The 144,179-nt window shown below is 42.4% G+C and overlaps 2 protein-coding genes and 1 pseudogene across 4 annotated transcripts; all 3 read right to left on the bottom strand.

Annotated features, from left to right (window-relative positions):
• Window positions 1-3,967: 3,967 nt before the first annotated feature.
• Window positions 3,968-39,525, bottom strand: chaf1b (chromatin assembly factor 1, subunit B). Its single transcript, XM_080203247.1, has 14 exons — window positions 39,456-39,525; window positions 36,363-36,503; window positions 34,266-34,398; window positions 33,488-33,608; window positions 31,826-31,929; window positions 29,968-30,064; window positions 25,653-25,731; window positions 22,117-22,210; window positions 15,185-15,254; window positions 15,007-15,098; window positions 12,823-12,979; window positions 10,206-10,634; window positions 7,089-7,174; window positions 3,968-4,374 (listed from the first exon to the last, which is right to left on the bottom strand). Exons 2-14 carry the CDS (start codon window positions 36,486-36,488, stop codon window positions 4,277-4,279), a joined length of 1,686 nt encoding a protein of 561 aa, XP_080059373.1. The 5' UTR covers window positions 36,489-36,503; window positions 39,456-39,525; the 3' UTR covers window positions 3,968-4,276.
• Window positions 39,526-67,432: 27,907 nt separating this feature from the next.
• On the bottom strand, window positions 67,433-141,108 carry LOC145353192 (MORC family CW-type zinc finger protein 3-like). Of its 3 annotated transcripts, XM_080203683.1 has the most exons (19): window positions 140,900-141,108; window positions 140,457-140,529; window positions 124,501-124,633; window positions 122,135-122,349; window positions 121,086-121,230; window positions 119,864-120,017; window positions 118,565-118,693; window positions 116,913-117,032; window positions 116,711-116,808; window positions 115,072-115,179; window positions 111,833-111,961; window positions 109,237-109,311; window positions 106,111-106,165; window positions 105,627-105,692; window positions 104,507-104,605; window positions 100,948-101,165; window positions 92,656-93,547; window positions 88,969-89,093; window positions 82,159-84,732 (listed from the first exon to the last, which is right to left on the bottom strand). In XM_080203683.1, the coding sequence occupies exons 1-19, from the start codon at window positions 140,999-141,001 to the stop codon at window positions 84,591-84,593; spliced, it is 3,078 nt and encodes a 1,025-aa protein (XP_080059809.1). In that variant the 5' UTR covers window positions 141,002-141,108; the 3' UTR covers window positions 82,159-84,590. The 3 variants fall into 3 exon arrangements, 1 of the variants encoding a protein (XP_080059809.1); XR_013888666.1 differs by lacking the exons at window positions 122,135-122,349; window positions 124,501-124,633; window positions 140,457-140,529; window positions 140,900-141,108 and adding exons at window positions 67,433-67,906; window positions 79,453-79,572 and having other exon boundaries at window positions 84,494-84,732; window positions 121,086-121,224; XR_013888667.1 differs by lacking the exons at window positions 122,135-122,349; window positions 124,501-124,633; window positions 140,457-140,529; window positions 140,900-141,108 and adding an exon at window positions 79,580-81,850 and having other exon boundaries at window positions 84,494-84,732; window positions 121,086-121,224.
• A 2,112-nt stretch (window positions 141,109-143,220) lies between these two features.
• On the bottom strand, window positions 143,221-143,401 carry LOC145353560 (U2 spliceosomal RNA; annotated as a pseudogene).
• Between the last annotated feature and the right edge of the window lie 778 nt (window positions 143,402-144,179).

Raw genomic sequence — 144,179 nt, 5'->3', positions numbered from 1 at the left:
AGATAAAAGTTCTTTTCAGCCATCGCACAGAAACCTAGATATTGGCTGATATGGATAGAACTCAAGATTATAGGGCAACTCAAAACGGGTGAGAAATGACAGAAACATATCTGATTCAGAACCAGAGTTGTTCAATTTAGAGCAGGAAGGCCTATACCAACTTGCATCTAATTCGCAGGGCAAAGGAACAGGATCTGCCTAGCAGCCTCGGATCCAATTCCCACAGCTATTCATAGGACCAGGAAAGCTGGAGACAGCGTATCACATAACACTACATCCAAAAACAAAGCCAGAAAAGCACCTAATCTACTCTTGGCGTAAATTAAAAAAGGAAATTGACTTTGTTGAAGCCAAGGGATTATTTTACCTGTGACAAAACCAATATGCTGCTCAGGGAAGGTCCCAATGCCAAACCCCAATGGATCTATCAGAAGTTATCTTGACACAGGATGATCTAAGTGGTGAAGAGTTCAATCTTCAGAAGGCTAGATGTAAACAGTGATTTTTGGCAATTACCCCTCAAAGCGTCTAAGTTGCTCACAACGTTCATTACACCATTTGGGTGGTTTTGCTGCAACACCTTTGGTATCACATCATAGCATCCTATAGTGCAGAAGGAGGCTATTCGGTCCATCAAGTCTGCACCAGCCCTCAGCCAGAGCATCTTAGCAGGCCCACCCTGAGGACTGAGGGGAAAACCGGAGAACCCAGAGGAAACCCACACAGTCACGAGGAGAACGTGTAAACTCCACACTGTCAGCCAAGGCCAGAATTGAACCCGGGTCCCTGGCACTGAGGCAGCAGTAGCAACCACTGTGCCACCCCACGCCATCACAGCCAGAAATCCTCCAGAGGACAGATTCAAGCATCCAGAAATGGAATTGTAAGGCATAAAGATGTCCTGATCCATGGATCTGCTCAGATACAACATGATACTAGACTTTGAAGTGTGCTATGATGCCACAGGAAACAGGATTTACACATAACAGTCGTATATTCTTGCAACTGTCAAGTTCCAAGAGTTGATCCACAGAAAACAAGAGCAAGCAGGGAGTTTGCAGCTTCTGGAAAGTGACTGAGCTCCAGAGATCCATGGGAAACCAAGTCAGAAAGTTTCTGTCCAACCAAGTGGTCTTCGAACAACACAGAAGCAGCAGAGATCCTTTCAGGAAATTAGAGTCAACAGGAGGAGGATGGTTAGCTCTTCGTGGCTGTGCTGGCCATCCAGCGCTTTTCTATTCTAATCTCATTTTCCTGCATTTGGTCCGTACCTCCTGATATTTTAGATCACTGTGACCCAGAGCTACCCATTGTTCTACAGCACTGGGATCTATACTATTTCAGGATGCAAAGTGCAGACAGTTCATTATGTAGATCATTCACTGAGATGCTTAAACAGAGACAAATGCTAAATTTTACCTTCAGAGTGTGCCTAAAGTTGGAAGCTTGATTCCTGTTCTTGTAGCCAAAATAATTTTATGGATGCTTCTGTTAAGATTTTGGCCAATGGGTAAGCGCCAGAATATCAATGGTAGTGTGTTCAACAATGATCGAATCATTGAACATCAAAGAGAGATGCTGAATTCTCTCTCTTGTCGGAGATGACTGAATCTTGTGTGGCACAAATATTACTTGCCACATATTAGCCAAAGTCTGAATGGCCTTCAAGGACAGACTGATTCAGTATCCAAGGAGTTGTGTTGCAAAGTTTGTATAATTGCCTGTTAAAAATGTTTTTTTTTGCGTGCTTAAGAGTTAAGGGATACAGGTACATACAGTACACAGACTGAAACATTGCAGTAGCGTTGCTAACAGGCTGTTTTTGAATTTTAACCAATTTAAAATAGGCATTTGAATAACAGCAGCCTATCAGATTTGAATTTGATGTTTTGGTAACCTGAAAACCAATGCTATTGTGGGGATGTTTGTATGTCATCATGGGTATAAGAGCCAGACTCCAACTCCAGAGAGAGAGCCAGCAACCGCTCTCTGCCACAATTCACAGCATTAGAACACAGCAACTGTCTCTGCCACAGCTAACTGCTTTCAGCTCAAAGCCTCATCGAAAAAGGTACCAAAAGAAAGCCTCAGCTTGATAGTGAAGACACAAGAAAAAGATTCCAGAAGATACAACCAGATTTTATGTTGAGTAACTTAAAAATTTTTTTTTGTTAATAAGTGGGAATTGTATTTATCTAAACAGCATTCCATTTGAACAGTGTTTTATTCAGTTAGTTAATAGTTTAGTTAACCTGGTCACTGTTAATAAATAAAGTGTTGTTGATTTTAGAGTCTCAGGTAGTTATTTTAACCACTAAAAGTTGAAGAGGAGATCATACTACTTCTCACTCACTTTTAACAAATTAAAAAGTGAGGCACTCCTCTGTGAGTGGTTAGGTGTAAGCTCTCAGGGAGGGGATCAACCTCCCTTTCACAACAGCTGCAAATGGCACTGAACACTGCAATCAGCAGCAAAGATCCCCACTTCTGACCTTCTTATGGAGGAAAGGGCAAGGAAAGAGGACCAGCAGATGGTTGGGTTGAGAACACAACCATGAGGAACTCCTACAGTGATGTCGTGGGCTGAGGTGATTTACCTCAAAAAAAACTCCACATTTCTTTTGCAAGGTGTGACTCCAACATTGGAGTTTCATTTCCTCAATTTCCTCTGACTCCAGTTTTGCCATGACTCCTCGATGCCATAATCAGTCAAATGCTGCCTCGATGTCAAGGACAATCATATTCAACTCACTTCTAGAATTATCCATGTTTGGACTAAGGCCAACATCCCTGGAGGAACCAAAATTAAGCATCAGTGAGGTTAGAGCTGAGTGTCATTAGACAGCAATATCACTGACATCTTCTGGTATTTTGTTGATGATTGAGACTAGGGTGGTAATGGTTTGGGTTGGATTTGTCCGGGTTCTTGTGGGTAGGATACACCTGGGCAATTTTCCACCACTGTTGTAGCTGTACATGTTCTGGAACACAGTTCTGTAGCACTACAGTCATGTTGTCAGACTCATTACTTTTGCTGCATACATGACTCAGCCACTTCTTACTATCACATGGGGCGAACTCAATCGGCAGAGGACCTCAGGAAGGGGCCGCGAGATGTATTATCTTGCTCTGCCATTCTGGCCAAATAGGGTTATTGACAGTGTGCAGAAGTGGCATGCCATACTTATAAACTGCTGTGCTTACTGATCTCTTTTGTGCAATGTTACTACGGCATGCCTCAAAATGCTCAGCATTACTGTAGTTCACAACTTTAACATGATTTTTTTTGTTCTCTTGTCCTAACCCACACCACCAAATAAAGAGTCAAGTAATGCAAATCTGCTCCTCCACCCACGTAGCAGCTGGCCGAGAACAATTTGCTGGTGAGACTGGGGAAGGGAAAAGGGACAAAGTCACTGCCCTCCACCTGTGGGCAGCATGGTGGAACATGGTTAGCACTGCTGCCTCACAACACCATGTGTTATATTTGTGCGGAGTTTGCACGTTCTCCGTGCCTGCGTGGGTTTCCTCCGGGCTGTCCGGTTTCCTCCCACAGTCCAAAAATGTGCTGGTTAGGGTGCACTGGCCATGTTAAATTCTCCCTCAGTGTACTCGAACGGGCGCCGGAGTGTGGCGACTAGGGGATTTCCACAGTAACTTCATGTAAGGCTACTTATGACACTAATAAATAAACTTACACAACTCTCAGCATTGCAGGTATTAATCAGTGGAAACATGGCTCATCTTCCAGTTCACCCATTAATTGACACTGCCAAGCAAGCTAACTGGCCCTTCACTTTACTGCTTTTTGTATGATCTTACTGCGCACTTTGTGAAGTAACCACACTTCAAAGTGTAGGTACAACAGGAAAGATATCTCGGAGATGCAATTAAGGCAGAAAACACAAGTTAGATCTTGTATGGAACTGGATCAAAACGTACATTTCTATCAACATAAACAGAAAAATCTTTTAATTTCAAGACATAATTGACACTTTGTACAGTGATTAACTAAAATAGGACTATTCACATTTAGAAAGAGCCTAACATCAAGGGGATGGTATGACATATTTAAAACCGATAACAAAAAGAAACAAAATTAGAGGTCCCTCACATGCCTTGCAACACAATCTCCAGCTCGCATATATATCCAAGCATTGCAGCAAATCCAACCACATTGCAGAATTTTATAAAAGTACAGGTGTTAAAAAAGTTACGAGCCATGTTCATTTGTTGCCAGTTTCCACACTTGTCGTCCCACAGTCATCATCTGTCTTCACGTTATCTGTGGGTCTGAGCTCTGGTTATCGTCCATTCTGGAGCGTTTAGCAGCGGGTGACTTGCATGAAGTATCACTGGACGGAGAGGGTCTCCCTAAAACATTGAAAGCATTCCGTTTAATTTATAAAGCATAGCTCTGACCAACAAAACACGTGCACGTGAACATCAAAGATAGGGAGACTGAACTGCATGGTTGCAGCGCCTCACCATGTTGAATAGCTTGACAACCCTCATTCAAGGTCAACATTTGAATAACAGCCATTTCAGCAAACAACTGGAGAACACCTCGCATCAATGGAACCTTTTCCCAGCAAAGCAACAGAGTGGAGGCCTCAATGATAACCTTGCCGAAGAATAATATTTATTTATGCGGGAATTCTTGTTTTATTTGGAGAGACATCCAGTTCTTTCCAGCGACGCTCAAAAAATCTTTTAGCAATGAGTTATATATTTACATAGCAACTTTAAACTTGTGAAAAGGCCCAAGGATCTCACCAAAGAAGGTGTGCGATTAAAGGATGCCTGGGTGGGTTCAGGTCATGCAAGGCATCCACATCTAATTATTCAATTAACTTTCACCAATTCTCCCCCCAGTACCACAGCTTTTCCTCATCAACTCTTTCTCAGTAGCAGACATCAGCCTGAAGGGCCTGTTTCCATCAACAGTGATGGAGTGGAAATGGTCGAGAGCTTCACGTTTTTAGATATTCAGCTCATTTACAACCTGTCCTGACCCTTCAACCTCGACGCTATAGTTAAGAAAGCTCATCAATATCTCTACTTTCTCAGAAGACTAACAAAATTGTGTATTTCAGCTACGACTCTTGCTAATTTTTAAGATGCACCATAGAAAGCATTCTTTCTGGTTGTACCACAGCTTGGTATGGCTCCTGCTCCGACCAGAACGCAGAAAACTACAAAGGGTTGTGAATGTAGCCCAGTCTATCACACAAAGCAGCCTCCCATCCACTGACTGCTGCCTTGGAAAAGCAGCCGGCATAATCAAGGACCCCACACACCCCAGACATTCTCTCTTCCACCTCCTTCCGTTGGGAAAATGATACAAAAAACTGAAAACATGTACCAACCAACTCAAGAACAGCTTCTTCTCTGCTGCCATCAGACTTTCGAATGGATCTACCATATATGAAGCTGATCTTTCTCCTCACCTTCAAAATGTACCTGTAACTCTACATTCTGCACCCTATCCTTTCCCTCTTTCCTATGTCCTCTATAAACAGTATATTTTGCCTGTATAGTGCACAAGAAACAATACCTTTCACAATATCCCAATACATGTGACAATAATAAAGCAAATCATGCTGCACGCTAGTATCTCCTCGGTGCCAGCAGCTATTTCAACTCGAGGCCCATCCTATCCTCATCTGAACCACGTAAGGGTCTGCTGCAGCAATCCTGGTTCATTCATTTTCCCTTTCATGGCTACTGTCCCACCACCGGCTTGGCTAAGAGCAGTTCAGCACCACCAACCTGGGACTGAAAATAACTGATGTGTTTTATTTAAAAGTGCAATTTTAACACTGAAAAAAATTCTACCGTTTCTACACTTGGACATCACCCTTATTGTCGTGAACTATCTCTTTTTAATCAGTCTCTCAGGATCGAGGATTATTAACTTCTACTCCGGTATGATGGCTGATAAGTCGAATATGTGATCTGAAGACTCGGGCTCACACAGAGCAGACAGATGTGGGCAGCATGGTGGCACAGTGGTTAGCACTGCTGCCTCACAGCGCCAGGGACCCCGGTTCAATTCCCAGCTTGGGACAATGTCTGTATGGAGCTTGCACGTTTTCCCTATGTCTGTGTGGTTTCCGCGGGGTGCTGCAGTTTCCTCCCACATTCTGAAAGACGTGCAGGTTAGGAGCATTGACCCGAACAGGTACCAGACTGTGGCGACTAGAGGAATTTCACGGAAACATCATTGCAGTGTTACTGTAAGCCTTACTTGTGACTAATAAATAAACTTTTCCTTACAGATGAGGTACTTAGAGATTTTACCCTCTTTTTCCCAGCAGTTTGTACCCCCAACCAAGTCTCTCAAGTGTTTGACATCTTCCCAAAAGTACCTTCTCCATTTTGCTTGGTTACAAGGCAGGGTCAGAGAGGAGGTTTCAGCATTTCAGGGATACTTTGAGAATATCACTGAAACATTTCTGTTGTCCTGTCCTTCTGCATTAACTATCTACCCTAAAGGTCATACACCAAAAACCAACCATCATGTCATGAATAACACCAATCTTTCTGACTCTCAAAGTTAGCAACTGGTGAAACTGGCTATTTTTCAACTGTAAAAATCACAAGTGAATAAAGAAGTTACATAACTTGGGATTTGAAAGATATCAGAAACTGAACACAATCCACCACCTGCCCTCAGACAGCAAGACTAATGAAGTGTCAACTCCATGCTCAGTGGCTCTCTGCCTAACAGAAACTTGTGTCTGTTGGGGGCATGGCCCTTTAAAAGAACAGACCTTGTGACCTGGGACACAAGCTCTGCCAAGGGACTTGTGCTAACAGTGCTAGAGATACAATGTGTTAATAAACAGTTCCAGTTAGTTTATTCCCATTTACCTCATGGTCTCTTTTTAATCTATAAGTAGACCTCATACATAAAACTTACCCCATTGCTATTTACAAACACAGCTTTACCTACTGGCCTCTTATCACCACCTCTGCCTTTCTTCATCCGTGCTTCTACTTTTAAAATTGAAATTTAAAGTTTAACCAATAAAGGCCATGCTTCAAGTTCAGTTAGTTGATGGTTAGCTGGAATGACTACGTACCGTGCGTTGTTTTTTCTGCTTGGGTTACAGGTGATGTAGATGCCACTTGAGAGGAACTTGGGTTCACAGGAGTCAGTGAGATTCGCCTAGAAGAGGAGCAGGTAGCTCATTACTGAAAGTAACCGGGAATACAAAAGCCCAAGATATCCATCACAAAATACACACAATAGCTACAGCACCAAAACCACCCCTCTTTGCAGCTTCCATGCAAGGATCAGTAGATACAAGCCCAGGAAACATTACTGCTCACAGGCAGCAATTGCTGCTTATAAGCAAATGAGAGGAAATTGATCCCAAGAAAGTCACACAAAACAGACAAACACGTATTGAATCTGTTTCACAATCTGCCCGATTTTCCTTTCTCACCAATTTCAAGTGAAATGACAGAGTGCAACCTGTCCTGCTACTCCCCATGCCAACACTATGGTTAAGAAAGCCCACCAACACCTCTACTTTCTCAGAAGACTAAGGAAATTTGGCATGTCCACCATGGCTCTCATCAACTTTTACAAATGTACCATAGAAAACATTCTTTCTGGTTGTATCACAGCTTGGTACAGCTCCTGCTCTGCCCAAGACTGCAAAGAATGACAAAAGGTCGTGAATGTAGCCCAATCCATCATGCAAACCATCCTCCCATCCACTGACTCTGTCTACACCTCCCACTCTTGGAAAAGTAGCCAGCATAATTAAGGACCCTACGCACCTCAAACAGACTCTCTTCCACCTTCTTCCGTCAGGAAAAAGATACACAAGTCTAAGGTCACGTACCAACCGACTTGAGCAGTTTCTTCCCTGCTGCTGTCAGGCTTACCTTGCGCTAAGTTGATCTTTCTCTATACCCTAGCTATGACTGTAATACTACATTCTGCAGTCTCTCCTTTTCTTCTCTATGAACAATATACTCTGTCTGTATAAAGTACAAAAAACAACCTTTTACACTGTATACTAATACATTTAAAAATAATAAATCAAATCAAAAATCAAAAAACAGGCTGCCTGTCTGGTGCTATTGCCTGTACTGAATTCTATTCTCTGACTTTAACCTAGTCAGTAGGCTGGCCACTAAATTTTGTCACTTTATCAGCAATGTGAAGCTAATCCAGAATTAATCCCAGAAATTGATGCTGACTCTTCTAACTAACCCACATTTTTCCATGTGACTACTAAATCTATCCAAATCAGTGTAAATGTTAATATAATCCACTAAAATAAATGCAAAATACTGCAGCTGGTGGAAATCAGAAACAAAAACAAAATGCTGGAAAGATGCAGCAGGTCTGGCAGCATCTGTGGAGAGGGAAGCAGAGTTAAAGTTCCAAGTCTGAATGACTTATTGGAACAATGTGGTTTGAACTGTGACACAGTGACCCCTGGGCACAGAAAGGGCAGAAATGGAGTAACAGGAAGCAATTCACAGCACCACTATGCCATTCATACTATATTCAGCTGACCATGGTCCGTTAGCTCACATCCCAGCATCATGTCCTAATCGCAAAGTGCCCTGTATACCCTTTCCATTCCACATTGGTTAGCACAGCTGTCTCACAGCGCTATAGAGACGCAGGTTAAATTCCACCCTCATGTGACTGTCTGGAGTCTGTACTTTCTCGGTGTGTGTGGGGGTTTCCTCCTACACTTCAGTGTGCAGGTTAGGTTGATTGGCCATAGTAAATTGCCCCATAGGATTAAAGGGACTAGCAGGGTAAATATGTGGCGTTACAGGGATAGGGCCTAGGTGGGATTGTTGTTGGTGCAGGTTCGACAGGTCAAATGGCCGTCTTCTGCACTATAGAGATTCCATGATTCTATGTCCTGGGATTGAGATGAGTGACCTCAAATAACTGCAACTGTCTCACTTATGCTAGATATGACTCTTAACCAGTGAAGAGTTTCCCCCTGATTTACACTAACTTGAATTTTGCCAGGACTCTGATGCCACACTCAGTCTGTCATGAGCAGATACTCTCACCTCTCCACATTGCCAGTTAGATGCCAGTGTCATTGCTGTGCTGGAACAGTTTAGTTTGGGGCACAGCTAGTCCTGGAGCACAAGTCTTCAGTACTATAGCCAGAACATTATTAGAACCCATAGCCTTTGCAGCATCCAGAGCCTTCAGCCGTTTTTTTTTAATATCAAATGAAATGAATCAAACTGTTTAAAGGCTGGTTTGTGATGCTGGGGACCTCAGCAGGATGCCGAGATGGATCACCCATTCGGCACTTCTGGTTTCAACCTTATTGTTTGCACTAATGTGCTGGGATGCCCCAGCATCAAGGGAACCTCCTCCTCCATTAAACAGAAGTTCTTTAAATTATGTATCACAACAGAATGTGGCAGGACTGCAGAGCTTAGATCTGACCCATAGGATATTGGGTTGCTTAGCTATGTCTGTAGCATGCTACTTACATTGGACTCCCTATCTTCTGAGCCTCCTCTGATTCCAAGCTTGTGATGCTCCCCCCACCCCCTCTGTGCCCAGCCTGTCCTCCTCCTTCCTCCAGACCCTGTGACCTTCTTTGCTGCACTTGCTCCTCTTGCCCAATCCTCCTCCTCTTATCCTCATTGCTTCTCATTGTAAGAGAGTATATATTTTTGTATTTTTTTTTAAGTAGACTTGTGACTCTGCTTCACTAGATCGACATCTCATTGTTAGGCATGCCAGGTGCTGGCTCCTGCATTCTTCACTGAAGCAGGGTGGATATCTTGGCTTCATGATAATGGTAGAGTGGGAGATATGCCAGGCCATGAGGTTACAGGTTGTGGCTGTATACGATTCTGCTGCTGCTGATGGCCCTTGACACAAAATGGTGGAACTAAATTTAAATAGATCTGATCGTATATTTATTTATTCCTGTACGTTTTCAGTAAGTTCACCCTCTTGGACTATAGGAAGGAGGATTGAAATCTAAGTTCTTCAAATATCATTCTAACAGCACCTCTCATGAAGCATATATAAATGAGCCACACAGTGGACTCACATTGAAGTGCCTGGCTTTGCTGCAACACCGCCCCTTCGAGCAGTTAACACCAACAGGGGAGTTAAAAATAAAGCCAAGAGAAGTAACCGCAAGGAGAATGCCGCGATCGATGGCTTGTCGATTGATCTACGTTACCTGGGCACCGGGGTGTTGCTGGGTTTGCTCCATGCCTCCAAGGTACTCAGTGTGATCCTCCGGGGTTGAGAGGTTTTGCGAGCAGCAGTGTGGTGAGACGCCGCGTCCAACAAGGTTGGTGAGGCTTTGGTCGTAAGGGGTGTACTGGGGCTCTCGGTAGCAGGGACTGCTGCTGCGCTGGTCATTTTCAGCTGGGTAGGGATGACAGAGTCCTGTTGGTCCACGTTCCTGACGTGAGTGCTGCACTCTGTCTGCTTTGGGGTCCGGTTTGCTTGACCCTTCTTCAGTCTTTTCTCCGAGACGCCGGGGACCTGCATGGGGAGCACCGGCTTCTCTTTCAAAGGGATACCCAACTCATCTTTCTCAAACGTGACAAAGGAACAGTACCCATCGGTGGACGAGATAGTGAGGAAAGTGCCATCTCTTGACCTATTTAAAAGGATTTGAATGACACACATCAGCAAATGATTTTCAACAACCATCCTCCAAAACAGTCCAGTTAAGATGTGTACAATTCACCTAAGGGGAGAAAAACAGCAAGCGTCTGAGTTGAAAGACACCAGAACTGCAGAGGTTCAAACAAAAAATTTCCCATGAACTCTATTCTCCCCTTCCCCACCCTGCCCCCAAAAGATATTCAACTTTCAGCTAAATAAAAAAACGTTTGTACGAACATCCCTGGACAAATGAACTATTTAAGAGTTAATTTTAAGATCAATTGATCTAAAAGATTAATCTTTAAGCTTCCCAGTAAACTCACAGGACGCAGGATCCCACAGGTGGCCCGGGCTGCGGGTGGGTTAAGTTGGTGTGCTAACCGGGTAGTAACTAGGGCTTGCACTCACCACAGTACAATGTGGCTCCTTTCTAAACCTGGCTGCACCTTCACAGGCTGATATCCCTTATGGATGGAAGCTAGGTAACTAAAAATCTAAGGATAAGTCATCCAGGATCAATAAATTGGACATTCAGTGACAGAAGCCCGGAAATGGGCCAAAGGACCTTTTCTGCATTTTACGTCTCCACGGTGGGGATTTTACCGCCAGGGCGGGCGCAACACGCAGAATGGGATTCTCTGTTGGCCTCGAGCAGGATTTTACAAGCCTCACCTGAGCAAGATGGTAAAATAGCAGCCCATGACTCTATAGCATCTATAGAATGAAGGATGAGCACCCTGCCTGAAGTGGGTTGGAAGATGAAATGCTAGTAAATCAAGGGGTGGGTGGGGAAAATATTCAAACTTGGATTGCTTCCAAGCCAAATATAATTTTAAGCAATGACTCTGAAAAAGATCTTATAAACATTTCTGACAGGTATACACTATATTCCAAAATCATAGCATCCCTACAGTGCAGGAGGCCATTCAGCCCATCAAGTCTGCACCAACAATCCCACCTAGATCCTATCCCCAATAATCCCATGCATTTATCCTTCTAATCTCCAATACTAAGGGGCAATTAAGCATGGCCAATCAAACTAACCTACATTTCTTTGGACTGTGGGATGAAACCAGAGCACCCGGAGGTAACCCACACAGACATGGGGAGAATGTGCAAATTCCATACAATCACCTGAGGCCAGAATTGAACCCGGGTTCCCAGCGCTGTGAGGCAGCAATGCTACCGTGGTTTTGATTGTGCTAACAACTAATTTTTTAAACAAAAGTTTCCTTTATTGTTTCATGATGTTAAATATCTCTGGGTGGTAAAATAATCAGCAAAGGAGTAAAAGAAATAGCAAAAACAATTCACCTCGATTTCAGGAAATACACAATCAACTCATTGTTTAACCAGTTAACATCATCAGACTACGTCCTCTCGTCTCTTCTCACAACACCAAGTAATATTTAAGAGGAGATCTTGGAGAGAGATGACCAAAGCAACATTTTCAGAAACGCCATGACAGCAGGGCACTGGGCACAGGTTCAAGCTTGCGAAAACCATCAATACATATTATACCACTAAGCTACAAAGAGGCAGAGACAGGTTTACACCTGGGTGGCATAGTGGCACAGTGGTTAGCACTGTTGCCTCACAGCATCAGGGACCCAGGTTCAATTCCTGGCTTGGGTCACAGTTTGTGCAGAACCTACCCGTTCTCCCCAAATCTGCGTGAAGTTCCTCCGGGTGCTCCAGTTTCCTCCCAAAATCTGAAAGACGTGGTTAGGTGTATTGGCCATGCTAAATTCTCGCTCAGTGTACCCGAACAAGTGTTGGAGTGTGGCAACTAGGGGATTTTCACAGCAACTTCACTGCAGTGTTAATATAAGCCTAATTGTGACACTAATAAAATAAACTAACTTTAAGAACGAGGGTCAGGTATTTAAAATAGATATTATGTACAGGTCTTACAGAGGTATATGATGCTGCAGTTAAATATAGATAAGGAGAATGATGGACAGCTGGTCAAGAAGCCTGATGACGCCAGAAACCTATCCAAATTCTAAAATGCGCTAATGGTGAGGTGGAAAGGTTTGGAATTAGGAACAGAAAAGATTAAATGATTTTAAACTCCCGACTAATGCAAATCACATCATGTCATCTCCTGAAGCTTGGATTCAGAAAAAATACAAAAAAATGAATAATTCTGTGCAATTCCATTGTAAACCTTTCCATACCATGTTATATCACTCAGGGTGTGATAATGGATGTTTGAGATATAACCAAACGGGATTGTTTGTTGTGTATCGTACAAGAGTATGGAATCTTCTGAAGCTACTGCAAACACCAGTCGATATGGCAACTTGAACACGTTTGTTTTCTTAGGTGACTCATCTAAACATCAAAAAAAACTTGCGTTATAATTCTGTGGCAACTGAGATGGAGGGAAGGCAAACAATTACTCCAACAGGCAAAGACTGGGTTCAAAAACTACTTTGCATAAATAAAACAAGTACTCACCTCCTCACATAAAAAGCAGAAAATACTGAAAACACACACCTAAAGTTTAGCATCAATTTTGATGAAGGGATGAACCAAAAATATTTTAAAAATCTCCTTCTAATCTATCATGAAATCTCCAGAAACTATTTTACTTTGCGTGGCAGTGTTTAGTACTACTGTCTCACAGCGCTAGTGCGACTCGGGTTCAAATCCCAGCTTGGGTCAGTGTCTGTGTGGAATCTGCACATTCTCCCCGTGTCTTTGTGGGTTTCCTCCAGGTGCTCCAGTTTCCTCCCATAGTCAGAAAGACATGCTGGTAAGGCCCAATGGCCCTGCTAAATTCTCCTACAATGTACTTGAATAGGCACCAGAATGTGACAACAAGGGGATTTTCAGCGTAACTTCATTGCAGGGTTAAAGCAAGCCTACTTGTGACACTAATAAATAAAAAAACTTCATTCTGTCCAAAACACATTGCTGGCTAATTAGTACTTATCTTCCTGTATATATTATTGTGACAACAATAATTACATGCAATGGGTTCATTGATGTTAAATGAATAATTATATAATGATGTCCTCTTTGCCTCCGGTTTTCTCCCACTCTTAAGGTGTTGGCAACTTGCTGGGTTGGACAGGCTCAAGGCATTCTCCGGCACATAGGCCAAATGATCGTTGCTCACGTGAGAGCTTTGGCAGCATCAACAAACTACTTAACCACAGAGAACACTGATTCAATTGTGTCCTTTCCCAAGAGGCAGACATTAAACAGCCATGGAAACTGTTTTATTCCGCGGTGGCAATTTTTATTAATCTCAGACAATCTCCATCTACACTTTCTGCTGCCTCAGAAAAGCAGGCAGCATAATCAAGGACCCCACGCACCTCGGACATTCTCTCTTCCGCCTCCTTCCCTTGGGAAAAGATACAAACATCTGAGATCACGTACCAACCAACTCAAGAACAGCTTCTTCCCTGCTGCTATCAGGCCTTTGAATGGACCTACCTCATATTAAGCTGAAACAAAAACAAAAAAAACATATCAAGTTGATCTTTCTCTGCACCCTAGCTATGACTGTAACACCACAGTCTACACCATCTCCTTTCCTTCTCCCCTATGTACTCTATTTTGTTTGTATAGAGCGCAAGAAAATAATACTTTTCACTGCATCCCAACACGTGACAATAATAAATCGAATCAACGATCTCAGCTAGATTTCTGATTAACAATAAACTGGAGTGGTATGGGGGTTGTGGATGTAAAAGGCATGGAAGTGCCCAATCAGCAATGACCACAATGAATGATACCATTGGTACAATTAGCTCCTGGGCAAGGACCAGGCAGAAGACCCCATGTGCTTCTTGATGAGGAATTAATGTAATGGGCTTAACAACTTCCTTAGGGCCTTTGATGATTATGCCAATTCCAAAGTTTTGATTTATTGTTACATGTATTAGTAAACAGTGAAAAGGACTGTCTCTCGCATGCTATACAGACACTGCATACAGTTCACTAAATACTTAAGGGAGAAGGAGAGGAGCGGGTGCAGAATATAGTGTTACAGACATAGCTAGGGTGTAGAAAAAGATCAACTTAATATAAAGTAGGTCAATTCAAAGGCTGCAGGGAAGAAGCTGTTCTTAAGTCAGCTGGTACATGATCGCAGTTCTTATCAACTGAATAGTCTGGCAATGCCCTGTGTCTAGACTTACAGATGAAATGATGAGACAACCAATGTGTTAGAGGGTTCGCGGCACAGATCAGATCATCCGATGGCACAAATTACAGACCTCACAACAGGACAGAGAATTGTTGAGGCAGGGGTAATAGAGAAAAAAAATAGACTCAATTATCCCCAACAATTGTTACACAGGCTCAGATACTGTCAACTGCTGCTTACATTGCGTTATCCAACTCACCTTCTACTTTCTGTTGCCTTAGCTCAAAAAATAGCGGGCAGCAGCGAACAGCCAGGGTTGCTTTAGCAGGACAAGGCAGATGAGCTATCGGCCTTTGAATAAAAGAGACACATCGGTGAAGTTACCTCACAATTCTCAAGGAAGTGAGCAACACTGCAATAATAAAAAGAGTTCCTACCTTTTCAGGTTTTTTCTGGAGAATACGAACGTCGTGTTGGTAACATTCTCTCCAGCTTCAACGCAACCAGCTGAAAGAAGCAGCAGAACATTAATTAACCACAGGATAAAACCAAACACAAAAAGTGAACAGAGAATATTGGAAAGACGCGCAGCTCTCCAGTGTCCGGAAGCCAGCGGAGCAAACTTTTCAGATAGGTCAATTCGTCAGAACTAGGTTTCTCCAGAAGACCTAAACCAATTTTTACATACAGAAAATAGGAGCAGGAGGCCGTTCAGCCCTTTGAGCCTGCTCCCGCCATTCATTGTGATCATAGCTGATCATTCAACTGAATATCCTGATCCTGACTCCCCACCCAAATCTTTTAGGCCCCTTCGCCTCAACTGCTATATCTAACTATTTCATAGAAACATAGAAGAACTACAGCACAAACAGGCCATTGGCCCACAAGTTGCGCCGAACATGTCCCTACCTACTAGGCATACCTATAACCCTCTCTCTTACTAAGTTCCACGTACTTATCCAAAAGTCTCTTAAAAGGCCCTATTGAATCTGCCTCCATCACCGCTGCCGGCAGCCGATTCCATGCACCCACCACCCTCTGGGTGAAAAAGTTACTCCGACATCTCCTTTGTGCCTACTCCCCAGCACCCTAAACTCTTGTGGCAACCATTTCAGCCCTGGAAAAAAGCCTCTGAAAACCCACTCGATCTATACCTCTATCAGGACACCCCTCATCCTGCATCTCTCCAAGGAAAAAGGACTGAGCTCCCTCATCCTATCCTTATAAGGCATGCCACCCAATCCAAGCAACATCCTTGTAAATCTCCTCTGCACCCTTTCAATAGCTTCCACATCCTTTCTGTAATGAGGCAACCAGAACTGAGCACAGTACTCCAAGTGGGGTCTGACTAGGGTCTTATACAGCTGCAGCACCATCTCCCGACTCCTAAACTCAATTCCTCGATTGATTAATGCCAGTACACCATACGCCTTCTTACCACAGCCTCTACCCTGAGAAGCTGCTTTGAGCATCCTATGAACCTGGACCCCAAGATCCTTCTGAGCTTCCACACCGTCAAGAGTCTTACCCTTAATATTATAGACCTGCCCTATTTGACCTGCCCAAATGAATCATCACACACTTCTCTGGGTTGAAGTCCATCTGCCATTTCTCTGCCCAGTCTTGCATCCTATCAATGTCTCACTGTAACTTCTGACATCCCTCCACACTATCCACAACACCTCCAATCTTTGTGTCATCAGCAAACTTACCAACCCATCCCTCCACTTCCTCATCCAGGTCATTTATAAAAATCACAAAGAGAAAAATATTCAATGTTTTGGACTCAACTACCTTCTGTGGTAGCGAATTCCACAGGCTGACCATTCTCTGGGTGAAGAAATTTGTCCTCATCTCAATCCTAAACAGTCTGTGTATTTCCAGCATTTTCAGTTTCTACTTCAACAGTCAACTCAAACAATAATCACAAGTGCCTCCTGAACAGATTTGTTCCCAAATCATTCTTGTGAACTGAAAAACATGCACAAACTTCCCATTGTGCTTTAAAATCCTGAAGTACAGGAGGAAGAAAATTCATAGACACAACTACAGAAAATAAATTCAACAAAACCGATTTCTTGATAAGTAAACTCACCACAAAAAGGATCAAGCTGCAGCACTTTTCATCCTCCTCTCACCTAAATATTTAATAAATAATCCTCTCACTTCTAAGTAAAAGGTTTAGGCTTACAGTAACAAGGCAACGAAGTTACTGTGAAATTCTCCCAGTCACCACACTGGCGCCTGTTCGGGTCAATGCACCTAACCAGCATGTCTTTCGGACTGTGGGAGGAAACCAGAGCACCCAGGAGGAAACCTACGCAGACAGGGGGAGAACGTGCAAACTCCACATAGACACTGACCCAAGTCAGGAATCGAACCCTAGTCCCTGGCGCTCTGAGGCAACAGTGCTAACCACTGTGCCACCATGCCATCATTGTTATCCTTCCAAAGAGGCGTCAAATTCTTTGTAATTTTAAATACAGTGGCATTACTTAATAAAACAGCTGATTAGATCGCTGTTGTTTAAATATTTATTCCATTGCAGACATTTCACCCTTGGGACAGTTGTATCCATACATAAATAATATTATATCCATACATAAATACATACAAAGCACATCATGGAGACATGCTGAGGGAGTTACAGTCCCACATGAACAGAATATTTTTATGGTCCAAAGTTAAAGCTCCAGAGGCACTAGACTTTTGGGACAACAGCAGATACGAACACAGCTACATCCTGCCAAACTGAAACAGACCAAACTTGCGGATTGAAAAACATACAGGTCTCAGGCTCTGGATAGAACAGAAAGTTGGGGCAGAAGGTGGTTCTTTCAGCTCAAATCGCTTTCCAGACATACAGGAAAAATTCAACACTCCAACTCGGGAAATCAGAGTTAAATGGCCCCCTTCTGAACTCCAGGCTGAGAGTTATGGCGTAACGTACGGACAGAGTAGAAGCAGTTTTAGACTCTGCAGCTAATCCGCACTTTACCTGACATTGCTAGAATTTTAGGGTATATGAAACACATTTCTGATGTGCATCCCTGGTTATTCTAAATATATTTGTGTGTGAGGAAGTGTAAAAGCAATTATTCTTAGATTTAAAAAATCATTTCACTATTATCACAATCAAGCATTAACCATCACTATAATCAAATAGTTATTTGTAAATTGCATTTACCTCTATTTAAACACTCAGCCACTTAATTTTCAGCTGTTTTTTGTGCTCAGACCAAATGCACGTTCTATTCCCACAAAAGGCCAGATATTGGCACTGAAACAAAGGAACACTGACATTCCAGCACCGTCCTTGGAGAGGGTCCTTCTCCTGGATGGTGTGTCTTCTTTATACTCTGGAGCCAAGCTCTGCATCAGCAGAATTCAAATACTTGGCAGTGCAAACATTTTTAGATAACCTGGCTGACTTCTCAAGAGCAGCGACAAGGTCTGTGATATGCGCAAGACTTTGGATTTTGATAGTTGGGTTGCGGTCCGTACAGAGCATTGGAATTTGTTTTCCCTCCTTAATACAAAACATTGTCACCTACACAATAAACCATTCCCACCTTCATGTGAAAAGGTAATACTTCATTAAAACATGAATAACCAGTTTAAGTGCTGCAAGTAACAATCAATAAAAACTCCTTTCTTTGATCAATCTATCCACCCGATGCTGTCGATTTCCGCACAGATAGCTGCCTCATCAGGCATATTTCACCATGCATTTCTGAAGGCAGGCCTCCATCAAACCTCCTCTTTCCTCTGTCAGTTTATCGACAGCTATGTCGGAGGGACAGCACACACCGTTTTTGACATAAGTTTGTAGGAACCTGCCCACCACACACACACACACACAGGCTCAACTTTGCTCATGGAAGAGTTGCCTTCAGCAGTGTTTTCACACAATTCCGCAGAATGTTTATCCTCGTCATGTGAGGTGAGACAACTGACTGAAGGGGCACAACTCTCGCATGTTTCTCCTGCAGAGCACCAGACTGTGCTTCCCCTGGTGTGTTCGAGCAGGAATAGTCCATGGACGTAGTCAAGATGAATGATGTGCCGCTGAGTTTTGGTCTGTGTTGCTTTGGTTTGATGGACGGTCTCATGCAGCCATGTACAGTGAAGTCTTGGAACTTGATGTGGAGTTGCCTGTGTTGGACTAGGGTAGGCGCAGGAAGTAGTCTCACAACACCAAGTTAAAGTCCAACGTAGCATGCGCTTTTGGAGTGCCACTCCATCAGGTGAGTGCAGGATTTGTTTCACAAACAGGGCATATATAGACACAAGATAATGGTTGGAATGAGAATCTTAACAGGTAATTAAGTCTTTACAGGTGCAGACAATGCGAGTGGAGAGAGGGTTAAGCACAGGTTAAAAACATGAGAATGGTCTCCAACCAGGACAGTTAGTGAGATGTTGCAAGCCCAGGTAAGTTGTGGGGGTTACAGATAGTGAGACATGAACCCAAGATCCCGGTTGAGGCAGTCCTCGTGCGTGCGGAACTTGGCTGAATCGCTGAGCGGAAACGGATAGCGACATTCCTTGACTCCATCCTGGCCCTTTAACCTTTTTAGCTAAAAAATTGGGTTTTCTGTTCCACCGTCACCAAACTTATTATGATTTGGGCAGCATATTACTAGGGTCCATGGACTTGATAACAAGTCTAATTGACCAGTAACTGATCATTTATATGTGTTGGATGGATGGACTGCTGATTGTGATGCCTGCACACACACCACCCCCCCCCCCCCAGTATTATAGGGATGAACTCCGAGCGGAAAGGTGGTGAGCGCTCATCCCAGTTTACACCCTGCCCCCACCAGAAACCTGCCCTTCAAGGGGCATCTAAAATTCAATCCAACAGTTCTAACTTTGATCCATCACTGTGCTAGATTTCTTTCTAGGTTTGCTGGCTGCTTCATCCTCTTAATGCCACTCTCATCACGTGAACTTGACTGGTTTACACTGGGCTCCAAAATCTAATTCAGTGTTACTCATAAGGAACAGTTGGCGGGAGTGAGAGAAAACTCAGCACTAAGTCTTGAACACTGCACTCGGTATCTCCCCCTTCTGATACCAGCCCCTTTGCAAATCAGCCAATTCCCCACACACACTAAAACAGAAAACGCTGGAAAAACTCAGAAGGTCTGACAGCATCTGTGGAGAGAGAATGCAGCCAACGTTTCAAGTCTGGATGACCCTTCGTCAGAGCTAATTCCACATCCATGCAGGTATTCCCTTGAATTCTCACCCCCTTAACTTACAGTAATAATATTTATCAGCAATCAATTTTTAAAATCTGAGTATCCCCTGTTCAAATAAACTGTGGTCACTTACGAAATAGAATAGAATCATAGAATAGAATCCCTACAGTGCAGGAGGCCATTTGGCCCATGAAGTCTGCAATGAATCTCTGACAGAGGATCCTAACCCAGGCAAGTTTCCGTAACCCACATTTTTACCATGCTAATCCTTACTAACAAATCTTGGGGCACTATGGGGCAATTTAGTTATGGCCAATCCACCTAACGTGCACTTCTTTGGTCTGTGTGGGAGGAAACCAGAGAACCTGGAGGAAACCCACATAGACACTGGGAGGATGTGCAACTCCACACAGTCAGTCGCCCAGGTCCCTGGTGCTATGAGGCAGCAGTGCTAACCACTCTGCCGCCCGTAAAGCAGGTTGGCTTGTGTTTGTCAGATTGTCCCCCGCTCTACTCCTGGTCTTCGTTCCGCTGACAATCGCTTCTGTCCTTTGACCAGACGCTGATTCAAAGCTGTCTATCGAGCTGTCTCATTTTCATACTCTCCAGGTGGTTTCTAAACTGCTAGTGTCTTCACCCACAGTCACCGCCTTTCTCAAAGACTTCACCCCGATCCCCCAAGAGGAAATATAGCCTCATTCACTGAACCATTGTGATTCCACTCCTTGACGGTGCTTGGGCTGTACCTGTTACCGTAGAACCATCAATCACAAATCTTGTTTCGTGGCACTCAGCGTTAACATTGGCCTTGACAAAGTTAAGGGAAGAGTGCTACCACCTGCTGGTGAGTGTAAGTTTTGCAGCATCAGCTGCCGACCTTCCATGTGGGAAAAGTGCGTCATGGCTGTCATGTGACTGAGACACCAGGCTGTGGGGAATTCTGGGTGTGTACGTCAGTACTGGGTGAGACTACAGTTTTACAGGAGATCATGTCATGGCAGCTGACCTCCCGAAAGTTCAATAAGTTGCTGAATGTTGCTTGCTGAAAATTGTGTGTGTGACATTTTAAATAAAACAGTGTTATGATTTAAAGTTGTTTTTCTTTAATGTTCCGTTCTGCCAATGGAAGCTATTGGTGACTCAGCACTCTGCACTATTCAGTTATTATTTAAAAATAACTCTGTCCTATCCTGACATCCACAATGAATGACTGCAGGATGACGTACCAGCAACTTGTAGTTCCTATTCTGCACAGTTGGAAAATCAGTCAAAGGCTGAACAGAGCATAAGTCCAACAAGCAGAATCAGTGTGACACTCACTACAGATTCCCTTCAGCCTAAACTCATTTTTCCTTTCTCCTGTTGTACCCAAGTTTCTTTCCTTCTCTCCCAAAGGAGATAAAATCCACAAAACAGCTCTTCCGTACCATGTCCAGATGAGGAACCTTCATAACTAAGTGGTGAAAATGATGTGGAGTTGGACTGGGTAGGCACAGTAGGAAGTCACACAACACCAGGTTAAAGTCCAACAGGTTCATTTGGAATCACAAGCTCCTTCATCAGGCAAGGTATTTAAGCGGTGAGAGTCTCTGGGCTAGTTTTAACTGTCATCATCTAAAATTCACAAACGTACAGTCTACAACACGAATCATTAGATAACTGTCCTGTCTTACTTTTCTCTTTCTCCCTAAATGTAACCGTACAGCCATTATAGCCTAAACTTAAAGTTTATTAATTTGCATCACAAGTAAGGCTTACATTAACACTGCAATGAAGTTACTGTGAAAATCCTCTAGTCGCTACATCCCAGTGCCTGTTTGAGTACACTGTGGGAGCCAATGCACCTAACCAGCATGTCTTTGGAACTGTGGGAGGAAAACAGAGGAAGCTAGAAATAACTGTTCCTCCATGTGGGTGAAAACAGGAGCTGTGTTACCACAGATTTTCATGACACACACTTCAGGACAAATGCAAGAATGCCAAATTTCAAACAATCACAACCATTTATAATGCAATTTTTATTGGTTGGCAAGTCTATTCTGTTTGGTCCAAGCGTTGAGGTTGGAAAAACAAGGGACAGCTACTGGCCTCCTGACAATTCAAAAAAAAACTCTTCCATCACTCTACAAAGCATGAACAAGCGTTGGAGAACAGCTTACCTGGAGTAAGAAGCAAAGAACCATCTGGTGTGAAGGTGAGTCGGCGGAAGAAGGATTTCATGCCATCGTCATGAAACATTCGATAGGACTTGGTCTGCCATTGGTCCAAGAAATAAATAACACGAGTGAATAAACTCAACGCCAGGAACTGAATAACCCCGAGATGAACTTCTATCCACATCTTATACTTGCATCGGACTACCCACTCACATAAAGAACAGCAGGTAACAAGTGAACAGAAAGCAAGACAGAGAATGGGTTAGGGAGGGGATAAGAGCATGGTCCAAAAGATTTCTTGGGGTTTTTTCAAAGGCATGTTGAAGGTGTCACCATTATGAACATGTACAAAGCCCATAGTGTATGGTGAGGAAGATGAGCAACAAGTTGTGAATTGTCACACACACATTACTGGACAAGCCGAGACTCTCCCTGCCTTTAGTCGCACAAACTATAGCTCACAGCCAACCTCCAAGTGACCGTCACAAAACTCCTGCATTTGAGCTGTAACTGTGTATGAATCTTGTTGGAGATTTTAGCCCTGTTAATGCACAAGTTACACTCCTAGGTTTGCAGTCCCAGAAAGCGAACAATTGAAATTGTGGAGTCTTTCCTTGCATTTCCATTCTGTCTCCATTTCCCTCTCCCGCAATTCAATCCTTCTCTTCTCCATCATACCCATTTCTATTCCAATCATTAAATTGTGTTTGTTAATGAGATGGACTCTTTTACCCAACGTTCAGGGGTGCCCAATGCATTTCCCGCAATATCTGAGCCACAAATGTAATATGATGAGGAAGGTGAGATGAAAAGAATTCCAATTTGCACCGCATGTCACGAACTGATACGCCACCAGTTATTCCTGGAACATCGAGGGAACATCTTCCAGTGGGTGAGGACAGACAACTGAAGAAGTAGCAATTGATGCTGGAGTGAAAGCAATAACCAGTACAGGAGGAGAGTACAATGATCAGGACGGACAAGGTGACAGTCTCAACTTAAAAATGAGAACATGAATCTTGAAGACAATTCTTTGGGGTATAAGAAGCACACTTCACGCTGCAGCAGCAGGTGTTACGTACAGTGATTGCACAAAACCAAAATCTTCAATGCAACCTTTAATCAACCATCAATCCAACTATTACCACCTTGATTTCAGAAAATGGTAACATCATTGGGGCGGCACTGTAACACGGTGGTCAGTACTGCTGCCTCACAGCACCAGGGACCCAAGTTCCCGGCTTGGGTGACTGTGGATTTTGTACATTCTCCCGTGTCTGTGCGTTTCCTCGGGGTGCTCCGATTTCTTTCCACAGTCCAAAGATGTGCAGGTTAGGTTGATCGGCCATGCTACATTGCACCTTAGTGTCAGGGGGACTGGGGTAAATATATGGGGCCACAGGGATAAGGCCTGGGTGGGATTGTTGTCAATGCAGGATCAGTAAGCCAAATGGCTCTCCTCCACACTGTAAGGATTCTATGATTCTATAATCATCAAGGCCCCAATTTTCTAGCTGTGAAGCACTCATGCAACATGCATATGTTGCTAGTTCATTGGAGCTGGCCTTCCTGCAGCAGGCTAGGGAGACATCAGAGCCAGAGGCTCAACATCACAAAAATTTGACTTATTGTCACATGCATTGGGATTCAGTGAAAAGTGTTGTTTCTTGTGTTCTATACAGATGCAGCATACTGTACGTTGAGTACATAGGGGGAAGGAAAGGAGAGGGTGCAAAATATAGCAAAACAGTCAGATAGGGTGGGAGAAAGATCAGCTTAATAAAAGGCAGATCCATACAAGTCTGATGGCATCAGGGAAGAAGATGCTCTTGAGTCGGTTGGTATGTGTTTTCAAACTTTTGTATCTTTTCCCTGACAAAGAAGGTGTCAAAGAGTATGTCTGGCGTGCATGGAGCCCTTGATTATGCTGGCTGCTTTTCCAAAGCAGCAAGAAGTTTAGACATTGTCAATGGATGGGAGGCTGGTTTGCATGATGTACTGGGCTAAGTTCACAAACTTTTGTAGCTTCTTATGGTATTGGCTACAGCAGGAGCCATACCAAGCTGTGATAATCCAAAAAAGGATTATTTTTGCATCTGCAAAAAAATAGCTGAGTGCCATAATGGACATGCACAATTTTCATAGCCTTCTGAGAAAGTAGAGGCGTCAGTGGGATTTCATAACTATAGTGTTGACATGGAGGAACAGGTTGTTGGTGATCTGGACACCTAGAAATTTGAAGCTCTTTATCATTTTCATTTCATCATCATTGGCGTGGATAGGAGCATGTCCTCCACTACACTTCCTGAAGTCAGTGACTATCTCCTTCACTTTACTGACATTGAGGGAGAGATTATTGTAGAGAGGGAGCTGTGCTAAAGCATCCGGACAATTATCTAATGGCCTACATCGTGCGCCATCTCTGGGATAGCCACACAGCACACACATTAGAGGTTTACATTTATAAAGCACCTCAGCATGAAGTAAACCAGTTTCTGGGACTCTCTCCCTAACAGCAGTGTGGGTGCAGCTGCAGCAGTTCAACTCTATCTTCTCAAGGGCAATAAATGCTGGTCCAGCCAACTGTGCCCACCTCATGTGAATGAATTTAAAAATATACACAGCTGGTGATGGAGAAAATATGTCAGAAGCACAACTCGTGGACAAATAGGATGCCAAGAAAAAGTCTAAGCAGTGAAGTACTTTCTGATGGGTTGCCTCTGTTGTAACGTGGATATTCAATTTGTGCACAGCAAGCTCCCACAAACAGCAATGTGACAATAAGCAGATGATCTGTTTTGGTGATGTTGGCTACAAGATAAATATTGGCCAGGAAACAAAGGACAACGCCCATACTCTTCTCTGAAATAGCACCAGGTGATCTTTCTCATCCAGCCAAACAGGCAGATGGGGAATCAGTTTATTGAGTCACATGAAGACAGTTGAAAGTGCCACCTTTCAGGAAGACAGCACTTCAATACAGCGCAGGAGGGCGGGTTTCAATAGTTGTGAGACAATGCACAACCGTTTGATTCTGTGGTGAGTGCTACCAACAGAGCCACGCCTGTAAATGATACGACTGGTGTAACTGCAGAGTTGCAACTCCCAGATGCCACAGTATTGCAGAAAAACACCAAGGGGGTGGAATTTCCTTTGAGGTTCCCTGGTGCCCTGATAGAACTTCATCAGAAACCCCAGAGAAATGGCTGTTGGTGCCATACCTTCTGGGACATCTGCCGAAGTTAGAATGGGAGATTGGAAAAACATGCACGGGGATTCCAGGTGTTAATGCTTCCAGCATTAAAGACAAAGTTTCGTTTGAAATTCACATCTTGTTCAAATCCTTGCTGCCAGACTGAGAGGCAAGGAAATATCCGTTGTCCAGACACTGACTGCCATCAATCTCCGACTGAGCAAAATGTGGGAAAGGAAGAATACTGGCCCGCACACCACGCACATCGTTAAAGAATTAGCCCGCATTAGCAGCACGCTATGTGATGAAATTACAGAAGGATAAACTCTCTTACAGTATAACATACCTCCCCTTCACAACCAGACGACATCTTGCTGACATTAAAAGCTACCCGTCTGGTCTGTGTGCTGTACACTCGCATAACCCTGTTAAACAAAAGATACCACGTTAAACATCTTGCATTCATTCAGAAATCGATTCAAACTGTAATACATACAAAATCAGAATACAGCTGATGTTCAACCACATAGGATTTGATAGGATGTATGGCACAGAAACAGGCCATTCGGCCCTGCCAACCCATGTTGGTGTTTTGAATCACTCGCGCCCCCTCCAATCATTTCTTCTCTAAATCTAATATTGTCACCCTTCTCCCTCATTACGGCTATCTAATATCCCCTTAAATGCATCTGTACTATTCATATCAGCCACTCCTGCGAGTTCCACATATTCTGGGGAACTGGGTTCGAATACCGCCACAGCAGATGGTGGAATTTGAATTCAATAAAAAAGACCTGGAATTAAGAATCCACCGACGACTGTGAAACCCTTGTCAATAAAACTCATCTGGTTCATTAATGTCCTTTAGGAAAAGAAATCTGCCATCCTTACCTGGTCTGGCCTACATATGTGACTCCAGAGACACAGCAATGTGGTTGACTCTCAACTGCCCTCTGAACAAGGGCAACTAGGGACGGGCAATAAATGCTGGCCACCCAGCAACACTCACATCCCGCAAATGAATAAAGAAAAAACATTCTCACTTCTTTGGGTGAAAAGGTTTTTTATGAATTCATTATTGGTGGTGACACAGTGGTTAGCACTGCTGCCTCACAATGCCATAACCTGGGTTCGATTCCGGCTTCAGTCACTGCCTGTGGAGACTGTATCTTCTCTGCATCTGTAAGAGTTTCCTCTGGTTTCCGCCCACAGTCCGAAAGACATGCTCAGTAGGTGTATTATCCATGCTAAATTCTCCCTCAATGTACCCGAACAGGTGCCAGGATGTGGCAACTAGAGGATTTTCACAGTAACTTCATTGCAGTTTTAATGTAAACCTACTTGTGACTAATAAATAAAAATAAAAAATACTGGATTTCTTGTTAACTAGCTTGTACTGATGCCTTCTGGTTATACTCTTCCCCACAAGGGGAAATATTCTCTGTATCCACTCAATTAAAACCTCTATCAGGTCACCCCTCGGCCTTCTTTACTCAGGAGAGACCAATCGTTTCCTAATGTATATATTCTCACATTTCTGGATCAGGCCACAGGCAAACAACAAAACTAATATACTCAAACTGCTCTGAAAAAATACAGATATAAGAAAGGTACTCAACATAAACTAGTTTTAAAAAATTCCCCACATTATTCTGACATTAACTGATAATAAGGCGGCTATGGCAGATGAGGACCTGGAAACAATCATTATCACTAAAGAGGTAGTGTTTGGCAAGCTAATGGGGTTAAATCTTCCTGACCCTGATGGCATGAATCCCAGGGTACTAAAAGAGATGGTGGGGGAAATAGCAAATGCACTTGCTGTAATTTACCAAAATTCACTGAACTCTGGAGTGGTTCCCACAGATTGGAAAACAGCAAATGTGACGCTACTGTTTAAAAAAAGAGGCTAGACAAAAGGCGGGTAACTATAGATCTGTTAGCTTAACTTCCGTAGTAGGGAAAATGCTTGAATCTATCAAGAAGGAAATAGCGACACATCTGGACATAAATTGTCCCATTGGTAAGATGCAACATGGGTTCATGAAGGGCAGGTCACGTTTGACTAATTTGGTGGAATTCTTGAGATTATTACGTGGGCGATGCACAATGGGAACCCGTGGATGCGGTGTATCCGGATTCCCAGAAGGCACTTGACAAGGTGCCACACCAAAGGCTAATGCATAAGATAAAGGTACTTATGGGTAATGTATTAGCATGGATAGAGGATTGATTAACTAACAGAAAACAAAGAGTGGGGGGTAAATGGGTGTTTTTCTGGTTGGCGATCAATGACTACTGGTGTGCCTCAGGAATCAGTGTTGGGACCGCAATTGTCTACGATTTACATAGAAGATTTGGAGTTGGGGATCACGTGTAGTATGTCAAAATTCGCAAATGACACGAAGATGAGTGGCAGAGCAAAGTCTGCACAGGACGCTGAAAGTCTGCAAAGAGATATTGATAGTCTACGTAAGTGGGCAAGGGTCTGGCAAATGCAGCACAATGTTGGTAAATGTGAGGTCATCCATTTTGGTAGGAATAATGGCAAAATAGTCTATTATTTAAATGGTAAAAGATTGCAGCATGCTGCTGTGCAGAGGGACCTGGGTGTCCATGTGCAGGAATCTCAAGGAGTTGGTTTGCAAGTGCAGCAGGTAATTAAGAAGGCAAATGGAATTTTATCCTTCATTGCTAGAGGGCTGGAGTTTAAAAACAGCGAGATTATGTTGTAGCTGTATAAGGTGCTGGTGAGGCCACACCTGTAGTAGTGTGTACGGTACTGTGTACAGCTTTGGTCTCCTTACTTGACAAAGGATATACTGACACTGAAAGGGGTACAGAGGGGATTCACTAGGTTGATTCTGGAGTCGAGGGGGTTGGCTTATGAGGAAAGACTGAGTAGACGGAGCTATATTCATTGAAATTCAGAAGAACAAGGGGAGATCTTATGAAACATATAAGATTCTGAAGGGAATAAATAAGATAGAAGCAGGGAAGTTTCCACTGGCAGGTGAAACTAAAACTAGGGGTCATGGCCTCAAAATAAGGGGGAGCAGATTTAGGATTGAGTTGAGGAGGAACAACTTCACCCAAAGGGTTGTGAATCTGTGGAATTCCCTGCCCAGTGAAGAAGTTGAGGCTATCTCATTCAATGTCTTTAAGGCAAGGATAGATACATTTGTGAAAATAAAGAAATTAAGTGTTTTGGTAAACGGGTGGGTAAGTGGGGCTGAGTCCACGAAAAGATCAGCCATAATCTTATTGAATGGCGGAGTGGGGTCAAGGGCCAGATGACCTACTCCTGCTCCTAGTTCTTAAGTTCTTAACTTTGCTCTGAAGTTGATCCTGCATTATCAGGAAGTTAATTATGGAAATACTTGGAAACAAATGAAAAGAAAAATTAATTTTAAACATAGTAAACCAAAGCTGACCAATGGGAATTGAAGGAACCTGTCTCCTAAATCTTGTCATTAAGACGCCAGTTGAATATAACTATCACCGGATTAAAGTCCTGGAATACTCTTCCCAACATCGCTGCATCAGATGAACTGCAGCTGTTCAAGGTGGTGGTCTTGAGGTCAATTAATGATTTAGATGTGGGAACCAAACGTAACATCTCCACATTTCTGACATCACAAAGCTGGGTGGGAGGGTGAGCTGTGAAGTGGATGGAGAAATGCTCCAGTGTGAACAGTAGATTGGCCTTCATATTTGCTGGAGTACAGAAGAATGAGAGGAGGAATCTCATGGAAACCTATAAAATTTTAACAGGACTAGACAGGGTAGATGCAGGAAGAATGTTCTCAACGGTAGGGATGTCCAGAACCAGAGGTCACGTGAACCATTTAGAAGCGGATGGCATGGCAGCACAGTGGTTAGTACTGTTGCTTCACAACTCCAGGGACCTGGGTTTGATTCCTGGCTTGGGTCACTGTCTGTGTGGAGTTTGCACATTCTCTTTGTGTCTGTGTGGGTTTCCTCCAGTCGCTCCGGTTTCCTCCCAAAGATGTGTGGGTTAAGTTGATCGGCCATGCTTAAAAAAAATTGCCCTTAGTGTCCTGAGATGTGTAGGTGAGAGGGATTAGTGGATAAATATGTAGGGATATGGGGGTAGGACCTGGGTGGGATTATGGTCGGTGCAGACTCAATGGGCTGAAAGGCCTCTTTCTGTACTGTAGGGTTTCTATGATTCTATGAAGTGAGATGAGGAGAGACTTCTTCACCCAAAGAGTGAAGGCCTGTGCAATTTGCTACCTCAGAAAGTAGTCGAGGCCAAAAACATTGTATGTTCAAGGAATTGAATATAGCTCTAAGGGTGAAAGGGATCAAAGGATATGGCGGAGGGTGGGGTGTGTGTGTGTGGGAAGGGTTGGAGAGGGAGGGATCAGGCGATAGAACTGGATGATCGGCCAGAATCATACTGAATGTAGCAGACTTGAAGGGCCAAATGGTCTACTCCTGCACCTTACCAGCGACTTTCATATCCCATGAAAGAATGAAAAAAGCTCAGTTGGGCAACCAGCTCAAGGGAATTGAGGTGGGGGAAACAGTCTCTGAATTTCATCTTAAAAAAGTGGGGTAAACTCCAGAATTTACCACAAGACCAGTCAGGAATTTGTCTGGAACAGGAACAATCGGGAAAGTTTTAGCCACCTTACCGGTCACAACTAAGTGTAGCAATGTATTGCCCCAGAGGATCCCATGTGACACCTTGTACGTAGCTCTTGTGTTCATTGAAGATTGACAGCTTCGCCCCTGAAAAAAAATGAATACAAACAACTTGGAAAACAAAACAAAAATTAAATGCGTGTGTAAAATAATACAGTCCACTAATCTTTGTAACGTTGAGTATTTCAAATAGTTTTCAAATTAACACAGTGCGTGTGCAATGATTATCACACATTTTCAACTGAGAGATGTGGTTTTGCACACGCACGATAGGAAAGTGGGGGCAGAGTCCATCAAGTCTTCAACGCCCTACACCCCAGGTACTAAGTACAATTCTCCACAGCCAGCTCACAGTCATTGCCACTCTCTCAGAAAGCATGAGTGCAACAGAGAGGGGAAGGGTGGAGTGGAGAGTGACCAATGTCTGGAGGGAAGGAAAACAGAAATAAATTAATTGATGCATGCCTGGCAGAGCAAAACTGCACTGGTGCTTTGTCAGCCCTGGCTTTACATCTAGCAATGAAGTAACTGTGAAAAATCCCCTAGTCATCACACTCTGGCGCCTGTTTGAGTACACTGAGGGAGAATTTGGCATGGTCAGTGCACCTAACCAGCACGTTTTTTGGACCATGGGAGGAAGCTGGAGCAACGGGAGGAAACCCACGCGTGACATGGGGAGATTGCGCAAACTCCACACAGACAGTGGCCCAAGCTGGGAATCGAACCTGGATCCTTGGCACTGTGACGCAACGCTGCTAACCACTGTGCCACTATGCCGAGGTGGAACTTCTTGCTCTCAATTTAAAGAATCCTACAAGAAATAAGGTAATTGTCTTATTTTAGCCAATAATGTCTGCATTGGGAGAAATCATAACACAACCTGACCACAATTTGGCATTAAAATGGCAATTTCAATCAACCAGGTACTGAAATGTCACACCTGTGGAGCGAGGGGATGGGAATAGATAATACGTGTGCAGAGCTGCAGGTAGCCATTCCTGAAGGAAGACTTGGCTCCGTTCGTGCATCGCTCAGTAACTGAGCCAACAGCAGCCTCAACATGTCGTCAGCACCCAAACACTCAGTTAGTGCAAGATTGAGGAGTCACAGTGGCACAGTGATTAGCACTGTTGCCTTACAGCTCCAGGCACCTGGGTTCAATTCCCAGCTTGGATCAGTGTGTGTGTGGAGTTTGCATATTCTCCCCATGTCTGTGTGGGTTTCCTCTGGGTCCAAAGATGTGTGGGTTAGGTTGAGTGGCCATGCTAAATTGCCCCTTAGTGTCCCGGGATGTGTAGGTTAGAAGAATTAGCAGGGTAAAAAGCGTGGGGTTGTGGTTGGTGCAGACTTGATAGGCCGAATGGCCTCCTTCTGTACTACAGGATCTATGTGAGTCTATGATTAAGTGGGAAAGAAAAAGCTCAAATTGCAAAATAAATTGGAGATAGTGGTACAGTTGTGAAGTCACAGACTGGTAATCCAGAGGCCCAGACTAATGCTCTGTAGGCATGTGTTCAAATCCCATCATGGCAGCTGTTTAGATTCAATTAATAGCACTGGATTATAAAGCTAACCTCAGTAAGGGTGACCATGAAAACTTATAAATTGTTGTAAAAACCCACCTGGTTCACTAATGTCCTTTGAGGAAGGAAATCTGCCATCCTAACCTGATCTGGCCTACACTTGACTCCAGAGCCACAGCAATGTGGTTAATTCTCAACTGCCCTCAAATAGCCCAGCAAGGCATTCAGCTTAAGGGCAATATATAGGCAACAAATGCTGGCATTGCTAATCATGCCCACAACCCACAAAAAAATTTTAAAAAATGTAAATTTCATCAGTATTTACCTTTATTAACATCCCACATAATGGCAGTGTTATCAACTGACCCAGACACCATATGATTCCCATCAGTAGTCCAGCAGATATCATAAACGTCTTCTATGTGCCCTCTACAAAAAAAACCACATACAAAAGTTTAAGCTTATTTATTAAGTTTATTTTTTTGTGTCACAGGTAAGCTTAACATTGCAATGAAGCTACTGTGAAAATCCCCTGGTTACCCCACTCTGACGCCTGTTCGGGTACACCGAGGGAGAATTTAACATAACCAATGAGCATAAATAGCACATCTTTCAGACTGTGGAAGGAAACCCACACAAACACAGGGAGAATGTGCAGGCTCCATACAGACGGTGACCCAAGCCAATTAAACCCAGGTCTTTAGCACTGTGAGGCAGTGGTGCTAACCACTGTGCCACCGCGCCATCCCAAAACTAAGGATATTTAGGTAAGCAGCATAAACGAAAACAAAATCCAAACAATTTTCCTATAACCTTCTTCATCTTGAATGTCTGGTGTAAAAAACTCAATGCGCTTGTGAAGAAATCATGGTGCTGCAAGGAGCAACACAATGATGATGAAGTGATGTCAGTTAATTTGATTTATTGTCACACGTATTGGGATACAGTGAAAGGTTGCAAGCTATACAGACAAAGCATACCATTCAGATGTTACGTAGGGGAGAAGAAAAGGAGAAGGTGCAGAATATAGCATTGCAGTTACGGTAGAGTTTACAGAACGATCAAATTTTAATATACGAAGACTCCCTTGCTCTTCCACTTGAGCAGTCAGAACCTGGGATGCTGTCGGCACCTGCAGAACCACAACCCAGAGTGGCGGTGGCGGGGGCGGGGGTGAAAGTGAAGTTGAGAAATAAGTAAGAAGACGGAGGAGATTTGGTACTAAATGTTCTGGATTAAATGGTAGAGAAGTGCACATTGACAACCCCCACTCAAAAGATTGGGATTCCAACTGCACAGAACAGTAATACACAGAGTCACAACTTGAGGACATAGAGGATAAGAAATATTAGTAGGCCATTCAGCCCTTTGGGATCTGCTCCATCATTCGCTAAGATGATGGATGCTCTTTAATCCCAACCCCACAGCCCTCAATTCCCTCAGTATCCAAAATGCTCAAAATTTCCATCTTGAATATATTCAGTGATTGAACAGCCACAATTCTCTGGGGCACAGAACTCCAAACATTTGCAACCCTTTGAGTGAAGGGATTTCTCCTCATCTGATCCCTAAATGGGGTCAGACCATAACCACCAAGCTCTAGACTCCCCCAGTCAGGGCAAAGAGCCTCTCCCAGTAAGTCCCCCAAAACAGCATACCCACAAAAATAATTTGAACTTATTTTTAAAAAGTGTGACAGTAAAAAAGTATTTCCATCGTAAACTTATTTTTATTTCCATTATTTTTAAGGGTTATGGAGAGAAAGCGGGAAAGTGGAACTGAGCCACTTCAGATCAGCCATGATCTTATTGAATGGCAGGACAGGCTCGAAGGGCTGGATAGCCTACTCCTGCTCCTACTTCTTATGTTATATTAACTGACAGCTCCCTTTCAGTCCATCTCATTATACCTTGTTTACCACTCCTAACCAAGGCAGCTTCTTTCAAGAAAGTGCACAGCAGGGCTGTACAATGAGATTCCTCCTTACCGCAATGTTTTGAGTACTGTCCAATTCTCCTTATTTAACTGAGTATCCTCTTCAAAAAGGTTCTGTTCTATTTCTTTGACGTCTTTGTTGTCGTTCAGTTTCCATAGCAATATTAGAGCATCTGCAGGACAAGGATGGATACTTGGGTTGGTCATTTTAATCACCCCTGAACATAATCAGTCAGTACAATCCATAAGGATTAGACACTACTTTCCCCCTCCTCCTGTGCACCTACGGATAAACATGCCACTGCAGCACATTGACTAGTACAAATCAGGCGTTATCCTTCCTTCAACTCATCTGCAATGAGGCCACCAGGGCAATGGTGGGTGCGTACAGATATATGGCCTTGGTATTTCCAAATTCTTGCCAGCAAGGAATAATAGCTACAGTTCCTTTCCAAAATAGCCTGGCTGGATCCCAATTCAGTGTAAAACTGGTCGAACGTCAAGCAAACATTCCAGTTCGCTACCCATAGCCCAAGGCTAATAAGCCTCCTCTAGATGTTGGTTCTGTTATGATCCAGTCAAGATACCAGAATATTTATGATGTTCTACAGAAGGCACTCAGGGTCAGCAAACATATAGCGCAAGTCCCTCTGCAATCAGCAACCACTAAAACTGTGTCGACTGTCAAAGACACCCTCCACACAAGTGCTATCTTTAATGATCACACAGCCATGATAAACGGTTTGGGTCACATCATTTTAGTCAGGCTTTCCAATTTGATAAGTTCCAAAGGCACAACTTTTAACATGTGATCCAAAAGTTTCACTTACCATCTCCTCCTGACGCTAGAATCTCACCATTCGGAGAGAATCGGACAACATTCACTGCCTTTGTGTGACGGATTAAGTTTGATAAAATATCTACAACTGCTTTCCCATCCTGGCCTTTTTCCGCCTTCCATATCTGCAAGAAAATGACAGCGTTCATGCAGCTGAAGGTCCCTCATTATTCAGAGGGCATTTGTGGAGTACTGTGTACAGTATTGGTCTACTTATTAAAGGAAGGATGTAAATGCATTGGAAGTAGTCAGAGAAGGTTTACTAGGTGAATATTTGGAATAGATATCTAATGAGGAAAGGTTGGACAGACTAAGTCTGAATCCAGTGGAGTTTAGAAAAAGCAATTTGATTGAAACATTCAATATCCTCAGGGGTCTTGACAAAGGTAAACGTAGAGGGTGTTCCCTCTCGTGGGAGAATCTAGAACTAGGGGCCACTATTTAAAAACAGGGGGCTGCTCATTTGAGACAGATGAGGAGAACTTCCATCTCTCACAGGGTTGAGTGTCCCTGGTCCCTCTCTGCTCCCACTACCTTTTGAGGAAGAGTCTTTGAATATTTTTAAAGCACAGGTAGATAAGTTCTTGATTAACAAGGAGGTGAAAGGTTATTGAGCGGTAGGCAGAAACATGGAGTAGCGATTACAATGAGATCACAGTGAGATCAGCCATGATCTTCTTGAATGGCGAAGGTTCGAGGGGAAAACAGGTGGTCTTTTGCTGACAGAAACGGGGTCAATCATAAACTATCCTTCAACTACCTAGCAAGCTATTCAGTTAAATTAAAACGTGACCAAAACTACAAGCCAGGAGACAACCCAGTTATCAACCAAGGCAAAGGATTTAGACAGAAAAGTGGCCCAGTCAATACTGCAAACTATTCAATCCAAAACTTATGCCAAAATTGAGTGTTAACTAGTCAAGCAATGCCTGATGTAGTTATACTCATGAGATTGAATCTTAGTCAATGCCCCACACTCCTCTAACATTACTCCAGTAGGATAGATCCAGCAGAAGCAGCAGCAGTGTTGTATTGCCTGGGGGAACGGTCCTAGAATTTCTCAACATTGACTCCAGACCTCAAGGCATTAGGTCAATCACGGGCAAGGTTATCTGCTGCTGGTTACAGTCTACTACCCTCCCGCAGTTAAGAAATCAGTATTCCTCCATATTGAATCCCACTTGGAGGAAGTACTGAGGGGGAAAGGGTGCAGAATGTACTGAGTAGGGGACTTCAATGTCCATCACCAAGCATGGTTCAGTAGCACCACCACTGATCGAGCTGGCTGGACCCTAAGGACATGGTTGCTAGACTGGGACTGCAGGTCCAAAGCCTGCCCAACATCTGCAAGGAACAAGTCAGGAGACAAATGGAATACTCTCTACTTGTCTGGATGAGTGCAGCTCCAACAGCACTCAAGAAGGTCATCACCATCCAGAACAAAGCAGTTTGATTGGCACCCCATCCACTATCTTCAACATTCACTCCCTCCAACACCAATACACAGTGACAGCAGTGTGTACCGTCTGAAAGATGCACTGCAGGAACTCACCAACAGCACCTCCCAAATCCACAACCTCTACCATCGAGAAATACAAGGCCAGCAGACACATGGGAACACCACCACCTTCAAGTTCCCCTCCAAACCATTCCCCGTTCTGATTTCAAAATATACCGCTACTTCTTCATTGTCGCTGGGTCAAAATCCTGGAACCCCCTTCTTGTGGATGTACCAACACCACATAGACTGCAGTGGTTCAAGAAGGGCAATTAGGAGTGGGCGATAAATATGTCTCCAATGACAGGGAATGAATATAATAAAACTAAATTCCACGATAAATTTTTAATAAAGGCAAGAATGAAGGTAAAGAGAATTGCCGACTTTTTTTTTAAATGTGCTGATCTTATCTTTATTTAAAGGGGATAGGTGGTGGGTGTAATGACTATCCAGCATACAAGAAAACCGTTCTAATTACAGCCCAAAAGGACACAATCACTACCAAGCCGTTTTTCCACAAACATAGGAGTATTTTTAAAGAGCCAATTCCCACCCCGATCTTCACAAAATCTAAACCCTCAAAGTACATACCCGGACAGCACTATCTACCCCTGCGGAAGCCAGTCTGTCAATCCTTCCATTCGGTCCATGCTGAAAATCAACACTGTACACCGGTTCTTTGTTGTGCCAGGCTATTTCACAGGTGACAAACTTCATGCTGCGGGAATGTGGCTGGGGCACGAAGAGGAGGGAGAGGAAAGTTACAATTTGTCAGCAATCATTGTAACACAACAGAAAAAGCAAGCTCCCTTTGGACGCCAAGTCAGCCTCTGAGAAACTTTCGAATCCCTGCAAAGAGATTTCAGAAGCAGTAACACCAGCTGGGAGAACGTATGGCCTCAGTACCAGGAAAGGGAGAGAATTCCAGCCTCAGTGAATCCATTGATAACAGCAGATCTTTCAACTCAGCCCCATATTCTACACAAGATTCAATGAGAGTCTATATTAGCAAATGCTTTGAATTTTGGATTTCTGGTGTTTTCTTGAGCGTGAAGTCTCAGTCATGAGGCAAATCGTGACAACTAAAAGAATGGTTATAATCAGAAATTTTTGAAAAAGTCAGAAAATGCCTTGGCTGAAATATAAAGCAGTCCTTCCTCTCTACACTGATACTGCCTGATGTGCTGAATATTTTCAATATTCCCACTCTGCCTTCCAGATTTGTAGAACTGCAGTAACTTTCTTCTGACAGGTACACTCAGACATCTATGCTATGGGTTTAATCATGGCTGCACGGTGACACAGTGGTTAGCAATGTTACCTCAGCACCAGGGACACGGGTTCGATTCCCGGCTTGGGTCACCATCTGCGTGGGTTCCCCCCAGATGCTCCGGTTTCCTCCCAACGTCCGAAAGATGTGCTAGTTAGGTGCATTGGCCGGTCTCCCTCAGTGCACCTGAACAGGTGCCAGAGTGTAGCAACTAGGGGATTTTCACAGTAACTTCAATGCAGTGTTAATGTAATCCTACTTGTGACACAATAAATAAACATTTAAAAACTGCTGAACTGAACAAAATCTGCACTCATTTTTGTGCTTCTTCTGCATTGCTTAAATTATCAACAATTGAGTGTGAAGGTGGGAAACAGACCACTTCCATCACATCCAGAGAGCCGCACATCACCCTCCACTGGCCTCTCACCAATTTCTCAATGCTGGTGAAACAGGTGCACCTGAGAAAATTATTTCTGATGAAACACCCTCCCTCACTGATCTGCAAATTAGTACCTATTAATAATTGTGAGTGAGCACGGAGATTTAGCTGATCATTTTAGTGAGATTGAAACATTTCTCAATTAGTTCTCAAGACGTCAGACTTGAGATTCTTTCAATATACCGGCACCCAAATGACTCCGTGAGTAAAAGTAAAATCCAGAGCGGTCCTGACCTAGAAGGACCATCAGCTGCCAGGTGCAAGCTGTGATCTTTGCTGAGTTCATTTGGCCCTGACTGTTGCTGCAGCTGAGGTCAAACAGCCTTGAGTGCAAAAGCGCAGTCATTCAACTTCCTGGGGCTGAACATTATTCTTTGGGGCAGCATGGTGGCACAGTGGTTAGCACTGCTGTCTCTCTGCACCAGGCACTCGGGTTCATTTCCCGGCTTGGGTCACTGTCTGTGTGGGGTTTGCACGTTCTTCCCGTATCTGCATGGGTTCGTCCGAGTGCTCTGGTTTCCTCCCAGTCTGAAAGACGTGCTGGTTGGGTGCATTGAGCCGGACAGGTGTCGGAATATGGCAGTTAGGGGAATTTTACATGTCAGCCTTACTTGTGACTAATAAATAAATTTTTCTTAAGAAGTGTGTGGTGGGGAGGGTAATGTCAGACTTGGCTATTTGTGATCTCCTCCACAGTCAGTCATTCTCAAGCCTCACACACTAAGAACGCATGCCAGGACTAGACACTGAAAGGTTGTCAAAATTGATATCAAAACATATCTTCAGTTGCAGAACAGAAAAATTAACAAAAAGCAGGACAAGGGAAGGGAATAAATTCTGACAAATACTACACTGCATAATCTAGAGTCTAAATTCACTTAGACTTTTCTTGCTTGAAGGCTCACCTGTCAGGACATTGTGTAAAAATATTAACTATTTTATACACTGCAGCAGGTATGCAATTCTTTTTAAAAATTACCTCTATAGAAATCGATAGCACCTTATCTAATATCAAGGCCTACTGCATCCTTAATCTTTTCCTATTTACAGCATTTCTAACCATTTGAAGCCTAGTTCTGTATAAACGGTCATTATTTCAAAGTAAAATCAAAGGTGCCACAGCCATATGGTAACCCTGCACAGAACATGGGGCTCAGTAGAAAGATCTTCTGTTAACAATGGACTCGCTGAGGTTGGGAATTCTCTCCTTTTCTGATACTGATGCTCTTCAGCATTGAGGCCACAAATTTGACCATCTTAATCGATGCTGAGTGTTCAACCTTCACCAGGCTGTCAATATTCAAAATTTACAAATGATAGTGGGTGTACTTTGGCAGGCGGGGGGGGGGGGGGGGGGGGTGGAATATCATTAACAGAATATGTGCAACAAGTGGTTATATACAAATATATAAATATATATAATATATGGAAAGTTAAGCAATGAGGCTATATACAAAAAGAATCATTGCTTAACTTTCCAGATTCTTGAAATGACTGGTGGTGGTCACCAGCTGGGAACCTCTGATACACACTCAACAACTTATTCTGAACGGGGTGGGGGGGTTAAGTTTGAGACAAGCAAAACTTTGCAAGAATTTTACCAAACCCATCCACAATTCAAACTTGGGATGCAATTACATATCAATCAATAAGATATACAAACATGGTTTTTTTTTCTTTAAAAATCCTGACCGATTTTAATTACGAACAGTAAATGCTCAAGGGGAGGAAAATGTTTGCATTTAATTAAGAGATAAATTAGAAATAAAATATCCAAGCCCGGCTAAGTTGCAGCAGCAGCAGCAACCGGCCCAGTCCATTGAATGACAAGAGGATGGAGTCCTCCCTGACTGTGAGCCGCTTCCCTCTTGAGCAAAGGGATGATTTTATAAAGGTAATGATATTTAAGGATGATTTTCCTCCTCCCATGCTGGGCCCGGCTGACTGTGCAGCAAACATCTCAAAACAATACCTCTGCCCGGGACAAACTTCCAGTTACTGCAACCTCTGACTTTCCCGCGCGCGCTTCCCCAGGTAGCCCTCCCCGCCACTCCTCCACCGCCAACGAAAGCCTACCACTCCTCCAGCGTCAGGATGGGTTACTCCTCCAGCGCTAGGCGATAGGTCAGTTCTCCAGCGCCAGAGGTGGAATAGTCCTCCAGCGCCAGGATGGGCCGATTCCAGCTCGGCCGTCGCCCGACAGCGCCACCCACCAGGCGGGGAGGCCGCCCTACAGCCGGGCTGAATTGACTGATGTGTGTTTGGGATGGCCGCCAGGGAGAGCAGCTGTGGTTAAGCGCTGCTGCCTGATAGCTTAAAGGACGCGGGTTCGATTCCGGGCTCGGTTCACTGTGTGGAGTCTGCACGTTCTCCCCATGTCTGTTTGGGTTTCCTCCCATGATCCAAAAATGTGTGGCTTAGGTTGATTGGGTAAAAAGTCTGACAACACCAGGTTTAAGTCCAACCGATTTATTTGATAGTAAACTCACAAGCCTTCGGGGTTAGTCCCTTCGTCAGGTGAATGGAGAGTTCTGGCCTCAGACAGAGCATATAAAGCACAGACAGTTTAGAGATTACTGATTAGTAATCTAACCTGCTGTTCAAGTCTTGAAGTGGCCGACAATGTGAGTGGAAGGAGCACTGATCGCAGGTTAAAGAGATGTGTATTGTCTCCAGACAGTACAGTAAGTGAGGTTTTGCAAACCCAGGCAAGTCACGGGGGTTACAGATAGTGCGACATGAACCCAAGATCCCTGTTGAGACCGTCCTCATGTGTGCGGAACTTGGCTATCAGTCTGCTCAGCGACTCTGCGCTGTCGTGTGTCGTGAAGGCCGCCTTGGAGAATGCTTACCCGAAGGTCAGAGGCTGAATGCCCGTGACCACTGAAGTGTTCGCCAACAGGAAGGGAAGAGTCTTGCCTGGTGATTGTCGAGCGATGTTCATTCATCCATTGTCGTAGCGTCTGCATGGTCTCCCCAATGTACCATGCTTCGGGACATCCTTTCTTGCAACGTATCAGGTAGACAACATTGGCCGAGTTGCAAGAGTATTTACCGTCCACCTGGTGGATGGTATTCTCACGTGTGATGATGGTATCCATGTCGATGATCCGGCATGTCTTGCAGAGGTTGCTGTGGCAGGGTTGTGTGGTATTGTGGTCACTGTTCTCCTGAAGGCTGGGTAGTTTGCTGCGAACAATGGTCTGGTTGAGGTTGCGTGGTTGTCTGAAAGCAAGATGTGGGGCTGTGGGGATGGCCCTGGCGAGATGTTCGTCTTCATCAATGATATGTTGAAGACTCCGGATTCGCATTCTAATCAGTAATCTGTAAACTGTCTGTGCTTTATATGCTCTGTCTGAGGCCAGAACTCTCCATTCACCTGACGAAGGGACTAACCCCGAAAGCTTGTGAGTTTACTATCAAATAAATCGATTGGACTTAAACCTGGTGTTGTCAGACTTTTTACTGTGTTTACCCCAGTCCAATGCTGGCATATCCACATCATTAGGTTGATTGGTCATGATAATTTGCATGTTAGGCAGTTAGCAGGGTAAATATGTGAATTATGGGGGTAGGACTTGGCTGGGATTGTTGTCAATGTGGATTCAGTGGGCCCAATGACCTCCTTCTGCACAGTAGCGATTCTAAGATGAGTTGCAATGCATCAATTTGGATCTTGTTTGTCTCCTTTGCAGGGAACGTGAAGTGGATTCAATTTGAATTTCTTAGGATTGGCCTGGAGTTCCCACGATCGAAGTAACACTGTGCAACCCTGAAGGGGGGGAAATATCATCTGGACATTTATTTGTAATTTTCTTTGTAATTTCTCTTTAACAAATGGAAAAATATTGAGGATTGATTGAAACTGTTCTCCTCGGAGAGAAGAGGGCTAGGAGGAGATCTGATAGAGATTATCAAAATCATGAGGGGGCTGGCCAGAGTAGATAGGAAGAAACTGTTACCCTCTGTAAAAAAAAACAAGAGGGCACCGATTTAAAGTGATCGGCAAAAGAAGCAAATGCAATGTGCAAAACTTTATCACAGTGAGTGGTTCAGATCTGGACTGCACTGCTTGGAAGTGTGGTGGAGACAGGTTCAATCGAGACATTCAGTAGGGTACTGAATAAATATTTGAAGAGAAACAATGTGCAGGGGGGAAGGCAGGAGAATGGCACTAAGTCATTACGCTGATTTGGAGAGCTGATGCAGCCACGATGGGCTGAACGGACTCTTGTGCCGTAATGATTCTATGATTATGAAAATGAGGGAGAAAAGGCTGGCTGACAATGAAGCATCATCCAGTTGGGTGCTTTCCAATTGACATAGGAAGATAGTGTGTCACAAGGATGTGTTGGCTGCCAAATGGCTGGAGTGTAGGAGAAGTCATGTGATTAAACCCCCAGGAATACATTTAATCGCAGTTGGCAACCCTAATTCTGACACTAAATTCCTTTAAAAATATATTTTCTTATTATTTATTTGAACAATTTGGTTTGTGTTTAAGACAAATGCACATTTTTGAATAAAAAAGCTATTCAGCTGCTGGAGTGACTTTCATCAGCCAGAAGGTGGAAATGTTGTCTTCATTTTTTTAAGAAAATATCAAACATTTTTTAAACAGGATTTTTCTTCAGGATTCATAAAGTGTTCCACCTCACCACAGGGAGAGTGAAGCCTGCAATCTTATGCAGGCCCAAATCAGGCACAGATAGTATCATAGGGGGAGGCAATAGTCTAGTGGTATTATTACTAAATTATTAATCCAGAAACCTAGCTGTCCTAGGGACCCAGGTTCAAATCCCGCCATGGCAGATGGTGGAATTTTAATACAATAAAAAAAATCTGGAATTAAGAATCTACTGATGACTATGAAACGATTGTCACTTGTTGGCAAAACCCACCTGGTTCACTAATGTCCTTTAGGGAAAGAAATCTGCTGTCCTTACCTGGTCTGGCCTACAGTGTGACTCTAGAGCCACAGCAATGTGGTTGACTCTCAACTGCCCTCCAAGGACAACTAGGGATGGGCAATAAATGCTGGCCAGCCAGTGATGTCCATGTCCCACAAATGAATAAAAAATATATATTGGACTGGACATAATTTTAACATGCGGGGAGGTCAAACATCCAAACTACTGGCCTGTCACAAACCTGACATGATCCTGCACACTTCCATCTCAACTGTTGCATGTTTGGAGCTTTGGGAACCTCCTTAGGGATGGCGAATCTTACATTACCTATATTCACCATGGGGAGAAGAGAGCACCATGACTGAATGGCGAAGTAGACTCAATGGGCCAAATGGCCTAACATTGCTCCTATATCTTATGGGAGAATGGCAAAAAGGGAATTGCTTATTCAGAGAGCTGGTGCAGAATGATGGGCTGAATGGTCTTCTGCACTGTAACAGTTCTGTGATTCTGTTAGCTACCAGGCAGAATGCAAAGTACTTTTTCTGGTTAAAGAGATGTGACAGGCAGATATTTAAGGACACTGGAAGATTTGTCCTGCCATGGTCAAGAGAAGGAGTCACCAAAGCGAGCCTTGCTAATCACTGAAGTAACAGTTCTGCCCCACTGTTAATGACCAGGCAGAATGCAGATGGAGCTCTTTGAATGATGAAGTGGGACTGGTAAAGATTAAAGGATACTGGAAGATTTGTCCAGCCATTAGTTTGGATATTATCTACTGCTATGTTGAGAATTTGAGGCTTTCTTGACCTGCTGCAGTTGATGTGGTATACATTGCACGTACCCACATTAATTGCTTTCTGCTATTCAGCTTCCCCACCTATCTGGATCTTTTATTTGTGTGGCTATTTTCCTGTTGTCTAAAATGCCTCTCCAATTTTGTGCAAACTGAAGACTTAGCAATTTTTCTCATTCCACATTATTTGTAGACACCAATGATCCTGTGTTGATCCCTGAGGCACCCCACTTCTTGGCATATCCACACAGTTCCAATCACAACACAGCTCCACTTGAGATTCTTACTTCCTATTCTATGCTCATCTATTCTGTTCCACTAAGTGTACAAAACAGGCCAAATGCTCTATGTTGCTGTGTATACTCCATACAAGATTCCTTATACGCCATTTCACCTTAACCCTATCAGCATGTCCTTCTGTACCTTTCCCCCCTCATCTCTTTATCCCCTTAAATGCTTCTATACAATTTGCTTTAACCACCCTTTCTAGTAGCAGGTTCCAAATTCTTCCCACTCATTAGATAAAAAGGTTTCTCCTGAATTCCCTGGTGAAATTATTCATGTTTTTCTTAGGCTTAAAATCCTTTGTTCTGCTCTTGCTTGCTCGCAAAGGTGGAAAAAGATACTCTAGTTCAGTTCTACCCTACCTTTCACTATCTTAAAAATTTCTGATCACAGCGTCCATTAATCTTTTTCAATCCTATCCCTGTAAAAATGGGCTGCGAAGAATCTAGAATCATACAGTGCAGAAGAGGCCCTTTTACCCATCGAAACATGAGAAACACCTGACCTCCCACCTAATCCCATTTACCAGCATTTGGCCCATAGCCTTCAATGTTATGACGTGCCAAGTGCTCATCCAGGTACTTTTTAAATGATTTATTGTCACATGTATTAGTATACAGTGAAAAGTATTGTTTCTTGCATGCTAGACAGACAAAACATACCGTTCATAGAGAAGGAAAGGAAAGAGTGCAGAATGTAGTGTTACAGTCATAGCTAGGATATAGAGAAAGATCAATTTAGTGTGACGTACGTCCATTCAAAAGTCTGATGGAAGCAGAGAGCAGTCTGAGAGTACAATATGAGTGCAATCTACCCTGTGTACAAATTCCCTGAGCTTAAATCAAACTAATGTAGTATTAAAAAGGTCCAAATGCAGGAATCCAATTGTCGCATTATAAGATATTAGTAAGTGGTTAGTACTGCTTCCTGTGTCAGGGACTCAGCTTGGGTCACTGTCTGTGCGGAATCTGCACATTCTCGCAGTGTCTGGGTTTCCTCCAGCTGCTCTGATTTCCTCCCACAGTCCGAAAGACATGCTGGTTAGGTGCACTGGCCATGCTATATTCTCCCTCAGTGTACCCGAACAGGTAGAACATAGAACATTACAGCGCAGAACAGTCCCTTCGGCCCACGATGTTGTGCCGACCAGTTAAAAAAAACAATGACCCTCTAACCTAAACCAAACCCTTTCCATCCATAAACCTATCCACGGATCTCTTAAACACCCCCAAACTAGGCGCATCCACAACTGCAGCAGGCAGGGCATTCCAATCCCTCACCACCCTCTGGGTAAAGAACCTACCCCTGACATCCGTCCTATAACTACCACCCCTTAATTTAAAGCTATGCCCCCTCGTGCTAGCTTTCTCCAGCCGAGGAAAAAGGCTATCACTGTCCACCCTATCCAAACCTCTGATCATCTTATATGTTTCAATAAGGTCCCCTCGCAGCCGCCTTCTTTCTAAGGAAAACAACCACAAATCCCTCAGTCTCTCCTCATAGGACCTCCCCTCCATACCAGGCAACATCCTGGTGAACCTCCTCTGAACCCTCTCCAAAGCCTCCACATCCTTCCTATAATGTGGGGACCAGAACTGCACACAATACTCCAAGTGCGGCCGCACCAGAGTTTTGTACAGTTGCAACATGACGCTGCGGCTCTTAAATTCAATCCCCCTACCAATAAACGCCAAGACACCGTATGCCTTCCTAACAACCCTATCTACTTGATTCCCAACTTTCAGGGATCTATGTACACATACACCTAGATCCCTCTGTTCATCCACACTATTCAGAGTCCTACCGTTAGCCCTATACTCTACACATCCATTATTCCTACCAAAGTGAATTACCTCACACTTTTCCGCATTAAACTCCATCCTCCACCTCTCGGCCCAGCTCTGCAACTTGACCAAGTCTCTCTGTAGACTAAGACACCCTTCCTCACTATCTACCACACCTCCGACTTTGGTGTCATCAGCAAATTTACTAATCCATCCAGCTATACCCTCATCCAGATCATTTATAAAAATTACAAACAGCAGTGGCCCCAAAACAGATCCCTGAGGCACACCACTCGTAACTGAACTCCATGTCGAATACTTACCATCAACCACTACCCTCTGTCTCCTATCCACCAGCCAATTCCTAATCCAATTTCCTAAATCACCCTCAATCCCATACATCTGCAATTTCTGCAGAAGGCTTCCATGGTGAACCTTATCAAACGCCTTACTAAAGTCCAAATACACCACGTCAACTGCCTTACCCCCATCCACCTCTTTGGTCACTTTCTCAAAAAACTCAATAAGGTTAGTAAGGCATGACCTACCCTCCACAAAACCATGCTGACTATCTCCAATCAATTCATTACTCTCCAAATAACTGTAAATCCTATCCCTAATAATTTTTTCTAAAACCTTACCCACAACAGAAGTAAGACTCACCGGTCTATAATTCCCGGGGAAGTCTCTGTTCCCCTTCTTAAACAATGGGACAACATTCGCTAACCTCCAATCTTCTGGCACTATACCGGTGACCAACGACGACCTGAAGATCAGAGCCAGAGGCTCTGCAATCTCCTCCCTTGCCTCCCAGAGAATCCTAGGGTAAATCCCGTCCAGCCCAGGGGACTTATCTATTTTCAAACCCTCAAGAATATCTAGCACATCCTCCTTGTCAACCGCAATACTGTCCAGTTTACAACCCTGTAACCCAGTGTTCTCCACAGCTACATTTATGTCCCCCTGCGTGAACACCGAAGAGAAATATTGGTTCAATGCCTCTCCAATCTCTTCCGGTTCCACACATAAATTCCCACTGCTGTCTCTAACTGGCCCTAATCTTGCCCTAACCAACCTTCTGTTCTTAACATATCTATAGGACGCCTTAGGATTCTCTTTAATCCTATCAGCCAAAGTCTTCTCATGTCCTCTTTTAGTCCTTCTTAACTCTCTCTTTAACTCCCTCCTAGCCAATCTAAAGCTCTCTAGTGCACTATCTGAGCCCTCAAGTCTCATCCAGACATAAGCCTCCTTTTTCTTTTTAACCAGCGAATCAACTTTCCTAGTGCACCACGGTTCCCTAGCTCGACCAATACCTCCCTGCCTGACAGGGACATACATATCAAGGATTCGCAGTAGCTGCTCCTTGAAAAAACTCCACATTTCGGACGTCCCGAGACCCTGTAGTCTCCTAGTCCAACCTATGCTTCCTAATTCTCTCCTAATAGCCTCATAATTACCCTTCCTCCCGCTAAAACTACTGACCCGAGGTTCCTGCCTATCCCTTTCCATCACTAAGGTGAACGTAACCGAATTGTGGTCACTATCACCAAAATGCACCCCAACTTCCAAGTCTAGCACCTGGTCTGGCTCATTTCCCAGCACCAAATCCAATATCGCCTCACCTCTAGTTGACCTGTCAACATACTGAGTTAAGAAACCCTCCTGTATGCTTTGTACAAAAACTGACCCCTCTAAGGAGTTAGAGCTATAGCTATTCCAATCAATATTAGTGAAGTTAAAGTCCCAAAAGTGTGGCAACTAGGGGACTTTCACAGTAACTTCATTGCAGTGTTAATGTAAACCTAATGTAAACCGATGTATCGGACAGAGTATTCAGGACTCTTAGGGGAGAGGGAGATCAACCCCAAGTTATAGTTCATGTGGGGACACATGACATAGGGAGATTAAGGGAAGGGGATATTAAGCAAAGATTTATGGAGTTGGGGTGGAAACTCAAGGCGAAGTCAGAAAGAGTAGTTATATCTGGACTCTTGCCTGTGCCACGGGATAGATTAGAGAGGAATAGGGAGAGGGAAAGTTTGAACTCGTGGCTGAGGGGATGGTGCAGGAGGGAGGGGTTCAGGTACTTGAGCAATTGGGGCTCATTCTGGGGAAGGTGGGACCTCTATAAGAGGGATGGTCTACACCTGAACCAGAGGGGAATCAATATCCTGGGGGGTAAATTTGCAAAAGCGATGCAGGAAGGTTTAAACTGATTCGGAGGGGGGGAGGGATAGTGAGGAAAGGGGGTGAAAGTGAGGGGGGCATAGTTGGGGAATGCAAGGCACGGCATAGTGGGGGTGGGGCGGAGCAGGGTTTGAAATGCGTGTACTTTAATGCGAGGAGTATTCGCAATAAAGTGGATGAACTTGCAGCGTGGATCAGTACCTGGGACTTTGATGTTGTGGCCATTTCTGAGACTTGGATAGAGCAGGGTCAGGAATGGATGTTGCAGGTTCCGGGGTACAAATGCTTTAGTCGGAGTAGAGAAGAAGGTAGAAGGGGGGGTGGGGTAGCATTGCTAGTCAAGGACTGTATCACAGTGTCGGAGAGAAAGTTTGATGAGGACTTGTCAGTTGAGGTAGTATGGGCGGAGATTAGAAATAGGAGAGGAGAGGTCACCCTGTTGGGAGTCTTTTATAGACCTCCTAAAAGTTCTAGAGAGGTTGAGGAAAGGATTGCGGAGACAATCCTGGTTAGGAGTGAAAGTAATAGGGTAATTGTTATGGGGGACTTTAACTTTACGAATATTGATTGGAGTTGCTATAGTTCTAGCTCGCTAGAGGGGTCAGTGTTTGTACAAAGCGTGCAGGAAGGTTTTTTGTCTCAGTATGTAGACAGGCCAACTAGAGGTGAGGCTATATTGGATTTGGTGCTGGGAAATGAGCCAGACCAGGTGCTAGACTTGGAAGTTGGTGTGCATTTTGGTGATAGTGACCACAATTCGGTTACGTTCACCTTAGTGATGGGAAGAGATAGGCGTGAACCTCGGGTCAGCAATTTTAGCTGGGGTAAGGGCGATTATGAGGCTATCAGGAGTGAATTAGGAAGCATGGATTGGATTAGGGGATTACAGGGACTGGGAACATCTGAAATGTGGAATTTTTTCAAGGAGCAGCTACTGCGAGTCCTTGATAGGTATGTCCCTGTCAGGCATGGTGGATTTGGTAGATCTAGGGAACCGTGGTGCACTAAAAGAGTTGAGTCGATGGTTAAAAAGAAAAAGGAGGCTTATGTTCGGATGAGATTGGAGGGCTCAGATAGTGCACTAGAAAGCTTTAGATTGGCTAGGAGGGAGTTGAAGAGTGAGTTGAGAAGGGCTAAAAGAGGACATGAGAAGACTTTGGCTGATAGGATTAAGGAGAATCCTAAGGCGTTCTATAAGTATGTCAAGAACAGAAGGTTGGTCAGGGCAAGATTAGGGCCAGTTACAGACAGCAGGGGGAAGTTGTGTGTGGAACCGGAGGAGATTGGAGAAGTATTGAACCAATATTTCTCTTCGGTGTTCACGCAGGGGGACATGAATATAGCTGAGGAGGACATTGGGTTGCAGGGGTGTAAAATAGACAGTATTACGGTTGATAAAGAGGATGTGCTGGAAATTCTTGAGGGGCTGAAAATAGATAAGTCCCCTGGTCCGGATGGGATCTACCCTAGGATTCTCTGGGAGGCTAGAGAGGTGATTGCAGAGCCTCTGGCTCAGATCTTCAGGTCGTCATTGGTCTCTGGTGTAGTCCCGGAGGATTGGAGGATAGCGAATGTTGTCCCATTGTTTAAGAAGGGGAACAGAGACTTTGCCGGGAATTATAGACCGGTGAGTCTTACTTCTGTTGTGGGCAAGGTTTTAGAAAAAATTATTAGGGATAGGATTTATAGTTATTTGGAGTGTAATGAATTGATTAGAAATAGTCAGCATGGTTTTGTAGCAGGTAGGTCGTGCCTTACTAACCTTATTGAGTTTTTTGAGAAGGTGACCAAAGAGGTGGATGGGGGTAAGGCAGTTGACGTGGTATACATGGATTTTAGTAAGGCGTTCGATAAGGTTCACCATGGTAGGCTTCTGCAGAAAATGCAGATGTATGGGATTGTGGGTAATCTAGGAAGTTGGATCAGGAATTGGCTATCAGATAGGAGACAGAGGGTGGTGGTGGATGGTAAATATTCATCATGGAGTGCAGTTACGAGTGGTGTGCCTCAGGGATCTGTTTTGGGGCCACTGTTGTTTGTAATTTTTATTAATGATCTGGATGAGGGTATAGTTGGGTGGATTAGTAAATTTGCTGATGACACCAAAGTTGGAGGTGTGGTAGATTGTGAGGAAGGGTGTCATAGTCTGCAGGGAGACTTAGATAGGTTGCAGAGCTGGGCCGAGAGGTGGCGGATGGAATTTAATGCGGAGAAGTGTGAGGTAATTCACTTTGGTAGGAGCAACAGATGTGTCGAGTATAGGGCTAACGGGAGGACTTTGAATAGTGTGGATGAACAGAGGGATCTAGGTGTGTGTGTACATAGATCCCTGAAAGTTGGGAATCAAGTAGATAAGGTTGTCAAGAAGGCGTACGGTGTCTTGGCGTTTATTGGTAGGGGGATTGAATTTAGGAGTCGCAGTGTAATGTTGCAACTGTACACTACTCTAGTGCGGCCGCACTTGGAGTACTGTGTGCAGTTCTGGTCCCCGCATTACAAGAAGGATGTGGAGGCGTTGGAGAGGGTGCAGAGGAGGTTTACTAGGATGTTGCCTGGTATGGTGGGGAGGTCCTATGAGGAGAGACTGAGGGATCTAGGGTTGTTTTCGTTGGGAAGAAGGCGGCTAAGAGGGGATCTTATTGAAACATATAAGATGATTAGAGGTTTAGATAGGGTGGATAGTGATAGCCTTTTTCCTCGGATGGAGAAAGCTAGCACGAGGGGGCATGACTTTAAATTAAGGGGGGGTAGCTACAGGACGGATGTCAGGGGTAGGTTCTTTACCCAGCGGGTGGTGAGGGATTGGAATGCCCTGCCTGCTGCAGTTGTAGATGCGTCTAGTTTGGGGGCGTTTAAGAGATCTCTGGATAGGTTTATGGACGAAAAGGGATTGGTATAGGCTAGTGGGTCATTGTTTTTGTAACTGGTCGGCGCAACATCGTGGGCCGAAGGGCCTGTTCTGCGCTGTAATGTTCTATGTTCTATGTTCTACTTGTGACACTAATAAATAAACTTAAAAACTTAATAAAACAAAGAAGATATTGGAATTGAAAATGTCACATTGCTAAACAAAACAGCATGAACTTGTGCAATCAACTTATTGTGCTTATCTTTTTCAAAATTACTGCATGAAGTCAAATCTACTGATTTATTCCTCAAAATCTTTTAAGACCTATTCTCGACTTCTGATATTCATTTTGCATTAATGAGGTGGAAACAATCGAATGTCTTTTTCTTTAAATATCCGCAAGTACCTTTTGGAATAATCTTAACAATTTGATTGCTTTGAAATTAAACAGTCTGAGGGACATCTCCCTGAGGCTACAATCTGCTGCTTCCAGTTAAAATCACTTGCTGCATGAAGGATTTCATAATTAACCTAATTATTTTATTTGCAACGTTTCATTTGCATTCAGGTGAAAACATTTGTAATTTTTAAAGTCAGCGAAGTAGAGCACACGTTTTTAATAGCATTCTAGCTGAAAGCATTTATTTAAAGATAAAAGAACCATTCAAACATTAGAGTCAATATTATTTGTTTTAACTCTTTGTGCCATTTCACACTGATGTGTGTAATTGGTGTCACAAAATGTTCCAATTAATTTGGGTGTGGTGATGGCCTAGTGGTATTAATCACTTGACTATTAATCTAGAAATTTAGCTAATGTTCTGGGGAGCCGGGTTCAAATCCCACCATGCTAAATGGTGGAATTCGAATTCCACAAAAAAATATCTGGAATTAGGAATCTACTGATGACCATGAAACCATCTGGTTCATTAATGCCCTTTGGGGAAAGTAATCTGCCGTCCTTACCTGGCCTACATGTGACTCTGGAACCACAGCAACGTGGTTAACTCTCAACTGCCCTCTGAAATGGCCTAGCAAGCCACTCAGTTCAAGAGTAACAAGGGATGTAACAATAAATGCTGTTCAGCCAGCGATGCCCACGTCTCATGAATGAATAAGAGAAAAAATTGTAGTATTAGTGTGTGATTTGTAAGATTTTCACTGGTAACAGAATCCTATACCCCCACACCTGTCTATTAATGCCTGAAACATAGATCAAATGAAACATCCTTATTTTTCTCAGAGTTATTTTTGTGCATTTTAGAAGGTTTAAGTTAAACCTGTGAATAGTTATCTATCAAATTCATTTAATTAACCTTTGGAATGTTTATTTACCCAAGCATAAAAATATATTCTTCCAAGTAATGGCAGTGATCTAGGCTTGTTGGTGCCTTCGTAAATTCTCCCACCCTCACGGTGTTGTTCATTTCTACTGGGGTCTTCAGGACCCAACATTTGCAGATATGCACAACATGGGGTCCATCTTGGAGCTCTATCAGAGTGGCGTAGAGGCAGGGAAGGTCAGGGCACACCTCCCTTATACAGAACTAGTTGCCAAATAAGATCCAGTTTGAATGTTGGCAAGATGGGCAAATGGGACAAGATGGGTGAGTGAGTAGCAGGTGAGTTGCAGAGTCAGTTAGGGCAGCAGGGGTCAGCTGTGTGGTTTTGATTTGATTTATTGTCACATGTATTGGGATACAATACACTGAGATACAGTGAAAGGTATTGTCTCTTGCACACTATCCAGACAAAGCATACCGTTCATAGAGTACACAGAGGAGAAGGAAAGGAGACAGTACAGAATACATGTGATTTGATTTATTATTGTCACATGTATTAGCATACAGTGAAAAGTATTGTTTCTTGCACACTATACATACAAAGCATACCATACATTTATTGTTACCAAATATTAAACTCAGTTTTAATCTGTCTAATATTTCCCAGTTAACTGTCCAGATAAGTTCCTCGGAAATGTTCAAAGTCTCCAAGTATCAGAGAGGTAAGGTAGAGATCTCTGCACTATCCTACCTTGTATTTGTATTTTGGGCACAGTAAGAAGTCTCACAACACCAGGTTAAAGTCCAACAGGTTTATTTGGAATCACAAACTTTCGGAGCGCTGCTTCTTCATCAGGTGATTTTGAATGATGCTTTTATTAATGTTTCTGAAATCAAAACCTAAATACATCACTTCATTTTAAACAAAAAAAGTCACCCAATTTTGTCTTTCATTTTCAGAAGTCTGAGAAGGAAGTTGCTTTTAGCAGCACAGCTCTGATGAAAAGTCGACCAGAAACATGAACTGTTTCATTCTAGTTGGTTAGCACTGCTGCCTCACAGCGCCAGGGGTCCAGGTTTGATTCCCAGCAGAGTCTGCACACTTTCCCCATGTCTGCACGGGTTTCTTCCCACAGTCCAAAGACGTGCAGGTTAGGTGTATTGGCCATGCTAAATTCTCCCTCAGTGTACCCGAATAGGGGCCGGAGTGTAGTGACTAGGGGATTTTCACAGTAACTTCATTACAGTGTTAATGTAAGCCTACTTGTGACTAATGAATAAACTTTTTCCTGACAAATGCAGCCACACTGGGCTTTTCCAGAATTTTCTGTTTTTATTTCAGTTTTCCAACTTTCAAAATATTTTGGCTCGATCGAGCTTGACTTAAAAAGTATCAAGGAGTGACCTTCCAGTTTATCCAAAAGAACAAAAATGTGACAAAGTTACCTTTCAACAATATATCAGAGATATCTAGAATCACTGCTCACCAATTGTTCACAGGTCAGAATGTAACAGGAATGCAAGATTACAAGCAGAAACAAGAAAAATATCCTTTGATCTTAAAGCTTTGGTGAAGGGGACATTAGCCACAATTTGACCCAGATTGGAAAGGCTAGAATCAGCGTTATTTTTAACCAAAGGTTATTTTTCGCAAACAAGCACAAATTACTTCCAAGTGGGGAGAAGGGCCGATGCTCCTGTGTGATGTGGTGGTCAGGGTTAGTGGAGGTGGTGGGCTGGGGGAAGGAAACTATCCTGAGACACATGTAAGATTCTGTGAAAAACATTTCCTTTGTTATGTTAACCGGCTACACTGATCACAGCTCAAAGCCGTGTTCTCCTTACAACGGCAGATTTCTGCTCTGCAATATTTAATCATAGAGTCCCTACAGTACAGCAGGAGGTCATTCAACCCATCAAGTCTGTACCGACCATAATTCCACCCAGGCCCTATTCCTGTCTTCCCACACATTTACCTGGCTAATCGCCCTGACACGAAGGGTCAATTTAGCATAACCAATCAACTTAACCTGCACATCTTTGGAGTGTGGGAGTAAACCGGAGCACCCGGAGAAAACCCACGCAGACACAGGGAGAACTTGCAGACTTTACCCAGATAGTGACCCGAGGCCGGAATTGGACCCAGGACCCTGGCACTGTGAGGCAGCAGTGATAACACTGTACCATTGTGCCGCTCATCCCTGTGCCACCGTGAACAGCAGAAACTTGCAGCACTGTGGTTAGCCTCAGAGCGCCAGGGACTCGGCTTCAAATCCTGGCTTGGGGTAACTGTGTGGAGTCTACAAATTCATTCCATGCCTATGTGGATTTCCTCTCATAGTCCAGTTAGGGGAATTGACGATGCTAAATTCTCCCTCAGTGTACCTGAATGGACGCCAGAATGTGGTTGTTGTGCTCATATATACTTGCACATGGAAATGTGTGTCCAATACGCTGAACACATCAAACTTATGTTGATAAAACCTGTGCATGTTTGATGGTTAGAAAGTTTACATCCTGTTTATTGTTCAACCTTTGTTCTTTCTGGAATTTTAATTTTCTTTCTGTTTGGATTAAAGTTTAAAACTGTGGAAGGACAGTGCAGCATTGAAAGCCTATCAAACAGCAGTTAAGGTCAGTGAGTGGCTTATCAATGTGACAGGGATTTGAAAAACAGGCAGAAACACTTTACACAGATTTGAGACTTTGGAATTCATTCAAGTTCGTGATGGAGGCAGAAACAATGTCAACGTTCAAGATTCATTTGGGTAAATGAGTGAAAGGATGTTGGAACATGGATCACAAATATGTCTGGGACTCATGTAGACGGAGTGTGTCGATAAGCTGGTTGGATCAATTGGCCTATTTCAATGTTGGAACAGCCATGTCACAGAATCATCGAATCCCTTCAAAAGGAGGCCCATCGAATCTGTACTGACCAAAATCTCACCTCCTATCCCCATAATCCCACACATGTTTCTACCCAGGAGATAGGAGAGGCAGGCTCGAGAACAATCTGAAAAATATTTTGCAGAGGAGAAACACACAGAGAGACCATTGATTTGCAATCTTTAAATGAGACCACAATTCACTGTGCTCATTCTAACAGTCGCTTTTTCCAGCCAGCCATTCTAGTGAGCTTTCTGAAAATAACCAGTCTGGTTTTTTTTTCTAACTTACGAGCAGATTTAGTTCAAAACATGCTGTTGGGATAAAGGCCTGGATGAAACATTTTCCTGTTTTCTGTTTTATGGAAGATGTCTCCTTTAACATTAGTTTTTTTTTAAATGTAATGACAAAGAGATGTGGGCTTCGCTGGCTAGGCCACCACTCATTGCCCATTCTTAACTGTCCTTGACAAGCTGCCCTCTTGAATCACTGCATAGATCAGGGATGGACATGTGGTGTAGATACACCCACAGTGCTGTTAGGGAGGAAGTGGCAGGGACGGCGATATATTTCCAGTCAGGATGGTGAGTCTAACTTGTAGGCAGTGATGTTCCCATATGTCTGCTGCCCTTACCTTCCAAACCACCATCTGGAAAGCCATTCTCTAAGAAGCTTTAATGAGTTCCTGCAGAGCTTGTAGATGGTGTACATTGCTGTGCGTCAGTGGTGGAGGGATATAGTGGTGGTGGAGAGTGCCAATCAAGCAAGCTGCTTTGTCCTGGAGGTCGTCAAGCTTTCAGTGTTGCTTGGAGTTGCACCCATCAAGGGCAAGTGGGATGTATTCCATCACATTCCTGACTTTTGCCTGTAGAACATATAGGCACTGGGGAGTCATGAGAGTTTCTCATTGCAGGATTCTTAGCCTATGACCTGCTCTCGTAGGCACAGTATTTGTGTAGCTAGACTCGTTCTATGATGCTGATAGTGGGAGACTCAGCAATGCGAATGCCATTGAATGTCAAGGGACAAAGAGTTCTCTCACTGAGAACCTCACTTGCCACTAGTCAGTCCCAGCCTGGATGTTGTCCAGATCTTGCTGCATTTGGACATGGACTTCTTCAGTAATTGACTCGTGACTGGTGCTGAACACTATGCAATCAGCAGCAACATCCCCACTTCTGACCTTATGATGGAAGGTCATTTATGAAGCAGCTGAAGATGGTTAGGTCTGAGGAACTCATGCAGTGACGTCCTGGAGCCGAGCAGATTGATCTCCAACAACATCTCCCTTTGTGCTAGGTATGACTCCAACCAATCAAGGGTGTTGTGGGAAATCACCACTTGGAGTCAGACTTAAAAATTCAACATGCAGTTTTTTGAACAAAGCTTTGGGAGAAGTGCCGGCACTCCACAGTGCTCGCAGTCAACTTCTCGATTTAGAGTCTTTTTTTATACACTTTAATCACACAGACATCAACGGTTATCTCGTAATTAGCTTTGGGTGGTTACATGCATTAGCCAATTGGGCTCCCTTAACAACAATTAGCTGCCACATTCCTTCAAAAGCAACCATTAACAAAAGGAATCTTACTGTTTTGGTTCCACTTTTTCTTAAGCTAAGCTGACCATCTGGACCTCAAAGTCTGTTTTTTTTTGCCTGTACTGTAGTTTTTTAATACACTAACAGGATGTTCTTTGTTAACCATAACATAAGTAGTAGGCGCAGCTAGTCCTGTAGTAACATACACCTTAGTTTCCAAAGGCCACAGTCTTAATTTTACTTCAACAATCCACCCTTTTGGTCAGGATTATGCATTAATAATCCGATTGACCAACAATAGCAAATTTCCTGTATCGCTGGTCCAGCAATTAATACACAACCTTTCTGGTATTTGTCTTCCGTGATGTTCTGTGCATATACCTGACCTGTAACTCTCAGGTTACATGTTTACAGGTAATCTTCCTTCTTGTCCTTCTCTCCATCATTGCTGTCTTCCAGTGTTTCCATTAGATGTTCTTCTTCGGTGACCACACTGGCTCCTGGCACAATCCGATCCATCATATTACACAGATATTTGAGAAGGAATAGAATGACCAACACAACCAAGATAATGATTCCCAGGTGCACTATCATTCCTCCCCAGTCCCCAAATATGTTACCAAATGGCCACCAACAGGAGGGGGGGGTTACAAATGATTGAATTTCTGCCCCTCTTTCTGATTTTATCGGCAGTCTCTCTAATGTGGTTAGCTAGGCTTATTATATTTTTGGAGGAATCAGAGAGATAGGTGCAACACTCTGTTCCCATTAGAGTGCACGTGCCTTCCAGTTTGGCCAGTAAATAATAAGGCCATGCGGTTTTGAAGGACTACTGTTCGGATGGCAATTACTTCTGCCGATACCTCAGATATCGCCGTGCCCATACTCTCCAGGCCATCTGCTGTGTCATTGGCTATTTTTGAGAGCTGGCACCGTATTGATCAGCTCTCGGGTGGCTTTGGTCGTACCATCGAGGGGAAAGGCTATCATCCAAAATCGCTGGGTTTCTGTGATAGCCCGTTTTGACCTTAAAAGGTGCATTTGGGGTGTATACGTAGGGAGTTTTAATGTCAGATATAGGGGACCACATACACCAGATAGCAAGGCCCTGCCCAGTGCCAAGAGAGCCATGGATAGGTGTTGTTTCCACAGACAACTATTATACGTAATCATGTCGCACAGATATCACAACTGTAACGCATTTATATACACTTATTAATGTTCGCAACAGGCAAGTATCAAGGCAGATACAATAAACAAAATTATCTTATCACTCTATATTAACAACTGCCCAAAGGCTATATCACCAGCCCAAATGCTTTAATTGTAGTTGTCACCTGTTTCAGGAAAAGCATTCTGGTGACTTTATTGATTAATCATTAATTACTCATTAATTTCTTTGTGTAATTTCAGCTCTAGGTCCAATGTTTCCTTACACCTTTCCCTCTTATGTCCAAACAGGCCCAGGTGTCTGCACTGATTATGACCTCATATGACCCATTCCATTTTGGTGCAAACCCCAGTGTTCTAGGTAATGTTTTTACCTTGACGTGACGTCCTGCCGTCGGGAAGCATTTCAAACTCTCTGTGCTTCTCTTTCTTTCTGGTTTTCTCTTACTAATTTACGCATCCCTTTTAATTGGGCGCTTAGTTCCAAAACATACTGTTTAATTTTATTTTTTAGTGTACCTACATCAGCCCCAGGTAATTGCATTGTCCTTCCTGTTCATTAGGGGTTAATCCGTTTGTACAGTTTGTGGTGGCTCTCAACTTCATTAATATAGTAGGTAATACTTCAGTCCACGATTCCCCCACTGTTTGCATGGCCTTTGCCAACGCATTCTTAAGAGTCTGGTTCATACATTCTACCATTCCCGAACTCTGCAGGTGGTAAGGAATGTGGGATTTCTGCTTTATGCCCATCAGTTGACACGCTGTTCTTACCACTTTCCTGGTGACGTGCGTCCCCTGATCCGAATCAATTTGCAGGGGCACTCCCCATCTAGGGATTACCTCCTCCGCCAATATTCTAGCCATTGTGGCAGCAGTACAATTTCCGTCCACTGGTAAACTGGTCTATGGTAACCGAACGATAGGTTTTACCGTGGGATTGTGGTAGTGGCCCTTATCCTTATTTGATTGTCAATGCAGATCCTTATCTGCATTGACAACTGAGATTTTAATTGATTAATCTCCTGCTGGAACTTGGAGCAATCAGAACTACAATTCATTTCACTGATTTGATATACTTTAAACTGACTCAGTCAATATATTTAATTGTTTTGTTCTTGCTTTTCTACTTTTCCACAAAATTACTTATTTTCTTCTCTTAACTTCTCAACTAACTCGCTCATAATTTTTACTTCAAGACAATGGAAAGAGCACATGGTTCCCTCCGAGGTTGAAATCCTTTCTTAACAAAATTTGAACCCATTATTCAAAATTCAAATTGGTTACTTCAAACTTCAATGTACTTTGATTTTGAAATTTCAATTTACTTTCCAATCCAATTTCCAATTATTATTTAAACTCTGTATCAAACCCGCTGTTGTAAAATCACAATTAGGGGAAGAACATTAAAACATTAAAGCAAACAACAACAAAAACATCCACACAACCACTTTATTAAACACACACAGACACATATGGAAGCTTCCATTCATTCCACAGCACTTCCTCTTTCATTCAAACTTAACATTTTAAACTGGGATGAAAATAAAGCATTTAAAGAAAATACAGAAAATTGTTTAAGACAGTCGCTTTCATTCTTTTTTTCCAAACTATAACTAAACCCAAAAACAGAAGTAAATTCAAGAAATCTTATACTTAAATTTTAACACTTCCTCAGCCACTTTGAAGTTAAACCAGAGTGTGAAGCATTGCATTTATTGCCTGCAATAAATACTCCACAAGAACAAACAGGCTTTAACAACTCCTGCTCTCAATTTAATGCAACAACAACACCTACATTCAACAAGCAACCAGATCACACAAACACGCTGAAATACAAAAACTACTCAAATTATTAGCTCAACCTTAGATTTTCTCTAATCAATTTTCCATCTTACCAATTAATTTATAATATTTCCCCAGTGAGTTGAGAGAACATAGTTCCTTTCTCTCAAAATTACATAAGAACATAAGAAATAGGAGCAGGAGTAGGCCAACTAGCCCTTCGAGCCTGCCCCGCCATTCAATAAGATCATGGCTGATCTGTCGTGGCTCAGTTCCACTTTCCCGCCCTCTCCCCATAACCCTTAATCCCCTCGCTTATCAAAAACCCATCAACCCGCGTCTTAAAAATATTTAGCGAGGCAGCCTCCACCACTTCAACGGGCAGAGAATTCCAGAGATTCACCACCCTTTGAGTGAAGAAGTTCCTCCTCAACTCCGTTCTAAACCACCCCCCTTTTATCTTGAGGCTGTGCCCCCTAGTCCTACTGTCTTTTTTGAGCGGGAAGAGTCTCTCCACCTCTATCCTGTCCATCCCATTCATCATCTTATACGTCTCAATGAGATCTCCCCTCATTCTTCTAAACTCTAACGAGTACAAGCCCAGTTTATTCAGCCTCTCCTCATAGCTCAACCCCCTCAACTCCGGTATCAGCCTAGTAAACCTCCTCTGCACTCCCTCCAGGCCAAAATATCTTTGCGTAAGTGCAGCGCCCAAAACTGCACACTACTCCAGCTGCGGCCTCACCAATGCCCTATACAGCTGCAGCAAGACCTCCCTACTTTTATATTCAATCCCCCTCGCTATGAAGGCCAGCATCCCATTCGCCTTCCTGACCACCTGCTGCACCTGCAAGCTGGGTTTTTGCGACTCATGCACAAGGACCCCGTAACACACACTGCACACTCGCTCCTTTTAAAAAAAACAAAAGACCACTTGTCATGTTAGTGAGGATGTAAGCTCCTTACCCCACATGATCTATTTTAATAGGGTTCATGGGCATAACATTTTCAAATAACGCAAGACCATCCATTGATGGGGACGGTCAAGTCTGCATTCAGAACTATATACAGTGCTGAGATTCATTAAAACATTCATTCCTTCTCAATCAACAACATCTTCTGGTTATTCCAATGCCCTGAGCATTCCTGATATACTTGGAACAATTGTTCCCCATATTCAGAGGCCCCTTCCCCCTTCTGTTGCTTGGTTGTTGTGAATTTACTCCAATTGGTAGGGGTATTCCCCAAAACCCTCTGTACTTCTGTTTTAAACAAGATGAAGGGTGCCTGTTGTAAGGGGACAAAGAGACAGTTTCCCCTCCCCATTGATTCCCTTTTAATAATTGATCCTTTTTTTTCCTAATTTCCTTACCCTAGACTCTAATTTCATAAATTTGCCCTTGTTTTTGTTGCACTTTTTAGTGGAAGCAGCTACTTGTCCAATTAGTCCAACGAATTGATGTATTAATAATACCCCTGCCTTCTTTGTTTTGTCTTTCTTCTCTCCATCTACACACTTTCTCTGTTGTTCTAAGGTCCGAGAAACATCCCAACCGTCCTTTTGCATCTTCTTAATCAACGAGGGTCTGTCTGTCACACATTTATCAATAAGGGATTCCGTGGGTCCCCACTTAATTTTTTTACCTGCCATGTTGCAGGCTTCTAGGCCCCGGCCACGAGTACCTCCTCAGCAACGTGTTTTTTCCACCAGAGTCCCCCTTGTTGGGGTTTCTATTTATACTCACGGCCTCAATTACCTTCTCAGCAACACGTTTCTTCCACCGGAGTCCGGCTCTAGGTCAGGGTGATCAGCTCCTTACCGCACTGCTTTACAATTTAACTTTATGCAAGCAGATGACAAACTCTGCATTTGTTCACCACTAGAGTTGATACTAAAAAGACCTCTACTACTTGTGCTACACAATCCTAAGTGCCTTTGTGCCTCTAGGCCCACTTCATGGGCCCGACCTTCGCATGGGGGATTTCCCCTCTTAACAACTGGTCTAAGACTGCGCGTTTGAGACAGGCACTTCTTTGCCCTTAGTCAATCAGCACAAGCAGCAGTCAATTCCTGTTTCTATCCGATAGTCCCACAAATTCCCCTAATTTTCATTCATTGTTAACTGCATTGTTGGCTCAGTCTGACTCCCACAGTTCAATAATCTCTACTCCAGTTCACCGTTCAAGGCCAACCGATCAACTCACCAGCAGGAAGATCCTGCTGACTACGTCAATTTGTTGTGGGAAATCACCACTTGGAGTCAGACTTAAAGATTCAACATGCAGTTTATTGAACAAAGCTTTGGGAGAAGTGCCAGCACTCTGCAGTGCTTGCAGTCAACTTCTCAATTTGGAGTGGTGGTAAGTCGTTTTTTTTAATACACTTTAATCATACAGACATCAGCGGTTATCTTGTCATTAGCTTTGGGTGGTTACATGCATTAGCCAATTGGGCTCCCCTAGCAGCAATTAGCTTCCAATCACATTCCTTTAAAAATAACCATTAGCAAAAGGGGAACTTATTGTTTTGGTTCTGCTTTTTCCTAAGCTAAGCTGACCATCTGGACCTCAAAATCTGTTTTTTTTGTCTGTTCTGTGGTTTTTTTAATACACTAACAGGATGTTCTTTGCTAACGACAACATAAGTGCTGGGCATTAGTACATGACTACCAGTCCTGTAGTCATGTACACATTAGTTTACAATGATTACAGTCTCAATTTTACTTCAACAAGGGTTTTCCCCAATCCCAATGACTCCAGTTTTGCCTGAGCTCCTTGGTGCCACATGCAGTCAAATGCAGCCTTGATGCCAAACACAGTCAACCTCACCTCTGGCATTTAGCCCTTTTATCCATGTTTGAGCCAAGAATCTAATGGACAGCAGGAATTAGGAAACCCTGGTTGAACCCAAAAAGTACCAGTGAACAGGTTATTGCTAAGCAAGTGCTGCTTGATTGCATTGTTGATGAGCCCTTTCATCACTTTACTAATGATCAAGAGTAGATTGTTGGGGTTGTAATTGGTTGGGTTGGTTTTGTCCTGCTTTATGTCTACAGCTTGGGTAGATGCCACTGTTCCATCTTGATTATCACAGCTATGATCTTGGACATATGGAAATGTAATATATTCAGCATTTTTCCAAATATAAAATTAAACAAATTAATGCTCTCAATAATCAATGATTAGAAAGCTTTACTTACAATTATACCATCTTTTATTCTTCAACTGGGAATTTTGTTCATTTCCTAATTCTATCCAAAAAGCCACATAGTTCTTTATGCTAATTAATGGGCAGCACGATAGCACAGTGGTTAGCACTGCTGCTCAGCACTGCTGCTCCACAGCACCTGGGACCCAGGTTTGATTCCTGGCTTGGGTCACTGTCTGCGTGGAGTTTGCACGTTCTCCCCTTGACTGAATGGGTTTCCTCCAGGTGCTCCAGTTTCCTCCCACAGTCCAAAGATGTGCGGGTTAAGCCGTAGCATCAGGGGGACTAGCTAGGTTAAATGCATGGGGTTGGTGCAGACGAAGGGCCGAATAGCCTCATTCTGCACTGTATGATTCAATGAATGCCAACTTGTACAATCAATTCTTAAACCAAGCTTCACTATAGTAGGTAATAAAACTATTGTAGGTAATTTACTAGATTCAAGATAAAAATACCCCATACTCTTCCCTAACTAAAGTGGTGACTGTAATCTGGTAATCAGACTGCCTTACAATTATTTACTTAAATATTCTTTCATGCTTAATCTGAGATCTCCTTTCTAATTATGTGCATTGAATTTACATACTAATCAGTCATTGGAGCTGTATGAGACTTCTTTAACCCTGCCTGCTCCTACTTTCAGGACTCTAAAGAAACAGTTTGCAATTCTTTCATGAGGTCCCCCTACTTTATGAACACCTTGCTAAAAGAAAGCACCATCCCATTATAAGCTACAGATACAATGCAAGGATCTAACAATTGATCCTTAAGATCACAGTGCCTCTTTTGCCCATAGCATGTTGGCATCTTAATCATTGAATTTTGATTTGATTTATTGTTACATGCATAAACAGTGAAATGTATTGTTTCTTGCATGCTATAGAGACAAAACATACCATTCAGAGAAGGAAACAAGAGTGCAGAATGTAGTGTTATAGTCATAGCTAGGGTGTAGAGAAAGATCAACTTAATTCAAGGTAAGTCCATTCAAAAGTCTGACAACAGCAGGGAAGAAGCTGTTCTCGAGTCAATTAGTACATTACCTCAGACTTTTATATCTTTTTCCTGAAGGTGGAAAAGAGCATGTATGGAGTGTGTGGGGACCTTAATCATGCTAGCTGCTTTGCCAAGGCAACGGGAAGTGTAGACAGAGTCAATGGATTGCAGGCTGGTCTGCGTGATGGATTGAGTTTGGAATGGTTTCAAGAAATAGGTAGCGATATTTCTAATTAAAAATGGGATAAAGAGAAATGGGGAACAGGTGGGGAAGTGGATTTGAGACCAGGGAGAGATCAGCCATGTTCTGATTGAATAGTGGAACAGGCTCGAAAGGCTGAATTTGCCTACTTCTGTTCCTAATTCCTATGTTCTGGGCTATTTTCCGATCTATTCAACTCAAAAGATCACTGATGAAAAAAAATAGTAAACTACTGTTTGAATCTGGCTAAGTTAGGGGTTCCATTCGTGGACACGCAGGGTAGAATAGGTGTAGGGTGATGCGGCGGCGCGGGCTCACTGGGCCGAAGGGCCTGTTTCCCGTGCTGGGTTGTTCTTTGTTCTGGGTCTTCAAAAATTCTGACCAGGTGTGCATATGAGATGGCGTTTTATCAGCAACTGAAAATAAATCTGTCCTAAAAATTTCTCAACTACTACTGGGTGACAAAATTCAAAAATGACTGTGTGTAAGCTTATCATTTAACCATTATAACTGTCTGCACAGTAAAAACCTCCAAATACTGACAAATTTCATCGAGCCAATATTTTATGAAGACAGTTCAATCTTGGCCAGACATTGCTAAGTTTTCATTTTGCTTCTTCCTCTTCTACAACACCCACCCTCAGCATTCAACAGATGGAAGAGAAACTCAGTTCACTAAACAGCAACGATTGGTGGTTCGTGGTAATGGGTAGCATCCTTCCTCCAACAGAAGTTCCAGGTTTGAGTGCCACCCCAGAACTTGTCAAAGAAGACGTGTTCATAACTCATGTCGATGGTAAGGCTGGGAAAGATTTCTGGTCAGCCACACAAGGAAAGAAATTTGGAGTCTCTACCATCATTATCCTTAGCTCTAGACTACAATGTGCATGCTACCACAGCAACTTGGCCTTCCAATGATCTATAACACATATCCTCCAGATCGATTATGATATCAATGTGGCTCAGTTGATAAACTCACAGCATAAATATATGGTGGCACAGTGGTTAGCATTGCTGCCTCACAGCACCAGAGACCTGGATTCAATTCAGGCCTTGGGTCACTATCTGTGTGAAGCTTATACATTCTCCCCATATCTGCATGGGTTTCCTCTGGGTACTCCGGTTTCCTCCCACACTCCCAAGATGTGCAGGTTAGGTTGATTGGCCATGCTAAATTGCTCCTTAATATCAGCTAAATAAGTGGGTTTGTGGGGATAGGGCCTGGGTAGGGTTGTGGTCAGTGCAGACTTGATGGGCCAAATGGCTGCCTTCTGCATTGGAGGGATTCTATGATACGCTAGGGGATTTTTCCCAGTAACTTCATTGCAGAGTTAATGTAAGCTTACTTGTGACATTAATAAATAAAGTTTAAAACTTTAGCTCCACTCCTGTGACTTGAACACCAAGTCTATGCTAATTCTTCAATGCTGCTTTATCAGAGGTACAATTTTATGACAGATGTTCATGGGAACATATGAGATCTCATATCTTTATTCAAGAAGGAGCAGAGGATCCCTCCAATACTGCAGCTAACATTTATCCCTCAATCAGCAATAGATTTATTTAGTCATTACTTCATGCTGCTGTGCATCTACACTCCTGTGTTTGTCCAAATCACATCATTGATCAAGTACCAGGTCCCTTTCAGTGCCCACAGTTAAGCTAGTTCTGCACCATCATGACAACACAAAGAAAATGAAACGGTTATGTTTTACTCTAAAATATTACAACTTTCCCTCCATCTCAGTCCGCCAAAAATGTTTAAATAATTAAACTGCAGTCTTCGCAAAAATTGAAATTTAATGAGCAAGACAAGGTATAAAATGCTTAAGTACAGATACCTTAAAGATTTTTAATGGAAAATTCTTGGTTTACAAATATTCCAAATACATCCATAAATTCTTATTAAAATCTGCATGGAGTATTACAACCTTTCACATACTATATGAGGCAACCAAACATATTACACAATTTCTGCTAAATTCAACCATTAACTCTTAATGAGATATGTTAACATTTTGAGAATACTATTAATACTAGCCTGCTGCGTTTTCTTTATGAAGTGTTTTGCTAATCTTTTTCTCTTTCAGGAACATAGAACATAGAACACTACAGCACAAACAGGCCCTTCGGCCCACGAGTTGCGCCGATCACATCAACATCTACCAATCTATAGACCTATCTATAACCCCCAATCCCATTAAACCCCATATACTCATCCAGAAGTCTTTTAAAAGACTCCAGCGAGTTCGCCTCCACCACCACTGACGGCAGCCGATTCCATTCACTCACCATCCTCTGAGTGAAAAACTTACCCCTAACATCACTTCTGTACTTTCCTCCCCGCACCTTAAATCTGTGTCCTCTCGTAGCGACCATTTCAACCTGGGGAAATAGCCTCTGAGAATCCACCCTATCTATTCCTCTCAACATCTTATAAACTTCTATCAGGTCGCCTCTCAACCTTCATCTCTCCAGGGAGAAGAGTCCCAGCTCCCTCAACCTAACTTCATAAGGCATGCCTCCCAGTCCAGGCAACATCCTTGTAAATCTCCTCTGTACCCTTTCAATAGCTTCTACGTCTTTCCTATAGTGAGGCGACCAGAACTGCACACAGTACTCCAAATGAGGCCTGACAAGGGTCTTATAAAGTTGCAGCATTACCTCCTGATTCCTAAACTCAATCCCTCGATTAATGAAGGCCAGTACACCATACGCCTTCTTGACCACATCCTCCACCTGCGAGGCCAATTTAAGAGTCCTGTGGACCCGGACCCCAAGATCCTTCTGCTCTTCAACACTACTAAGACTCCTGCCCTTGATAGTGTACTCGTTCATTCCGTTGGTTCTGCCAAAATGGACCACTACACATTTATCCGCGTTGAAGTCCATCTGCCACTTCTCCGCCCAGTCCTGCATCCTATTTATGTCCTGCTGCAACTTTTAACATCCTTCCAGACCATCCACAACACCACCGACCTTCGTGTCATCGGCGAACTTACTTACCCATCCCTCCACTTCCTCATCCAGGTCATTTATGAAAATGACAAACAGCAAGGGTCCTAGAACAGATCCCTGGGGCACTCCACTGGTGACTGACCTCCATGCCGAAAAACAGCCATCCACAACCACTCTCTGCCTTCTGCAGGCAAGCCAGTTCTGGATCCACAAGGCCAAAGGCCCTTGGATCCCATGCCCTCTCACCTTCTCGAGAAGTCTTGCATGGGGGACCTTATCAAACGCCTTGCTGAAGTCCATGTACACCACGTCCACTGCGCTTCCTTTGTCAATGTGTTCAGTCACATTATCGAAGAACTCAACTAGGCTCGTAAGGCACGACCTGCCCTTGACAAATCCATGCTGACTATTTCTGATCATGTCAAACCTCTCCAAATGCTCGTAAATCTTGTCCCTCAGAAGCCTCTCCATCAGCTTACCAACCACTGAGGTCAGACTCACCGGTCGGTAATTTCCCGGGCTATCTCTGTTTCCTTTCTTGAAAATAGGAACTACATCCGCAATCCTCCAATCTTCAGGAACCTCTCCCGTCTCCATTGACGACGCAAAGATCATCGCCAGGGGCTCTGCAATCACTTCCCTCGCCTCCCACAGTATCCTGGGGTACATCCCATCTGGTCCCGGCGACTTATCTATCTTGATAGAATTCAAAAGTTCTAACACATCCTCCTCCTTAATATCCACATACTCAATCTTTTCCATCTGCTGCAAATCTGTAGCAAAATCTCCCAGATCAGTTTCCACTGTGAATACTGAGGCAAAGTACTCATTAAGCACCTCTGCCATTTCTTCTGGTTCCACACAGACCTTTCCCCCTTCACCTTTTATAGGTCCTATCCCTTCTCTTCTCATCCTTTTACCTTTCACATATTTATAGAAGGCCTTGGGATTCTCCTTAATCTCACCCACCAAGGTCTTCTCATGACCCCTTCTGGCTCTCCTAATTTCCCTTTTAAGCTCCTTTCTACAGTCCTTACACTCCTCAAGATCCTTAACATCTCCTAGTTCCCTGAACCTTTTGTACACCTTCCTTTTCCTCCTGACTAGGATCACCACAGCCTTCGTGCACCATGGTTCCCACAACCTACCAAAACCCCCTTGTCTCATCGGAACGTTGACATGCAGAGCTCCAGACAAACATTCCTTGAATATCTGCCACCTTCCTTCGGTACTTTTCCCTAAGAACGCCTCCTTCCAGTTTATTTGTCCAAGGAAGATGAACTATAGATAACAGGTCAGAGAACAAGAGAAAAATACACTGAAAGCACCTTGTGACATGGCACTTGCGACAAAACCCTGTCTGTATGGGTTTCCTCTGGATGCTCCGGTTTTCTCCCACAGTCCAAAGAAGCACGGGCTAAGTGGATTGGCCATGCTAAATTGCCCCTTAGTGTCAGAGGTAGTCTGCATTTACCTGAGTAGCTAGGGTAAATGCGTGGGGTTGTGGGGGTGGGATTGTGGTCAGTACAAACTCGAAGGGCCACGTGGCCTCCTTCTGCCCTGTAGGATTCTATGAAATCTATGAAAATAAAATGCAGAAGAATAGATTGGGAGAGCTACTCCACGAGTCTGTTTCAGCATTGTGGATTATACTGTTCTGTCAAAATACCTTGAGAACTACTGAGTCAGTATGTGCTAATATTTAATATATGCACTCCTCAGCCACCTTTATATATCATTAAATTAAACTTAAAGCTCCTCAAAATCTTCCAATATTTCACCTATTTTCCACCAATGGAAGAGTAGGGCAGAAATAACTTAACACAAGTCATCTCCATGATTTAGCATTTGCTGGAACTAATTAAGACCTCTCTACTTAATAACTGCTGCACCTCTTTTCCACACAAACCTTTATTCTCTTAGAAATTGAAGTTTTTCTTCCCAAAATGTGCTGGTTAGATGGATTGGCCATCCTAAATTGTCCCTTAGTGTCCAGGGTAGATCAGGGAGATTAGCAAGGGATAGAATCTGGGATAGGATTGTTGTCAGTGCAGCCTCGATGGGCTGAATGGCCTCCTTCTACTCTGTAAGGTTTCTATGATTCTATGAAAATTTATGTTGTCACATAACTAGTTTTTTCTTCAGCAATTAATGCTGTTTTTGTACAAACAAATTACTTCAAGGAAACTACACTGTTCATTCCTAGCACAAAAAAGAAATAATGTTTTAGACTATTCAAAGTTTAAAATTTGCACACAAAATTAAAGCAGCACAAGTTGGTTGATTCATTGCATTTTGCCTCAGCTAACCAATCATAGTAATTTGAATTAATACACAAAGATCAAAATATATCGACCAGCATGGAGTCTGAAAGGAAGCACCTCTTAGTAGATGGTACAAATAGAACTACCTCCAAAACAGTGATTCATAAGAACATAAGAAATAGGAGCAGGAGTAGGCCATCTAGCCCTTCGAGCCTGCCCCGCCATTCAATAAGATCATGGCTGATCTGTCGTGGCTCAGTTCCACTTTCCCGCCCTCTCCCCATAACCCTTAATCCCCTCTCTTATCAAGAACCCATCAACCCGCTTCTTAAAAATATTTAGCGAGGCAGCCTCCACCACTTCAACGGGCAGAGAATTCCAGAGATTCACCACCCTTTGAGTGAAGAAGTTCCTCCTCAACTCCGTTCTAAACCGCCTCCCCTTTATCTTGAGGCTGTGCCCCCTAGTCCTACTGTCTTTTTTGAGCGGGAAGAGTCTCTCCACCTCTATCCTATCCATCCCATTCATCATCTTATACGTCTCAATGAGATCTCCGCTCATTCTTCTAAACTCTAACGAGTACAAGCCTAATTTATTCAGCCTCTCCTCATAGCTCAATCCCCTCAACTCCGGTATCAGCCTAGTAAACCTCCTCTGCACTCCCTCCAGGGCCAAAATATCCTTGCGCAGGTGCAGCGCCCAAAACTGCACACAGTACTCCAGCTGCGGCCTCACCAATGCCCTATACAGCTGCAGCAAGACCTCCCTACTTTTATATTCAATCCCCCTCGCTATGAAGGCCAGCATCCCATTCGCCTTCCTGACCACCTGCTGCACCTGCAAGCTGGGTTTTTGCGACTCATGCACAAGGACCCCGAGGTCCCTCTGCACCGTCGCCTGCTGCAGTTTTTCGCCACGTAAGTAATAGTCCTTCCTACCATTCTTCCTACCAAAGTGGACCACCTCACACTTGCCAACATTAAATTCCATTTGCCATTTCCTGGCCCATTCGCCCAGCCTATCTAGATCCTTCTGCAGACTCTCCACACCCTCCGCACAATTTGCCTTTCTCCCAATCTTGGTGTCATCAGCAAATTTCGACACCCTGCACTCGGTTCCCTCCTCCAGATCATCTATATAAATGGTAAATAGCTGAGGCCCCAGCACCGACCCCTGGGGCACCCCACTAGTCACCAACTGCCAATCCGAATAGCACCCATTGACCCCCACTCTCTGCCTCCTATTTGACAACCAATCCTCTATCCACGCTAACACCCTACCCCCAACTCCATGTCCCTCGACCTTCTGCAATAACCTCTTGTGAGGTACCTTGTCAAACGCCTTCTGAAAATCCAGAAAGACCACATCCACCGGCTCTCCTCTATCCACTGCCCTAGACACATCCTCATAGAACTCCAGTAAATTTGTCAGACACGACTTCCCTTTAATGAAACCGTGTTGCGTCCGCCCTATCAAGCAATTCCCTTCAAGATGCCTCGCAATTTCCTCCTTAATGACGGATTCTAACATTTTACCTACCACAGACGTTAAACTAACCGGCCTATAATTCCCCGGCTTTTGCCTGGCACCCTTCTTAAACAACGGCGTAACATTAGCCGTTTTCCAATCTTCCGGCACTTCCCCGGAATCCAGCGACGTCTGGAAAATAACCACCAAGGCATCCACTATAACCTCCGCCATTTCTTTCAGAACCCTCGGATGCATTCCATCCGGTCCTGGGGACTTGTCCACAATCAGCCCCTCCAGTCTGTCGAGCACCACCTCTCTAGTAACAGTAACAGAAGACACTGGAAAGCAAATTAGAGCAACAAATTGGGTAAGGCAGATATACAAATCTGCAAAATTCAGCCAGATGCATTAAGTGATGAGAATTAGACTCAGGGGGAGCGCTGAGTGGAGGCTTGCAGGCATCAGTACTTAACAGCCTCAAACTTAAAAAAAGAGCCGAATATGGAAAGAGACTGTCAGGTTAAATTTTCAGATTTTTTTGTTCATTTGTTCAACATGGGCGTCGCTGGCTGACCAGCATTTATTGCACATCCCTAGTTACCCTTGGAGAGCCGTTGAGAGTCAACCACCTTGCTGTGGCTTTGGAGTCATATGTAGGCCAGACCAGGTAAGGACAGCAGATTTCCTTCCTGTAAGGATGGCAGATTTCCTTCCCTCAAGGACATTAGTGAACGAGATGGGTTTTGCTGACAACTGAATGATTTTATGGTCATGAGTTGATTCTTAATACCAGATATATATTTTTCTCAATTGAATTCAAATTCCACCATCTGCTAAAGTGGGATTCGAATCCAGATCCCCAGAACAATAGCTGAGTTTCTGGATTAATGGATTAGTGATAATCACACTAGGCCATTGCCTTCCTGATGAAAAAGCACCTCGAAAAGCCGCAAACTAAATTTAATATGGACAAGGCTGGTGGACAGCATGGGAATGGAGGGTCGGTGCTGGAATCTGTCTGCTTTCAGTAAAAATGAAAGTGGAAAAAGGTAAACAGTAGCCATCGTCAGTGGAAAACAAATGGCTGTGTAAAAGGAATAAGAACCTAATTCTTCATTTCTTCACTCAAAACCAAAAGTAGCCTTCAAACTTTTGCAAGGGACAGCACTGCTGCCTCATAGCTCCAGAGACCTGGGTTCAATTCCTGACTTGGGTCACTGTCTGTGTGGAGTTTGCACATTCTCCCCATGTCTGCATGGGTTTCCTCCCAAAGTCCAAAGATGTGCAGGTTAGGTTGATTGGCCATGCTAAATTGCCCCCAAGCGTCCCAGGATGTGTAGGTTAGAGGGATTTGGAGGTAAATATGTCGGGGGTGTGGGGGTAGGGTCTAGGGTGGGATTGCTGTCGGTGCAGACTCAATGGGCTGAATGGCCTCCTTCTGCACTGTGGGATTTCTATGTACATCAAATCAGTTTGAAAGACGGGTGACAAGAAGCCTTCTGATTTTCATATCTTCCTCCCTCCCACCTAATTTATTTATTATAAGTTTGGGTAGCATCAACAGACTGAAACCAGGTTGTATTCCGATCATCTAAGCTACTCCCAAAGGATCAGAACATCAAATAAATAGTGTGCGCACTAACTGCACAGTCAGGATGCTAAGAGGGCTGTTTTGCATTATGCTTATTTTCTTTCTTATACATTCACTTCAGTACACTCAGCACTACATAACTTCCTCAACTTGCACCATACCTTTCTAGTTGCTTTGATAATTGTTGCCCCAGGCGATTGGATATTTGGGGTAATTTTCCAACTCCTGGCTGCCCACCTCACCTCAAATGAGTGGCTGGCATTTGAAGGTTTATTGGGTTGAAGTAGGGACTTGCCTTGGCTGCCTCACTGACACCGAAGTTTTCAGGCAGACCGACAAGACCTTGAAGGTTGAACATCCCCTTTGTCTAGAACTTTTGTTAAAAGTGCCTGAGCAACTTGCCCCATCAATAATGTCAGGGAGGTTGATCAACCAGGATTCTTTTCTTCCCCAGTCTATGCTGGCTGCTCTTCATTAGCTTACGACACAGGCAATGCCCAAAGTGCATTTCAATTAGTTACATCAAAGTTAGGTAACATAATGAAAAGATTGGCTTTCCAATACATTAATCAGATTTCAATATAATACTCAGCTCTGATCAGACCACATGAACAATGTATATTAATTGCAAAAGATGTAGAGTGTTAACAAGAATTAAGTGGAAAAGTAGATAGGAAGGAGAAAAATATTATGAAAGCTCAAACTCTAACATAGAAAGAAAAAAAGATTAATGTGTCATCACTCAGGCAAGGTTCAGGTAAAACCAGATTACTTTGAAGCCAGTCAGATGTGCAATAAATAATTTAACTTTGTGAAATGTAAATTTAAAATGGTAAATCTTCAAAAGATGATGAATATTTGGGGATTGTGCTTCCAGGCAAGGTAGAAACACTACTAAAGGGATCAGACTTTGAGTTAATAGACTATATCTTGAACTTATTCTTAAAATATTAGGATGTATTTGAAAGTTGTGGAATCCATGGATGAAATGTTTGGATGTAGCAGCACTGACATTCATTTAACAAAGTCACAGGTTGTGCACATCATTTCCACTTTTCAGTTAATTTTTTAAATTAAAACTGTTTCATAAGGTCATGAATGACTGTACATGTTTGCAATCTAAAAAAAGGCAGTTAACTAGTGCATAGCTTGCAAATACAAAGTGAATGTCAAACTGTAAACCTGGGATCAGACAAATTCAGAGAAAACAGTGAATTTTCATCATTTAAAAATGAGAGATATGGCCCACATTCCATTTCACCAGTGGAAGATATTCTCCAAGAGATCAGCTTTTGCACAGTTGTATACTGTAAATGTCAGATAACAAGCAAGCAATGATTACAAGTCAAATTAAGCCAGCAGCTGAATTTTAGAAGAACAGTACTGTAATGGAAAGCCCTGTAAAGAAGAGATATGTACTGTGGTCTGACTAAGCAAAACTAGCAAGCATTTGAAGTTTCTACATTTATTTACATCAGTTATATTCAATATAAACAATATTTTGACCAAAGAGAGCAGAGGCCAGTGGATTGTAAAACCTTAACATAAGGTCATGAACTTTAAACAGTATATCTATAATAGGAGAAAGTAAAATTGTTCTCAAAACATATGAATCTGATGCTCAGGAGAGATAGTGCAACTGCCAATAAATTGCAAAATGCATACAATTTACAATATATTGAGAAATACAAACTAGAAACAGGCCAGTCAGCAATTTCTTCTCAAATGCAAAAAACATGCAATGCGTCAATACAATTAATGCTTTAGTTTTTCTGCTAATACTCAAAAGTTTGTGGAAAAAAGTAAATATACTCTCAAGCCCAAGTTCTGATAGGTTTCAGGACAATAGTCCATCAAATCCTTGAAATATATTAAATTAATTAAAACCATGGGACAGGCTGACTTCGACTTCATAAAGAAGCGACCTTATATTTTCCCCATGATAGTTTCAGTGCTATTATCTGCTATTTCTGACGCAGTTTAAAATAATTTATTTAATTTTGGTTGATCCATTTTCCTCGTCAATGACCAAATCACACCCTCTACCCTCAGCATACCATGGCTGAGGTGTGCACACCCTCAACTTGTCAAACTATTTTTGGCAGCACTCAGAAACCCAGGACCTCAACCACCTGAGAAGGACACAGGGACCAGGTGTACAGGAACACTGCCACCTTAAGCTCCCTCCGAGTTTCACATAACCCAATTTGGACATACAGTCGCCGCTTCATTCTTGCTGGTAAAAAAAAACCCAGGAATTCCTGGCCGAACAAAGTTGAAGCACCTTCATCATATCGAGATTGCCTTTTAAAAATAAGGGGTCACCCATTTAGGACAGAGTTGAGGAGAGATCTTTTCTTTGAGTGCCTTTGGAACTCGCTTCCTCAAAAAGCAGCAGAAGCCAAGTGTTATTTTAAGTCGAGGTAGATAGATTCTTGATCCACAAAGGGGTGAAAGGGTATTGGGGGTGCATATGGAGTGCATAGGAATGTGGAATTGAGGTCACAATCAGGTCAGCCAAGACTTTATTGAAGGCCTACTCCTGCTCCTAATTTGAATGCTCATATAGACGACAGCAGTTCAAAGCAGCCCATTTGTATTTTCTCAAGGGCAACTAGATATGGGCAAAAAATACTGACATTTCCAGTATATCTACACCTCGGCAAGTGAACTTCGCAAAAATGGAGACACCTAAAGTTAAAGTTTATTTATTAGTCACAAGTAGGCTTACATTAACACTACGTTACTGTGAAAATCCCCTAGTCGCTAAACTCCGGCACCTGTTGGGGTACACTGAGGGTGAATTTAGCATGGCCAATTCACCTAACCCACACATCTTTTGGACTGTGGGAGGAAACCCATGCAAACACAAGGAGAATGTGCAAACTCCATTCAGTGACCCAAGCTGGAAATCAAACATGGATCCCTGGTGCTGTGGGAGGAAACCCATGCAGACACAAGGAGAATGTGCAAACTCCATTCAGTGACCCAAGCTGGAAATCAAACATGGATGCCTGGTGCTGTGAGGCAGTAATGCTAACCATGTGCCGCCCTGATAAATGGCTACTAGTTGGTTAATAAACAGCACAAGCAACAGGCTGGGATCAATGGTTTTTGTGATTTTTATAAATGACTTGGATGAGGAAGTGGAGGGATGGGTTGGTAAGTTTGCCGATGACACAAAAGTCAGAGGTGCTGTGGATAGTTGGAGGGATGTCAGAAGTTGCAGCATGACATAGATAGGATGCAAGACTGGGCGGAGAAGTGGCAGATGGACTTCAACCCGGATAAATGTGTAGTGGTACATTTTGGCAGGTCAAATGGGATGAAGGAATATAATATTAAGGGTAAGATTCTCAGCAGTGTGGAAGATCAGAAGGATCTTGGGGTCCGGGTTCATAGGACTCTCAAATTGGCTTTGCACGTAGAGGATGTGGTTAAGGCAGCATATGGTGTACTGGCCTTCATCAATCGAGGAATTGCGTTTAGGAGTCGAGAGATAATGCTGCAGCTGTATAAGACCGTGGTCAGACCCCACTTGGAGAACTGTGCTCAGTTCTGGTCGCCTCATTACAGAAAGGATGTGGAAGCCATCGAGAGGGTGCAGAGGAGATTTACAAGGACATTACCCGAATTGGGTGAGGTGCCTTGAGGATAGGTTGAGACAGCTCGATCTTTTGTCCTTAGAGAGACAAAGGACGAGAGGAAACCTGATAGAGGTGTATAAGATGATGAGAGGTATTGATCAAGTGGACTCTGAGGCTTTTCCCCAGGGCTGAAATGGCTGCCACAAGAGGACACAGGTTTTAAAGGTGCTGGGGAGTAGGTATAGAGATATCAGGGATAGGTTTTTCACTCAGAGGGTGGTGGGTGAGTGAAATTGGCTGCCATCGGTGGTGGTGGAGGCAAATTCATTAGGGTCTTTTAAGAGACTTCTGGATGAGTACATGGGACTTAATAGGATTGAGGGTTATAGGTAAGCCTCACTGTTCATGGGGATAGTGCCAGAGGACTGGAGAGTAGCGAATGTTGTTCCTCTGTTCAAGAAAGGAAATAGGAATGACCCTGGTAATTATAGGTCTTACTTCGGTGGTCAGTAAGTTAACGGAAAAGGTCCTGAGGGACAAGGTTTATGACCATTTGGAAAGATGCAGCTTAATCCAGGATAGTCAGCACGGATTTGTGAAGGGCAAGTCTTACCTGACAAATTTGTTTGAATTCTTTGAGGAGGTAACTAAGCGTGTAGATGAAGATAAAGCAGTTAGTGTCGTATATGTGGATTTTAGTAAGGCATTTGATAAGATTCCCCATGGTAGGCTCATGAAGAAAGTGAGGTGGTATGGGATAGTTGGAAATTTGGCCAATTGGGTAAGTAACTGGCTATCTCATAGAAGACAGTGGTGATGGATGGAAAATTTTCAAACTGGAGACCAGTTACCAGCGGTGTACCACAGGGATCAGTGCTGTGTCCTCCACTATTTGTGATTTTTATTAATGACTTGGAGGAGGGGGCTGAAGGGTGGGTCAGTAAATTTGCTGATGACGCTAAGTTTGGTGTAGTGGATGAGATGGAAGGCTGATGTAGGCTGCAAAGAGGCTGATAAGAAGAGTCTTGGGACCCGGACAATACTACCGGCACTATCGGGTGATGCACTCTGGCCCCACACCACAAAAGTCAACCACCACGATAGCTGAAGTCGACCAACCTATTGTAGAAGAGCCAGTCTGGACGACCCATCCAGCGGATGATGTAGTGATAACTACACTCACCTTCTACGATAAGGCATATCAAGTCCTGAAATGGGAACAGGAACTCTGGCTAACATCGCCGCAATTGTTAATGTTCGTACTGAAAACGATGCTACCTTTATCGAAGGAATATTATCGAACCATCTCAAGACTGGACTGAAGTAAAGGAAGAGGTCATCCATTACCCTACCGATGCACTGTTCTGTGAGTCTTGCAATACCATCCTTCCAGCAGTCGGTACGTTTAACAAACACCTTAACACAGTGCACAAGATCAAAACAATTCGAATTAAATGTTCGTGATGCGGTAAATCTGGGGAGTATCACTCCATCACTTGCCTCTGCCCGAAACATAAAGGTGAGATTCAATCCTTGACAGTCGGGAAACATCAGTGCAGTGCGTGTGAACGTACCTTCACATTGGAAAGGGGACTCTCTCAGCATGAAAGGCACCGACATCCAGTTCTTCGTAACACCATACGCCTGAAGAACGCATTCCAGTTCCAACCAAAAGAGGCGAACATCTGTATGGTCCGAGGAAGAAGCAGCTCTACTCGAAGCGTTGGAGGTGAGATTTGCTGGGTCCCGGTGCATCAATAAGGACATTATGGTTTTAACATCCAAAAAACCAAAACAAATCTCACATAAACGCAGGCAACTTGCAGAAAAATGCAAGGTGGCACAAGCTGCAGCATTGGCAGTTATTGTGGAAGAACCCCCGGACTCCAAACAAGAACCAGAACTGGAAGAGGCAGACATTGTGGACCCGGACTGGCATACAGGGTTCGTCAGACAAGCCCGGGCCTCAGTCCCTAAACATAGGGACGTGGATGACCAGCTCACACAGGCCAAGGAGCTCCTGAATGCAAGGAATGACCTCGATTGTCGTGCCCAGAGAATAGGTTTAATGGAGAATATCACCGACCTTCTGACGAACGGTGCGAAAGACAGGCAGGAGAAGGAAGGTTACAAGGTAAGTATGCACAAGAAGGATAAAAGACCCAAGACTGATGTCAATACTGCTGCGAAGGAACAATAGGCAAAGCAAAAAGCAATTTTCAGAGCAACCCAGCTGCTTTACAAGAATAACAGGCGTCAACTTGCTCGCCAGATCATGAGAGCGCCCACAGCAACATTATGTCCACTTTCCACGAGGGAGCTGGAGAAAAGTTTTCAGGAGAAATTCTCCAGTAAAAACAATAAAGCAAACATTAGCAAATTTGCCACTTCCAAGGGTAAAACAGACAATGGGGAGTTGATTAAGTGAATCAAAGCCAAAGAGGTTATCAATGCGATCAAGGGAATCAAGGAGGCCAACGTGCCTGGACCAGATGGTTAGAAGATCGAGGACATCCATAATCTACATGAAGCGGATGAGAATCAGATACCTCACCTCTTTGTCCTTTGGTTGACATTAAAGATGATCCCAGAATGTATGAAATAGAGTCGAACTGTCTTGATCTCCAAATGTGAGGATCAAGAGTGCCTTAAAACTATTGACAACTCAATTACTAAAGGCCCAATGCTGCTATGCCTCTTCAAGAGGCTAAATGACACTGTAGGTATCAACCCACAACAGAAAGAGTTCTTAGCAGCAACTCCCAGGTGCAATGAGAACATTGCCATGCTGCAAAACGTTACGAAGGACGCTAAGAAAAACCATAAGGACCTAGCTGTTGTCTTTGTTGATTTTGCAAAGGTGTTCGACTCTATTGGTCACAAATTATTTCTGAAAGCACTAGAGTGTGAAAGACCCCCATATGACTTTGTTGATCTCATTCAAGACCTCTACACTGGCAACACAACGGTGATCGAGGGTGATAAGTCCACGACTGCCCCAATAAAGATTGAGAGGGGTGTAAAGCAAGGAGACCCATTCTCACCCATCCTTTTTAACATTGCAATGGATCCGCTGATTTGCAGTCTGGAAGAGGCCAATTCAGGTGTCTTCATGACTCTGGATGGAGCACGAGTCAACTGCTGAACGCTGGGCTTTGCAGATGACATCGCTCTCCTGAGTGATTCATATGTTGGGATGGGGCAAAACCTGAGGATTTTGCATTCCATTTGTGATCACACAGACCTGTCTATCAATATCAAGAAGATAAAAGGCTTCGATTTTACGTACACAAAGAAGACCTTTCTGTTTAATCATTACAAGAACTGGCAAATTCAGAAGGAGGTAGCCGCATACATCCCCCCCAGGTGAAACTGAAAAATAATTGGGTGCCCGGAGAGATCCAAGGGCAGGCGTGGAAGGTGGTGCTTGGGAGGAGAAACTGAAAGCCTGGGTATCAGCTCGTAATCTGCAGCTCTCCAGCCAAGACAACACGTGGAGATCTTGACAGTTTATGTCATCCTGAGACTGTATTTTCACTGATCCTTTGAGGTATCACAAAACATGCTCATCAGGTTAGACCAAATCATCTGTAATGCCGTCAAACAATTCCTACACCTTCCCCCCCACACAACGGATGGCGTCCTCTATTCCCATGTAAGGAATGGAGGTCTGGGGATTCCCAAACTTGAAGTACAAATACCATCTGCAGTTATTCGCAAAATGGGAATCATTATCTGCTTCCATGGATTGGATCATTCACACCTCTTAAGTATTGTGAGCAGGATATGATCAGGGCAGCAGTGCCAATACTCGGTGAGAAGGAGGCAGGTCTCAAGAAGCCACTGAATAAATATGTGGGATGGAGGGAATGGGAATTTGACAAGTGGCGGCGGCTGCAATGTCAAGGTGTTGTGACTCACTACAGTAACGACGAAATATCAAACAGCTGGATTAAAGCTTCATTTCAGTTGAAATCCAACTAGTTTATAAACAACTCACTTCTACATTGTAATCTATATCCCACGAGGGCGACTCTAACAAGAGGGAAAAGCCTTAGCCATAAAAACCTGCCAATGATGCGCGGCAGGTATAGAAACAATTGGACACATCTCTGGCTTCTACCCATTTGTTAAGAACAGCAGGATAAAATGCCACAACAAAATCTTGGACCAACTACGTAATTATGTCAGAAAATACGGCTAGACATCTTACCTGGAGCCACGACTTATTGCCAAGGATGGCTCCCTCTGGAAACCCGTTTTCAAGAGGGAAAAAGATCAACGTGTCACAGTGGTGGATGTGACCATCCGGTTCGAAAACAATTGCGGAAGTCTGGAGAAGGCGTGGGAAGAAAAGTACAGGAAATACAATTATCTGGGACCAGAAATAAGGAAATTGACAAGAGGCCTGAAACCTCAGTATTTTGGATTTGTGATGGGCACAAGAGGCAAATGGCTGGAAAAGAACAATAGCCTACCGAAGTTCCATAACATTGAGAGATTTCTAACATTTGCACAGCAAATCTCAAGACTCACCTTGTCACTAACATTGGAACTGTTAGGAATATTCAATAACAGGTGAGAGACTCTATTGATAAACGTACAAGTCAAAGCAAAGTTTGCTTGACTGTCTAGGCCTGAATGCCTATTCATGGAAACCATACGAACTCTTATGGTGGACTCCAATGTTCGTTATTTTATATTTTCTATCCTGTTAGTGTTCCTAACTAATGTCATACTCATATTATTCTGCTAACTGGCCTAATTGATGTTTAGAAATGTTATTTTACTTTTAGGTATCTCGATCCCTCTCGGTTAGGCTGGCGTATGGGTGCCACCACCGACGAGCACACACGCACTCGGTAGCATACCGGCAGCTCCATGGTGCCACACACGCAACACCTACGCTGCTGGAAGGGCTTTGCTGTTGGTGTTGCACACAGCCCTGTGGGAGTGCCTTTGCAGTCCGTCCGAGTGGTTGGGGCATGCACGGCAATAGGGCCGGCCTGCCTGCTTGGCACAGCTGTTTGGCTGACAGAGCAGATACATGGCAGGAGATGGTGGCGTCAGCCACGCGCTCATGCCGCTTCTGCAGTCCAGTCTGCTCCGCACAGTCTAGCTGCTTGTTTGGTCTGTCACCTGCCAGCAGACCATTCCTGCTGATGGTGCGCCTCCTTGACTTCTGCTGGGTGTGATGTCTCCAGCGTCCGCACCGATCCTCAGCATGGTGCAGGTGCGCATTTCTGGGCTGTTACCCCATGCTCCACGTCTGTCAGTGTGTGCCTGCTGTGGACCTTCTTACGGGTGGCATGGTTGCACAGTTGTTAGCACTGCTGCTTTACAGCTCCAGGGGCCTGGGTTTGATTCCTGGCTTGGATCACAGAGTACTCTGCACATTCTCCCTGTGTCTGCGTGGGTTTTCTCCCACAGTCCAAAGTTGTGCGGGTTAGATTGATGGGCCATGCTAAAAATTGGCTCTCAATTTCGATATTCTAGTTTGCATTGCACTCCATAAACTGGCTTAATAGAGGTTTAGATAGCTTGGTCTACACTGCACCCCATAGACTGGCATAATTGGTGTTTGTGAATAGTTAGTTATTTTAAAATTTAATAGATTTGGTCAGCCTATTGTTCCCCTCACCCCAACATACCCTTTCCCCTGGAGGTGTGGACTGATGCACTGAAAAAGCTGACCACCTGGCTGATTCGGCCCAGTTAGATACTGGGAAGTGCACTAAAAGCTGTGTAACACCCTACTGATTAGATCCTTAAAACCCATTCCTCAGCGTAGATCAGCGTTCCCTTGACTGTGGTTTCGTTACAGGTAGGCAACCATGTCGACAAGCGATGTAAAAACTCAAATACGGCACTCATTGAGTGTTTCAAACTAGTGCAAACACAACACTCAAAGCTGATTCCAGAGATAAAGGGGCTGCCTTGAAGAAAGGTTAAACAGGTTGGCTCTGGAGAGACAGAGTGAGTGAGTGGAGAGGGTAGGTGGAGGGGGGCTAACAGGGTAGCTACTGAGACGATGTTTCCCTCATTGGGGAATCTAGAACGAGGAGGAGTGTTTCAAAATAAGGGGTGGCACATATAAGATGTAGCAAAGGAATTTCTTCTCCGAGGGCCCTAGCATCATTTCAGCCTGAAGGAACCTGCATGTGATTAAAGTTTGCACTTCCATTTACTTAATTTACCCCAGAGAGCAGTGGAGGAGACACTGACTATACGACAGATTTACCATTGAAAGGGTTACAGTAACTAGGCAGGGAAGTGCAGTGGAGACCAAGATCGGAATAACCGTTATATCACAATGACAGAGCAGATTCAAGGGACAATATAGCCTACTCCGACTGTTTATTCTCAACACCATTCAGGACATAGCCATTTTCCCGAGTAATGCCCCCGCCACTGGATTCAATAATCAACTCCTCCACTTCTCACAGTGACTTCAGCATGTATGATCGATAAAAAGCTCACCTGGGTTCACAAGTTGATCATAACCTCACCTGTGGCCTCGAGAAGGACAAAAGTCGTGTTCTTATCTCAAGTTCCTTTCTCAAGTCACATACTATTCTGATGTAGGTACACATGACCACTCCTGGGTTTCCCTATCGAACATGCATTGGGAGTTTTATTACCAGAATGACTGTTCGAAGAGATGACCCATAGCCATCTTCTCAGCACAACTGGGATGAATAATATATGATGTGGAGATGCCAGCATTGGAGTAGGGTAAGCACAGTAAGAAGTCTCACAGCACCAAGTTAAAGTCCAACAGGTTTACTTGGTAGCACAAGCTTTTGGAATGTTACCCCTTAAGAAGGAGCGACACTCCAAAAGCTTGTGCTACCAAATAAACCTGTTGGATTTCAACCTGGTGTTGAGACTTCTTACTATGAATAATATATGCAGCCTTGTTAGTAACATCCACATCCCAAGAACACAAAAAAACTAACTGAAGAAGGTTGAAGTATACATGTCCATATTGCATATACTGCCTACTGTGCATCAAGAGGCATATTAGGAATGCTGGGTATAGGATATCTTTGAATGAGTATATTAAGTCAGAGATTGAGTTTGGTGTGATAATCCAACTGTATATTTTCACAAATTAAATATTGAATATTACAGAAATTCTCTCTTCGGAGTTCTGATCCAATGCTACATATTTAAAAAAGATAAATTGTTTTTAACTTAAATCTTCCAAGGGACAGCAATACGTACTGATAACAAATCACACCAATTTGTTGACTGAATGTGAAGTATTTCAAGAATGCCCGATGTTTTTGTTAAAATCCAATTCAATATTCTATCAGCAAAACAATTGAAATATACACTATCCTCGACACAAAGTTTCCAATTTGATATTAGCAGGAAGCACTCAACAAAAGTCTTTGCATGCAAAGGCAGCAGGGGAAAAAAAAAGTGCCCTAGACTTCTGTGACCTGGTATGCAGCAACATATCGAATTGATGAAGGTACCATAGTTCTACTGCATTTAAGTCAGACTGGTTATTCTATTTATATTTCATGCAATTCCTGTGCGAGGGCATCCCCCAAAGCCTGCCACAATCATATGAAGTGATGCTGGATTTATTTCAACGAATGTCACAGGGAATATATCTCCTGTCTCTTTACGATGATATTGATTTCTGGGTGAGTACTGGATTCCACATGCACAGTGGCTGGCCTCTGGCACTACGGGAGTTACCTATCAGTATGCCTGAACAACAAGCATCGCAATGGGCATCATATTAAAGACTGATTCAATCCTCACCAAATTCTCTACATGCAATAAAGGCCCAAGTCGGGGCTTTATCAATGAGGCAGATTGCAGCACCCCATTGCTGTCCTGGTTGAGAATAGCAACTTCAATACCTGTAGGCTATAAGGGAAAGAATGAAAAGCTCGCCTTTCAAACCTAAATCACTAATCAGAAAAAGGTTGAAAAGTACACATTTGTTCCATTGAAAAGGAACTGGCTTAGATGTGATACCCTTTGCAACTGAATTGCCTGGTAAAACTGTAGGCTTGCATTTGTCAAATGGTCAATTAGGTCAAGATTAGAAACTACAGGGACCAAAGGAACTCGCTGCTAGAGTCTGAAGAGAGATAGGAACACAAATAAATCAGAGGTTTTTTAAAAAGGTAAGTCCTCACCACAGAATTGTAGAATTTCTCCACACTGAACACAATCAAATTTTTCCCTTCATCTCTTAACAATTGAAGAGAGTAACTGAAGTGAAGTTTGAAATAAAACATATGTTGACAAATAAAGGCAATAACAAAACAGTGAATTTAGCCTTTAGATGAACATCTGAATTAAGTTACACCCGATACAGAAATGCGCATGTAGAAAAATGGAACAAAATAAATTTCCGCAGAATATCAAAAATAATAGGTTTGGAAACAAAACAGCTTTCGGCAATCCTTCAACTTAATTGCACATTTCAAATCAAACAATTCAAATCTCAATTTTTTAAAATTATAAAATATGTATACAAACACACACACATCACGTAGGAGTGGGTCATGGTTCTTCATTGTCCCACTTCTTCCCAATCGCCAGGAAAGGAAAGGCAAGTTCTCCACCACATAAGCTACATTTGTTTCAGTACAAAAATAATTTGGGATATACGGTAGAACCTGCATGAGCAGCGGTGAAAATTCATTTACACTTGGAGCTAATTACAATTAATTTACCATGCATTGAAAGCATGTTTGTGCTGCAAATGATAGCGATGTAACACTTATTTACAGTATTTAATACAGGATTAGTGGTTATTTAGCCAAGAGACCCACAAAATGCACACAAAGTCACTGCCTGCAGGAATATCAAAATTTCTTTTAAGGTCATTGTATTTTTCATTTTGATAGAAAATTATCCCTAATTGACCAAACGACATAATACCTTCCCAATACGAATTGGGATCAGTAGAATGGGAAGTGGGCAGTCAACATCTTAGCCTCAAGAGCAAAAAAACTGGATGAAATACATCAAAAAAGATGCATCACCTTTACACAAATCAAGAAATGAGCAATACTAGTTTGAACTGTTTACTGTAATTGAACTCTGCTGCTTTCTCAAATATGCTTTCAACTGCACAATTATGCTCAGTCAGCCTGCAATATATCGCTGTTGTGCACCAATGCTGGAGTAAACTGACTAAAGGGTAGCAACTTAAAAAAAAACACCACTTTTGGTCTATTGAATAATTATTAGAAAATATCACAAGTGCATAATTCGCTTACTTGTAAGCTTTTTTTTATCAAAAGTCTATTTGATACGGTTACATAATCCATTGGCTATCTTCATGATAAATCCATGTTATAAAACAGTAGATGATCTTCATGATGCATTGGCAGACAACACTTGGTCCAAAATCTCATCAACAACATCACTTTCATAGTTTATTTGTGCCAAGTCCAGTTCAGGTATAATATTAACCAGAAGCTGCGCAATGCCAATCCGCAGAGACCGGAGTTTCATGCTATAAGACACAAAATGGTCACACATTAACAACTGGGCTTTGTTCAACAGTTCAGTCAAGCTTAGTGCAATGATAGCAGATAAGACTGTCTTTATAGATTTTTTTTTGCAGACCGGTTTCTTCCCACAGTCCAAAAGACATGCTGATGGTGCATTGGCCATGCTAAATTCTCCCTCAATGTACCCGAACAGGCGCCAGCGTATGGCAACTAGGGGATTTTCACAGTACCTTTATTGCAATGTTAATATAAGCCTACTTGTGACCCTATTAAAAAAATTAACAGAAGGAATTCGCCAACACACCAACTGGAAACATGCTACAAAATTCTTTAGACTTCCGGGATCATTTTTTAAAAATATAATCTAGTTTAGTGTTGCGAAATGGCAAAAGCTGCATAACATAACGTTCTCAATTTGTTTTTAGTAATATCTAACCAAGTAGCAAACTTCATCAGAAAGATTTTAGAGTAGTGTGTATTAAACTTCTCAGTGATTCTCATGACAATATGAGCTAAGTTAAAGATCAGCAGTGTGGAAAGATCAGCATCCATTTATAATGAGAAAATTGCAAATATACAAGTAGTTACTTATTTGAACAGTTGAGGCACACAGTGGGCTGAATTTTTGCTACTGTTTATAAATGTTGCAGTTCAGGAATGGCTACACATTGTTTTCTTCCCTGGGAAAATCAGATTTTCCCTTCGGCATTCTGGTCAGCTTTGTTCCAGTATCAGAGATGTGGGGAACACCAACCCGCTGCTAATAATAGATCTCCCACTTTAAGAGGAAAGACTAGAATTGCTCTTACTAACCTCACCTCTATATTCAGTGGGACTGCATGGTTTCCAACTCCATTAAGCCTGCATCCCCACTGCCAATTTGTGGAGAAATCCAGGTCAGAAAGAGATGCTAAAGAAACAGAAATCAAACTTATCTTATTGTTTTGCTGCTACTCTTGAAACACCAGACACAGCCTGCAAGTTTAGCTTAGCATCTGGCAAGGAGGGGCAAGTGGTACTCAATTCCATCAAAAGATGCCTTCAACATCATTATCCTGAGTATTCAGAAAAGCACTTTAACCACAATGGGAGTAGCCCCAGCCCATCTGCACAATATAGAGGTAGAGAGCAGAAACCAGTCACAAGCCACAGATAGCTCCAAGGCAAGGAGGAACCATAATGCTGAGTACCTATGAGTAGGAAGACTACAATAGTAAGAAACTACCCACAAGCGAGGCTACATGGAATAGGGTCAGTTATCTTAATGTGACCAAGTGGCAGAATTGGAGGAGGATGCATCTGGCCTTGAGTTTTGTAACCTTTTGAGAAAAGACCTCTAACCATAGGGAGGAGCAGAGACATGACCGAAGGTGATGGTGACCCTTAACTTGCGTGACCAGCTCTTTCCAAATCTCTCTATTCGATTTCTGTGAAATTGCAGTCGCCAACACACAGCTCCATTTAACAGGTTACCAATGTCCTTTGCAACAGGGTGGATGATTTCATCTATGTCACAGACGATGATGCAGTGCAGACACAGGGAGACAGAATTTGCTTCAGTCTCAAGTTTGTGTAGTAGGGTTAGAGACTGCACACAAGTGGCAATAAGGGCACTGTGATGTGAATGTTGAAAGGCACAAACGGCTACCACTCCCTGAACATCTAAATCATCTGCAAACAAAGCTTTTTACATGTCTGTGCCTGCTCCATCATGAAAGTTGCCATGATTATTTCTTCAGGGACTTTGGGTTGTAAAGAATCTTTCAATCTAGACCCTGGTGCATGGCTATATGCTCTGGGATAAGGAGTACCCCCAGAAGATCATCAGAACCAACCCCAGTAAAGGTACAATGACAGCCTCCTTTGAACAAGAACAGGCAACTGGCCTCCTAAAGATGAGGTTTAGGTGCCTGCACCACTCAGGGGGTTTGCTACAATATGTGCCTTAAAGAGTCTTCAGAAGGATTGTGATCTGCTGCATGCTTCACAATCTAACATCGAGGGGCCTGGTTCTGGACTCAGAAGATGAGCAGAAATACAGTTGTTCCTCAGATGAGGAGGAGGAAGAACACACACCCATGGTGGGAGGGGGGCAGCGGAAGGCCAACAGCAATGCCCCGAGATGAAGGGGGGGCTGTCCCTGAACACACTATGAGGAATCCCTAAAGGACACCATCAGAAACCTTCTCACACAAACGCAGTTCACATTATAGGACCATGCCACAAGGTTGAAAGCTGACCAGGAGATTAGAGTAGCTGGCTGGTTGTAGCAAAGGAAAGACCCTGTGATTCAAGCTGGGGAAGGATCGATGAATCACATGGATACTCAAGTTGGCTAAGATAATAAATACATTGTACAGCACAAACACATTTTAAATTCTATATATTTACTGCTCACAGTCATTATTAAAAGGCTTTTGCTTGCTATACTTACACATCCTTTTCCTTACTTAATACAACTGAACTTATCTAAAACACCACACTGAACCATTAGTGCAGCAAACGACAGTGCGTCCTCAGCTCTTAGACACTTCCATGATGTTTATTTCCTATTGTTTGTTGGATTGGGCATTACTGGCAAAGTCAACATTTGTTGCCCATTCCTCGAGACCAGTTAAGAGTTACCCACATTGCCGTAGGTTTGGAATGATATGTCGGTCAGGCAAGGATGGCGGATGTCCTTCTCCAAAGTATAGTATTGAACCTGATGGATATGACATCCGATTATAATTTTATGGTCACCATTAGCTTTCTATTCCAGATGTTATTAATTGAAATGAAATTTCACTACCTACCATAGTGAGATTTGAACCTGTGTTGCCAAAGCATTAGTCCGGATCTCTGGATTACTTATCTCAGTGAAATCCTTGGTGTGGCGTTCCCCCTTTTGCCATACAGGCGATGGAGGCAGGCTGCTCAATTCCCTGGATATATTCTGTGTTGTGGAGGTGGCTTTGTTGTCCATGGACCTGGAGGCCCTAACTCAAGAGTGGACAACCCTCACTGGGCCCAGCTAGCTGATGAAGCATCCAGCTGAGGGGTCTAGTACTCAAAAGGAAAGTGGTGCCCTCCAAAAGCTCAGAAGCTCCACCCTCATCCTCAGAATGCTGAGCCACTGAGGTGGTGTCCCACTGGACAGCTGGATGAGCTGCCGTGTTGGGGCTCAACTGACATCCCCTCTGTGCACCAATCCACCACCCTCCAGATCGCTTCATGCAGTGATCACAGCTCCTTTGCCACTACAGCAATTGCTTTATGATTTGCGCAATTAGATCAAGAAGTCAATGTTGACTTTTGTGAAGTTTGTTTCAAAAAAGATTCTGCTCCTGCATTGGGAAAAACAAAATTTAGAATGATGTTATCTCTTAAAATATAATCAGCAGTGAGAGAAATAATTTTGAAAACTATTTTGTAGTTATGAGTTCTGTAATATCATTGAACAAAACTATGATTCTTCAACGTTCTTATTACTGCCTGCTGCTGAAACCAGAACTCTCAACTTCATAAAAACCGACGTTTGTCACTGGTTGTAAAATGAGTACCAGCAAATCGCTAACATATTTACATCTGTCAAATATTCTTTCCCATTGGAGCAAAACAGACTTTAAGAAAAAAGTTTATTTATTAGTGTCACAAGTAGGCTTATATTCAATCTATAATGAAGTTACTGAGAAAGTCCCAAGTTGCCACACTCCAGCACCTGTTCGGTGTGTGGTGGTACACTCCTGTACACTGAAGAATGGCCAACTCACCTAAACTGCACATCTTTGGACTGAGGGAGAAAACCAGAGCACCCGGAGGAAATCTCTGACGCGGGGAAAATGTGCGAACTCTACACAGTGACCCAAGCTAGGAATCAAACCTGGGTCCCTAGATAGCAGTGCTAACCCCCTCACTATGTCACCCATTACTGCCAATTCGCTGCCCGAGATCGATTTGTAAAGTGCACCCCGATCCTCCCTTCCCCAGTTAATTCATAATTCCATAGCCGGTGGTCTGACAAGAAGCATTGTACATCCACTTTGCCTAGTTCAGTTTTACTGACATCTCATTCTTCAGTGTCAAATCTCCATCCTCAATTCCCTCCAGTCATGTTCCATCGCATACAAGAAACACTCAGCCCTTCATTTCAATTTGAAGTTGGGCAGGGATTTTTCTAACTTCCAGATCATTGCAAATCTAATGTAAAGATTTTAAACAGCTTAATTTTCCTTACCCCAAAAAACTCTATGTTTTACCTGGTGTTATCTGGAAGATTACTCTGTTGTGCTTCAGTAGCTTCCCGCTTTAAACATTCCACTTCTTTAGAAAGGTTTGCCCATTTGAACTTGACTGCATCATTTTCACTTTGCAACCGTTCAGCCTTTGTTGAGAAGGGAAGGGAGAAAAAATATACTTTGTAAAGAATCCTTCCAAATGCATCCATACACTAATGCTAATTTCTGGAACAGATCGCTATAGCCAGTACATGCAGTGCAGCGAAAAAGTCCTGACACTGAGTTGTTCGAAAAGGAGAGAGATTGGGAAATCAGACAAAAGGACCAGCATACCCAACTTTTCAGCAAGTGAGACTATGCTGCTGGAGGACAGTCTGGCAACATCAAATGCTAAGAAATCTTAACGAGAAATACTAAGACGACAACAATCAATGTCATAAAAAGTCAAAATAACTGAAATCAATGCCTTACTAATTACAATAAGCATTTGCTTCAAGCATGTACAGACTTGGTGTAGTAGTGCTGCAAGCGGAATCTTCACATGCATCAGCCTGACATCCTGAAGAATAAACTACTTGCATTTCCCTACACAACCACTTAGTCTCCCTGATGCTTGTTACATTGAATTAAGCTGGATGCTACCATCACAATTAAAATGTGTTTGCATTTGGATTGCAGCAATAATTGTAGGTTGAATGGTAGAGCAGCACGCTTCTGATTTCAGTGTAATCACTTGATGAACCTGCATCAACTTCACTGAAACAAATGCAACCTATTTAATTGCTGGAATTGTGTCACGCCGAACATGCATCATTGGTGCAGCTGGAAGAAATATCATTTCAAACAAGGTTAGCACAATGTGAATACAAAATAAGATTACCAACTGAACAGCAGTGGTGAGTGGTATACGTTTTGGACTAGCCGTCCAAGAACGAACTAGAAAAGAACTGAGCTTTAAAAAGGGGAGGAAGTAGAAAGGGTTGAGAGCTTCAAGTTCTTAAGTATCCAGATCACCAACCAGATGTCCTGGTGCCCCCATGCTGACACTAAGCCCATCAATGCCTCTACTTTCTCAAAAGACTAAGGAAATTTTGCATGTCAGTTACAAGTCTCACCAACTTTTACAAATGCACTATGGAAAGCATGCTTTCTGGTTCTATTACAGCTTGGTATGGCTCCTGCTTTGCCCAAGACCACAAGAAACTACAAAAGATTGTGAACGTAACCCAATCCATCACGTAAACCATCCTTCCTTCCACTGACTATCTACACTTCCTGCTGCCTTGGCAAAGCAGCCAGTATAATTGAGGACCCCATGCACCTCGGACACTCTTTTCCACCTTCCTCTGTCGGGAAAAAGATACAAAAGCCTCAGGCCACACACCAACCGACTCAAGAACAGCTTCTTCCCCGCTACCATCAGACTTTTGAATGGCCTACCTTGCATTAAGTTGATCTTTCTCTACATCTTAGCTATGACTGTAACACTATATTCTGCACCCTCTCATTTCCTTCTCTATTAATGGTATGCTTTGTCTGTATAGTGCGCAAAAAACAATATTTTTCATATATGCTAATAATAAATCAAATCAAGGTAGTGAGGAAATAAGACAAAAGAGTTTGTGGGTGATCAAGGTTGATTGGTCACATCCTGTCATGCATTCAAATCAATAATCTCCAGGTAAAGAAAGTCATTTTAATCCACTCTGCGATTAGTCCTTTGTAAGTTCGAAACATCAAGAAACGTGATCTGAGCATATGGAACATATACAGACTGTAGTGCTAAAGACTTCCACTCCAAAAACCAACTGCACCAAGTCATATTGTTCCAGTACAGCTACAACACTGGCATCTACCCAGAACATGAAAAATTGCCAGCTATATTATATTCACTAAGGGAAGAATCTGGCCTATTGCTGCCCTACTAATCAGCTTTCAGTTGTCAGAGTGATGGAAGAAGCTGCCAAATGGCACCTACTTAGCAACAAACGACTCAAAATTTAAGCTCAGAATCTGCCAGGATCATGCAGCTTCAAATCGCACTGCAGTCTTTGTCCAAGCAAGGACAGAAGAGTAGAATTCCAATGGTGTGGGGAGTGTGACTGCTCTTGAAATTGAGGCAGCATTTGAGAGAACTCTCACTGACTGGTGTAATGCCAAGCACAAAAGGAAGGTAGTTGTGGTTTTTATAGGCCAATCACTCCAGCCCAGGTCATCAGCTGAGCTACCACCCCATCATACTCAATGGTATTACCATTGCTGAAATCATCTACATCAACACTCTAGGAGTCATCAATGATAAAATTAACTAGACCAGCCATGTACATCATAACAGCAAGTCAGAGCCTGGTATTGTACGCTAAATAACTCACCACCTAACTCTCAAAGTCTTTCCCCATCTTCAAGGTGCAAGTAAAGAACATGATGGAATTCTCCTCACTTCATAGAATCCCCAGTGAGGAAGCCAGCCATTTGGCCCATCGAATCTGCACGACTTCTCCGACAAAGCATCTTATCCAGACCTTATCCCTGTAATGCCATATGTTTACCCTGCTAACTCCTATAACCTCTTAGGCTACTAATTAGGATGTGGGTATGCCGGCGTTGGATATAGGTTGGACTAAAACCTGGTGTTGTCAGACTTGCTACTAATTAGCACAGTCAAACAACCTACCCTGCACATTTTTGGAGTTTGGGAAGAAGTCAGAGCACTGAAGAAACCGACGCACAGGAAGAAATGCAAACTCTAGTCACCCAAGGCCAGAACCAAACGTGACACTGAGGAAGCAGTGCTAACCACTGTGCACCCCTTTGCCTGGATGTATGTAGATCAAGAGGTTTGATACCATCCTGGATAAAGCATTTTGTGTAATTGGTACCCTGTCCTCTACACTACATTACTTCCTCCATCACCAGTGCACAGAACTACAGTATGTCCATCTACCAGATGTAGAAACGCAACCTCCTCCACTAGTATCGCCATCACCTAAAAGGATGAGGGATAGTAGAAGTATGGAACATCTGCTGCATCAGAGCATCCTCACATGGAAATACATTGCAAATATGCCAAATTCCTGACATCTCTAATTTCTTAGTACTGTGGGAGCACCTGCAGCAGTTCAGGACAGTCCACTTGATCTAAAGCAATAAAGCACAGCCAATAAAACACTCAACTTTCAACAATGCCCAGGTCCAATGAACAAGAATTAAAAATTGACAGTCTAATGTCGGATTATGTCTCTGCATTGAACAGTGAATCAGTAACAGGAAACCATAAACAGAGAATTAGCACGAGCAGCATAAAAAGGGGGTTGCAAGAAATTGCTCTTGTACTAGGTTGTGACGTTGAAGGCTTTGCCTGAAACGGCTGTTAAATCTGAAACAATCTCAACATTTGCAGATGACATTAACAAACAAGGATAAAAGGTAAAAGGTACAAGAAAACAAATGAACTTAGCTGCAATAGATGGATATACAAAGTACCGAACATTGATTCTTCTGCATCAAAAGTTAGATAAATAAGTTGAAATTTACAAAGAAATAGCCTTAATTTTTACTTTCATCTAAATGAGGGGTAACCACTCTGGATGACCTACATGCAAAACATTCCACAGATTATTACACAGTCATGAGCAAAGTGATCAATGTACAAGTATTTTTCCATCATGCTAAAATTTGAAAACATATTTGTATATTTTTGTTACTTACTTCCTCCTTGTATTGATCTCGTTCAGACTTGCAACTGTCTAACTGTCGGAACATACTGTCCAATTGCAGGAGTAGCTCATCTTCCTCCTTCTTTGCCAAATGATCATTTTCTTTCAGATTACAGGTGAAACATTCAAATTTCAAATTCTCCAATGTCTGACACTGTCGCTTTAACTTGTCCATTTCCTTTAGCGCCAGGTCATATTGGGATGCCTTTTCCTCATTTGTAAGTTTGCAGAAATCTTCTATGGTCTCTGCCTTGTCCCCAATAATAAAGTCAGACTGTGTCCACTGATGGCAGAGCTCTTTTTTGACATCGCACCTCTTTTCTTCAAATTGCTTTTTTCGCAAATCTTCTAGCTCCCTTTCTAACTGTTCGTATTTTGTTTTATAGTGGTCCTTCTCTTCAGTCATGGCTTTCAGCAAGTCATTCTGGCTGCTACCTTCTTCATTGGTTTCAGTTATGTTTTCCTTAGTATCCGGCAAGCTTTGAAGCATGTCATCACAAGGTTGCTCAATTTGTTCTCTCTGATCACTGGTGCCACTGTCAACGCTCTGCTTTTCAGATGCAGTGTCCTCTTCCTTGACAGAAAGCGCTGGACTCACAGTTTGTGTACCTGCACTTTTTCCTGCACTGGTGTTGAGCAACACGTTGTCATTGCAAGAGTCAGTGATATCTGTACTTGTTCTGTGCTCATGTTTTACTTTTGACAAGTCAAAAGTTAGACAAGGCCTTGGTGTGCTTTTTTCTTCAATAAGGATGATATCGTCATCTAATGTTGCATCACTAATGATCTCCCCGTTCACAGAGCTGTTAAGAGTCACTCCTTCATCTAATTTTGGTCGTTTTGGATTTGGACTTGCGTCCTCATAGTTAAGTATTCGTTTAGCACTAAAAAAACACAAAGTGTTAACTTTAATAGTATAGCAACTGCAGCTTTTTAAGGAATTTTTAATCACTTCCCCAGTATTTGTAGGATATAAATAATTGCAGTGGAAATGAAAGCAAATGCTCGTTTTCAGAAGCCACAGCAGAATCACAGAACCGCTACAGTACAGCAGGCCGACATTTGGCCCATTGAGTCTGTACCAACCACAATCCCATCCAGGCCCTATTCCCGTATCCCACACATTTACCTGCTAGTCCCTCTGACACTAGGGTCAATTTAGCATGGCTAATCAACCTAACCAACATATCTTTGGAGTGTGGGAGGAAACCAGAGCACACGGAGGAAATCCATGCAGACACGGGAAGAAAGTGCAATTTTTTACACAGTGACCCAGGCTGGAATTGAACCTGGGTCTTTGGCGGTGAGGCAGCAATGCCATCCATTGTGCCACCACAAGGATCCATAAAGCCAATTTTACATGCACATATTTTATCCAATCGCCCTTTGTGAGATTTATTCAAATTGCAAATTATTCTAATTTTCTTCTCACGTAGCTGCGCAGGTGTTGTTCCACAGCTACCCTTTGGCACCTTACTTGTGGGAGTTTGAACAGCCAATGTTAATGGGATACAGAACAGTTCACAACCAAACTCAAACAAGTCCCTACCCAATGCACTCTCTTTTCACCACGGTCACTGGTCAGGAACAGGAAATGTGGATTGTGGCAGTGAAAAATACCTGCAACTATATAGCATTTCACGACCACAGGACGGATGTTCCAAATTGTTTTAAAGCTAATGAAATACTTCTGAAATGTGGATACTGAATGAAGGAAAGACTGCAGTTAATTTGCACACATCAAGCTCCCACAAACAACAATGTGATAATGACCAGTTAATGTATTTTTGGCAATTGGGTGGAGCAGTTGGCCAGGGACATAAGTGCCATAGGATATTTTAATCTGCCCAGAACAGATTAAGCTTCAATTTAACATTTGAGCAGGAAGATAGCACCACTAACAGTGTAACACACCCTCAATATTGCACTGGAATGTCAGTCTTGGAGGAAAATTGGAACCCAGAACCTTCTGACGAAGATAAAAAGAGCTACCAACTGAGCCATGGACGACACCTGATAAGATAGCAAATGAGAACAGAGGAGGGACTGAACTTTGGTCTTAGAGTGATGTCTCTATTCAGTCAGAGTGCATATTGCAAATTCTACAACTGGTGATCAAGTGGCCGCAAATTATTTTCAAATATACTTCCAGTTCAGGGTTATCCCAAGCACAGCAACTTATTGAGGTGAAGGAAAGTGTTAAATTAAAAGCGGAGGAATTTAGAGTAGCTAAGAGCAGTGGGCGAGAAGAGGATTGGGAGAGGTTTAAATGTCAACAAAGATTGACAAAAAAGTTGATAAAGGAGGGTAGAAGAAGCTATGAAGCTGGGCTAGCGCTTAATATAAAAAAGGATAGCAAGAGTTTTTATAAATATATAAAAAGGAAGAGGCTGGCTAGGGTGAACGTTGGTCCCTTAGAGGATGAGAAAGGGGACCTAGTGGTAGGGGATGGGGATATGGCTAAGGTCTTGAATAACTTTTTTGTTTCTGTCTTCACGGAGGAGGACGTGAATAATTTGCCGGGTGTTAGCGATGGAAAGGTGGTAGGACTGGAGGGTCTTAATGACATTACTGTTACTAGAGAGGTGGTGCGCAACAGACTGGAGGGGCTGATTGTGGACAAGTCCCCAGGACCGGATGGAATGCATCCGAGGGTTCTGAAAGAAATGGCGGAGGTGATAGTGGATGCCTTGGTGGTTATTTTCCAGACGTCGCTGGATTCCGGGGAAGTGCCGGAGGATTGGAAAACGGCTAATGTTACGCCGTTGTTTAAGAAGGGTGCCAGGCAAAAGGCGGGGAATTACAGGCCGGTTAGTTTAACGTCTGTGGTAGGTAAAATGTTAGAATCCGTCATTAAGGATGAATAAACTAGGCTTGTACTCGTTAGAGTTTAGAAGAATGAGGGGAGATCTCATTGAGACGTATAAGATGATGAATGGGATGGATAGGATAGAGGTGGAAAGACTCTTCCCGCTCAAAAAAGACAGTAGGACTAGGGGGCACAGCCTCAAGATAAAGGGGGGGCGGTTCAGAACGGAGTTGAGGAGGAACTTCTTCACTCAAAGGGTGGTGAATCTCTGGAATTCTCTGCCCGTTGAAGTGGTGGAGGCTGCCTCGCTAAATATTTTTAAGAAGCGGGTTGATGGGTTTTTGATAAGAGAGGGGATTAAGGGTTATGGGGAGAGGGCGGGAAAGTGGAACTGAGCCACGACAGATCAGCCATGATCTTATTGAATGGCGGGGCAGGCTCGAAGGGCCAGATGGCCTACTCCTGCTCCTATTTCTTATGTTCTTATGTTCTTATGTTCAAACAGTATCCAAATTATATTGGGATGATGCATGCAGTCTCTAAAGTCTTTACATGTAGTTTGTTGAATATAATTACCATATTTGTTGGGTGTTTCATGTTTTGACCTTTTAAAATGGGTAATCTTATAACCCCTGCCTGGGCACATACTAACTCCAGTCAGGGAAATAGAAAAAGGACTCATGGAATGCATTGTGGTTAGCACTGCTGTCTCACAGTGCTAGGGACCCAGGTTCAATTCCAGCCTTGTGTGACTGTGTGGAGATTGCACATTTTCATGTGTCTGCATGCGTTTCCTCTGGGTACTCCAGTATCTCCCACAATCCAAATGTGTGCAGGTTAGGTGGATTGGTCATGCTAAATTGCCCAGATTAGGGGATTAGCAGGGTAAAATGCATGTGGTTATGGGGATAGGTTGCGGGTGGGCCTGGCTGAAATGTTGATGCAGATGCGACAGGCTGAACGGCCTCCTTTAGCACTGTAGGGATTCTATGATTTATTACTATTCTGAAATGGACATTCAGAAATGTGCAAAACCTGCTTAGCACAGCAGGCGTTCCAACCACACTGTTGCACAAGTCAAGATAAACTTAAAAATGAGATTCAGCTTAAAAATTATGACTTGTATTTTTTATAAACATAATCTAGGTTGATAGTTTATAAACCTGGTATTTTACTTAATCTTCAACAGATGATTCTTTTTTACAAAAGGTATTAATGCATTTGAAAACGTTTTGCAAGATATTTTTAAAAATTCAAAATATTTCCCTCAAGGAAAAAAGGAGAATCTGTTCTCCCATTACACAAAACGATAATGCAGCATAGTGTGAAGATATTCAGTCCGTTAGTTCTTTGTTAAAGCTACACTCCCCTCCTGCTCTTTCCCCACAATCTTGTAACTTTCTTCCCCTTTAAATATTTAACCATTTCCTTCTGAAAGTTAGCACTGAATCTGCTTTCACAGCACACCGCAGGAAACACATCCCAGATCAAGATCACAATTCATGAGAGAAACCAAGGAACGATAGATAGGTCAATAGAGTTAGATGAAACAAGAAGGGAGGAGGTACATCAAGTAAAAACCCCAGCTCGGGTCAGTTATATCAAAAGGCTTGTTTCTGTGATTTAAGTACATAACTTATGTAACATCCTAAGACATATTCATACTTTACACATGCAAAGCATTTTACTGTCCAATGCCATAGTTTTGCATGAAATTTTCAGACTGGGATTTTCACCATTTCAAAGTCAATCTGACCTTCCAAATGCTAATCCTCGATTCGAAGGGCTTCGGCCCCTTGGTTGCTTATATTATTTGAGCAACAAGGTCTACAATGCAATTTGCTGTCCAAATACCATGAGTGTGGGTAGAATTCCCAGAAACTGGGACCCTAATTTTCAAGTCGATCTGACTCCAGATAAATCATCATATTTAAGCAACATGTTTGGTAAGTGAGGCCAACAACTGTGTCCTTCTGCACAGTTGCATTAAAAGGCAAATGAAGCCTAAAAAGATGAATCTCTCCCAGTATAGTGTGGCTCCCCCTTGATGCTGGTTCAGCTGCCCCAACCAAATGGTCCAGTGAGTCAGACGTCCACAGTGTCAGGCTATGTGGCTTTTTATCAAACACTTGTTGTGGACACTTTAACATAATGCAGGTTGTAGGTGACTAACCAAAATCCAGCACCATCTTTGGGAGAGCATCACATGGTAAGCAACCATGATGTTGGCCTTTTGAAAAAAACGCTTTTGGGGCAGTCTGCAGAGAACAGCCAAAACTTCAGAACAATAGCAGTAAAAAAGCAGCGTGGTCTTTGCCTTTTAATAATGTGGAGCCTGTGATACCTTAAAAGTCACTCAGCCAGATTCCTTTTCTCTCAAAAGTTTTGCCAGTACAAGACTTCACCTCATGGTAAGGGAGCCACAAGGAACTGACTTTATAATCTGCTGAGAAAGCATCGCTTCAAGAAAATCTACAATAATCCTAATAATCGACTCCAGATGTTTGAATTCATCTGAAATACAATTCAGGATTGAAAAGATTCCTTTCTTCCACTGGTCTGCAGTAATTTTTACAAGTCAAAACACATGAATAATCAACTTTTTTTGGTTACAACTTGTCAAAATGTCCCATTCTGAAACTGTGCTCACAACTGCCTGTATGCTACATACGGTGATTGACAGTGTGTTTAACTTTCAGCATTAACAAATAAATAATCCTCTTCATTTAAGCCCACAAAAGCTTGCAGCTGTTAGTCAAAAATACTACAAAATCAAGGAGGCTTCCTTCAAAAGTCACACTGGATATGCACAAGGCAAGGGGTATAAAGACTTCAGTTGTCTCTCAACCCTGTGCATAACTGTCCTTTGGTCTGAAATGCTGGGCATTTTCATGCATTTGTTCACACAATACATGGGCAGGTGGGAATTTCTAAGTTTTGGATGAAAAGTTCATTATGTGCAGCACAGAGCTAAAACCTCATTTATTGAGCAAATAATTTCAGGGCCCTGTATAGTAACAAGCACAAATACACTCACCCAGCCATATCTGTGATGTTAGCGTACCTTTAAGAAACGTTATTTCTTTTGAAAACCATATTCTCTGCAGCTCTCAGCCTCAGCTTATTTCATTGATATTGAGTTGCCTATACGGTCTTTTTATTGCTCCTTCAGTAGTTTAAATGGGGTTGTGTTTCTTTTTACTCTCTAATCTTTTATGACCCTGCACTGTTAGGAGGAAAACTGGTTGGCAAGTCATGTGTTCTGGAGAGTTTATTTTTCCCTTCCTAGTGAATTTAAGGTTTCATTTTCTGTTTGGGGGGCTGCAGTTTGAATTTATAAGGGACATTAAGCTCAAAACAAGTGTTTCTCAGTCCCTGGTTTTGTAATTTCTAGGTAGCTGCAAGCAAGACTTCTTGTCTTCCTGGAATAGAAAATCTGCTGACGGTGGCTAGCTTGCCTGGACGGTCTCTCTCCCTGATGTTTTGAGAAGCTGTTCTGACTTCAAACTGTTCTGGGGGTATCCAGAGAGTTGCTAGAAGTTCTAAGGTTGAGAAATCAGGGTTTCAATTCTCCAACCCAGAAACTGAAGCTGTTGTGACTCCAAGCTTGTTTGTGCGTGTCCCAAGAGAATTGGAGCAGTTCCAGCATCACGTGAACATTAGTCTTTGCTGTGTTAAGCCTGTGGAAAGGGTCTTCTCTGTGGGAAGTTTCTCTTGATAGGAACATTTTAGATATATTTGCTAAAGGCTACACATTAATTTTTTTTTCTAATTGACAAAGATTATTGCTAATTTTCTTTCTATACATGTTAACTGTATTCTTAAATAAACTTCATTTGAAAGAAGCTCCCTAAGTGGGTCATTTGATCCATACGCGAGGTGAAACATCTGCTTATCCTAGCCAAATTCAAAGTGCAAAACTTATGATCCAGGTGGGCTTCATAAAACATCAAGAGTTTCTGACCTAAATTATAACATATTTGATTATATGGTGCCACTTTGTGATTGACGAGAACTTTAATTTCAAAAGGTAGTCAAATTATCAATTTTGATACCCGTGACATGCCTCTAAAATATGCTACTGGACAATTTTATTTCTGTACTGACAGGCAGCTCAAACTTTCTCAAGATTTGAGAAGGTTTTGCAGGGTTTCCTTGCAAAAGAAAACTAACAGACACCACTCTGTCATCCTGTGCTTTTTATAATGTCCATATAATACACATCTTTGTGAATAAAGTATTCAAAATACGTGAAGATTGTTTATAATTATTGAACAGAGAAGTACCCTTGTGCCAGGTCCTCTGGTCCAATGGTAAGAACAGGGCTGGTTAATATAAGGACACAGTAACTACAGTCAGGTTCATATGGGAAAACATGCCTGTATTTAACGAGTTGTTACTTTACAATTTTAATTACAATACAGTTCCTCAGGAATGTAGAATGACAAAACAAAGAAGTCAGGCAAATGACATTCAAAGACTGGCCTTATGACTTGATACCAGTGCAGTCAGCCCTGCATTTAACTATTGGGGGTGAATTCTCCATCAACAAGACAAGTGTTCCTTGTCAAACATGCCACCAACTCGGAATTTGCTAGAAAAATAGCAGCAACTTCATAGCATAACTTATTATTAACACAGTAATTTCTGGCAATTCACATCCCATTCCGCATGCCTTCTTCGCCAGAGGTTGCTGGACAATTTGGGTCACCCCACTGTTGGCCTCACAAAAACAGGAGCTTACAACCTCCACCTGAGTTATCTTGAGATTGCTAGATTTACACTGCTATTGTGAATTAAACTCACTGAGACTGGATTCCTCAATCAACCTCACAAAAAAAGATTATGGGATCATTGTTGCTGATTATTTGTGGGAGTTTTCTGTGCGTAGATTGGCTGCCATGTTTCCCACGTAACCGCACAAAGCACTTCACCTGTTCTAAAACACTATGTGGCATCCAGGGGTCATGGAATTTATTCTATAAATCAAGGTCTGACATTTTAATGACGAGATTCCCTACTGCCAAACGATTTGCTGACAGCCAAAATTAAGGCTCAGCTATGAACAAAGGCCACTTGGACACTTATTAAACAAAACTGTTGCTCGTGGAGCTAGACCCAAATAAGAAAACCAATGGCCAGAATTTTAATCATGATCTGCCATTCCCAGCAGGAAATTAGTGCTACTTCTGCTCTCTTGTTTTTTGCTGGTCCCCACGAGAGGCTCTATTTCATGACACAAGAACCTTGTTAAGGTCACAGAGGGCTAGAAAGCGAACAACCAAAACTGGTGTCTCACCCACTGCAGTTCATAAATTGCTCCTATGGTTTTATAACTTTTAAACCAAGCAAACCATTTTCAGAAGAGTTAATAACTAGGATCAGAGAGATCCCATTAAAACCAGTGTTTGAGGTCCATTGTACAATTATTAAGTATACTACAGTTAGGTGAAAAGCATGTAAAAGGTTACTAACCTTTGACCATTAGTGGACGATGACAGCGACTTGACTTCCACAATTTGAAGATTAGTCACAGGAGAGATTAAATCAGGAGATAAAGCTGGTTCCAGGCTAGGTGATATGTTCAATGTATTATCGCCATTGACCACCCACTTAGTAAGGCTCTGGGTACTTGGAGTTACTTGCGTAGATTCATGTGAATCTGGCTGCCTTGGCAACGTAGCTTCCAAGTTCTGCAATAGAAAATTGTGTATTCTCAACTTAGTTCCAAGGCCATTATATATTCTACATTTAAACCAACAGACAAAAAAACCCCTGAAATTGTACCCTTGCAGGAAAAACATCAAGTTACGGCAGGTGAAAGGAAATCATGAATTCCAACATTACTTCACAAACAAAGTTAGTACAGCAAAGGTGTCACACAGTGCTAAAAATACAGGGGGCGATTCTCCCATTTGGACCCACTAATTTTTTGGCAGGTTGAGCCAGAAGATTTGCATGCGCACCAATTCACGCACGTGTTCCCAACACGTGTGCATCTCCCAACAATGGATATCTGGCACGGTCAGGACCACACTGGAAACTGGCGGGAACAGCAGGTAAATAATTTTAATGTGATTCTATTGCAATTATCGGACCCAGGACTGAATTCTCCAGGCCCAATAGCATTTCCCACCCTGCCAGTACAATTTCACCCTGGCACAGTATAGAGTAGCTCCCCACTTTCAGGGAACAAGTGGGAGACCCCACTGGAGTGAAGAGGGGCATTCAGGGATCCCTACGGGCTCGGGTGGCAGTGATTAGTGCCTCCTGGGCATGGGCACCCTGGTAGTGCCAACCTGTACCCTAGACACTGCCCAAGGGGCAAAGTATCCACTGAGCACAGACACTACCAAGGGGGCAAAGCCTAGTGGCAATTGGTGGGGCGGGGGTCCCACTGCCACTATGCAGATAGGATTGGTCAGGGTTGGAGGGAGTCCAGTGATCAAGGCAGGCTGTGGATGGTCCTGGATAGGGCATGGGATCGGAGCTGGTCACAATTGAACTGGCCAGCAAACCCAGACCCGGAACTGTCAGACTTCAGCATGAATAGGCCCCATCCCAGAGTTTTTAATGATATTCATGATTGTTACCTCTGCCATGCACAGAATGCGGGAGACTCAAGTCTGAACTCCCACTGAAAAACACTAGTGATTTACACCAGTTTCCCTGCGAATTCAACACTTCGAACTTTTTCGGGAGAATCGCCCTCACCCTGTTTATTCCTCGATATTTGTGTTAGCGAGTCAACACGGCAAAACTCTCTTAGAAAAGTAGATTAGGAATAAGTGTGTTCCACATTCAGGATGGATAATCATTGATTCAATCAAGTGACCCTGAAATCAGTAACTGTTTTGCTGAAAATAGAAATTTTGTTCAAGTTCTTCCTCTTACATGCTTCAGGACAATTGAAAGTATATCAATGCCAGGGAAAATAATCATTTTATACCCTGAGAAGAGAGTACTGATTGGTTGACAGGTGGACTTTGATTGGTAAAGGCATTGCCATGGAGAATGCATCAGTCAGTCAATGACGACTGAGTCAATTGCCAAATTTTGTTTGAAAATTTAAACTAGGCAAATTTTTTCATAATTCTTTTATGGACATGGGTGTCATTTGTTAGGGCAGCATTTATTGCCCATCCCTAACTGTCCTTGAAAAGATGGTAATGAGCTGTCTTCTTGAAATGCTGCAGTCCCCAAGGTGTAGCTACATGTACAGTGCTGTTTAGGGGGGAATTTCAGGATTTTGATCTAGTGACAGCAAAGGAAGGGTAACATATTTCCAGATCAGGTTGGTACATGACCTCTGGAGGATCATCACCTTGGTGAAATATGCTATTTTAGTCTGCCTAAGACTTGTTGGTCTTCCAGTTCAGAGCTACCCCCAACTGAGTGTTGCAGCCTGGCACATGCCTAAGCCTACACATGGAGAGATACACAAAGCTTGGGACAGGCATCACAGAGATGCAATGGGTATAAGGTTGCTGACTAAAACCTTTCATTGTGAACTGAGGGGAGCGAATTGTATAGAAACCCTCAGGCTGTGTGACTAACTGGAAAGATGGAGGCTGAAGGGAGACCTGATACAGGTATATAAAATTATGAGGGGCATAAACAGGGTGAACAGTCAGAGGTTTTTGCCGAGGGTGGCAGCATTTAAGAGGCACCTGGATGGGTACACGAATAGGAAGGGAAGTGAGGGATACGGACCGAGTTAGGGCAGAAGATTTTTTTTAAAATTAGGACATCATGATCAGCATAGGCTTGGAGGGCCGAAGGGCCTGTTCCTGTGCTGTACATTTTTTTGTTTGAATGTTCACGGTGCAACTTGATCCAGGTAGAAAATATTAAACAGAACATTGTCTCACAAGAACTCCTACTGGTCAGTCCTATTGATACCATAATGGACAGATGTATCTGCGGCAGGCACACCAATGCTTCCCTCTTGTTGCTTCCCTTACTACCTACTATAATCCCTGTCTAGTAGCTTGGTATGTGGTGGTACTACCAAGCCAGCTTTGGTGATGATCATTCAAGGCCCCCACCCAGAGTACATACTGCACTCTTGCCATTTCCAGCGCTTCCTTCAGGTAACACTCAACATGGAAGAGTATGGATTCATCAGCTGAGGGAGGATGGTACGTGATGATCAGCAGGAGGCTTTTTACCCATGTGTGACCTGAGGCCATGAGTTGACATTGAGGATGCCCAGGGCAAGCAACTCTGTGCTGATGGTACACCACCCTGCTTCCACCTCTGCTAGGTCTATCCTGTGGTGGGACAGAATATACCCAGGAATAGTGATGGTGGTGTCTGAGCTATTATCTGTAAGGTACAATTCTGAGCATATGACTATGCCAGACTGCTGCTTGACCTGTCTGTGATGTAACTCCCCCAATCTTGGTAAGCCCTCAGATTAATAGGAAGGATTTTGCAGGGTCGACAGGCTGGGCTTGCCGTTGTCACCTCCTGTGCCTACCTTGACGCCATGTAGTCCATTTGATTTTTTGTTTTCTTTTTAGTGGTTGAATACAACTGAGTGCTTGCTTGGCCACTTCAGAAGGCATTTAAGAGTCAACCACATTTCTGTGGGTCTGCAATCATGTGTAGCCAGACCATGAAAGGAATGACAGATTTCCATCCCTTCAGGACATCAGTGAACCTGATGGATTTTTTTCAGCAATGGTTTCATGGCCATCAATAAACTTTTAATTTCAGATGTTTTATTGAGTTTAAATTCCATCATCTGCCACTGTGGAATGTGAACCCAAGTCCTCAAAGCATTACCCTGGGTTACTTGTGCACCACCACCTCACCTAATTCATCATGGCATTGTCCTGAGGAATGAACCAGTGATTGGCTATCACTTATTCTGTTTAGCTGAAATAGGTACAATGCACGTACTGATGTACTGGCATTTCTGTCTGCAAATAAGGCAGTGCATTTTTATTAACAAAATATAGTAGCTCCAGTACATGCAAACTACCACAGTGTGAATCTGAGCTGCATGTGAGATATTCAGAAACTATACCTTTTTATGTAGCATTTGTTGCAATATTGCCTGTTCCTTCCGAAGAGCATCAGCTTCCTTGCTATACTTCTGGATGATGTTCTGTAGGTCTGCACTTTGCTGTGAATCAAAGAGGCATGAAGGGTCATCTCATATTTGGTCTCTTTATCTCCAGCCTCAAATTATTTTGATTACATCTTACTCATTGCTGTTCACATTTTTTTTTTCCTTTCCCAAGGTTAACAGTTTCACAGGTTTCATATTTAATACCTCATCAATAATATCAAGATATGTTTATCAATTAGAGCATAATTGAGGCATAGTTTCAAGTATTACTAAACTTAGTCATTTGAAGCTTTGGTTATAAATCAACAACTTTGTAGTTTTAGGATGACTTAGTGACGTCTAAATTTTTTTGGTTTTGAACTGCACTGGTGCAATTCATCTGAAATCAGCTGAACTAGCAGAAATATTGTAGAAATTTAAATAGTGCAAACTAAACTTATTTGGAAAATGATCATATTGGAAGCTGGTCTCATCCATAAATCTTGTTAGGGCTACAGACTGAATCAATATGGCACATTTCTGAAATTGGTTCCTTTTGCAGCATTTCACTGGGGCTCTAAATAAAACATGTGCTTTTTAGACTAATGAGTACCAACAGGCACATTTAAAAACAAAATAATTAATTTATTTAAAAAAGACTGATGTACACCAGCTAGTACATTATGCTGTCTAATTTGGAGCCATTTATTTAAAAACAGATTACTCTGGTGGGTTAAACACTAAATAAAAATACTTCTTGTAATAAACTTAATTGCAATTGCATTAATAAAACTGGACCAAGTTGTCACTCAAATATCAAGTTATAATTTTTACTCTAAGAATTAAAAAAATTGTATTTTAAAACTTCAGACACGTGCCAGTTTGCAAGAGTGCATAAAAACTTGAGAAGCAAATTCAATTCAGAAAACTGATTTAAAAAAAGTGGCCAGGTTGCTGGTTACATTTGAAGCGTTAACTCCACTCTTTATTCTAAAAAAAAGCCATGAATAAAGGCTAATCTTGAGAAGACTTTGACCATATTCTACAAGGCATTCAAGAAGAATATGCCAAAACTTCCCACGCCCAAAATTGTTACCCGTCGTTTCTTTTTCTCAGCCTGAAGTTCTTCTTCTTTACGCTTAAGCTGTTCTTCTAAGTATTTCTGTTGAGAGAACCTACAGATCAGAGCTCAAGTGCTGAACTGAAATCGATGATTCATCATTTTTATGCTTTAAGGCACTAACAAAATAGCGATTAAAGCCAAAAGATGCATATTCCAGATTTTCTCTACAATCTTTTAAGAGCAGGACTAACAGATAGACAAGAATTAGGTCTGCACAACAAGTCCCCATTCATGCCAAGAGACATTTAAAACAGAAACCAGGTACTTTCCATGAGAAGAATAATCAGGTGTTACCTCAAATCTGTACTCTGTACACAAAGATTTAATGGAGAGGATAGAAAAACCTTTAGACAGCCAAAGGGCATTACACTAACAATTTTATATTCATTCTTCAACATTAAACAGGTGCTAAAAGTTGACACGAATATGATTTCGGTGCCACAAAAAGATATCTTACCTCTTTGTTTTGTTCCATTAATCGCTGCCGATTCTTCTCACGATTTCTTTGTTCTCTGAAATAACCCAGAAGTACGTTACACTGGTGGGAAAAGGTCCATAGAACCGCCGTCACCTGTAAGCTACGTACATTTTTTAATATGTACACAAATTTTTCACAGTCCATAATCTCACAAGTTCCTAGAAACCAGTTGCCACCGTAAAATAGTTGCAAAGTTACTCGGCAAGTTTAATTTTTCCTGTGGATTTTTATCACCGAAATGAACCTTTTCCCACTCAAATTTCCTCACTCACCTTTCCTGACTTATATTACAACACATTTCGCATGTGACAGCTACTCTCTGATACCCAAAAGGATATTCATCATGGGCCTGCCTGGATAATGAGGTTACGTAGACTAAACAACCATGGGAGTCATCACACGAAATTCCATCTTACCCAAACACACCTACTTCCAGCAGAGGCAACTAGATAGCAATGACGAACCACAGAAGTTAGAAATTTAGCATAGAAAGATGTTATTTGACCCACTGAGCCTGCTGTCTCTGAACTGATCTACTATAATCCCATTTAAAACAGCTCTTTTCACATATCGTTTGGTATTTTTGTTGAATAGATTAATTACATCTTTGTATTCATGCTACATTCCAGCACTCCTTTATGAAAAGGAATTTACAATCTTTTAATGGGCCCTGTACTAATCAAAAATCAGAGTTCCGCACAACAGATGGGGCCAGTCAGCCCACTGTCTATACAGGCTCTTGGTTTGAGCAATCCAATTATTACAAAGAACAAAGAACAAAGAACAACCCAGCACGGGAAACAGGCCCTTCGGCCCAACGAGCCCGCGCCGCCGCATCACCCTACACCTATTCTACCCTGCGTGTCTATGAATGGAACCCCTAACTTAGCCAGATTCAGGGGAGAATAGTGTCGATTTGGTAAAACCAATCAGCCTAACAGCACATCTTTGGGGTGTGGGAGGAAACCGGAGCGCCCGGAGGAAACCCACGCAACCACAGGGAGAATGCACAAACTCCCACAGACACAGGCCCAAATCCATGTATCTGCACAGCTAGCAGTGCTAGTCACCGAGCTGTTGCGGCGCCCGTCCACCGGTCCAGGATCAAGCACACACACCGACACAAAGTAATTCTCTCCATAGCCTATAATTAACTCACATTTCAAATATTTATCCAATCTTCTCTTTGCAACCATCTTTTACAGATGCACCACATAGCTCCTGCTCTGTCCAAGACCGCAAAAAAAAAACAAGGGGCTGTGAACGAAGCCCAGTCCATCAGACAAACCAGCCTCCCATCTACCGTGTACACTTCCCGTTGCCTCAGAAAAGCAGCTAGCATATTCAAGGACCTATGCACCCCAGATATACTCTTTTTTTTGGAACAGACTTCCCTTGCATTAAGTTGATCTTTTTCTACATCCTAGTTATGACGTTAAGACTATGTTCTGCACTCTCTTCTCTATGAATGGTATGTTTTGACTGTATAGTTAAACAATGCTTTTCACTGTATGCTAATACGTAACAATAATAAATCAAATTCAATCCATTCCCTGTGACAAAGGAATCTAAGATTTGTCTGTATGACAGAAAATGCTTATAATGGGACTTCAAGATTGTCCATCCATTCAGTGGCTGCTTGAGATGCCGATTAGGGAAATGAATTTTCGCAACATTTCATGGGCTAGTAGTCGATGGGATCTTAAGAACTTCAAGCCTGCTCCGCCATTCAATACGATCATGGTTGATTTTATCTCAACCTCAACTCCACTTCCCTGTCCATTCTTTGTAACACTTCAACACATTCCTAATACGAACATAAGTGTGTCTGGGACTTGCGGTCAACTTCAGGTTGTCCTGCACCTCCACTTGTGGAGCAGATGGTCGCATTGTTTATGCCCTCTGTGAACTCAAATGGGTACAGTCCATCGTCTTCAAGGAAAATCAAAGCCAGTGGCCTCTATGGTTGGGCCAGTGATGAAATCTTGGTTTTTAACAGTGTACATTTCTCAATTCTGTCCATCTGAATAGCAAGTTGCAGCCAGCAGCCAGCTGCAGAAATACGAGTTGTTTCCAGAATGCTCATGTCATGGCAGATTTTTCAATCAAGTCTTTGTGAATGGGAAGAAGATCAGTGTTTTCATGACCTTTTCCAGTGAAACAATCACGTGAAGAAATTTCCCTGAACATTATTTACACTGTTTTAATATAAGCCCTTGATACCATCGTCCCAGAGAAAATAGCGTTGCCTTTTTCATCATATTAAAGCTCATTAAGATTTTAAAAACCTCAGATTTCCTCAACCTGCTCTGTTCCAGTAGATAATGATTGAATGTACATTCCATTACCAATTCACTAACAGAAGACAAATATGGACAATTTTTTCTTCTCCTGACTCTGAACCACTACCCACACTTAGAATATGCTTTGCATGTCCAGTGACTTATCTTCGATTATGACACCTATTCACCCACTTTACTGTCAAGGCAAGTGCAAGCATAGGAGCACTGGGTGTACAGAAATACCGCTGAAATCACTGGTGCACAGCATGAGGAATTTTCAAAATGTAGGTTGTTCCCATTTACCTGGCCGAACATTTGAAATGCACTTTTAAACTCTTCATTTAGTTACATATTTAAAAAGGCATTACGGTAGAAAAAATATGGTATGCACAGGATCTTATGGTTCATATTGTGGGAAGGTGATGACCCAGTTGTATGATCGCTAGACTATAAATCCAGAAACTCAATAATGGTCTGGAGATCTGGGTTAGACTCCCACCTCGGCTGATGGTGGAATTTGAATTCAATAAAAAAAATCTGGAATTAAGAATCTATTGATGGCTATGAAACCATTATCGATTGTTGGAAAAACTCACCTTGTTCACTAATGTCCTTTAGGAAAGGAAATCTTTTGTTCTTACCTGGTCTGGCCTACATGTGACTCCACTCCCACAGCAATGTGGCTGACTCTGAACTGCCCTAGGGATGGGCAGATGGGAACTAGGGATGGGCAATAAACGCTGGCCAGCCAGTGATGCCCATGTGACACGAATGACTAAAAAAGTTTTAACAAATTAATTTCATAACAATAATAGAAACTCACTGTTTTTTATACGTTTTCTCATAACTGGGAGTAACTTCAGCAACATCTTCCGGTTCCTCTGGGACACTGCAGCTCCTAATGAAGAAAACAAATAGTTATTTAAAACCAATTTGAGTATGGATGCAGAAAGAAAATATCAGCAATGCACAGGAGTCCAAGAAACTGGCAAGTTCATGTTTTGTGAGGTCCTTCATATTAAGCATTGACCTGCCTTTTTCTTTCAGACACTAACTGCCATACATTGCCAATAAATTCTGTTTATCAGATTCAATACCTGTAGTTTTCACAATAGCTCTAACACTCGACCCGCTTTTCAAGCGAGGTTAGTACAGATGAGAGCGTTAAAATTACAGTCAGCATCCTGCAATGACTCTCGCATTATAATTTGCATACAATCGCTCAAACATCAGCCTAAAAGCGCACATCAATCAAATCTGAAATAATGGAATAGAGTCATTATAGCAAGCAATGTTATTCGGAAGGTGCCCTCATGCACACAAATTCATTGTTTTATCAAAACCACCTTGTGTGACTCTTCTGCACCCATAGACTAGTTCTCTACGTAAAACAGGTCATTGCAAAATGTGCATACTTTTCTTTGAAATGCTAGTTTCCTGATAATGGGAGTCAAAGCAATGGTGCTGTGGTGTGTTATTCAACAATTTAGGGCTCTAAACACACACAAAAGGTTGTAGGAACAATAAAATTACCTGAACAATGCCATTGAAGAAATGATCTGAAGCACTGCTGAAAAAAGACATGCTGCCAAAGCTTTTCATCTTGTACTCATCAACATTGATTTGTAAGAATACCAAATTTCAAAGCAAACAATTCATGCTGCACTAGAAAAGGTTGCTAATTAGCCAATCAAATTGGCTCTGATTGGTTGAGGCATTAGAAAAAAATGCACCAGGGAACAGTCATCCCCAAGCATCTGCTTAAACTCAAGAAAGGTAAAGGCACTGAATGGTTGAGGTGTTGCTGTTGGAATACATCAGGGAATTGTTGTCCCCCAACATTTATTTAATTAAAAAAGGTGCAATATCTGGATATATTCTGTTCGTAGAGGACTGGCATTGCATGTGAATATGTGGCCTTTATCTTCCATTCTCCAGAGACATGCACCCAGGAGGTAACTAGGAAGATGTGCTGGGGAACTCCTTGGATGACCCCATGAAATGACTGGACAGGAATTGTCCAGGAAGTTTCTATTTCAGTTGGGCAATAACTGTGTTTGGAGCCCTCCAAAACTCCTATGTAAAGTCAATCATTTTGTAGATGGTTCCCACTCCCTTAGCAAGATAGTTGCCCCAGAAAAGTTGGATGGATTAAAACCAGCTGTAAACTCTGGGTAGCTACACTACAACCCTCACCTCACCCTCCACACCTTCAGAGGGTGTTTGCCAGTCCACAGAAGATTCAGCCCAGTGTAGCCTCAAGCAAATTTATGTTAGTATCCATATGCTCTATTTTGGCATCAAGCTTGCATGGCGAACAAATGGCTCGGGCAATATTTATAAGTTTCTCTACTACTGTTCTCTGTAAGCCTATCGTCGCTACTCATGATAGTAAGAGGAAATTTCCTAACATCTGTCCACTTTTGTGGCCTTGCTTCCTCCTTAGTTAATTCATTCTCAACATCTCAATGGTAATCAATTAATTGATCCATACTGCGTTAAACATAACACCATCTGAGAGCCTAAACAAACATCATACATTCCTATGCTGGAAGGTAGAATCTCAGATGTGCCTTAGTAAAGAACAAATGAAGGATTTTTTTGCTTCCTCAGCTTTTATCAACATAGGAAAATGAAGCAGTAGAAAATAAACATTCCTTTAGCCTGACATTTCACAAACATAAGGCTGAAGACTATATAGCCCTCCAGACAATGGCAGATATAATGGATAACGGTACCTCTTCAGTGAAGAAAACTAAATGTGGAACTTACAATTTTCCAAGGTACGGTAACACATTTTAAAATCAATTTATTTCAGAGGAAAATGCAGTTGTGTCCTTGTACGAAACAAAAATCAGTCACTGATTAAATTTAAACATCTGTGGATATCATAGGGCTGAATAGACTGGTGTGTTAACTGGGAAAGGGCTGCACATATGTCCAAAGCAAGAAAAATCTAAAGTTTATAAGCTAGGGGTGACACGATGGCACAACAGGTTAGCACTGCTGCCTCACTGCGCTAGGGACGTGGGTTCGATTCCTGGCTTGGGTCACTGTCTGTGTGGAGTTTGCGTGTTCTCCCCATGTCTGCATGGGTTTCGTCCCACAGTCTGAAAGACATATTAGATGCACTGACCCAAATAGGTGCTGGAATGTGGCGACTAGGGGAATTTCAGTGACTTCATTGCAGTCATAATCTAAGTCTTGTGACTAATAAATAAACTTTACTTTTTTAATATCCAAGCTTTACATCCCACTATCGTTACTTCTTGTTTTACCCAGTGATTTTTCCTGGTCTTTTTAATCTTCTTGATATAGTGCAATATGAGGCTTGACCCTCATCTCAGACACAAAATGAAATAAAGTATGTAGAACGTAAATATGTGAAACCAAGAGTAGTAGTATATGCATATCCTTACCTAAACCGTGGATCTGGATTCATGCTACAGAACCATTTATCAGGCAGCTTATCTGGATCTATGCCATCAGAAAGCTTTCGCCATTTTAAACAGCCATCGCACTGAGCCCAAACCTGATCAGGAAGTTTTCTGAAAAAAAAGTTGAAGTATGGACAGTCTACAAATTTATTAATTCAAAAATGAGGAAAGAAATGGCAAATCAAATACATTGGGCTTTATTTGAGAGGTATCCTATGGAGTTGACTCTCGTGAACCACAGATATACCAAACGGTGATGCCTCAAGGGTGTGGGTGTGAGATGCGAGATCAGAAATCTCAAGGTATATTATGAAATTAGACTAGACCCCAACGATTTGCTATTTTGGCATGAATGTGAGGATAAGTGTTTCACTCCAGGTGTGCTTCTATTGACAAACTAGGAAGCTTTTAACAAAAATTTTAGTTAATAACACAATTTAACTATAACAAATGAATTAGCTTAACATTTACCAATTGAATAATATTTGAACATGACAAGATATTTAATTGCTAACCTATCCCTACGAGTTCCAATTCAAGCAATATTCCTCTTGCAGGCTGAAAACCCCTCTTCAAAATCAGTTAGCAAATCCCAGGGTTATGGGCTTTTTATTATCTTTTGTTTTTTTTTGCCCATTAGAAAGTTTACTTGAGAAAATAGCAAACGAAAGTATTTCATAAAATATCTGAGCAATTTGTGGAAGATAATACAGCACTTAATGAATGATTAAAGCTTTTAATTGTATAGTGACCGAAGACAATTGACATTAAATTTTAAATACAGATGTGTGACTAAAGCACTTTTATGTAGACAGCAAGTGGTTATAAATGTAAGATCTTTAATAAAATTGATTTCTGCAATTTTCAGATTGTAGAAGTGTCAGAATTTCTGCAGCTTGCATCATCCTGGATAAAATCATGGTCAGACAGCTTCACTTTACAACAGAGAAGGTGATTCAGTCTGTCACATTGGTGTGAGGAAAACAGAGGATTTTGAATGAGCGATATTTGAATTGTTAAATATGAGAAGAAGTATGTAATTTTAAGTCAGTTGAATTTAGTGGTTTTGTGTAGGAAAGCATAATCAGATTCATGCTGAACAAAAGGTTTTGCATGAGGGTTCTGGTTTCAGTTCAAATCGTGTTCCTGTTGTGCCGATTGTATTGTACCGAGTGCGTTTACGATGGGAAACGCAAAACGTGAGCTTGGAGGAGGAATGAGATGTTGCTTAGCAACCGGGGCACTTTTGGGGAGATCTTTTTGAGTTTAGTTTTGAATGGAACTCAGGAAAAAGAATCTTGCAGCTAAAGAGGGAATAAGAACACGAGAACAAGGAACAGTATTAGGCCATTTGATCCCTCAAGCCAGTTCCACCATTCAATAAGACCATAGCTAATCTTGTGGACTCAGCTTCACTTACCCACCCACTCACCATAATCCTTAATTCCTTCACTGTTCAAAATCTATACTTGCTTTAAAAACATTCAAGGAGGTAGCCTCAACTGCTTTACGAAGCAGGAATTCCCCTCATTCTTCTAAATTCCAATGAGTATAATCCCAGTCTACTCAGACTTGCTACATAAGCTAACTCTCAACTCCGGACTCAACCTAATGAATCTCCTCTGCGCCCTCTCCAATGCGATCAAAACTCTCAAGTGAGACCAAAACTGTATACAATACTCTAGCTGCAGCATAACCTCTCTGCTTTTAAACTCCATCTCTCTAGCAATGAAGGACTAAATTCCATTTGCCTTCCTAATTACCTTCTGCACCTGCAAATCAATTTTTTGTGATTCATGCACAAGGGGCACCTAGGCCCCCCGGTGTAGCAGCATACTGCAATTTTATACCATTTAAATAATAGTCCAAAATCTCAGTACTGCTAAAACAAAAGCCAAACAATGTAGCAAGGAAGCAAGTGCCAGAAATCTAAAGAACTCATTAAGGAAACTAGAGAGGTTTCCAGGAAGTCTTAATTTAAATGAACAGAGGAAACTGGAACAGGGTACCTGTTAAACAAAGCCACAGACAGAGCTGAGAAGGAGTTGGTTAAATGAGAGGCCAGAAAGATATCTGAAGTGGTTCTAAGGTTTGTGATATCTAACCACACAGTGGAGTGTTAGGGGAAATAACTGTCAAGCAATCAGTGGCTGGATCTCAGAGTTTGTGTAAAAGCATTCAAGACAAAGGAATCCTGAAAGGAGAGTTAGAAAACCTGGAGGAAGGTTTGTTACAACAGTGGAGAGAAAGTCTTGTTTGAAACAAGCAGTGGAAAACCTGGAGGCAGATCCTTGATGAAAGCAGCTGAGGGAACACATGATCTGAAAGAAGATTTTAAAAAGAGTGCCTTTTTGAGAGCGGGGTTTGCAAACATTTGGAATAATCATTTGGAGGCAATTGGGGGAGAAATCCACGGAAGATCTATTGAGTGGTTTCAGAGTCAACTGTTATCTTTGAAATCTGCATACTTTTGTGAAGCTAAGGATGGAGTGGAGGAGTACTGTAAGAAAAATATTCATGTTGAATAATTTTTTTTTGTTAACAGCTAATTGGCACCTGTGACTGTTCCTCAACATTTTATTTTGGAAAACATGAGGGTCTTCTGAGCCAGGATTCCATTCTGAGACCTTGCATCCAGTAGTAACAGCAACTGGGATCATAATATCTGTGCTAAGCTCTTTTGAAAGAGTTGTCCAATTTAGTTCACTGATTCTGCTGATTTTTCCCATAACCTTGCAAACTAACCTTTTTCAAGTACATACTGAATTCCTTTTTAAAAGTTCCAGTGAAAATCTAGTTGCTACACTGTCTCAGGTAGCATGATCTTCATAAGCCTTTGCAACTTCCCTGCTGGTCCTTCAGTGAATTATTTTAAACCCATTGCTATCAACTATTTGAGACCACTCAACTTATTTGATCTTTGAAAAATTATCTCAGAGTGCAAGCACCCTACATCCAACAGTGAAATTGTGTTTCATATTGGAATTCATTGAAGATGTAACAGAAACATAACTTTAGAAGAAAAAGCATCTGAGAAATTCAGACCTGTGCCCATCCATATTTGTGATAGAAAGAACAGAGAATACATTGCATTAAATTTCTGTACACAAGAATGAATAGTACACACATCACAAAAGCACTCAGAATTGAAAAATTACCACATGAAAGACAAGTTGCTTGAATGACTGGAATGTTTTTGCTCCAGTAATACAAACACTTACTGTAAATCTTCAACTGGTACAACATTCTGCGGATCCTCTTGATTTCTTTTATTCTTTTTCTCATTCCAGTAATCATTCAGTTTCAGTCCCAGTGCTTGAACCGTCAGTCTTTAATTCAAGAAACAAAAATACATAAAAGGTATATTCCAAGCTTGAATTCAGACACTTGCTACAACAGGCTGCCATTGAAAAAATGCTTAGTAGACAATTAAAGGAAATGGTTTAGCAGGTCCTTCAACACTGATCAAACTTGCTAAGCAAAACCAAAAGCTGAAATGTCATAGCATATAATTCATGCAAGCAAATCCCCATAAACACAATAAATAGGAGATAAAAAGAAGTGGTGTAAAGATGATAGTGAACCATACTGAAAGCCAGGCTCAGTTGTGCTCTGTACAAGCACCTGACTAAATAAAGCCATTAAAAAATTTTCAAAAAGGGAAAATGGCTGCACAAAGAATAAGAATGGAATTTGCTGGTTCTCCAAGCATCATGTATGCTCACTGCAACCTTACTTTTAGTTTCTTCAATCAACATCATTCTGCAACATTCTTGGCAGATGTAATGCTACAATACCGTGCCCATTTCTGTCCTCGAAGTGCTCCATGTAATAGGCAATTGACAATGTCTGATTATTACCAAAATAAAAGGTTTGATTTAAGTTTGAAGAGCAACAAACAACGTAAAGGCCCAGTGCTGTTTCACCAAGACTAATTCTTTAGTTGTCTCACTAGGTTTCAAAACTTTATGGTTACAGTGTCAACTAACTGACATGTCACCTGTCCATAAAATGAGCAGAACACTTCGTTCTGAAATGCAAGGACACCTATTTTAAAGCATTCACACTCCGGACGCTTAGATGTTGTGCACAGCCAAAACTGGTTTGCACAAATATTAAACTTAAGTGCAACAGCTGAAATGATTGTTTGTCAGTGCTATGGGACTTTCTGCTTCATCATTATTTAGACAACGTTTACACTGTCCCTGATTCTCACCACATGTACTAAGAATTTGCAGTAGTGTTAAATGCACTTTATATGTACCTGATGTCACATTCCTGCTTTGATTGCAAATACATGGATAGAGCATCATATTTTTGAAAAACAATACAAAGGACAAATTGAAAGTATGTTAAGATTGGAAATATCTGGCTCAGTGCTCTTTCCTGTGCTTGGTTAGGCAGTTTAACAACCGATTTTTTTTGTAAGCAAGTTAACATTATCCACTTGCTGAACCTTGATCCTCCATGACTGGTGTGAAAGCTACTTGCGCACTTTATCAAAATAACTTTATCCTGGCTGGGAAGCTGAAAATAATCAGCAAACTGACCTTGGGACAAAAGCCTATTTTGGTTCACAATAAAAGAAAACCTACATATCCAAAGTCAAATTAAAACTCAAGTTATCAGGAAAGCACAAAAAACTATAGTGACACAAAACCATTTAAAATAACACATTATTTCTAGAGAGATCATAAAGGACAGTATGACAATTATAAACTTACTTTCTTCTATAAAAAGGATATAAAAATGCAAAGAAATTAAGGGGAGTGCATACTTTAAGAGATGTAGCTGGAACTTAAAAGTACTGCAAGTGTATTGTACTGAGGATAAGATAGCTTCCCTGCAACATTGTTTTACCTATACTCATTCGTATAATCAAAGTCCTGTTTGTTATGTGTGGGCTTGAGAAAGTTGCACTCAATAACTCCAATGACACCCACTCCCATGTTGTTTGCCTGAAAGGAAATGGTAGAACGGACTCTCATTATTGTAGGTTCAGACGCCAAATGTTCATTCTAATTTCAAACCATGATTGATCTTAATTTATAAAAGTACTTACTCTGAGCTGACAGCCAACTTTTTCATAAGATTTAATAAGTCTGTTTTTATGGTACATCATTATCCCAAAATGTTCTTTGTTTCTCCAGTTAAAGCCAAAGGTTATTTTTATGTTTTTGTTCTTAAAGAGCATTAAGGAAATTACAATATATACATTATAATGGAATTTAAACAATGAACAGCTATGGTTTTAATGTGACTTCTCAAACACATAGTAAATAAAACCTTAATGTTTTATGTTACATGACTTTCTGGCATTAAGGAAAGGAATTGAACAGACCAGCCTTCTCAACCAATATGAAGTGGTAATAGTAGAATGTTGCCTAAATATGGACAAGTGAATTTAAATACCATGCAAATTACATATCTTGCATTATTCCCTCAGTACCAAAGATATATAATGCTTAAAATAAAATTCTTAAGCAACCCAAAAGATGACAGAGGACTCACTCACGAAACAGCTGCATTCAGGACATATTTTAAGGAGCTCCTGCAGCAACATCCTGGCACTGTCTCCAACAGCCATAACCAACTTGTGTTGTGCTACTTTCAAATCTCTGGACGGTGGACACTTCTCCACGTCTCCCCTCCCAATTTTGATTGGTTTCATTTTGCAGGGGCTCCTTAATGCCATATTCAGTCAGATGTCAAGGGCACTCCGTTCTGGAATTCAGCTCTTTTGTCCTCGCTGAATAAGAGGTCTGGAGCCAAATGGTCCGGTGGAATCTAGACTGAGCATTGGTAAACAGGTTAATGCTAAGTGCCACATGACAGGACTGTCAACAACATCTCCCAACAGCTGAGGAGCAAACTCAGCAGCGGGCTATTTTGAAGTTAGTGTCACATAATGAGAAAGCTAATTAGTAACCTTATTGTAGAGGAGCCTTTGGAATAGTGACCCAAATACGATAGAAGAAATCATCATGTTTGAATGTGATGAGTTTATTCTGAAACTAGTATCTTAAATCTGAAGAAAAGAAATTATGAAAATTTGAGGATTGTTGTTGGTGCAATAATCGTCAAATGGGTGGATGGGCCAAATGATCATCTTCTGCACCTCAGGGGATTCTATGATGAGGTGGAGGGTCCCCTCAAGTGTAAAGACAGATTTCTGCCTCCAAACCTACAAAACAGTCGTTATGCATGCAAAGATGTTAAAATTGAAGTGCTTTGGGATCTCTCTAGTGTGAAATGTACTATTCAACTATTAACTCTCCCCTGATAAAGTTAATTGTGGAAATGGTGAAAAACAGTAATTTTTCAACTTACTTTCTCTTATTTGGTTATAACATTGCAAGTTTAAAAAAAGGATGGGCAGGTGCGGTGCATCTTTTTCACCAGCAATCCAGTTCCAAAATAAATTATAAGGAAAAATGGTAAGATTGTAAAGCATGTTACCATCTAATCTTTTTTCTTTTCAGGAATAAAAATCAACTGTTCACTCATCTTAGTCTGGATTAGGATCTCAACATATGGCTGTGAACTTCTGTCCTACTCAACAGCACAGTGCACTGTTCAAAATTTCCATTCTGGTCAATGTTTCACCACTGAGATGTACACTTCCTAAAGATATTTTATAACATATAATTATATTTTATAACATACAATTCTGACCATAACAATATTTGATTTAAATGAACTTAGAAAGGATACAATAAAGCTTGGTCTGTATATGTCGTGTTCAATGTGAGCGAGGCTTTTAGAAATAAGTTGAGTTTTGACTTTCATTCCCAGGAGAATAATTTGCATCCGTGGCTTCAGATATAAAATACTACAATACGCCTGAAAATAAAACATGAGCTGTAAGCATCAAGTAGACTGACTATAGTGCAGAAATAATCTTCAAATATTCCGAGATTACCTCATGAATGTCATTGCTTGGTAACAAATACATGTCGATTTTAAAATTCAATTTCAAATTTTCAGATTGAACAGTTTTTCATTTTTGCCCTTAGCCTATGTTAGAATAGAATAGAATGTCAAAATAAAATTTTGTCAAGTGCACTAGGGTCAATGGTAACTTAATGAGCAATCCCTTTATAGCGGTCTTGATGTCTGAAACTCCAGGCTCAAGACACTGCCAGATTTCATGGTCAAGGAAGATATGTTTATAACATAGTCAAGCAGTTTAATATCAATTTGGAAATCCTTCCAACATATGCCAATGTCAAGTGGTAAAAGTGGAAGAGATTCATAAGACCATCAGATATAGGAGCAAAATTAGTCCATTTGACCCAGAGTCTGCTCCACCATTCAATCAATTTCTCAACCGCTTTCTCCTGCCTTTTCCCCATAACCTTTAATCTTCTTCCCAATAAAGAACCTATCTCTGTCTTAAATATATTCAATGATCTGGCCTCCACAACCTCCTGTGGCAATGAATTCCAGAGATTCACCACCTTCTGGCTAAAGAAATCCCTCCAAATTTAATTCTTAAAAGGTCATCCTGTTATTCTGAGTTTGTGCCCTCAGGTCCTGGTCATGCCTACTGAAGGAAATATCTTTCCCACATTCACTCTATCCAGGCCTTTCTCTGTGAAAAGCCGATTCCTGGCTATGTAATGGAAAGATATTGGAGCTTCAATCATTATTTATAGCTCCAGGATATAGCATGCACTGGTTTCGATCCCTATTCCTGCTGGGGCGGATTTGGAACCCGCCTCCTTGCAGTACCCGTGCTGAAGATTGCGGCGCTGTTCCTCCGACCCACTTTCAGGCAGTGAACTCACGAAGAATCTCCTCACAATGTCAGACCTTTGCTCACAGTCACCTTTGAAAATTGTCAAACCAGGAAAAATTGAAATCGCACAACATGACCAGAAATAAAGCAATTCAGCAGTAACCAAGGGTTTTTGTTAGACACAAACTTCAATCACAAACTCCTGAACTCCCAAATTAGCAGACTAATGAGCAATTTCTAAAATTGCTAGAAAATTGTCACATTAAACTTACCCTTAATGAATAATCACTTTCAGGTACAATTTGGTCCATCCGTTCCTGCCTTTTGTATTTTCTCTTTCCCATGTCATCATCCAAAATATCTCCAGGGATTCTGATATCGTGCTTATCAGATTCAAAGTCGAACTCTGGCCTTCCATCCTTGGTCCTTGAAACAAAATAACATTACTAAATCCATGGCTTATTTTAATCCATAAAATTTAGCACCAGAAATTAAACTAAACTCCTTCAAATGACAATTATGGCTATTATAACTGGTGTTCTTGCTGGGGCAAAGGAGTTTAGAGAAGATCTAATTGAGGTATTCAAACATCATGGAGTTTGAAGAAGAAACAGAATTCCATTGGTTACTGCGTCCGTAACTAGAGTGCATCTGTTCAAGATCATCACCAAATACGTGGAAAGGTTTACATTAGGACATGGAATAACCAAAGGAACAGCGGTGGAAGTAGATCCATGAGGGAACTGAATGAAAGTTTGCAAAAGAAACTTTTTAAAGGGGTATTATAGTAATTCAGCTGAACTCCTGGATTCACTGCTGTTCACCTACCACCGTAACAGGTCCACAGCTGATGCCATCTCCCTGGCCCTACTCTCAACATTGGACCATCTAGATAACAAAGACACCTATATCAAAACTCCTATTTATTGATTACAGATTAGCTTTCAACACCATTATTCCTACGAAACTCATCTTCAAACTCTGTGGCCTGGGCCTCAGCTCCTCTCTCTGCGATTGAATCCTGAACTTCCTAACTCACTGGCCACGATCAGTAAGGATAGTCAACACCTCTTTCATGACCATCCTCAACTTGGGGACATCAATGATCTGCTGTGCCCTTCATAACAGCTATGAGTGAAGACCAGAGGACTAGGACTAAGTAGAGAGCTGGGACTAAATAGACTACTCTTCCAGAAAGCCAGCTCAAATGTGGTGAGCTGAAGTGCCTCAATAACCTGCAAAATTTTATAATGCCATGACCATATCAGACACCAAGAAATGAGCAGTTCAAAATGCAATTTTTAAAAAAGCCTTCTGCATCTTCCATCTAATCTGGCCATTACAATAAGGGGCGGGATCATCCGGCCAAGACTGGAGAATCCTGCCCCAGGCCAATGAACCTTTGCTTGATCCGCCCCAGCCCACTACAATTCCTGTGGCAAGTTCTATCAAAACTTTATATTCTTGGGGTATAATTAACTGAGTTTAACTTACATTCTCACATTCCAAATGATAATCCTTGTTCCTCGTTTTCCGCAAATAGCATCCAGTTCTGCCAAGAGCTCCTTTTCCGTACTGAATAAAGAATGCTCTAAAATTGCTTTCAAACTGGACTGCATGTCCTCACTGACAAGCTTTTGTAAAACCAGTATTAAGGAATGCAAGCATATATTCAATATGCAACAGCGTGTGTTGTTGAGTTACATCAACATTTCTGATTGCCATGAATTTTAACCAAACTTTCAAAGAATATTGTGAATATACAAGGCTGACACCACACACACTCACTCAGTTAAGGTAAACCTCTCAGACTCAAGATATAGAAACATTTCAAGCAAATACTTTTAGTGGTAGCTAAGAAGAAAATACTTATCTTCCCCATATAGTCCTCATTTAACCACAGATTTGCTTGTTTAATTCAGAGTCTCCTGCAGTCAGTTCCGGGTCATAGCTGAGGCAGCAAGAAGTAACAATAATTTCCTTGACTTAGAGACTGTAAATAAACAAATAGGCCAAATTGCCTGTTGCTGATCACTTTTGCAGCAGGGACAGTATCAGGCACCAGGTCCACCTCATGACCAAATCACGTGTTGGCACTGCCAGGCATTGTTCACCATTGCCTGTAACCCAATATCATGGAGTAATAAACCAGATGAGCTGTAGTGGTTCAACAAGGCGACTCACCACCAGCTTCAAGGGCAATTAAGAATTGGCACCAAATATTGCCAGCGATACCCACATCACACAAATGAAGAAAAAACCTTGCAGAGTACTAATATGCTCTGCCAGGGAACAATTGAATGAGAATTCCATAACACAACATCCAACATTGTGTTCAGCTACTCAACCAAAACAACATATGGGTATGTCAAGTATACGCTAGTCACTTTTCAAAGGGAAATGTTCCACATCCCCTGGCAACTAAGTTGAACATCAACAATCCCAGTCACAAACATGCTTATGCCGGAGAAAAAGACAGGTAGATAACGTAGTGTCTTAAATAGCAAGTCTTTTAACAATTATCTTCAACCAAAAAAGGATATTGTTCTGGTTAAATGAAATAATTGGTACAATCACGTTTTCAGCTTTTATTGCTTCAAGGTATGTCTGAGACAAGAAGCCCACACTGCATGTTTCTCCATTTTTTGTGAAAACCATTGCATCTTTTCCCAGCCGCATAGATCCGGACTTGAAACCATTGCCATAAAGGCCAACAGGAGCATGACCATTTATTGCCACTTTGTCACTGAATCCAAAGCTGGGAAAACAAGAAATAAATTTGCATTAAGATAAATTTTAAACATTTCAACTAAAATAGTACCTCACTTTTCAAACTTGAAGAAACAAACTTGCAAAATCCCAAAATAACTATAAACAAATAATTTAGTATTGCAGTGCGGGAATGAGAAGTTAAAAAAATCTGGATTACAAAATACATTAATCTTAAATGACAGCTAAAAGTTTTGAACATCCCAACTGCGCAGGGTCTGCCATTATCACCTGTCTCCTCCAAAACCAACCCAAGTCCATTTTTCTTGCAAACTACTGCTCAATCCCCAACCTTCAATCCTCTCAAGTCCTTAAACTCAGTCTTATGCATGTGAAACATTTTTAAATCTTGCCTATTATGACCAACATATCAAAATGGCTATCAAAACCAGATCTTACTGTAACAAAACTTATTAATCCTCATCGTTCTCAACTTATCTGTAGCCTTCAAGGAAGCTGACCACACCACTCTCCTCCAAGGCCTCTCCAATGCCATACAGTCCGATTTCATTCATTTTCGCTTAATCGTAGCCAGAAAATCACTTGCAATGGCTTCTCTTCTTGATATTGCACCATTAAGTCTGGTGCCCTGTGAATACCTGCCCTTGGTCTCCTCTTATTTACATGTGATCCCCCCCACAATACCTTTGAAAACAGAATCAGTCTGCACATGTATGATATCAAGCTCTAAACTCATTAGTAAATCTGCTGGCTCCTCCACTGTCTCTAAATCCTCAGAATATGGTTACAACATCCATCAATTTCCTCCAATTACATATCAAGAACACTGAAGCTTTTATCCTGGGTCACCACAATCCCCATTCCTAAACCACCAACTCCATCCTGCTCCCTATTATGGTCATAATAGGCAAGATTTAAAATGTTTCACAAGCACAAGCAACTGTTGGCAACCTTGGTGTCATATTTGATCCTGAGCTACTGATCACATAATTGTGCCATCACTAAGGCAGTCTACTTCCACTTCTGGATAATGCTAATTCCTTAGCTCAACTGCTACTAAAACCCCACATCTATGCCTTTGTTACCTCTAGACTTGATTATTCCAATGCATTCCTTACCAGCCTCCTATATTCAACCTTTTATAAACTTGAAGTCATCTGAAACTCTGCTGTCTATGTTATTATTCACACCTAGTCCCATTCATCCACTATCCCATGCTCACTGACCTACACTGGCTTCCAGTTAAGCAATGCCTTGATTCATATCTTTCCACAAACTTGCTCCATGCTACCTCAGTAATTTTCTCCAGCTCCACAGCTATAAGAGATCAGTGCTCCTCAAATTCTGGCCTCTGGAGCATCCAACCTTCAGTTGCCAAGCCCGATAACTCAGGAATTCTCTCCCTAAACATTTTCACCTCTCAACCTCTCTTTGCTCCTTGATGACACTCCTTCAAACCCACCTCTTTGACCAAGCTTGTAGTCATCTGCTCGTTTATCTCTGAATAAAAGGTGTCAAATTTACTTTTTAACATTCCTGTGAAGGCTCCTGGGATGTTCTATGTTAAAAGGTGCTCTACAAATATAAGCAAGTGCAGTTGCTGAATCATTTCAAGCCTTTTCACTCTCACCAGTGAACATGCGGATGTCCTTATAATTGTACAAACTTTAGTCTATATACACTGGTCAGTGTCCTTATAATTGTACAAACTTTAGTCTATATACACTGGTCAGTTAACTTTTCCAAAAAGGAGTGGTTATATTGCCAGGTACTTTCTTCATTCTAAAGGGATTCAGAATCACTGAAATATGCATCTTGGACTAGTTTCAGTCTCTCAGTAATTTCTAGTATTTTCAGTTGATCCCCAAAACGGCAGATTACAGTCTATAAGGCAACCAAATAGTGCTAATTGCAGCTTTCACACAGAGTCCCATAATTGTGCAATCGGAGCTATGACTAATGACTTTAAGCTGTTGCTTGCACCAACATGATGTGATCTCACGTAAAGTTCAACCAGAAAAGCTACCAGTATATCAAGGAATTGTCTACTGTTCATAATTCAAAGTTGTTCCATTCAAATTGCTGGTTAATTTTAAGCATAAGAACTTTGAATGATCGTGAATAGAATGTACCTCTGTGATAATCTTTTAGTTAATTTGTAACAAAAGCAACAACTCACCTCAACATTTTGTGCAACTTGCTTTGATTCATCCCCTGTCCATTGTCAGCAAATATCAAGCAAATCTTGTTTTTTATGAAGGTTTTATCAATCCACATCTGCTTTGCATTTACATCTGGATCATATGCATTATCTGGAAAAGTAAAACAAAAGTCAAATAATAGAACAAACATGATTATTTAAGTAAACCCATTTTTGATACTTTTAAACAAAAAGCATATTTTTTAGCAAACCACTTCCTATGCATAGTAAGTTGCAGGACATTACACCCACCAGGAGAAAATCAATCACGGCAACTTTTCAGTTAATTTATTTTAAAAAGATTATATATTTAAAAGAAGGATCCATGACAGTGAGAACCATTCTGGTTTCTCAAATCTAAAAATGTTTTCCATTAAACTATATTACCGTAAGTGCACCAAATAGAGGAGACAACATTTTAAATTCTGCTAGTGATCCCAATTGGTAAAAGCAGCACTACAGGTAAATGCACAACTTTGTTTTACTGGATTGCTGTTGGCAACCTCAAATAATGAAGAGATCTACTCTTTATACACTAAAGACCATCTACTTCCATAGTTTTTCAACATAGAGGCCAAGCACACCAGACATTTTACAAGTTTGCAATCACCCATTGCAAAAACTGTTACATAAATCATCAGGTATCAAACATAGTACTTGCAATACCACGCTGTGATAATTGCTGTCTTTCCAATGATGCATGGAACCAAAATCCTAACTGCCTGGAATGGTAGTAATTTTCCTGTGTCCTGGCCAATATTTACCATTCAGCCAACATCTCCACAAGCAGATCATTCAATTCACTGATGTTTGTAGAACATTGCAGCATGCAGACTAGCTGTTACTTTTGTCTACAATAGTGACTATACCAGAAAAGTAATGCACTGGAAGCACATTGGGATACCCCAATGAGTTTCCTTCTACCTCTTTCAGGGTATCTATGAGTGCAAAACCAGCTGAACCATCCAAAGTTAATGGTTTAAAACCACTGTTGGATGGTTCCCAGCCCACAGCAATTGTCCAAAGGAAGTTAGCCTTGCTGGATAATTGCTGCCTAAACCCTTGTGTGGAAGCTTCCAAGAGGGATTCCCCAGCACATCTCTGAATCCCCCAAATCCAATGCTGGGGAACGGGGGTAGTCCAAAAGGTGTCAGATGGCACACTCAGCAAGTTGAAAGTTATCAGCACTTCATCAGCTAACAATCTTAATAGTTTAATAAACAATTTGTATTTATACCCAGGACATTTGTCTAGTCAAACTTCCCAAGGCATTCCATACAACTTTGAAATAAGATTTGACACCAAGTCTACAAGGAGATACAAGGACAGGTGACCAAAAATCTGTCAATCCTCAGCTGGTCAGGCAGCATCAATGGAGAAAAACCATGTCATAGTCAATGTGTTTACATGTTGAGTAATTTTACAATGCTCATTTTATATGAAATTGTAGTGACAAAGCCAAGGTGCATTGGCCATGCTAAATTTTCTGTGTACCCGAACTGGTGCAGGAATGTGGCAACTAGGGAATTTTCACAGTAACTTCATTGCAGTGCTAATCTAAGCCTACTTGTGACAATAATAATTTTTAAAAAATGATCTTCAACCTTGTTCAAAAAGATGCCAGCATGTAATTATTGTTTACAACATTTTGCACATTTGCATGCAAACATATGAATTACGAGCAGGTGGCACATTGGCCCCTCAAGCCTTCCTGCCATCAATAAGATCGTGGCTGATCGGATTGCAACCTCCTGCCTATCCCCAATAACCTAACACCCTCTTTTTATCAGGGATCTACTATTTACGTCTTAAAAATATTCTGTCTCTACTTTAGATCGTTGCTTAATTAGAAGTTGGAAAAACATGCTTTTCTGCACCAAGAACAACAGCAGAGATAAGAAAGGTCAACAAAAACCACAGAGTCCACAAAGTTGCAGACATTAATGTAACTCTCATTCAATCATGGTGGCTTGATTAATCTAACTACTTCAATTGTGTTAAATTGCTGAGCTGTCATGAAGGAATGACGATAGAACCCAATCTCATTACGTCAGCCAGGGCAAACCATGGCCATGTGTGACAACCAAGAAATAAAAACACTAAAAGCAAAGGAAGTGGGTGAACCACAAAAGCGAAAAAGCAGAGGTGACAAGACGCCAAGGTAGGAGGGGAACAACCAAATGATCAGAGAACCTACCCTCTGTCTTGTAATAAGCAATTTCAAATGAAATCTACTCATATGCATGTATGAAGTATACACGTAATTTAGAAAAAAATGAGAAGAAAAAACCTGATGGCGATTGCAGTGAAAAGGGTTCACTAGAGTAACCACAACTGTAGCAGAGATCCTGTAGGCCTGTGAAAAAAATTAGCAGGAACAGTTGTCGACTAACATTGATATTTATAATCTCCAAATCAAAGCAATTGAGCACAAGAGAACATGACAACAAGGTATGTCAAACAATACAGCTAAGGTCAGCCATTTGACTCTTCATGCCCATGCCACACTTTGCTAGGCCCTACTGAATTAATTCAAGAGCGAGTGAGTGAATTGATCACTTGTTCTTTCTCTATCACCCTGTAAACTTTTCCCCTTCCAAAATCTCTTTCCAGCATTACTAATGATCTGCTTCTATCATTCTAACCCAGATTGCATTACATGTCACAATAGCTCACTTTGATAAAAAAAATCCCTTCATCACCTCTAGTTCTTTTCATTTGAAATCTGTAGCTCTTTTGCCGATCACTCAGCCACTAGAATCACTCACTCTTTCAAAGCTGGTTATTGTGAACATGCAGCAAATTCCCCTTAATGCTCCCTGCTTTATGCTGAACAGCTTTGAGTTTCCTCCAGATAACTGAAGTCCCTCATCCCTGGACCATCCAGAAAATCTCTTCTGCAGCAACTCCAAGTCTTGACACTATTCCTAAAGTGTGGTAGCCAGAGTTAGACAGCATGCCAGATGATGCCTGACCAGTGTTTATATTGCTTCAGCATAGCTTCCTTACTTGGTACTCTATTAACTAAAGCAAGGATCCCTTACGCTTTTTCTTTAAAAAGCCTTCGAAACTGGCCTTTCCATCTTCAAATACTTCCAGGTATCAGTTCTTGCATCCCACTTTAGCTCATATTGCCTCTCTTCATTTTGATTCACAAATGATTGTCTGCTGTCTCTCATTGTGCATACAGTTAGGACTTGAGGACTTGATATAACCATCCTGGGATATTAACACTCCATTAATTCTGTTCTGCTTCAAATCAGATGGCTTCCTACTTGGGAGTCAGTCCATTTTCCTAAGGATTCTCTGACTCTGCGCAGAATGGTTGCCAGGCCCTACACTGGTTGGCAGTTTCCTGCAGTGATATTGTCAGCTTTCCACATTACACTGTGGGCTATTGTAATAAGTGCACTTTAAACAGTGGAATAATTGCATGTTTATGACAGATAGAAAAAAATCTACCAAGTATTTATAGCCATTAGGAAACACTGTGCAAGCAGGACCCTCCTCTGGGGAGAAGGCTGAGGGGTGAACTAATGGGATTATAAAAGGACAGCACAGTAGCACAATGGTTAGCACTATGGCCTCACAGCATCAGGGACCCTGGTTCAATTCCCAATTTGGGTCACCGTCTGCATGGAATTTGCACGTTCTCCCTTTTGCCTCACAGCATCAGGGACCCTGGTTCAATTCCCAATTTGGGTCACCGTCTGCATGGAATTTGCACGTTTTCCCTGTGTCTGCATGGGTTTCCTCCAGGTCCTCTGGTTCCCCCTCACATTCTGAAACGTGATTAGGTGCATTGACTTGAACAGGCGCCGGACTGTGGCAACTAGGGGAATTTCACAGTAACTTCATTGCAGTGTTAATGTAAGCTTTACTTGGTGACCAATAAATAAAACTTTTCATTAGGGTAGATTTCACTGCTCCCATATGTGAAGTCCAAAACTGAGGGCCAAAAATATAAAATGGTCACCAATAAACCCAGCAAGAAATTTAGGAAATAGCACATAGCACAGATGCACTCAAGAAACTAGTTAGTAAATGAGGAAGAACAGAAGAGTAAGAGATATGTTGACAGCTGCAATGAAGTAGGGTTGGAGATAGCTCAAGTGCAGCATAAACATTGGTACAGATAGAGTTGTTGGGCAGAATGGTCTGTTCCTGTATTGTAAATGCTATGCGACACTAAGTCCACATTTTCTGCCTGTTTGACCATTTCACAGTAAGAAGTCTCACAACACCAGGTTAAAGTCTAACAGGTTTATTTGATAGTAAAACGCCACAAGCTTTCGGAACGCTGTTCCTTCGCCAGGTGAGTGGAGAGTTCTGATCAGAATCGGGGCATATAAAGGCACACAAGTTTACAGAATACTGATTGGAATGCGAGTCTTTACAGCCAATCTGCAATTCAAGTCTTAAAGGTGTAGACAATGTGAGTGGAGATAGCATTAAGCATAGGTTAAAGAGATGTGTATTGTCTCCAAACAGGACAGTAAGTGAGATGTTGCAAGTTCAGACAAGTCATGGGGGTTACACGTCGTGTGACACGAACCCAAGATCCCGGCTGAGGCTGTTCTCATGTGTGCTGAACTTGGCTATCAGTTTCTGCTCAGTGAATCTGCGCTGTTGTATGTCATGAAGGCCACCTTGCAGAATGTTTGCCCGAAGACCAGAGGCCAATCAGTCATGGGCATTCGGCCTCTGATCTTCGGGTAAATGCTCTCCAAGGCGGCCTTCACAACACGTGACAGCGCAGAGTCGCTGAGCAGAAACTGATAGCCTAGTTCCGCACACGAGGACAGCTTCAACTGGGATCTTGGGTTCATGTCACACTATCTGTAACCCCCATGACTTGCCTGAACTTGCAACATCTCACTTCCTGTCCTGTCTGGAGACAATACACATATCTTTAACCTATGCTTAATGCTATCTCCACTCACATTGTCTGCATCTTTAAGACTTGAATCACAGATTAGCTGTAAAGACTCGCATTCAAATCTATTCTGTAAACTGTGTACACCTTTATAAGCCCTGTTTCTGATCAGAACTCTCCATCCACCTGATGAAGGAACAGCATTTGGAAAGCTTGTGGTGTTTACTATCAAATAAACCTGTTGGACTTTAACCTGCTGTTGTGAAACTTCTCACTGTGATTACCCCAGTCCAATGCCGGCATCTCCACATTTTGACCATTTCACCAGATCCTTAGACAATTGTGAATTTGTGCTGTGTCTCTTTAAATCATGGGTTTTGAATTTGCCAACAAGTCTAGTGAATACTTGATCACACATCTTTTTAAAATTCCAACAGATCTGCGTGTTTCAAAACCTAAGACTGACTATACTTTTGCCGGACAAAAAGGTAGACAGGGAAGTAAATTCAAATGTCACAAATCAAATGATTACTAGGGAGTGGTTACCAGGTTTAGACAAGTCGTTTCAACCACAAATGGGAAACAGTCTAGGATCAGACATTGCTTTCTCCTAACTTGCTAGCAGTTCTTGTGCCACTAGGAGGCTACCTTTGGTGGTGTATTTTTTCTCCATCTGGCAAATCTGATCAGGATCTTACTCATCTAATTAGCCTCCTTCTCTCCTTAATCACATCCTACCCAGTCACTGATCATGCACTAACATACCTTTTCTGACCAACCAAATACAATTCAAATGAACCTCCCATTATTACATAAGGTTACTTGCATCTATCCTTGTTAACTCCCTTATTTCAAGACTTCAGGGTCTTATCTCTTGGAGGTCTTTACATTCCATTCTGGTCTATTTTGCTTGGTAAAAGCAGCTTTAAGAGCTAAGCAAGTAACCATAAGCTCCTTTGGAGCCTGAAGTTCCACACAAAAGGATATCTACTTATATGTATACATAAAGAATAAAAATGTATGAAAATATATACATGTATAAAAGGACAAACAAACATAATTTAATTATCTGTGACCAAGCTGCTCCAGTACAGCTATAAAATCAGCATACTGTTGATGTGAAGTATTGCTTACATAGGCCTGTTCACAAAGGACGAATCATTGACAATAAGGCAGTATTTTCATGGGGTGTGGCATCAAAGTGTTCTATGGGAAAGCTCTCCATCGATTGGAAGTCACACCTAGCACAAATCATGGCAGCTGTGGTTATTGGAGACTATTGGGCAGCATAGTGGCTAGCACTGCTGCCTCACAGCGCTGGGGTCCCAGGTTCAATTCTGGCCTCTGATCACTGTGTGGAGTTTGCACTTTCTCCCTGTGTCTGCATGGGTTTCCTCTGGGTGCTCCAGTTTCCTCCCACAGTTCAAAGATGTGTGGGTTAGGTTGACTGGCCATGCTAAATTGTCCCTAGTGTCAGAGAGATTAGCTTGAGAACAAAGAACAAAGAACAACCCAGCACGGGAAACAGGCCCTTCGGCCCAACGAGCCCGCGCCGCCGCATCGCCCTACACCTATTCTACCCTGCATGTCTACGAATGGGACCCTACTCAGTCAGATTCAGGGAAGATATAGTGTCAATTTGGTGGAAACCAATTAGCCTAAGAGCACATCTTTGGGGTGTGGGAGGAAACCGGAGCGCCCGGAGGAAACCCACGCAACCACAGGGAGAATGCGCAAACTCCCACAGACACAGGCCCAAATCCATGTATCTGCACAGCTAGCAGTGCTAGTCACTGAGCTGTTGTGGAGCCCGTCTATCGGTCCAGGATCAAGCACACACACCGACATGAAGTACTAGGCCACTCCTGGACTTCCAAGAGCAGCCCACGCACGACCCGCCGTGTGCATGCCCCTCGCTTGACACGAGGTGGACCTCCACCTGTGGAATAAAGACAAAAAATATTAATCATACAGCCTGCCCTTCCGGTGTCTCCCGAGGTTTAACCCTATTTAATGTGTGAGGTTACAGAAACAAGGCCTGGGTGGGATTGTGGTCAGTACAGGCACAATGCGCCAAATGACCTCCTTCTGTACTGTTGGAATTCTATGATCTTAGTCCCATGACACCACGCTTAGAGTTCCTCATGGTAATACCCATGCCCAACTATCTTAAACTGCTTCATGGCCTTCCCTCCATCATAAGCTCAGAAGTGGAGATGTTTAACTGATGATTGCAGTGGACAGAACCATTCTCAACTCCTCAGAAAACAAAGCAATTCAAGTCTGCAAGCAGCAAGAACAGGACAGCACTCGGGTTTGGGTTGATAAATGGCAAATAACATCTCACACAAGAACCAAGTTAAGGTCATCTCCAACAAGGAAGAATGTACCAACTCTTCTTGATGTCTGATGGCATTACCATCGCTGAATATAAATACTGTGGCTTCAAGAGTGTGCCAGAAGGCTGATAATTCTCCAGCGAGTAACTCACCTCCTAACCCCTCAAAGCCTATTCACAAGACAAGCCAGAATGTGACAGAACAGCCTTGAATGCAGGGACAGATGCATTGGCCATGCTAAATTCTCCCTCAAATGTATCTAAACAGGTGCCGAACTGTGGCGACTAGGGGAATTTCACAGTAACTTCATTGCAATGTTAATGCAAGCCTTACTTGTGACTAATAAATAAACTTTTAAAAAATGTATAAAGTTGATTTATCAGTCACAAGTAAGGCATACATTAATAATGCAATGAAGTGAAATTTCCCTAGTTGCCACACCACAGCGCCTGTTAGGGTCAAAGCACCTAACTAGCACAAGTTTGCAGAAGACACTAAACTAGTTAGGAAAGCAAGTCACAATGAGGAACTAATTTACAAGCGGATATGGATATGTTAGCTGAGCGAGCCAAAATTTGGCAGATAGGATTTAACATGGATAAGTGTGAAGTTTATTTTAGTTGGACTTAGAAAGAAAATTATCTAAATGGAGAGAAACTTCAAAAAGCAGAGGAATCTGGGTCCCCTCATGCATAAATCACAGAAAGTTAGTACACAGATGCAATATTAGATCTCCTATGAGGAAATGAGTTAAGGCAAGTTACAAAAGTGTGTGTAGGGGAACACTTTGGTTCCAGTGATCATAATGTCCTTAGTTTCAACTTGATCATGGATAAAGATACATCTGGTCCTTGGGTTGATTCTAAACTGGAAAAAGGTCAAAAGGATCTAAAAAGCGTGGATCGGGACAGGCTGTTCTCTGGCAAGGATGTGATTGGTAAGTGGGAGGCCTTCAAAGGAGAAATTTTAAGAGTGCAGAGTTTGTATGTTCCTGTCAGGATTAAAGGCAAAGTGAATAACAGTAAGGAACCTTAGTTCTCGAGGGATACTCCAACTCTGATAGAGAGAGAGATGTATGACATGTATAGGCAACAGGGAACAAATAAGATACCTAGAGTATAAAAAGTGTAAGAAGCTATTTAGGGAGGAAAGCAGGAGGGCTAAAAGAAGACATGAGGTTGCTTTGGCAGTCAAAGTGAAGGATGATCCTAAGAGCTTCTACAGGTATATTAAGAGCAAAAGGATAGTAAGGGATAAAATTGGTCCTCTTGAAGATCAGAGTGGTCAGCTATGTATGGAACCAAAAGAAATGGGGGAAGATATTAAATGGGTTTTTTACATCCGTATTTACAAAGGAAATAAGGCAAACAAGTCGGGAGGTCATGGAACCAATACAGATTAAAGGGGAGGAGGTGCTTGCTGTCTTGAGGCAAATCAGAGTAGATAAATCCCCAGGATCGGACAGGGTATTCCCTTGGACCTTGAAGGAGACTAGTATTGAAATTGCAGGGGCCCTGGCAATATATTTAAAATGTCGTTATCCACGTGTGAGGCGCCAGATGATTGAGGATAGCTCACGTTGTTCCATTGTTTAAAAAAGGCTCAAAATGTAATCCGGGAAATTATAGGCCAGTAAGTTTGACATCAGTAGTAGGTAAATTATTGGAAGGAGTACTAAGAGATAGGATCTACAAATACTTGGATGGACAGGGACTTATTAGGGAGAGTCAAAATGGCTTTGTGCATGGTAGGTCATGTTTATGATGTGGGTATGCCGGCGTTGGACTGGTGTAAACACAGTAAAAAGTCTGACAACACCAGGTTTTAGTCCAACCTATTTATTTGATAATATACTCACAAGCTTTTGAGGGGACTGCCTCTTCGTCAGGTGAATGGAGAGTTCTGGCCTCAGACAGAGCATATAAAGCACAGACAGTTTAGAGATTACTGATTAAAATGCGAATAGGTGTAAGGATTCGCATTTTAATCAGTAATCTCTAAACTGTCTGTGCTTTATATGCTCTGAGGCCAGAACTCTCCATTCACCTGACGAAGAGGCAGTCCCCTCGAAAGCTTGTGAGTATATTATCAAATAAATAGGTTGGACTAAAACCTGGTGTTGTCAGACTTTTTACGAGGTCATGTTTAACCAGAGTTTTTCTAGGAGGTTACCAGGAAAGTGGACAAAGGGAAGGCACTGGACGTTGTCTAAATGGAATTCAGTAAGACCTTTGACAAGGTCCCACATAGGAAGTTAGGAAGGTTCAGTCGCTAGGTATACACGGAGAGGTAGTAAATTGGATTAACATTGGCTCAATGGAAGAAGCCAGCTAGTGTAATGGAGGATTGCTTCTCTGAGTGGAGGCCTGTGATTAGTGGCATGCCACAGGGATCAGTGCTGGGTCCATTGTTGTTTGTCATCTATATCAATGATCTGGATGATAACGTGGTAAATTGGATCAACAAATTTGCTGATAATACAAAGATTGGAGGAGTAGTGGACAGTGAGGAAGGTTTTCAAAGCTTGCAGAGGGATATGGACCAGCTAGAAAAATGGGCTGAAAAATGGCAGATGGAGTTTAATGGAGACAAGTGTGAGGTATTGCACTTTGGAAGGACAAACCAAGGTAGAACATGAAAGGTAAATGGTAGGACACTGAAGAGTGTAGTAGAACAGAGGGATCTGGGAGTACAGATACATAATTCGTTAAAAGTGGCATCACAGGTAGATAGGGTTGTAAAGAGTGCTTTTGGAACATTAGCCGTTATAAATCAAAGTATTGAGTAGAAGAGTTGGAATGTTATGGTGAGGTTGTATAAGAATTGGTGAGGCCGAATTTAGAGTATTGTGTGCAGTTTTGGTCATCTAATTACAGGAAGGATATTAATACAGTTGAAAGACTGCAGAGAAAGTTTACAAGGATATTGTCGGGACTTGAAAAACTGAGTTACAGAGAAAGGTTGAATAGGTTAGGACTTTATTCCCTGGAGTGTAGAAGAATAAGGGGAGATTTGACAGAGGTGTATAAAATTATGATGGGTATAGATAGAGTGAAGGCAAGCAGGCGTTTTCCACTGAGGCTAGGGGAGAAAAAAACTAGAGGACATGAGTTAAGGGTGAAAAGATTAAGGGAATATTAGCCGGGGGGGGGGGGGGGGGGGGGGGGGGTGTGTGTGTGTGTGTGTGTGTGTGTGTGTGTGTGTGTGTGTGTGTGTGTGTGCGCGCGTGCGTGTGTGTGTGTGCTTGTGGTGGTGGTGGTCTTCACACAGAGTGGTGGGAGTGTGAAATGAGCTGCCAAAAGAAGTGGTAAATGCAAGCTCACTTTTAACATTTAAGAAAAATGTGGACAGGTACGTGGGTGAGAGGGGTGTGGAGTGATATAGTCCAGGTGCAGCTAAGTGGGACTAGGCAGAAAAATGGTTCAGCACAGCCAAGAAGGGACAAAAGGCCTGTTTCTGTGCTGTAGTGTTCTATTGCTAAATACAGAAGTGCTGTTGCAACTGTGCAGGGCATTGGTGAGACTGTCCTGGAATAAGGCACAGTTTTGGTCTCCTTATACAAGGAGGAGTGCAAATGCATCATAGTCAGTTCAAAGATGGTTCGCTCGATTCATTCCAAAGATGAAGGACTTGTCTTATGAAGAGAGATTGAACAATTTAAGCCGATAACGCACTGGTGTTTAAATGAATAACAGATCTAATTGAGGTATAGAGGATTCTGAAGGACATTGACAGGCTGGATGTTTCCCCTCACTGGACATTCTAGAACATAGGACCATAGTTTTAGGCCAAGGTATGGTAGATTTAAAACACAGGAGGAATCACTTCAAAGAATTGAGAATCTGTGTAATTCTCTATTCCAGACTGTGGTGGATGCCGAAACGATAACTAAATTTAAGGAGATAGATACGTTTTAAATGAGTAGCAGGATCAAAGTTTTTGCGGAGTGGACAGGACGGTGGTGATGAGGCCAAGATCAGATCAGCCATGATTATACTGAATGGCAGAGCAGGTATGAGAGGCGGAATTGCCTGCTCCTGCTCCTAGTGCTTATATTATGTCTCAATTTGCTTGATGAACGTACCTCCAAAGCCCTCACTGACCTGGATGATCAACACCCCACCTACCAAGTTAAATATTCACTTGTTCCACCACCAATGCTCAAGTGGCAGCAATGTGCAGCACCTACAAGATACAATGCAGCAACTCTGCAAGCTGCCTTTGACAGTAACATCTAAATCTAAAAACCTCTACCACCCAGAACAACAGAGCAGCAGATAGATAGGGGCTCCCTCCAAGTCACACGGCATCCTGACTTTTAAATATAAATCGCCATTTATCAACGCTGGGTCAATTTCTTGGCATTCCCTCCCTAACAGTGCTGAGAATGCATCTATACCTCCTGGACAGCAGCCATTGCATGCTCACCAACATCTTCGCCAGAGTAATAATGAATAGGAAATAAATTGACTTTGCTAATCAGGCTCGCGTTTTATGAACACGTTTTTTCTAAATTAGACATTTTGATGTGGATCATGCCCTTTCTGCTTGTGCCACACTTTCCAACTTCAGATTTCAATTTTCTATTCATGACCAGCATTGCATGTACATTTCTCCTAATAACACAGTCTCTAAGAGACCAAGTTATTGTACCTGCGTTTGGCTGAATTCCAGTTCCAACCCTCAAGTCTTCTGAGAAACTGGGAACAAGGGGAAACCTCTACTCTACATCTGTCCTGTTAATTCCCTTGACAATCTTATATACCTCAATAAGATCTCTCCTTCATCCAAACGCCAGTGAGTATAGACCTAATCTGCTCAATCTCTCTTCATAAGACAAGATTGTCATCCAAAATTATTGCCTTACTTCAAATGTGCAAAACAGCTGCTTCCTTACTAATTCCAAAAAGAATTCAAAGTGTGGCCCAGGCCAAATATTGCTGTAAACTTGGCTAAATTAGAGACACTAATGATTAATGGGAAATGTGGCCAAAAAGACTCAAGGGACCTTAAGAAATCTGCCACAGGGTACAGACAGCAGGACGTCTGGACTTCAAAAGGTGGGTTTTATCAGTTTGAAGTGCCAGGGATGTATGTGAGATTAGCAAAATGGTTGTAAACAATCACCTGTCACATGAAGGAATAGTTATTATAATGGATAGGAAGCCATTAACTGGACATCTGAAGTGATCTGAAGGAACAAAGAAACACAAGCAGACAGCCCCAAGAAAGATATAAGTATTGTCACAGGCTTAGCAAAATCAGAGACAACCTATAGGAAAACCATTGTGGAAGAACATAGCCTCAAGCAGTTGGGCTTAAAGGTGGAGTTTGATCCCTGCTCATTCCTGGCCGGAACAATTAGATTGTGACATCTCCACAACTTCATTACAAGTTATGAGGTAAATATTGTTTGTTTAAATCTACACTGAAGAATTTGCAGTGATAGCGGGAGATTAAATTATGTTTTTTAAACAGAGTGTAGTGATAGCCATTGGGATTTTCTATTTTGTTCAATAAAGTGATTTGATTCAAGAATAATTGTTGTGATAATCAATCAACTGGAAAGGGGGTCTCAGTCAACAAAAGCACCTGAACAATCTTAAATCCTGTTCCCCTTGATGGTAGCAACCCAGCTCATGACTAGGGTGGCAAGGCAGCAGTGATTAGCTGTGCTGCCTCACAGCGTAAAAAGTCTGACAACACCAGGTTTTAGTCCAACCTATTTATTTGATAATATACTCACAAGCTTTCGAGGGGACTGCCTCTTCGTCAGGTGAATGGAGAGAGGCAGTCCCCTCGAAAGCTTGTGAGTATATTATCAAATAAATAGGTTGGACTAAAACCTGGTGTTGTCAGACTTTTTACTGTGTTTACGCCAGTCCAACGCCGGCATACCCACATCATGACTGCCTCACAGCACCAGGGTCATGGGTTTGCTTCCAGCTAGAGCCACTGTCTGTGTGGGGTTTGCACATTCACCCCATGTCTGCGTGGATTTCCTCCAGGAGCTCCAGTTTCCTCCCACAGTCCAACGATGTGCGAGTTAGGTTGATTAACCTACATATCCCCAGACAATTTAGTAGGACCAAAGGGATTAGCAGGGTAAAAATGTGGCGTAATGGGGATAAGGCCTGAATGGGATTGCTCTCGATGCCGACTCAACGGGCCGAATGGTCCCCTTCTGTACTGTAGGGATTCCATAATGACCAGTTTTCTCCAAAGGGATTTCTGGTGTCCAAGTGATCCATGCTCTAATCAATGTTCAAAGTTTGAGAATCAATCTTTGGAAATTCCTCTCTAATTTGCACAGTAATTTCCACAAGAAGAAATCTATTTTCTGCCACACTTGGCCATCTACTACACTGCAACTTCCTGGAGCTCATGCTCTCCCTCCTAAACCTTCAGAGTTTCAAAGTCAAGTGTCATGTTTAGGACATTATTCAAAAGATGATTCTGCAATCCCGTGTTAATGAGGGGAGTTAGGAAAAGGCTAGAAGCAAGACATTTAGAAAATCAAAATATAATCTGGTAAAGAAAACATGGTTGAGAAAGGGAAATTGCGTTTGCGTAATTTCAAGTAATAAGCAAGGTGGAAGGGGAAGCTGGAAATACTGCACGTCTGGCTTTCCAAACAACATGCGACAAGGTGTCACATCAAAGGCTACTTCACAAATCAGAAGCTCATGGTGTTGGGGGTCACACATTAGCATGAACAGGGGATTGGTTAGCTAACAAGAAGTAGTAGGGACAAATGGATCAATTTCAGGTTGACAAGCTGTAACTAATGAAATACCATAGGGATCAAAGCTGAGTCTCAGCTGTTCACTGCCTTTCTCAATGAATAGGATGAAAAACTGATGCTATGTCACTAAATTCACCGATAATACGAAAGTAAGTGGTCACAGGAATAGAGTCTACAGAGGGACTCATAGATTAAATGAGTGGGCAAAAACAGATGTATTATTGAGTGGAAAAACGCAAACTTATCCAATTTCACAGGAATAGAAAAGCAGAATATTGGAGTCACTGCAGAACTCCATGGCTCAAAAGGATCTGGGTATCCCAGTATCTGAATCATAAAACGTGGGAGGCAGGTGCAGCAAGGCAGTTCAACACCACTTTCTCAAGGGCAACTAGAGATGGGTAATAAATGCTGGCCTAGCCAGCAACCCCCACATCCCGTAAATGATAGAAACAATAATTAGGAAGACAAGTGCAACGTTGCCGTTTATTACAAAAGGAATGGAGAATAGAGGTAGGAAGGTGCATTAGAAGCAATTTAGAGAATGTACACTCACGATTTGTTGGCTAAAGATTAAGCAGGTTGGGCCTGTATGCATTAGTGCGCGTCTGGTTTTTTTTTGGGGGGGGGGGGGGGTGAAGAACCAGAGGACAAAGTTTAAAAATTGGAGACCCTGAGATGAGGATGTTTTTCTCAGCCTGTGTTCATTGATGAGTTGGATCAACAAGCAAAGTAAAGGTTGTGGGGGCAGACGGGAAGGTGTAGTGGAGGCCACAGTTAGATCTGTTGTGATCTTATCAAATGGCAGAGCAGGCACGAGGGACCAAATAATGTAGTCCTACTCCGAATTCTAGGGTTCAGCAACAATCTAGGGAGTACATGTAGCAAAGTGTAGCTGTGCACCCTGACAAATCATCCCTTCATGAACAGAACACTGTGGGTTGTTTGTCCAGTTTCATAAGATTGTGGCTAGGAACCTTTGATAAGGAAGGATCTGTTCCCTGCAGGCAAACATGTCCAGGCATTGCGCCCCTACTGAATTAAATAGAAAAGGAGCAATAGTTCCCTGATGCATTTGCCATGGCAACTCTGACCACTCAGAATTAACCTGCCAACCAATCAGCATCTCTTTTCATACAGAATAGATTGTCACTCCCTTTGAAATTTAACCAAATCTGTTGCATCTGTCCTGATCAGTGCAAAATAAAAAACTTCAACAGTACATCTCCACTGTTCTAAATTACCAAGCACTATTTGCAAACTAGTGTCAAATCAACCCTTCGGTCAACCCTGAGAGATACAGTTAAAAGTACTTTTAGTGCTCAAAACATTAAAACACATGCTGCTGAAATGCACTGCATACATAGTGTATGAATATTGTGCCTTTGAATACTGCACAACTCCTTTCAGAGAGCAGGTTTTTATATCACATCACAGGGTGGGTTCTCCATCAACTGAAACCACAAGTCAGAGATCAGCAGGCATGAGTCAATGAGCTTAGAATCACAAATGAAACTGAAAGTCAAATCGGAAATAAAACAGAAAATCAACATCAGAGCTGTGGAACTTACTACAGTGAAAAGTTGCTGTAACTTGACAAACCTTGACAACTAATTCATAGGAAAAGCGACCACTCCCTGTCGCGATCCAAGTAGTTTGAACTCAAGCTTGACAATATTTAACTGTCAAATTGATTTAAATACTTGCTACTGCTACTAATATTGTTAATTGCCACACCATGACTATTGTCCTATCACTTGAATTTCCATTTACAAGACAAGATCAATTGTATAAAATAAACGATAAAAATCCAAAGGTTTAAAACAGCAGGCTAGACCCTGATCTTCATACATTAGCGTTTAAGAGAACTTGAGCAGAGACAACAATATTAAAAAAATCAGTTGTTCGAGATAAAACAAAACAAACACAAACAGCACGCGTGAAATATAAGTGACTGGGACCCAGCAGGACTTACCTATCAGCTCTGCCATTGCACTGAAAGGCCAAGTGTGACTGGTGGAGTTGGTATGCAGAAACTTAGGGCTCATCTGTGTGTAAATGAAAACAATACAGACAGTGAACTAATGAGCTGCACAAGGAGGTCAAACTGCACACAGTGTAATCAACCCCCTAAAATACCACTTCCCTGCCCACTCCAGCCCCCCTCACTCGGGACTGTTCCTCCAGCTTCCTTACTCAGAACAATAATCTTCCTCCCACCCATTCCCCCAAAATATGCAAACTTCACCCCCTCCAGACCTTCACTCAGGATACTAATCCTCCTCACATCCAGTGCCCCACACTCACAAAAGTAACCAATCCCCCTCCCACAGACACTAACCCTGTCCCCTCCAATCCCCCCTCACTCCGGGTGGATGAGGTTCCCTCCCCTCACTCCTGCTCCAGCGACATACTCACCGCGCTCAGAGGGATCTTCTGCATTTCCAGCCCCAGCCCTGCGCTGCTACTGCTGCTGCTGCTACTGCTGGCGCTGCTGCTCCGCAGAGAGAGCGAGGCCATCTTGCTGCTCCTGTCGAGCCGGGGCGGACACACTGACTCACACTGTATCTCCTTCGCCGCCCCTCCTCCCGGGCCGCACTGTTTACAATCTCCAGCCCCCCGCTCGGCCTCGGCCCACACTGGGCCCGCCCTCCGCTGACGCACTTCCGACACTAGGCACGCCTACCGGAAGCGTGATTTCCCCAGCTAATCCCGGTCCTCCGGCTGCTCAGTCCCCCGGCAACTTCCGGTCATTCGGTTGCCGTGCTGTGTTGTGATGATGCTGGCCTTGGAGTGGGGTAAACAAAGTAAGAAGTCTCACAACATCAGGTTAAAGTTCAACAGGTTTATTTGGTGTTTACTACGAAATAAACTGTTGGACTGTAACCTGGTGTTGAGACTTCTTACTGTGCAGTGCTGTGTGTCAGCATCAGGGTAATAATCCTCCTGATTCTCCATATTTTGGGAAAAAACATCTCTCCTGTGGTTCAGTGTGGGTTTTTTTTTAAATTGTGGATGCCCTGGAGAGAGCAGGCACAATATTTGGGTTTAAGTTTTATTATAAGTAGGCTTACATTAACACTGCAATGAAGTTGTTGTGAAAATCCCCTTGTTGCTGCAGTGCGGTACCTGTTCGGGTACACTGAGGGAGAATTTACCACGGCCAATGCACCTCACCAGCACGTCTTTCTGACTGTGGGAAGAAACCAGAGCACCCGGAGGAAACCCACACAGGTACAGGGAGAAAATACAGACTCCACACAGACAGTGATTCAAGCCAGGAATCGAACCTGGATCCCTGGCGCTGTGAGGAAGCAGTGCTAACCATTGTGCCAACTTGCCACCCAGGTATTTGACTTAAATTCCCCATTGTAGAAGTACTGGGTATCAGTAACTGGCAACTGGCAAGAATCCAGAGAACAATAAATGTTTGTTAATTCTGAGAACTCTTGTACATTGTGTATCTGCCCGTGCTCAAACGGGCTGAACTGCCACACTTCTGACCATATCGTAGAATACCTACAGAAAAAGGCCATTCGGACCATCATGTCTGCACCGACAACAACCCCACTCAGGTCCCATCCCCATAACCTCACATATTTACCCAGTTAGTCCTTCTGAAAGAAACTAAGGAGCAAATCAACCTAACCTGCACATCTTTGGACTGTAGGAGGAAACTGAGGTACCAGAGGAAACCCATGCAGACACAAGGAGAATGTGCGAACTCCACACAGACAGTGACCTGAGGAGGGATTTGAACCTGGGTCCCTGACGCTGTGAGTGCTAGTCACCTTGTGTTTCCTTTTCATCTCAGCATTTATGTTTCCACCTGTTCCACATATTCAAAGTAAATTTTTTTTAAGTTTATTTATTAGTCACAAATAAGGCTTACATTAACACTGCAATGAAGTTACTGTGAAATTCCCCTAATTGCCACAGTTCGGCACTTATTCGGGTCAATGCACCTAACCAGCACGTCTTTCAGATTGTGGGAGGAAACTGGGGCATCCAGATGAAACCCATGCAGACACAGGGTGAACGTACAATCTCCACTTATAAGTGACCCAAGCCAGGAATCAAACCTGGTCCCTGGTGCTCTGAGGTAGCAGCGCTAACCACTGTGCCACCGCGCTGCCCACTCCATTTTCCTCATTTAAGTTGAGACATCTGGTAGTTGAGAAAGGCAATGGCACAGTGGTATTGTCACTGGACTTGTAATTCAGCGACCCAGGGTAATATTCTGTAATATTCAAATCATCCCAACGCAGATGTTGAAATTTGATCTCAGTGAAAATCTGGAATTAGAATCTAATGATGACCATGAAACCATTGTCAATTGTCACAAAAACCCATCTGGTTTACTAATGTCCTTTAAGGCGGCAAATCTGCTGTCTTTATCTGGTCTGACCTACCTGTGACTCCAAAGCCCCAGCAATATGGTTGACTCTGAAATGCCTTCTGAAATGGTCTGCAGGGCAATTAGAGAGGGCAATAAATGTAGGCCAACCCAGCCCATCACATAAAAGAAGTAAAAAGGTATAATACTGAGGTGCAACAGTGTACACTTGGATGTAAACTATTTAGAACATCAATAATGATCAGGCTTCTACTTGCATTTTCTTTTGTTTATATATCCAATCAAAGTCCAAGACAGAGTCTCATCAAGTTGAGACATTCCCGATCCAAGGTGACATGACAGCACTCTCACCTCCCGTCTTGGGCTTGATCTTCATGATCCAAGCTGATTGGAGCAGACATAGCTCCTCCTCCAAGGCTTGGGCTCATTTGCATCTTAGCCAAAAGGCCGAGATGCCGCTTTTAAAAATTGCTTCAAACAAAGCACAATGTAACCTTATGACTTCAACCAAATACAGGACGTCAATACTACACTTGATCTTAGCCAAAAGGCCAAGAAGATTGTGCTAAACACGGCTGTTGCAACTGATGAATTTCCCATTGTGTCCCCTTCTCCCTCCCCCATCATTTTTATAAACAAAGACCACTTGTAGAGTAGTGCATGACATAGTATTTAACTTCTGACTTACTTTGTTATACACAAAGAAACTAACCTCTGAATAAAAACAGATTTCTGCAGCTGCTGGACTGGAGGAACAGCATCTCACCTTTCGGCTAGGCACTTTACAGCCTTCCGGTCTCAACACCGAATTTAACAACTTCAAATGATTAGCTCTACCCACCTCAACCCCTTTGTTTTCATTTTATTTTACCTTTTATTTCTTTATTATCTTTCTTCATTCTTCTTCCTCCCCCAACTCTTTCAACCTACCTTATCCTCCTTCCCTTACCTTTTCTCCTTCTTTTCTCCCCCTTTTCTAAATTTTACCTCTGTCCCATCCATTTCCCCCCCGCTCCCCCTCCAACATCTTCATCTGTCACTGCTTACCTTCTAATTTTAGCTTCTCAGCTGTTTGGCCATTCACACCCTTTATTCTGTCTGTGAACTGCCATTAGCAGTCTTTTCCCCTGGATGCTGTGGTTATGACTCATCTTTCATTCCCTCACCTTGCCTGGGAGTGGGGGGGAGGGAATGGGGGCTAGTGGGAGGTGAAGCATGAATGCTGATTGTGAATGACTAGAAGTTAAAGCACCAGCCAACTCCAAAATACCTCGGAGTGACCTTAGAGAGAACATTGACCTTCCAGGAACATCCAAACACAACTATAGCCAGGGTAAAGTC

This window comes from Carcharhinus amblyrhynchos, chromosome 15 (assembly GCF_965287045.1).
Source record: "Carcharhinus amblyrhynchos chromosome 15, sCarAmb.v2.hapA, whole genome shotgun sequence".
NCBI classification, from domain to species: domain Eukaryota; kingdom Metazoa; phylum Chordata; class Chondrichthyes; order Carcharhiniformes; family Carcharhinidae; genus Carcharhinus; species Carcharhinus amblyrhynchos.
This window is presented reverse-complemented; position numbering and strand designations above follow the sequence as displayed.

Bases quoted from the DNA above. Each gene is read 5' to 3' on its own strand.
- LOC145353192 (XM_080203683.1), bottom strand. From the start codon at position 141,001: ATGGCCTCGCTCTCTCTGCGGAGCAGCAGCGCCAGCAGTAGCAGCAGC. The intron at 120,018-121,085 runs GTAAGTTAAACT...TTTTGTTTCAAG, and splicing joins ATCATTTGGAATGTGAGAAT to GACCAAGGATGGAAGGCCAG. The intron at 89,094-92,655 runs GTAAGTAACAAA...TTCTCAACAAAG, and splicing joins GAGATCAATACAAGGAGGAA to GCTGAACGGTTGCAAAGTGA.
- chaf1b (XM_080203247.1), bottom strand. From the start codon at position 36,488: ATGAAGTTTGTCACCTGTGAAATAGCCTGGCACAACAAAGAACCGGTG. The intron at 34,399-36,362 runs GTATGTACTTTG...ATTTTCTTGCAG, and splicing joins GGGTAGATAGTGCTGTCCGG to ATATGGAAGGCGGAAAAAGG. The intron at 4,375-7,088 runs GTACGTAGTCAT...TCAATGTTTTAG, and splicing joins AGCAGAAAAAACAACGCACG to GGAGACCCTCTCCGTCCAGT.